Consider the following 141,369-nt stretch of genomic DNA (forward strand, 5'->3'; position numbering starts at 1 on the left):
GAAGTTAATACTGAAATGGTCCTATGACTAAACCCCCTCTAATCCATGGCCACACTTTATAGACTGGTGAAATGACCTTCTGTAGACAAGAGCCAGCAGAATCACTCTATGAATGGGACTCCATGAGTGATATACAATACAAGGGCAGTAAAACTGGTTACAGATAGAAAGTAATCAATCAAAAACTGTAGTGAACATTAGGGAACTTCCCTCACGCATGACATTGTCGTAATGACTAGGCTGAACAGAGAACCAGAGCTCAAGGGGTTTGTGAGTCAGATATGGCCCTGTTTGAACTCACATAGGAAAATGAAGAGGTTGCACTCAAATAAACATACTTTAAATAGGCTTGTGAAACACTCACTGTAAATAAAGTTATTATATTAATTTCACTCTATTTTATTATATTACTCAATGTCATGCTAAAACTCAGAATTATTGGTAGTAGTCCTACGATCTGATACAGCCCAAATGAACTCTACCCCACTAGGGAGAGGCACCACGCCTCTTCTGTGTGTTTTATATAGGACTGACTCCTTTACGAGTAGACGACACAGGATTACTGACTGACAGCAGACGGACCACTTTCAATTGCGAACATTATTCAGATCGTCATTAACAGGTAAATAACACTTATTTTACAAACGGTATTCAACGTTACGTAATGTTGCTGGATAGCTTATAATGTTGCACTCTGTGAAAGGTTGCGTCAATCAAATCTGGTATCAGGATAAAATGTGATTCAAAGTCACCGAATATACTTTAAGTATTTTTATTTAACATAAGCTCAGAATGGTAAATGCAATTTTCGTATATACGGGTTCACTGTATCACCACGCAGGGTAAAGCAGAGAACTGACTGAAATAGTACAGACATCTTCTTTTATACTGTTCCAGAGTTAGTTCCAACTTTAGAGTTGCCCTGTCACAGTAGAGGCTTAGCGTGGTTTAAACTTGCTAGCCCATCGGTGGTGTCCAGTCACAGCACTCAGGATTGAAATGTCCGGAAATGGTTCTTGTGAAGATTGAGCTGATTTGTTGGTTTCTACTCATTCCTCCGTTTCTGTTTTCTTGTTATTCAGCATTTTCCCTACACATTCCTCAGTTCCTGTTTTCTTGTTATTCAGCATTTTCCCTACACATTCCTCCGTTTCTGTTTTCTTGTTATTCAGCATTTTCCCTACACATTCCTCAGTTCCTGTTTTCTTGTTATTCAGCATTTTTCCATCTTGTCTCAACCTTGTGGTTTGCACAGTCGACACCCTAGATTAACAACAGCTTTTCTGCAGTCACACTATGTTTTGTGATTAACATGTCCTATATAAGGCATATATTTATGTTTAAAAGAGAACAAAACCATCCTTTACAATCCCCCTTTTTACACCCCTCGCGGGTGTAAATACTAAGAAAAAGATACCATCACGTTCAATGATCGAGACACACATACTAGGTTGTAGTTAAACCCGGGAACTTTAAACATTTAAAGACCATTCAGAACACAGCTCTTTTTTATTGGTGTTTTTATGATTCCCCCTTTTTTGATTTCCCCTTTTGACACCCGCAAGCGCAAAAACAACATTATTGATATTAGAAAACACACAGAGTATATTTGTAGAAAACATTAAAACCATCTGGTCCTCCCTACTACACCTATCTTGTACCAGGTGGGCTCCTTGCCACCCAGGATCTTTAAACCTTCACATAAGGGAGGACAAGTTCTTACAAGTATGTTAGTTACATTAAGCTACTAATTATCAACTTTTTCATTCCATAACCTCACCCACAGCGAACCAAGGATCATCCTCAGTCAGCCCCATTTTTCTCCGGAAGTTAGACTCAGTGTCAGCGTCTCCTTCCGGAGTCTCAAGCAATGGCATCATACCTGAAGCCCGCACCACATCTGTAATAGATTTCTTCAAACAGGCTATGATGCAAGCGGCACAGCACATCAGCATAAGGAATACAACAATGAGAGTCAGAAATCCAGTAACCATCAATGCAGTATACTTACCGAACCAGCCACCCAGCCAGGAGAACAGTCCCCCCTCCTCCACTCCAGCCAAGCCCTTCATTTCCACAGATAGTTTATCTAGACTACTTAGAGCTTTTGAAATTCTCCCATCAGGGCTCGTGTTATTAGGGATGAAAGTACAGCATTGTTCCCCAAACATTTTACAGACCCCTCCCTGACTGGCAAGGAGCATGTCCAAAGCTAGCCTATTCTGTCTGGCAGTTCTAGAGGTAGCCTCCCATTGTTCAGCCATCCCCTTAAGTGCGGTGTGGTGTAGTTAACTCATTGTTGATTATAGTAAATATAATTGATTCAGGCAGTTTGCTTAGCATCAACAATAGCTGGGCCAATAATGGGCAACAAATGCCACAGACCATCATTCCGGTTTAGTGCCTGGAATTCGTGCCTAGAGCAAAAGGGTGTGTTGCCAGAACAGGTCTAGCATTCCCACAGATAACACAGTCTTTTCTGTTGAGTGTTTTAGCTGTATACCTCATGTAGGCTAACCACATATTTTTCCTCCCCTCATAACCAGTTTCAGTGCCTAATTGGTCACTGTCTGTGATATCCTTAACATTTATTACCTGCACCGGGTTCAATACTTTAGTTGGTGGATTTAGAGTTGGACCTGGAGTGGTGGAGCCGTTCGACTGGATCTGTCTCTGTCCGGTTGGAACTGGTGGTGGTTTCGGCAGTACCTTCAGGGCAATTGATCCCATAAGGTCGTGTCCCGACACCCCTATCCCCAGCGTATATGTTCCTGTATCCGAGAGCTTGACAGACTTAATTGTTTGTAGGATTTCATCACCTTTACAAACATCAGACTGCCCCTCACTCCTTCCCCAGATAAGGGAAAACCTGTCTACTTTTGCCGGGTCCTCTATGCTGTACGGGTAACCCCTCCTCCATTCCCAATAAGGACCCGTATTTGTAATCATGTAATCCCAATAAGCACACCCATGCCCATTACCCAGGTACACTGGCACCCTTCTATACACAGGTGTTAAAACCAAACTTTATGGCTCAATTCTTCTGGTTCCACAAATATCTCAATTTCTTCCCTGCTTATCCAGATTAAGTGATCCTTCATGCTTGGTTAATACAAAATCCTCATCGTCTAAACTATGGGTCAGGTTACCCTCTTTAGCCTTCTCGGGGGCTCATGGTGTATCAGGAATATGTCTCCCACAATCAGACAGCTCAGAACAACCAGTTCTGTAAAGCCCCACCCTCTCCCAGAGAACACATCATCAGCCAGAGGCCAAGCCACTTTCACTTCTATGAACGCTCACAGCGGGGAAAGGTCGGGTATAATTTATTTATTTATTTATTTATTATTAACTAATAGGCCACACCACAAAGTGCCCTATTCCATCCCCCCTTTGATACATGGCTCCGCCCTTGTATCAATACTGGTGCAAATCTAACAATTCTCTGTCAAGTGTCTTATCTACTTTTAAGAGTTCTGTACTGCTTTGTATGGTCTCCTTTTTTATTTCACAGGCCCTAGTCAATGCTACTATTTCAACCTGTTGTTGTAACAGTGTTCCTCCCCCTCTTCATACGAAGAGGAGGAGTAGTGATTCGACCAGCATGCAGCGGGTTGTGAATGCATAATGATACTTTATTTACAAGACGAAACTAAACACACGAAGAACACTTGATAATTTTACAAAACAACAAAACGAAATAGACAGACCTGAACGAGAGTACTTACATAAAACACGAAGCACGTAGGAACAGGTACAGACTATAACACACGAACGAACAGACGCTACAGTCCCGTGTGGTGCGCAGACACAGACACGGACGACAATCACCCACAAACAAACAGTGAGAACAACCTACCTTAATATGACTCTCAATCAGAGGAAACGTCAACCACCTGCCTCTAATTGAGAGCCATACCAGGCAACCCAAAACCAACATAGAAACAGAAAACATAGACTGCCCACCCAAAACTCACGCCCTGACCATCAAACACATACAAAACAACAGAAAACAGGTCAGGAACGTGACAGTTGTGCTAAACTTTCTCCTGTTTGCTCTCAAACCTTCAAGGTCTCAGCAGTGTGGGGTGGGCCCCTCTGTCTGCCCTTTACCCTATCTGTCTGTAGCTCTGTCTCATAACAGTCAGTAACAACTATGTGTTGTTTCCAAACATTAACTCAGTGTCTCACTGTTTGCCTTTATCTGAACTGATGGAATTAAAAAAAAAAAAACATGTCTATGGTAGCAATTTCTAAAGTCCTTACATAGGTTAATTAAGGTTATCTCGATCCTATCAATATTGCATAGTATGGGATCCATTATCTACAGTAATTACCATCCCTAAGAACTGCAACATTTTTCTTTTCATAATTAAATTTAATGCTTATAAAATTACTATGTTCCTACCTTCATCTTTTTTCCTGCCCTGTTGGTTTAAAATATGTCCTAAATACTTAACATGAGTCTACCTTTTCTAAAAACGTATCCTAACTAATTTTCTCACCGTATTCATCTAAGAAAATATAATACACTATAATATCAATTTCACCGCCTTGTTGTATTAAATTACCTTAAACTCAGTATTACCAATGACCTTAGATTCTCCATCCAAATTGCTTTCCAATGAGGCTGATCAGACCACAATGGAAAGCTATGATAGAAGTCATAAGTCATACCACCACTTCAAAGAAGTGTTCCTTACTACATTAAACATATATATTTTGTATTATTATTAAAAAAAGCATTTTTTTTTAAGTCAAATATTTTCTGCATGTTGTATCCAGGTTCCCAGAACCTTCCTTTATCAAAATAAAACCTGTATTTAATAAAACTTCTAATATTCCATTTGTGAGTGTATTCCTTTAAGATACCTTATCGCTGGGAAACATGGAAATCCCCTCAAACCCAAACATTTACTACAAACAAAACCTAAAAACTTTTAAAATAATTATATTGTACCCCCTCAAATCATTAGTTTTAAATTTCCTTCATGGTTATATCTAAAACCCATTCAGTCTCTCTTCAAACAGTCTCCCCATTTTGCTTGATAGGAATACCCTGCCATTTAGACACACATAACTGTGATAAACGTGCACTGTCCCTTTAAAATCTATCGCACGCTTTCCAACTTTCTCTACTCCTACTTTTAAAACACCATGTACCTCGCTAAATTTATAACGTATGTCAGTCAATCCATAAGAATAATAACATTTCGATGGGCACAACTCTATCGTATCTCTCCGTTATTAACTGTCTTCTATGATTTAGTAATTTAAATATGACTCCAGTCTCTATACATTATTTCAGCAGAACATTTAGGCAACACAACGTATCACATCGAAATCGCCTCGCTATTATTTCGAATGGATTAGTCTTTCAATTTAACCTAAACAAGCTATTAAAACGTTCAGTTTATATCCTAAACAAACACTAACTAACCGTATCTCTCCCGGCAAAACATATCAGTATTTGAATTACAACCAGAATTAATTTTAGTCTATGGTGCCAAGGCTGAGATATTTGGAGGCGCAAATAACCCTATTATTATAATTCTCTGATGAGACAATTCCCAGAAAATAGCCCTATTTTAAAGGTCCAAACGTTTCCCCAGCAAGGATTCTACTTATTCTCTCTCTCTCTCGTTCTCTGTCCCCTTACCTTGTAACCTTTTTTTCCCGGGATTGACAGCCTGGTATTTAACCCTCGACCTGCTGTTTCAAATGACTATCTGCGCTTTTCTTTTGACTGTCTCTATACACTTCTCTCCACTTTCTCTACCTCTATTCCCTTTCTCAATAAGTTTGCTAAATCCTGTCCTAGTTCGGTTAAATCTTTCCTAACTTTCCCTAGAGTAGCAATACTTATTCGATTCCTGTCTGTCCACTCTCTCTCTCCCTCTCTTATTCTGGCTTCAGACAACCACACCCTAGCGGTGTCTAGCCCCTCTACTTCTCTGTCTACTTCCCTATATTATCTCCTTATGCATTTGCCTTATCACTAATTCTAATTTTTCTACATTCTAATTTTTCTACCTCAAATTCGTACTCCTAGTTCTCCATTGGCTTCACGTTGGCCGTGTTCGAGAGGATCAACCACGCAATGTATTGATTGACTGATCTACAAATACTCATGAGTAGTTATTTATGATGCAAGGTGATTTGTAGATCAGTCAGTCGGCAGTCGCCTGCAATCGTTCTGATGCTCTCAATCACGGCTTTTGTTTTGGGAGCTTTTAGCGTTGGTGTGTCAAACTCATTCCATGGAGGACCTAGTCGTGTCTGCCGATTTTCTTTTTTTCTTTTCGATTAATACCTAGACAACCAGGTGAGGAGAGTTCCTTACTATTCAGTGACCTTAATTCGTAAATCAGTTACAAGGGACGAGTGAAAGCCCGCAGACACTTGGTCCTCTGGATTTAGGCATGTGTTTTAAACTGAATTACTCGCTTGAAAATGTGAAGATATGCGCCTTTTACGTATTGTCTATTTGTAACTTTTATGTGCGCCTTACTACATGCATAGATGGTTATTTTGTGTCACATTTTGAGAACTTTGCTGAGGGAAAGGGTTTTTGCAGTTTAGTATCCTAACAGTAAGTAGGCTACAATAGACAGAATAAGCACATTCCATATTAGCATAGAAGCCTATTTTCCAAGACAATGGAGTATATTCTGGTTTCAACGGCTTGGCATTGATCTAATGTAATTTATTAATTTAGGGCCTACTAACTAATCCGTTTACTTATTGGACTTTCAACCAGTGTCTTATCTACAGTGAATGTAAAAGTGGGATTGACCAATGTGTTTTTCTCTTGCAGCAGGAGATTAGTGCCAGAATGGTTGTGCTGTCTAAAGAATATGGGTATGTGGTTCTCACTGGTGTTGCCAGCATGGTCATGGTCGCCCACCTCGCTGTGAAAGTTGGCAAAGCTCGCAAGAAGTACAAGATCAATGTGAGTTGCCCGGGACCTGCCCCACTGTGTGTCAGCCAATGAATCATCTAAAGCTTAAACTAGGCTATAACAACTCAGGATGGTTCCCCTGATTTTCTCTTCTCTGTTGGACAGTACCCTCAGATGTACAGCAATGATCCAGACTCTGGAAATATATTCAACTGCATCCAGCGAGCCCATCAGAACACGTATGTACTATGTAGTATGAACATTTAGTATGTACTTCACAGAGGCAGCAGAGGAAACAACCAGATGTTTGTTATAAAAACCAAAAATTTCTTGTAATATTAGGTCAAACTTATTATTTTTTTCTTTATAGCCTGGAGAGCTACCCTGCTTTCCTCTTCAGTCTGGCCATTGGTGGTCTGCATAGTCCTGTGAGTTCCACCATTTATTAATTTACTATATATGTTAGATTTGCGTACCATGCATCCCAGACTTTACAGCTAGTTAGTCAGAGTACTCCATAAAGACACTCATCTGGATTCCCTTTTATTAACACATTAAGACTCTTTAAGAGTCTTTTGTTTAACAGGGAGCCATTTGTGTTACAGCGCCTAGTCAGTGGACTTGGAATGACATGGGTTATAAGCAGGGAGATCTATGCATACGGATACTCCACTGGAGGTAAGACAATTGATAAATATGCTTATAATACAATAATTTATTAAAACAATATAGCAGCCTTTACTCAAGGGTTTTGTTCTATGTATTCCTTTCAGATCCTAAAAAAAGGATGCCAGGGTTATCCGGGAACATTGCTCTGCTGGGCATGGTTCTGACCGTAGCCAACTTTGGCAGAACCCTGTTAGGCTGTGGTGACTGGGTGAGGCCTGGGATGAGACCAGGATGAGGTTCTCAGCTCCCTTTCCCGCTGCCATTCCTGCTACCATTCTTCAGTGAGAGGCACTGCAACCCCACCTGACCCCAGTCTATTAGTAATTGTAGGATGTCCTTTGTGTATGATATGTACAGACAGAGTTCAGTAAACATTTGGATGGAGATGACCACGGCTGTTAGTTTATCATTCCATAACTACCACACCACACCAACTCTTCCCAGACCCCCTCCTCAACACTGATAGGCCCAGATAAGCTGTTCATGGTGCTTCACCAGCTACTCTTTGTTAGAGTGTGGTATTTTTTATGCATAATGTTGCCAAAACTATTCCACAGGAGGTTGGGGGCACCTTCATTGGAGAGGACAGGCTCGTGTTAATGGCTGGAGCAGAATTATTTGGAATGGCATGTAACCCATGGTTTCCAGGTGTTTTATGCCATTCCATTCTCTCCATACCTGCCATAATTAGGATCCGTCCTACCCTCAGCATCCTCCTGTGCTGTATTCTAAATGAAATTCTAATGTAGAAATGACCATGGAAAATGGGCTTAAATAAAATTTCTAGGTTTATCATGGACTTGTGTTTTAATGTTTGTATCCATGTGCGTGAGGTGTGTGGAGAATAAGGAGATGTTATTGCTTCAGAAGAACCAGAGTGAACCAAGAGGTTAATGTGTGTGGTTGTCCTCATTGATCTGCATAGTTGTTCTAAGTTTACACCTTTTAGTCATTTAGCAGACGCTCTTATACAGAATGAATTACAGGAGCAATTAGGGTTAAGTGCCTTGCTCAAGGGCATATTGACAGATTTTTCAACTAGTTGGCTCGGGGATTCAAACCAGCAACCTTTTGGTTATTGGCCCAACTTTTGTTACCGCGAAGTGTCGTGGAAAATCGTCTCAGAAATATAACACTAGTAAGAACTTGTGAAATCAAATAGACTTTTTAATACAATGTATCACAAGCCGGAACGATCCGCGGATCCCACCTCTTCCCAGAGCACTGGTTCGCTCTTTATACACATCCACACACATGAGATCATTACATACATTAATTAAATTACTTCTCCTATGGTCATCTGCCACCATTATCCTTCATTTCAGGCTTCCTGCTTGTCTACGCCCAATAACGCCTGTATCCGCTCTTGATTAGATTATAATGGGGGCAGGACCCCCTTGTCCCCTAAAATTAATATATGTCTATCTTGCCCTAAGCACTTATGGCCTTTTACCCTAAGCACTTATGGCTGTTCCTGTCAATTTTATCTTCATAATGGTGTCCTGCTTTTTCCATACATGCACTTTAAAGCACGTATGACTTTGGCCATCTGCTAATCTTTGGTTTCCTGTATTTACCAGAATGGCAAATGCACTCACGTCTGCCTTCTTCTCCTATTTTCTAGTGTACACCTGTCTATTGTTTTAATAGTGTGATATCTACCTACATATGTATCAATTACTCCTACAGAAGCTACCTGCTGCCCCATCACCTCTAAGCCTACATGCAGGCACAATAAATGCTTTACTACTATCTTAGCCATTAGGTAATGTTCTGTTCGTGGTTGGGTTCTCACACATAATAGAGAGACATATGTGATCTTACTCATTTTAAACCTTCCTTACATTTGAATATGTTTTAGTCAAACATATGTGTTTGGGTTTCTTGTGGTCAATTAGCAGTTTACAAATTATTTGTAATTATGTCCTGGGCCCCCCGACCATCCACTCGAGAAAAAATCAGCCCTCGGCTGAATCTAGCTGATGATCCCTGTTTTATGGTACTGTGACTAACAGATGCCAATCTGTATTACCAGTCATGTGAAATCCATAGATTAGGGCCTAATGGATTTATTTTAATTGACTGATTTCCTTATGAACTGTAAATCAGTAAAATCTTTGAAATTGTTGCATTTATATTTTGTTCAGTATAATTAACAATACAATAGCTCTCTGAACGTGTGAATCACTTCCTCATTATGCTGTAGAGTCATAGGCACACAGCAAAAAGGGTTTAGGTTTTATTATTAAAAAAGTCCTTATAACGTTCATTTTTTACAGTTAACCCTGCATCTGTATGTCAACCTCTTACATCACTTTTGGCACTTACAGGTAAATCACAAGTTTAACACTTAAACACTGTAAATATGATTTGTTGCAGTGCACGACAAAAATTAGTTTTCTTCAAATAATTTTCAATCTAAATGTAACTTAAAATCTCATAGTTCTAATACATACTCTGCTGTTATGCATTTTATTATTTCCAATTAACTTAAAGGATCATTTTCTGAGACACTCATAAATATCATGTAAATAGTTAATAAATATCTAATTAAATAATTTCCTATGGCTTGTAAAGAAATACTAAGCATACATTTTGATAATACTATACTTTGCAACATTTGTGTTTAACAATGTTTATTAGCTGATCACTTCCACATGAAGCACCGCCGTCTCATCACCATTGGTGAAACTTTATCCCTTAACCTTTCTCCTCAAAGTAGTCCATGAATTGGATCTGTATCTATATGGCTTTGAATCAAGTCACGCTCATTGGAGGTGACCCTCTTTCTGCAGGAGCGGACTGGGACCAGAAATGGCCACTGGTATTTCGAACACACCAGCCCATTTTTTTTTACCTTGAGGCCCCCATTATTAGCCAGATCATCATCATTTTGCACAAAAAAAAAAAAAACAAGTTAGACAAGCCCACTGGGCTAAAAATGGACCAGCCGCCCCTGCCTTTCTACACCCCCAATCAAATTAGCTTCTCTGCATTCGTTGGTTGACTGTTTTTCTGACTGTTTTGGGTTACATTTACAGAATGTTTACTGGCTATCAAGTAAGAGCAAGTATGGATGTTTTTCAACCCACTAGGCATTCTGGTTTGAAAGAGCACTTCACTCATATTTGGTCAGTTCAAGGATTAGAATTGTTCTATAACATGGTTTATTGGAGACTGATAAACATTTAAATCAAGTACCTCTACAGTAAGCATCTTTCACTCCCTTTCCATTTTCCCTCGATCCTGGACTCAGGCAACAACATCCAACGTGACATTGTGTCTTCTGAAAACAGTTCCAACTCATTTAGGGGCTTTGGAGACTGTGAGAGCACTGTGACTGTTTCTATAACACATTAAAGTGCAGCCTGTGCTGTGCATGACCTGTATCAGAAGAAGAGGATGCATTACAAAGGGAACTCGTCTCTGAAGAACAAAACAGACCCCTGTGCAGATGAGACGTCCGAGAGTTTCAAAGGGAATATTGAGGGTGTTGGCCTAATGTTTAAACGGAACCTCTGATGTTGGCCTAGTTTTGAAACTCCTCATTGGGTATTGAAAGCCCTCTCATTGTTAACAGAACACAATCAAATTGGAAACTGCTCAGAAGGGGGAATCATAGGGAGTCAACATGGGCGCTGGCGGAGGGCCTCGAGTCCAGTCAAAATCTTTGCCAGGATCCAAAAATGGCAGCCCATCGGGTGTCTGCTGTGTAGCTGTGCTAGAAGAAAAGTTGACTGTTGTTGATGAAAAGTTTCCATCATCAGTAAGAGTAAGTGTATCTGGAAAGTGGCGTGTCTTCCATCAAGTCGTCCTGGACAGGAAGACAAAACAAGAGAGTCATAATGTTGCCAAACACTATATCACTTCAAATTAATTGAAATAATATATCTCACATTAACAAAATGTCATGCCACAGAAGACCTGAATCTAACATGTCAAGTATAGTATGGTCACCATGGGTAGATCCTGCAGCCGGTGGAAGTCCGGGTGGTCGGTCCGTTGGCGGAACTTGAGGAAGAGGATGACAGAGACTACGGCTGTGGTGACGATGAAGACAGAGACCAGGCCAGCCAGCACAGGGTCCAGAGGAGAGTGGAGATGTGGCCCTTTGTCTGGAACAACACGTTAACTGATTTATTGATTGATTGGCTAATTAGTTGTGTAATTTGTTAACTGGATAATGAGTGAATAATTTGATTTGTTAATTGGTATATTATCACCTTACCCTCATCTCCAACATTGAGCTCCGATGGAACCTCCTGTTGAGGCGGGCTGACGTGGACTGGGGCAGAGGTCTGGGGGTGCTCCATGGTGAGGGGTTGGGTTGCGGAAGGGATCAGGGCAAGGGTGCTGGGTTGGACAGAGGACTGGATCGGTATTAAAACATGGGATGGAAGTAGGTTGGTATCTAAGGCAGGAGGAGTAGAGGTGGTGAGGTGGCCTCCAGCGAAACCAGGGTGGGTAGTGCCCCCTCGGGTGGAGGGGTGGCTAGTAGTGTCCCCTAGGTTGGAGGGGTGGCTAGTAGTGTCCCATAGGTTGGAGGGGTGGCTAGCAGTGTCCCCTAGGTTGGAGGGCAGTCCTGCAGGGGAGGTGCTCTTCACAGGGGATGAGGAGGAGGAGCCATCTGGAGCGGCTGAGTGATAATCACATAGAAATATAATTACAACAGTTTTACATACTGTACAGTAATACACACTGTACATACATTATCTCAATGGAAGTAACAGATAAAGGTTCTGCAATGAGTCTTTTTTCATGTACCATCATTACTGCTTCTCCTAAATGAGTTTCTACTCATTGTTATTTGAAAGCAAAAGGAGAAGAATGAGAGAGAGACAGATTTATTGAAATCTGGATGGTATTATGTCATATTGTATGTTTTGTCAGGCAGAAGAGGCATCAGACACAGCAGACTCGCTCAGCATTGACAGAGATAGTTATATTTGTGAAAACGACACCTCCTACATCAGGTTGCCACATCCCCCTTTATGCCGCTCAACACCCCTCTACTCCCTGTTGCCAAGGCACACAGGTAGCCAGTCCCAGGGCATACTATGATAGGGAAATATGGAGACTTTCTATTCCCCTGGTAAGCTGTTTGATGGTGGGTGGAGCCTGAGGCAAGCTGTGTTTGCAAACAAGCAGCTTTTGCAGAATGCGGCTGTCTATTTTCAGACTGAACACTATATAAACAAGCTACTAGCTGAGTGGTGGCTGAGAGAAAATCACAGAGTAATATAATTACTCTAGTATTACATAGACAGGACTACCTCAGGGTAACCATGGGGAATATAGACAGGCTTAATGATGCTGATAGAAGTGAAATATCCTTTGGGTTACAGTACCTGCGAGAGTGGCATTGTCTTGGGTGGTGGTAACAGTGTTGACTGTGTGTGCAGGTGGAGACGTGGTCATCTGATTGGTCACAGCCATGTCATTGCTGTCACCAGCGTCTGTAACAGAATCTGATTGGTGCAGCTTGTCGCTGTTGGTAACAGCTGGTTTGGTTGGGGCTCTATCCGCTTGGTCTGGTGAGGTCTGATTGGCAGGACCTGGCTCTGGCCCCGGATCCCCATCTTCATTGATAATTGGGAGGGCTTGGGATGCAGTAGACACGTCCTCACGCTGGAGGGTAACTGGGATGAAGACAGGGGGCAATGCAGTGCTCTGACCTACAAGAAAATAATGATGATGTCACTGTATACATATAATGTCCTGGTTCTCCATGTTGTTGTGAATAGATGAATTACTGATACTGGTAGACATTACAAAAGCATGACTGGGAAATACATATTTATTGATTATTTTTCCTTTCCACTTAACCTGAGCAGGAAGAACTCAGGGCTCTGGTCAGGCCCTAGTCATGATTGTTGGCATTTTTATATATGTCTAGTGTATGTTCAAATGCCATTGAATTGATCATTGTTTTAGAGTATTGAGTGTTGCATAGATAATGTGCCAGTAGCCTGTAGCACTGTGGTGTTATATAATTAGGCATCTGTAGCCTGGTGAGCATATGTGTCTATTGCTGAGAGAGGGTACATCATTTCATCTTCCATTCTTATCAGCAATACTAATTGATCTGCTTGTTGATCATGTCATATGATAAACTTATGTCATGAAATATTCATAATGAGAACAGTTGGCAAACAATCCAAATGCAATAGGCGATACAAAAACATGTTTTCATAGGCTTACATTAGTATATGAGACTACAGTACTGAACGAGTATACATTTAAATAAGAATGGAATATTCACAAGAATAATTGATTCAGTATATCAAGCAGGGTTAGGTTAAATTCCAATTTAATTTGAAATTCCAATTATATTATTGAATTCACTAATGAATTTAAATAGAATTTGAATTGTAAACACATTTAATCTTTGGAATTGAATTTTGAATTCAATATTTGTACATTTCCCAGGTAATAGAATTAATCCACTTAGTATAAAAAATTGACTACAGGATTTGTTTTAAATAATTTAAACTTTTATTTCTATATTTCCATTATAGCGAGGCTGTCTGAACAGTGAAATGATCAGCCTCAAACCCTGAGGGAATTTAATTCAAATTTGTGGAATTGTTTTGTTCATAATATTGAATTAGGAATGTAATTATTGGAATTTACCTAATATTGGAATTGTAAGGAATTGAATTATCTCTGAATTCAAAGACTGGCCTGGAATTTGAATTTAATTAAATGGAATTTACAGGGAGAGGTAATACAATTAGAATATAATTTGGGCAATTAACCCCAACCCTGATATCAAGCAAAAGATCAGGCAAAATATGTTGAGAAATTCAAAGAATGTTCCTATTGGCCTCTTATGTCAACAAAAATATCCTTACCTATGATAACCTCATAATAACCCGCACTGACAGGTAGCCCTAGTGTATGAGCAGTCGATAAACACTGCCAAATGAGATTGGTAACATCACATTTACATTTAGCCTACATTATACAAATTGTCATCCGAATATCAGAATAACTGTTATCAGAATATTTTGTGATGATAAAGTAAGCTGAATGACGAACACAAAATATATATTCTCAGCGGGCTGTCTATTCTAAACACAGCACACACACCGACACCTACCCTTTGTCTGAGATGATCTGGTAAGGATCACCAAAGCACACACCACTAGATGCATTTCAATGTTCATTTCATGTGCCTCTTTCGTGGATACGATGAAAAAACGTTCAACGGCTTTTAACGCCTGTTCTCTTCTTTGCTAGAGCGTATTCTTTGCTGTTCTTTCGGTTGGTTATCTGACAGAGAACAGCATTGCTAAAAATACAGAAGGGTCTGGCATTAGAGAATATGAAAGAAGGGGTGGGGTTGAAATGCCTGTATGACGCGCGGTGCGCAATGTAGGACTAACGCACAGAGCAACACACAAAGTGAGTGTCTGCTCAGCTCCGTCAGGACGATGTCTGTCGATGTTAAACGCCCACAGTGTGTTCTGAATGTGTCACTGTCACTGTCTCACTTACATTGCTTGCCCGCGACCGCCCTTCCCATTAAAGGGGGGCACGCTGCACCTCAGCCAGCTGTCACTGCAAGCCGCGTGCGCTCCTCATTGCTCCCTGATTAAAAGCATTTCTAGGCATTCCTTTATCAGAAATACTGATAGGCCCTAAACAGGTAGAGTTATGGATCTGTTTTAAAGATTCACTATGTTCTTATGCTTATGAGAAAATTATAAAGACCAACATTTCCCTCTTAAACATTTCCCGAATTAGCCTTATCTACAAACAGAGGCCAGTGTTTCAATAGGCTGCTGTCATACGCTGCTAGACCTCTGGTTTGTGGTCAGCACTATGGTCAGCACAGGTGTCAGTGACAAAAGGACAATGAATACTGAATCCGTTAACGACAACTAACTTTTAACAAGTAGCAGACTGGCCTTCTGCCAGGGAGCGCCTCTGTGTCATCAACAGCACTGTCTGATAGAGGGAGACTTTTTAAAGCCCACGCATCGCGGGCAGCAAGCGCAAAAATATAAGAGCGGACATTAAAAGAAGAGTTCTCATTATAAAGCTTGTCATCTACGGGATGGAGCCCCCTGATAGCTCCGTGCAGAGCCCCGACCTCGTGTCGTTAGAATTAACGGTGGAAAACGTCGAAAAAGTAAGTTGTCAAACTCATACAGTGCGCGACAGAGAAGTGGTTCGTTTGATGCAGTAGGCTACCAACAATGACAGTTCTCATTAAGTCTGAAAGCAATTTGTTCTTCTCAGTCAAGTCTTTCTAAATATCTCATCAGCATTGTGGTTTTATGCTTTGTGACAATGATATTTATTAGGCCTCCATATTATTTTCCAAATAGCCCAAATAGGCTACACAGATATAGGCCTATTGTTTGACAGTTGGAAAAATACACAGACTAATTACAATGGAATTTTGACCTTTAACAAATAGGCTACAGAATAGCTTTTGAATTCATATTTCACAATGGGCAGTTCATATGGAGTAAGCTAGTTCAATGGGACATAGAGGGAAGGGACCTGTTGTAATATGATATCAGTTACAAACATACTGTGCTAATTATAACCACCACCATGTGCTTGGGATTAGTTGCCATTAGCAACAGCCAGCACTCACTCATGCAGAGTTGGCCATCCTGTGTGATTTGGAGGCTGCTACACTACTCCCCTCGTACATTCCTTATCAGTGACAGTCATGCCTTCAAGGACACATTGTATGATAAGGACTCCGGTCACTTTTTAATTTCCCTCCCTATTGTAAATTAAGTTAATTGGAAATGTCCTCTCCTCCCTTCTCTAGGCCCTCCAGCAACTGTACTATGACCCAGACATGGAGCATAAGAATGTGGCCCAGAAGTGGCTGACTCAGGCCCAGACCTCCCGTCAGGCCTGGCAGTTCTGCTGGCATCTGCTCAGCCCAGACAAGGTCTGCTCCACAGCACATCCTACAAACTCCCCTGTACTTTCTACAGACTCTGTTGTGTAGTAATCATTCCTTTCCTGCTTGTATTTCACTCCATGACGACACTCATAATAACCCTGTAGAACGCTCTATTCTTTTTACTATTACACCATTGTCAAAACAGCTTCCTGAGATCCAGTTCTTTGGCGCCAGCACCCTTCACACCAAGATCTCCTGTCACTGGGCCGACCTCCCCACAGACCAACACCAGACACTGAGGATGCAGCTCCTTTCCCACATCTCCCACTTCTCCTCTGGGCCAAAGATGGTGCTGACCAGGTTGTGTGTGGCCCTGGCCTCCCTGGCCCTCCACACCATGCCCCAGGGCTGGCCCCAGGCTGTGGCTGACATGGTCAGGGTCTACCAGCCAGAGAAGGCCGGGGATCAGGGCGGGAGTCAGGGTGGGGCTGGGGTTGGTGGAGGAGGTGGGGCAGAGGAGGAAGTGAACGCCCACGCACACTGCCTGGCCCTGCTGGAGCTCCTCACCGTGCTGCCAGAAGAGTTCCAGAGCTGCCGGCTGCCCCAGGCCCGTCGTGCCCAGCTGAGAGAGGCCCTGGCTGGGGAGTGGACGGCGGTATGTCCCCTGTTGCGCCAGCTGCTCCAGAGACAGGAGGGCAACAGCCAGGTGAAGGAGCGGGCCCTACGGTGCTTGTCTAGCTGGGTGGGACTGGATGTTCCTCTGCATGGGGAGAGCGAGGGGCTGCTGCAGGACTGTTTTGCTGCTCTGTCAGACCCAGAGCTGTTTGACACTGCCGTGGAGACCATTGTCAGCTCTATATCCCAACCTGACTGCCAGAGGTGAGATAGACACACACACACACACACATTGACAGACACACACACACACACAAACACACACACACACACACACAGACAGATAGAGCACTTTGATAATGAGTTGTGTTGAGACACATTATATTGACTCCGCATACATTTGTGCGTGTGTTCAGATACACTGATGCTCTGGTGAACTTGATGCCCCTGGTGCTGGGTCTCCATGACCAGCTGAAAGCCGCAGCGAGGGATGGAGACATGGAGACCTCCCATGGCATCTGTCGCATCGCTGTCGCTCTGGGGGAAACACACTCCAGGTACACATACCTTTAAGTTAGGGCTTGGGCTATGTTACTAGATAGTTAGTTTGCTAACTCTAGTAATCTAACTAAAGTTTGTTGATACTTAGTTGAACATCTATGAACCATCTGTGGTGTTATTATTAAGTGATAACCAGTTTTCTTGGCTCATTATGGACCTGTTTCACCTCATCTCCCTGGGTGTGACTTTGTGGAACAGGACTCTTCTGGAACAGGTGGAACACTGGCAGGGATACCTGGCCCTAGTCAACATGATCTTGTTCTGTACTGGCATCCCCGGGCACTACCCAGTCAACGAGACCACCAGCTCCCTCACACTCACCTTCTGGTACACTCTGCAGGTATGTACCCTACACCCTAACCCCTACACCCTAATCTTGGACACTATCCAGTAAACAAGACCACCAGCCCCTTCACGTTTTGGTACACTCTGCAGGTATTGGTGCAGGGTTTGGGTTAGGGTTAGGGTTAGTGGTAAAACCTACAATGCTGGAAGTACCTCATCTGTACATTGTAGCATGGTCACTTCCTGATGTATACTTCCTGTGGTTCCAGGATGACATCCTGTCATTTGAGGAGGACAAGCAGGTAGTCTACCTGCAGGTCTACAGACCAGTCTACTTCCAGCTGGTGGACGTCCTGCTCCACAAGGCCCACTTCCCCTCAGAGCAGGACTATACTTCCTGGTCCTCAGATGACAAGGAGCAGTTCAGGATCTACAGGTAAACAGGAAGTCTACTTCTACAGAAGGGATGAGAGTTGTAGTCCTTGGAGGAGCTCTTTGATTTTCACTTGAGATTTTACATTATTTGACCCAAGATTTTGTTGTACGATGTATGTTATGCTTTATCCAACACTAGTTTCTAGTCGACAGATCTGTTGAATGTTTTGACCAAAGTATTTCATTTTGAATAGAGCAGAGTGCCCAGGGCACATTGTGATTATACTGCATGTGTGTTTTGTGTGATAGAGTTGACATATCAGACACTCTGATGTATGTGTACGAGATCCTGGGGGCGGAGCTTCTCAGTAACCTCTATGATAGACTGGGCCGACTGCTGATGGACACGGAGAGACCGGCAGCATGGCAGGTCAGTACAACCACCAATTTACATAAATACAGTGATCACACAACGTGTCACACATACCAAGACATACACTACCGTTCAAAGGTTTGGGGTCACTTAGAAATGTCCTTGTTTTTGAAAGAAAAGCTATTTTTTTGTCCATTAAAATAACATCAAATTGATCAGAAATACAGTGTAGACATTGTTAATGTTGTAAATGACTATTGTAGCTGGAAATGGCTGATTTTGAATGGAATATCTACATAGACGTACAGAGGTCCATTATCAGCAACCATCACTCCTGTGTTCCAATGGCATGTTGTGTTAGCTAATCCAAGTTTATCATTTTTATTTTTATTTTAATTTTTTATCCCATTTTCTCCCCAATTTTTCGTGGTGTCCAATCACTAGTAATTACTACCTTGTCTCATCGCTACAACTCCCGTACGGGCTCAGGAGAGACGAAGGTCGAAAGCCATGCGTCCTCCGAAGCACAACCCAACCAGCCGTACTGCTTCTTAACACAGCGCGCCTCCAACCCGGAAGCCAGCCACACCAATGTGTCGGAGGAAACACCGTGTACCTGGCCCCCTTGGCTGGCGCGCACTGCGCCCGGCCCGCCACAGGAGTCGCTGGAGCGCGATGAGACAAGGATATCCCTACCGGCCAAACCCTCCCTACCCCGGACGACGCTATGCCAATTGTGCGTCGCCCCACGGACCTCCCGGTCACGGCCGGCTGCGACAGAGCCTGGGCGCGAACCCAGAGACTCTGGTGGCGCAGTTAGCACTGCGATGCAGTGCCCTAGACCACTGCGCCACCCGGGAGGCCCTCAAGTTTATCATTTTAAAAGGCTAATTGATCATTAGAAAACCCTTTTGCAGTTATGTTAGCACAGCTGAAACTGTTGTACTGATTAAAGAAGCAATAAAACTGGCCTTCTTTAGACTAGTTGAGTATCTGGAGCATCAGCATTTGTGGGTTTGATTACAGGCTCAAAATGGCCAGAAACAAAGAACTTTCTTCTGTAATTTGTCAGTCTATTCTTGTTCTGAGAAATGAAGGCTATTCCATGTGAGAAATTGCCAAGAAACTCAAGATCCCGTACAACGCTGTGCACTACTCCCTTCACAGAACAGCGCAAACTGGCTCTAACCAGAATAGAAAGATGAGTGGGAGTCCCCGGTGCACAACTGAGCAAGAGGACAAATACATTAGAGTGTCTAGTTTGAGAAACAGGCGCCTCACAATTCCTCAACTGGCAGCTTCATTAAATAGTACCCGCAAAACACCAGTCTCAACGTCAACAGTGAAGAGGTGACTCCGGGATGCTGGCCTTCTAGGCAGAGTTGCAAAGAAAAAGCCATATCTCAGACTGGCCAATAAAAGAAAAGATTAAGATGGGCAAAAGAACACAGACACTGGACAGGAACTCTACCTAGAAGGCCAGCATCCCGGAGAGTCGCCTCTTCACTGTTGACGTTGAGACTGAGGGTTTTCTAATGATCAATTAGCCTTTTAAAATAATAAACTTGGATTATCTAACACAAACTGCCTTTGGAACACAGGAGTGATGGTTGCTGATAATGGCCTCTGTACACCTATGTAGATATTCCATAAAAAAATCTGCAGTTTCCAGCTACAATAGTCATTTACAACATTAACAATGTCTACACTGTATTTCGGATCAATTTGATGTTATTTTAATGGACAAAAACAAGGACATTTCTAAGTGACCCCAAACATTTGAACGGTAGTGTATGTATACATCCCAAAGCTATTTTGTCATGTTTCTTCCTGTGTGATTCTATCTCATCAAGCTACCCTCTCAGGAAAAAACTTTAAACTGTAACCAGTGCCTGCAACCTGGATCAGGTTGTCAGTCAACCTAGCAGGGTAGTTACAAACAGCGCAGGAATGAAATCATCCACATGTATTGATCACATCTTTACTAATGCTACAGATATTTGCTTTAAAGCAGTATCCAGATCCATAGGATGCAGTGATCACAATATAGTAGCCATATCTAGGAAAACCAAAGTTCCAAAGGCTGGGCCTAATATAGTGTATAAGAGGTCATACAAGAAGTTTTGTAGTGATTCATATGTTGATGATGTAAAGAATATTTGCTGGTCTGTGGTGTGTAATGTGGAGCAACCAGACGCTGCACTTGACACATTTATGAAACTACTTATTCCAATTACTAATAAGCACGCACCCATGAAGAAAATGACTGTAAAAGACTGTAGAAAATCCCCTTGGATTGATGAGGAATTTAAAAATTGTATGGTTGAGAGGGATGAGGCAAAAGGTATGGCAATGTCCAACCGAATGGCAAAATTAAGAAATCATGTGACTAAACTAAATCAAAATCAAAATAAACTACACTATGAAACAAATATAAATTATATAAAGAATGATAGTAAATAGCTTTGGGGCACCTAAAATGAAATTTTAGGGAAAAAAGCCAACTCGGCTCCTTCATTCATTGAATCAGATGGCTCATTCATCACAAAGCCCACTGATATTGCAAACTACTTTATTTACTTTTTCATTGGCAAGATAAGCAAACTTAGTGATGACATGCCAGCAACAAACCTTGACACTACACATCCAAGTATATCTGACCAAGTTATGAAAGACAAGAATTTAACTTTTGAAATCCGTGAAGTCATTGTGGAAACAGTGAAAAAATTATTGTTGTCTATCAACAATGACGAGCCACCGGGGTCTGACAATCTGGATGGAAAATTACTGAGGATAATAGCAGAAGATATTACCACTCCTATTTGCCACATCTTCAATGTAAGCCTACTAGAGAGCGTGTACCCTCAGGCCTGGAGGGAGGCTAAAGTCATTCCGCTACCCAAGAATAGTAAAGCCCCCTTTACTGGCTCAAATAGCCGACCAATCAGCCTGTTACCAACCCTTAGTAAACTTCTGGAAAGAATTGTGTTTGACCAGCTAAAATGCTATTTCACAGTAAACAAATTGATAACAGAATTTCAGCATACTTATAGGGAATGACACTCAACGAGCACAGCACTTACACAAATGACGGATGATTGGCTGAGAGAAATTGATGATAAAATGATTGTGGGGGCTGTCTTGTTAGACTTCAGTGCAGCTTTTGACATTATCGATCATAGTCTGCTGCTGGAAAAATGTATGTGTTATGGCTTTACACCCCCTGCTATAATGTGGATAAAGAGTTACTTGTCTAACAGAACACAGAGGGTGTTCTTTAATGGAAGCCTTTCGAATATAATCCAGTTAGAATCAGGAATTCCCCAGGGTAGCTGTTTAGGCCTCTTGCTTTTTCAATTTTTACTAATGACATGCCACTGACTTTGAGTAAAGCCAGAGTGTCTATGTATGCGGATGACTCAACACTATACACGTCAGCTACTACAGCAACTAAAAGGACTGCAACACTCAACAAAGAGCTGCAGTTAGTTTCAGAGTGGGGGGCAAGGAATAAGTTAACCCTAAATATTTCTAAAACTAAAAGCATTGTATTTGGAACAAAACACTCACAAAACCGTAAACCTCAATTAAATCTTGTAATAGATAATGTGGAAATTGAGCAAGGTGAGATGACTAAACTGCTTGGAGTAACCCTAGATTGTAAACTGTCATGGTCAAACCATATTCATGCAGTACAAGCTAAGATGAGGAGAAGTCTGTCTATAATAAAGCGTTGCTCTGGCTTCTTAACAACACTATCAACAAGGCAGGTCCTACATGCCCTAGTTTTGTCACACCTTGACTACTGTTCAGTCGTGTGGTCAGGTGCCACAAAAAAGGACTTAGGAAAATTGCAATTGTCTCAGAACAGGGCAGCACGGCTGGCCCTTGGATGTACACAAAGAGCTAATATTAATAATATGCATGTCAATCTCTTCTGGCTGAAAGTGGAGGAGAGATTGACTTTATCACTACTTTTATTTATGAGAGGTATTGACATGTTCAATGCACCAAGCTGTCTGTCTAAACTACTGGCACACAGCTCGGACACCCATACATACCCCACAAGACATTCCACAAGAGGTCTCTTCACAGTCCCCAAGTCCAGAACAGACTATGGGAGGCACACAGTAATAAACTCAGCAAAAATAGAAACGTCCTCTCACTGTCAACTGCGTTTATTTAGAGCAAACAGCAAACTTAACATACATATTAGTATGAACATAACAAGATTCAACAACTGAGACATAAACTGAACAAGTTCCAAAGACATGTGACTAACATACATGGAATAATGTGTCCCTGAACAAAGGGGGGGTCAAAATCAAAAATAACAGTCAGTATCCGGTGTGGCCACCAGCTGCATTAAGTACTGCAGTGCATCTCCTCCTCATGGACTGCACCAGATTTGCCAGTTCTTGATGTGAGATGTTACCCCACTCTTCCACCAAGACACCTGCAAGTTCCCTGACATTTCTGGGGGGAATGGCCCTAGCCCTCAGCCTCCGATCCAACAGGTCCCAGACGTGCTCAATGGGATTGAGATCCTTGCTCTTCGCTGGTCATGGCAGAACACTGACATTCCTGTCTTGCAGGAAATCATGCACAGAACGAGCAGTATATCTGGTGGCATTGTCATGCTGGAGGTCCATGTCAGGATGACATGCAGGACGGGTAACACATGAGGGAGGAGGATGTCTTCCATGTAATGCACAGCGTTGAGATTGCCTGCAATGACAACAAGCTCAGTTCGATGATGCTGTGACACACCGCCCCAGACCATGATGAGCCCTCCACCTCCAAATCGATCCCGCTCCAGAGTACAGGCCTCGGTGTAACGCTCATTCCTTCGACGATAAACGCGAATCCGACCATCACCCCTGGTGAGACAAAACCGCAACTCGTCAGTGAAGAGCACTTTTTGCCAGTCCTGTCTGGTCCAGCGACGATGGGTTTGTGCCCATAGGCGACATTGTTGCCGGTGATGTCTGGTGAGGACTGGCCTACAAGCCCTCAGTCCAGCCTCTCTCAGCCTATTGCAGACAGTCTGAGCACTGATGGAGCGATTGTACCTTCCTGGTGTAACTCGGGCAGTTGTTGTTGCCATCCTGAACCTGTCCCGCAGGTGTGATGTTCCGATCCTGTGCAGTTGTTGTTACACGAGGTCTGCCACTGCGAGGACGATAAGCTGTCCGTCCTGTCTCCCTGTAGCGCTGTCTTAGGCGTCTTACAGTACGGACATTGCGATTTATTGCCCTGGCCACATCTGCAGTCCTCATGCCTCCTTGCAACATGCCTAAGGCACGTTCACGCAGATGAGCAGGGACCCTGGGCATCTTTCGTTTGGTGTTTTTCAGAGTCAGTAGAAAGGCCTCTTTAGTGTCCAAAGTTTTCATAACTGTGACCTTAATTGCTTACCGTCTGTAAGCTGTTAGTGTCTTAACGACCGTTCCACAGGTGCATGTTCATTAATTGTTTATGGTTCATTGAACAAGCATGGGACACAGTGTTTAAACCCTTTACAATGAAGATCTGTGAAGTTATTTGGAATTTTACGAATTATCTTTGAAAGACAGACGTTTCTTTTTTTGCTGAGTTTACATAGAGCCATGACTACATGGAACTCTATTCCACATCAAGTAACTGACACAAGCAGTAAAATTAGATTTTAAAAAACAGATTAAAAAAACACCTTATGGAACAGCAGGGACTGTGAAGCAATATAAATATTGGCACAGACACATGCATACACACACACACACACAATAACATACGCGCACTATACATACACATGGATTTAGTACTGTAGATATGTGGTAGTGGTGTAGTAGGGGCCTGAGAGCACACAGTGTGTTGTGAAATCTGTGAATGTATTAATTTTGCTGGACCCCAGAAAGAGTAGCTGCTGCTTTGGCAGCAGCTAATGGGGATCCATAATAAATACATATACAAATCTCACTCTCTAGCTTCCTCTTTCTGGGACATGTTTTCTATTTTTCTTTTGTATTTTTCCAGGACACTGAGGCCTTTCTCTTTGGCTTCCAGGCTATAGCAGAGACCATAGACGTCAACTACTCTGATGTCATCCCAGGCCTCATCGGTCTGATCCCACGGATCAGTATAAGCAACATTCAGCTAGCTGACACCGTCATGTACACTATAGGTGCTAGCCAACATCTTAATCCAATTGTATTATAGTTTTCTTTGCTACCTTTCTGTTTGTTCTGACCCTCTTTTCCTTACAATCTCTTTTCCTGTCTTTCTTCCTTTCTCTATCTGTCTCTTTCCTTTATCTCCCACCCCCTTTCTCTTGCTGTCTAGGTTCTCTAGCGGAGTGGCTGGCGGACCATCCGATGATGTTAGGCAATGTATTACCCATGGTGCTCCAGGGCTTGGTGAAGGCTGAGCTGTCCGTGTCCAGCGTGTCCACTCTGAAGAGAATCTGCAGAGAGTGTCGTCACGACCTCGCCCCTTACACCCATGACATCATGACCGTGTCACAGGTCTCTGTCACAATAAGATTCACAAAGCATGTGATGATAGATGCAGTGTACTGTAGCTCAAAATGTGGTGCGTGGTAACTGTGCTGTCGTTCAATGTTGCTTTGGTTCTTTTTTTACACTTATGTCAAGCATTCTCTTCCTTTCACAGGACGTACTGGTCAAAGATATCCACAAGGTCAGTATAAATTCTTTGTCTTTGAAATAAATTATCAACTTTTAGACTGTTGCTGCAGATTGTTTATTTTCTGTAAATATAGGGATGGAATTTAAAACTATATTTGTGAATCCATGTGTGTGTGCAGAGCAGCCAGTGTATGTGGCTGATGCAGGGCCTGGGCTTCCTACTCTCTGCCTTGCCAATGGAGGAGATCCTGGGCAGCCTGACCACCCTCATCACCCCCCACATCCAGAGGCTAGACACCCTGGCACACCAGGAGGTAAAAACAAGGAAATTATGCTTATACAGTACACTTGGTCTATGCAACCACCTAAAAGATACATGTGTTGGACACAGACTTACAATACAGTAAAATACAATGTAAATAGGTTCCATACTGTGTGTCTCTTTCCTGCCTGTTTTATCCTCCCACCCACTCTTACTGTAACCTTTGCTCCCAATGTATCTCTGTATTCAGTTTGTCGGGATCTAACCATCTCCCTCTCCCTTTGTGTAGCCCAGCCCCACTGCCAAGCTGTCTATCATCCACATCCTGGGTATGCTGTCCAGTCTGTTCACTACGCTGGACATCAGCAGGGAGGACGAGGGGTCAGAGGGAACCACCCCAGCTCAGGCCAGGCCCAACCCAGTGAGTCTCCTCCCAACTCTATCTTCCTCACTTTATTTTGCCCGCTCTCTATCTTTCTACACTCTTCCACCTTCTCTCATTTCCTGCCTCCCTCTTTTGCTCTCTCTGTCTCAGAACCTCTCTCACCACCCATAACTACTGTCATCCTGTTTACTTTGTATGTGCTCTGTCAGGTGCTGGTGGTCTTACAGCAGGTCTTCACATTGATCCAGACCATCCTCAGCAAGTGGCTCAGTGACTCAGAAGTGGTGGAGGTAAGTAATGTAATCTATATGTACATGAGAATGTTGGAACATTTAAATGGGTCTGTATGTCTATCTGAATATGTACTGTACATAGTCATACTGTTCTTCATTAGCCTGGAATCAGAAGTGAATATTGCTCCATTTCACGATTGTTTAACTTCTGAAGCAGTAGTGAAATTAAGTGATATTCAGATTGGATTCCAGGCTAGATTCCTACTCTCTCACAGCATGTCTTCTCCCGTAGGCAGTGTGTGGGGTGTTTGAGAGGTCCGTAAAGACCCTCCTCAATGATTTTGCTCCCATGGTGCAGCAGCTCAGTGAGATGCTGGGACAGATCTACAGCGCCTTCCCACAAGCCTCTGCTCTCGACCTCACACGCCAGGTGGGCCGCCACAGACCAACCATCCAAACCAGATTCAATGCTCCACAGGGTCGGGGTGAATCCTATTTCAACTCAGAATAATTTACTACATTTCATTGAAAAGACCCCATATAAAACAATGGCTGAATGGATATAGTCACTGATAGCTTGCCTTACACTTGAAAAATGTGCCCACAATGATTTCTATGAATTACTGGATCTCTTTCATTCTAGATGGTCCACATATTTGCAGGTGAGAAAGATCATTTCAGCCCCATCCAGGCCCTTATTGAGCTGGTCACATCCACCACCCTCTCTATCTTCCAGCAAGGTAAGAGAAAGTCAATTGAGATTTGATTCTCACATCATCTTCCACATACAGTTGAAGTCGGAAGTTTACATACACTTAGGTTGGAGTCATTAAAACTCGTTTTTCAAAAACTCCACAAATTTCTTGTTAACAAACTATAGTTTTGGCAAGTCGGTTAGGACATCTACTTTGTGCATGACACAAGTAATTTTTCCAACAATTGTTTACAGACAGATTATTTCACTGTATCACAATTCCAGTGGGTCAGAAGTTTACATACACTAAGTTGACTGTGCCTTTAAACAGCTTGGAAAATTCCCGAAAATTATATCATGGCTTTAGAAATTTCTGGTAGGCTAACTGACATCATTTGAGTCAATTGGAGGTGTACCTGTGGATGTATTTCAAGGCCTACCTTCAAACTCAGTGCCTCTTTGCTTGACATCATGGGAAAATCCTAAGAATTCAGCCAAGACCTCAGAAAAAAAAAATGGAGACCTCCATAAGTCTGGTTCATCCTTGGGAGCAATTTCCAAACGCCTGAAGGTAACACGTTCATCTGTACAAACAATAGTACGCAAGTATAAACACCATGGGACCATGCAGCCGTCATACCGCTCAGGAAGGAGACGCGTTCTGTCTCCTAGAGATGAACGTACTTTGGTGCGAAAAGTGCAAATCAATCCCAGAACAGCAAAGGACCTTGTGAAGATGCTGGAGGAAACAGGTACAAAAGTATCTTTATCCACAGTAAAACGAGTCCTATATCGACATAACCTGAAAGGCCGCTCAGCAAGGAAGAAGCCACTGCTCCAAAACCGCCATAAAAAAGCCAGACTACGGTTTGCAACTGCACATGGGGACAAAATTGCACTTTTTGGAGAAATGTCCTCTGGTCTGATGAAACAAACATAGAACTGTTTGGCCATAATGACCATCGTTATGTTTGGAGGAAAAAGGGGGACGCTTGCAAAACGAAGAACACCATCTCAAACATGAAGCACGGGGGTGGCAGCATCATGTTGTGGGGATGATTTGCTGCAGGAGGGACTGGTGCACTTCACAAAACAGATGGCATCATGAGGATGGAAAATTATGTGGATATATTGAAACAACATCTCAAGACATCAGTCAGGAAGTTAAAGCTTGGTCGCAAATGGGTCTTCCAAATGGACAATGACCCCAAGCATACTTCCAAAGTTGTGGCAAAATGGCTTAAGGACAACAAAGTCAAGGTATTGGAGTGGCCATCACAAAGCCCTGACCTCAATCCCATAGAATATTTATGGGCAGAACTGAAAAAGCGTGTGCGAGCAAGGAGGCCTACAAATCTAACTCAGTTACACCAGCTCTGTCAGGAGGAATGGGCCAAAATTCACTCAATTTATTGTGGGAAGCTTGTGGAAGGCTACTCAAAACATTTGACCAAAGTTAAACAATGTAAAGGCAATGCTACCAAATACTAATTGAGTGTATGTAAACCTCTGACCCACCTGGAATGTGATGAAAGAAATTAAAGCTGAAATAAATAATTATCTCTACTATTATTCTGATATTTCACATTCTTAAAATAAAGTGGTGATCCTAACTGACCTAAGACAGGGAATTTTTACTAAGATTAAATGTCAGTAATTGAAAAAAAAAAAAATGAGTTTAAATGTATTTTGCTAAGGTGTATGTAATATTCCGACTTCAACTGTATTTCCTATTTGACATCTTTTTGTGTGTTCTCTATTCCATCTATTTTTCAGGCCCAAGGGAACATCCTGATATTGTTGAGTCATTCATGCAACTCCATGCCCAGGTCTGTCTTATTCTTATAGTACGATTCTCTGTCTCAGAGATCACATTCTGGATAAATATTTGTGTATCTATGTGTGTGTATCTTTAGCATCATTTATACCTGGCGCTAACATGTGTCCTTTGTCCTGATCTTGTCCACATTCCGATTGTCCCCACATTTTTGACAGGTGTATATGATCCCAATCAGATCACAATGCATATTTTAATCATCTACACCTGTCAAATAATGTGGACACAATCAGAATGTGGACAAGATCAGGACAAAGAACACATGTTACAACCAGGTAAAAAGGTTGCTTATGTGTGTGTTGTTGACTCCATAGGCCCTCAAAAGGAAGCCTGACCTCTACCTGTCTGACCATCAAGATGTAAAGGCTCTATTCTACTGTGGTGAGTGACTTTGCCATGTAACCCACACTGTAATTCCAAGTGCACTGTAATGTGGCAGGTGTATACAACTGGTTCTGCACCAACTCTTTTTCAGGGGTCCTGTCACTGAAGTTCCCGGAGATGCCTACAGCGAAGTCAGCCTGTATGTTCTTTGTAAGTTAAGTAGGTGCGATGATGACACTACCAATCACTTCACAAATAACTTTACCATTTGTACTAACTTATGAACGGAAGTCATAACCAGGGATGCAGACTGCTGAGGGCCCAAAAAGGTTACACTTTTTTTCACTGAAACATGCAAAAAATCCCTTCTAGGGGGAAATGCAGGTTTTAACTAATTAAACAACAAAGAATATGATCTACATGATCAGTCTCTGTGTGTAAAAAGTGGTTAATGTGAACCTAACTCACAGCTAAAAAATGTAAAGAAGGGCATCCAATGTTATTTGTTGCCTAGACTTTACTGCAAATGACACTCAAGTCTTGAGACAAAAACAATACACTAATATTGCAGTTAGCCATGACAGCCTTTATAATAGAACGCTTGTGACCATGACAGCCTTTATAATAGAACGCTTGTGACCATGACAGCCTTTATAATAGAACGCTTGTGACCATGACAGCCTTTATAATAGAACGCTTGTGACCATGACAGCCTTTATAATAGAACGCTTGTGACCATGACAGCCTTTATAATAGAACGCTTGTGACCATGACAGCCTTTATAATAGAACACTTGTGACCATGACAGCCTTTATAATAGAACGCTTGTGACCATGACAGCCTTTATAATAGAACGCTTGTGACCATGACAGCCTTTATAATAGAACACTTGTGACCATGACAGCCTTTATAATAGAACACTTGTGACCATGACAGCCTTTATAATAGAACGCTTGTGACCATGACAGCCTTTATAATAGAACGCTTGTGACCATGACAGCCTTTATAATAGAACGCTTGTGACCATGACAGCCTTTATAATAGAACACTTGTGACCATGACAGCCTTTATAATAGAACGCTTGTGACCATGACAGCCTTCATAATAGAACACTTGTGACCATGACAGCCTTTATAATAGAACGCTTGTGATCATGACAGCCTTTATAATAGAACGCTTGTGACCATGACAGCCTTTATAATAGAACGCTTGTGACCATGACAGCCTTCATAATAGAACGCTTGCGACCATGACAGCCTTTATAATAGAACGCTTGTGACCATGACAGCCTTCATAATAGAACGCTTGTGACCATGACAGCCTTTATAATAGAACGCTTGTGACCACACACATAAATATTGCACTTGAGCAAAAAACACCTTATAGTAGAAATAGAATGAGACAAACAGGCATTCTAATTTTGCTCTATTATAGTGGCCACTATAGACATCGATCAAGTACACAAGGCTACATGTGTGCAATAACGTTCACTGAGTAAAACATTAAATAGCCCCCCCCCCACACGTGTTACTGTCAAGTTCAACACAACAAAAGCAATATCTTTATCTGTACATTGTACACTTTCTGCCTGTGGACATCTGTTCTACAATGTGCCAGCAGAGCATGCTACCCTTTGTTGGCATAATTGATCTCTTTCAGGCAGAGAGTACACCTGGCATACCCCTTTTTATCCACTGACTGAAAAAGTGAGAAAGAGTGTGGTGTTCCTTTCACCTCTATGGTGGTATCCAGCTTAAACCAGGCCCAGCTCCAGCTCCACTTCATCCCTGAATCCACTTGTTAAACAAGCAACACCTCATTTTCAGGGGCGGCAGGTAGCCTAGTGGGTAGAGTGTTGAACCGAAAGGTTGCTGGATCGAATCCCTGAGCTGACAAGGTAAAAATCTGTCGTTCTGCCCCTGAACAAGACAGTTAACCAACCCACTGTTCCCCCGATAGGCCATCATTGTAAATAAGAATTTGTTCTTAAGTTCTTAACTGACTTGCCTAGTTAAATATATATTTTTTAAATTATTCACCTAATTCTCTCATTCGGAAAATTAACCACATACTTTAGAGGGAAAACATCAGTTCACAGATAGTGTTTAGTTTGTTAGCTAGTTAACATTTCACACAGATTGACAGGGTCCAGTAAGCAACTAACGCGTTATAACTTGAAGAACAGCAAGGAGTCGTATACCAGTTAATACTACAGCGAATTGGTTAGGTTATTAATGTTATAATGTTAGCTGTCTGACTATTAGCCAGCTAATTTCACACCATAAACTCAATTATTTGATCAGTTAAGTTGGCTAATGTTGCTCAACATTTCTCTGGCTAGCTAACGGAGAATTCAATCCAGATAGCAAGATACTTCATGCTAACAATACTTGTTCCACCACACTTTCTCCCTCACCACAAACTTTCCAAATGCCAGTTGTTTTTCGTTTATAGCTCATGAAATACGCTTCATCACCTCACTCCGTGATCAGGCTTCTCACCTACCTCTTTGTTATCATTCAGGAGACGAGCAAAGTGCCTTTTCGATGGAGGTACATTTGTACAAATGTACCTCCATACTTTCCACTCTCCCGCTGTCTTTCCAGAGCGCACGCTGATGATGTAACTAGCAAATTGCTTGTCTTTTCTCTCTTCAGTCGCGTGGTGCATTCTCTTATGTGAACGATTGGCTGAGCCTTGGATACAACCAGTATTGCTCCAAACGTGTATCACTTGTTCGTCCTACAACCAGTAGTTATCCAAAGGCCCCTCCCAAACTGTTCTCAGATCTACACAAAGCACGTAGGTCACCTATTTTAGATTCAAGAAGGCGAATATCACCGAAAGGTGACTAGTTTGCATCCCTGCATAACTCCTGTTTATTCTGCACCCCTCCTGTCATAATGTGGCTGTTCCATACATCCTTCCTCTGTACCTCCCCATCAGATGGAGTTGGTCTGTCATTGTGGAGACATCCCTCCTATTGGTCAGGTGCTACAGAGGGACGGGAAGCTTCTCGTACACACCATCCTGGAGGTAACCAACTGGTATCTCCGTTAGTGTGTGGGAAAGAAATACCCTCACGAGTAGGACAAGACTGCAGTCAGTGACTCAGTCCTCCAGAGCAGTGGTTCCCAACTAGGGGTTCTAGGACCCCTGTACTTGGACTATCCACAAGGGGTACTTGAGAAGACTCATGATACCATAGGCTTACTGGTAAAATGCAAATGAGGGGGTACTCTGGGCAGTCAAATTCAGTTGGTAGTACAGTAACTGAAATAGGTTGGGAACCACTGCTATTAGAACAGTGGCCAATGAATGGGTATAATTATGTTTCAGTCAGTGCTCACCCTTGGGATTCTTGTTACGTCTTTCTCTCCCTCTGTGTCATCACCAGATGGTTGGAAGTCAGTCTTTCTGTTGTCTGACGGAGCACTTCTCGGAGGTGCTTTTCTGTCTGAACAGACATTGCCCTGTGCTGCTGGCCCAGTGGCTGAAGGAAGGACTACATGTCCCAGGGTTCCCCTCTGCCCAGGTCTCCATGGAGCAGAAGGACACCTTCAGCCAGCAACTCCTCAGGTAGCTTACACATCCATTCATACACTCATTTGGCATTCCAGGTTTTTTGTAGTCACACTGCTCTGACCTTCAGATCTCACCGTGACAGATGAATTTAATGTCTCAGGAACAATATTATGTAGCAGTCCTCCAAGATACACAAACAGCTATGTACCTGTTTGAACCCTTTTCTTATCTATTCAGACACATCAATCTCATTCACCCTATTTTTCCCAGGGAACAGACAAACAAGCGGCGTGTTAAGGAGATCGTGAAGCAGTTCTCGCTGTCGTGTCGAGGTCTGCAGGGCACTACTGGCTACTCTGCAGATTACTAGTGTGGCTGCAGTACTCGCCTTGTCTGAACCAAGACCTCCTGAGACCCAGGACCTGTTCAGGGGAACCCAGAGGATTGGAGTCTCCCGACAAGGACTTTGTGTGAATTGGATCAACTTTATGCTGGCGGTGCACTCACATGGCTGCAGTAGTGTGTATTCTGTGGGGGGGTTGACGTTCCAAGGTAAAACTGTCCCTGTGCTAATGTCATGGGATGTTACTATTGTTATAGCCATGTGAAGAAAGGCATCATGGTTTCTTCAGAAAAGTGATTAACAGTTGTTTGTCTGATCAAGTTATATCCTGCTCTGGACTCTATGGCGTAGGCAGAACAGAGGGAAGAAAACTCTAATCCGGCCCAAAGAGAGCAGTGACAACATTGGGTTGTGGTGGGTGATGTGCGTGATACAAACCGACAACTATTTTGAAGGATGATACTATGCAATATATATTTTTTAAAGCCAATTTTCAACCAAGTATTTAGTGGGATCCGAGAGTTATGATCATGTTATAAGCATGTTATGATTGTGTTATAAGAAAGTTGAAGGGATGTTTAGAAAGAAAATAATAAACAGATCTGAGTCTCTGCAGCTGCTCAGGCAGGCTGACTGTATTGGTGTACTCGTTTATTATCATGACATTCTGTTGGATTCTATGGTAGTTCAGATACATATTATCAAAATATAGAAAGTCCCCCAGGCCTCTCTCTCATGTAGGAAATGCTGAGAAACGATACACCGTGATGAGAGGATTTTATATATTCAACTATTTTAGATATTATATTAGTGGAGGTATATGTCTAAAGACAGGACTTTTTTCCTGAACACGTGACCTGACCAGTAGAAACTCCGGGCCCTGGTCAGGTCACATGGTCAGATAAAAAAAGAATAACTGCTGGCCCTAATGATAATTCTAAAACATCTCAGGACATCCACGACAGAAATATAGGACAGACGTTGTACAGAGACAACAAGCCCCTCACTCTAAGGCTGTGTTCGTTTTTAATCAATGACATCACTTTAGTGGGACAGCTGCTCGCAGGCTGGTGGTGGTTGGAGCTGTCCTCTGTAAAAAAAAAAAGTGGAATTGAGAGGTGAGGAGTTTGTTCGTAGTGATGGTTAGTAGAATGGTAAAGGGGGGTTTATGCGGGGTTCAAGGTGATGTCTCCCCGACCCCCTCTACTTTAGTCCTCCTCCCATTTCACTATCGTATCCTGGTAAAGAGATTCAACACCGACTTGGACTCCTGAAGGAAGAACACAACAACAAGGAAGTTCTTTATTTGACATAATCAAGCAGCAAACCTGTGACTGGCCAAATGAAAAAGAACAATGACAAGATGTGTTCTGTTCACTAACCTTGGTGCAGCGTGTCTTACTGAAAACATTCCAGAAACGCAGAGTCTCGTCTCCCGCCCCCGTCACAATGGCCTCTCCGTCTGGTGACACAGCCTTGAGGAGAGGGAACAGAAAGAGTTGAATATCGAGTTTGAGGTTGTACTTTCTACTAGGGTTGCAAAATTCTAGGAACTGTCAAAAAAAAATCCCTGGTTTTACAGAAATCCTGGTTGGAGGGTTCCAGATTTCCTGCTTATTCCGAGAATCCTCCAACAAGGATTTCGGGAAAACCAGGGAATTTAATGAAAGTCCCAGGAATTTTGCAACCCTACTTTCTACATATGTCATTCTGAGGAAGGCGGCAAATCGGTGGTGATGATGATGATTTGCTGTGTTATTCAACATTACAGACATCCAACTACTCCCCTCCATCAGTCTCACCAGGTAGAGAACTCTGTAGGAGTGTCCCGTCAGCTTGGCCACCTGGTTCAGAGATGGGTACTTCCACACCAGGATCTGGTTCTGAGAGTAGCCATGGGTGCTCACCTGAAACACATGATCGAGTGTACACCCATTCACTACTTATGAACACCAACCTGACTAATATCCTTTACGATCAAAACACTGTCAACTAATACAAGTACTTTTTGGAGCAATTGATTGTGCAATCCTTACTTCACTATTACAATATTTATTTCAGCCTAGTGTTCCATGAAAAGTGATGTGCGACGTTTGACTAAATAATTCTACTCTGTGATGAAAGAAAATAACTTAGGACCGGATACGCAGGAAAGCTGATGCTTCGGGAGCAGGTATTAAGTAAGTAGTGCCTCACCAGCTCATTGGCGTGCTTGGACCAGGCCAGGTTGCAGACCTGGGAGCCTGTGTCAGTGCTCTGCAGGGGCTGGCCTGTCAAGGTGTTCCAGAAGCGTAGGCAGCGGTCAGCCGTGCCTCCTCCAGACACCAGCAGCCCGTGCTGGTGGGGTGACCAGGCGATGGCCTTCACTGCAGCCAGGTGGTCACTGTACTGCTGCATCGGGAGCAGGCTGGAGCTGTTCCACACCAGCAGCTGAGGATAAGGAAGGGTGTGTTCAGAATCACAAATGTTGTTAAAATGTTTTGAAATAGAGTTACGGATCCCGTTCAGTATTGTAAATGTTGCAACAAGTCGAGTTGAACTGAATGCAAAGGGTGGGGGGGTTAGATTCACAGTGTTGAGAGATTGTCTGAAACTGTTTGAAAACAAACATCTGTGTTATATTATTGGAGAAAATCATGTTGTACCTCCCCGCTGTCTCACTAAGTTTCTCCCTATTGAACAGGAGCCAGTGATGTGAATATGACCCTGAAGTGGTCCTGCTCACCTTGTTGTCGTTGCCCCCAGAGGCCAGGTGCTGGTGATCAGGGGACCACTTGAGGCCACACACCTCCTGCCTGTGGCCCTGGAGCCTCCTCTCAGCAGATGGAGGGGTGCGGACGTCCCTCTGGAGGATCACACGGTCCCTGCTGCCTGAAGACAGCTGTTCTCCATTCCACGCCAGTGCTCCTGGAGAGTGGGAGGGAGAAAGTACATCCTCCATGTTACAGTCCCATTCCATCTGGTATTACCTAAGCAATTATGTTTTATTTATTTTTTATCCAATAGACAAGCCGTGTCCGGAATCTGTCTTGCCTACTACTTACTAAAACTACATACTGCGTACTAATTGTACTACATACTAATTAGAACGTACTGTTTAGTAAAAATGTATGCAGTAAGCAAAATTATTAACATACCAGGCTTATTACCAATACAGAGAATGTCATCTAGCGTGCAATTTTGCGTCATTCGTTAATTTTGGTACAGTGTCCCCTATATGACTATCACCTGATTATCAACTGTTGTCAAACACACATGGGTCTGAAAATACTATTCTCTTCCTCAATAACATGCAACAAATTCGTACTGTACTCAATGAAAATCTAAAGGAGTATGACATCCTGTCATTTAAAGCATACTTCATTTTTGTAGTACTATAAAACATTCTATAAAACATACCTAATCATCCTACTATTTACGCAAGTACGGATAATGTATAAGAAAATACCAAGCAAATATCAGACTGTAAAAACTAAGTCCTCTCAAAGAATAGATCTTGTCACACACATGAACATATACACACGGATACAAAAACATATCAAATCGACACCTAAATCGACATGCATCACTGACCGACGCGAGCCGAGTGGCCTTCCAGACTGGTCAGCTTTCTCCCTCCGGCTGCGTCCCAGATCTGAACATAGCCCTTATGGGTTCCCACAGCAACGAGGCTCCCCTGAGAGGATGGATACAACCCAGGTCAGTGAGTGACTAGATGTAAGGTAGATGATACATGTCTTGTTAAGAGTGTCAGTCTTCCTTTATGAACATTAAATGTCCCAGTTTTTCTCCTCATAAAGGTATTTATCAACAGAATTATCACAGATATTGAGCAGGGCTGTAAACTCACCCTTTCATTCCAACACACTGATGTCACAGAGTCCCCATCCACTGACAGGTCACACAGTCTTGTCACCTACAGGGATAAATACATGGATAGAAAATATGCAATAATAGAGGTTTGTGTCCTCTTCCCAAGTCTCCCCTGGCCCCTCCCTCACTCTCCCCTGGCCCATCCCTCACTCTCCCCTGGCCCCTCCCTCACTCTCACCTGGCTGGTGCAGGCGCTCCACAGGTACACACAGGCCCCCAGGCCCACAGACAGCAGGTTGCCAGCGGACCAGTCTACCAGGTTGAGGTAGAAGTCATCCTGCAGCTCAGGGGCGTCGAGCACTTTGAAGGGGATCTTGGAGATCTTACGGGCTGGCTTCCGAGGGGAACGAAGGAGCTTGTGACTACACAAACATGGGAGTGAGGGAGGGGTAAGTTCCAGCGATAGCATATGGACCTCTATGGAAGTTTATAAAAAGATTGGTGTGTATTGTATTTTTGCTTTAGCAGACATGTATATTGGATGGATGTAACATACAGTAACTGTGCCTGTATTTTATTTATTTATTTATCCTTTATTTTACAAGGTAAGTTGACTGAGAACACATTCTCATTTACAGCAACGACCTGGGGAATAGTTACAGCGGAGAAGAGGGGGATGAATGAGCCAATTGCAAACTATATATATATATAGTGGATGGATGTAACATACAGTAACTGTGCCTGTATATTGGATGGATAGAAAAACCAACATCACACTTAAAGCCAGTTAAGACTGGAATCCTTAGTGGTGAAACTGCCATGTCCGTTTGGGATATTACAACAACAAAGATCTTACTTCAACCCCCCCCCCCCCCAAACTCATAGATTGTTGCACATGGGACAGATAAGCAGTAAATATATACAGATTTCTTTTTTACAACGTCCACGCTGCCGGACACTCCTCACCCGGTTTCATCAACAAAACAATAACAAAGGGTCTGGGGCGAACAGTTGTGCTGTTTCACCAAATGCAGATTCTAGCTTTAAAGGGACATTTAACAAAAATTAAACGTCATATTCATCATCTTCAGCACCACCATATGTGAAAATGCTGGAGATGATGAATATGAAGTTGAATAATTGTGAAATGTCCCTTTAAGGCCAGTGGTTGTCACTAGTCCATAGAGTGGACTCATCCGTACCTCTTGTTGCTGAGTGGGGAGAGCGAGTATGGTGAGACTTCATTGCCACTGTCGAAAGGCACTCTCTTAGTGTGGACTGTGTACTATGGAGGAATAATTCAAATCAGAATGTTAATTGTGTGGATAGTTTGCCTCACTGTATATCGACGGTTTTGTGCTGGGGCTCGGGGGTTTCTCTCTCTCTCCGTGTCTCACCCTGAAGAGGCTGTGTGTGTCCTGGGAGAAGACGGTGTGGCGGCGGTCCTCAGTGTGGAGGTCTGGAACGCTCTCTATCCCCGCCCCCAGCAACTCGTTCCTCAGCAGGGCAGCATATGCCACAGTGTCTTTCCCCGTGTCTGACCCAGCATCCTTCGACCTGTGGTTCTGGTTAGGAGATTGACAGTTCTCCTATGGAGAATGAGCAGGTAAATAAGGGGTTGAAAATGGTATTGCCAAAGTTGTGAAAACCAATAGACATGCGTGTAAACAGACATATCAATGAGAAATATCAAACAGACATATCAATGAGTACGTGAGAGAGAGACGGTGGCTGAGAGTATATAATTTGTGGTACACGGTTGGAGGAAAGGTGTGTTGCTTACATTGGCATAGTGGAAGTTGATACACCAGTTGCTTCCAGCACGGGTAGGAATGAATCGGTCCCCAGATTTGACACTGAGAGGACTGCAGGTCGCACCTCCAGACTGAAATGGTTAGACACAGTGTCAACAGGCAAAACATTTGGTTGAATGCACTACTACACAAAGCTTTTCACTCTCCATACAATGACAACCGTCCAGATTGGTTCAAAATTGATTACTTGTTAGTATCTATTCAAACACATCTGTTTCTGTTCTCTCCCCAATCATCCCAATCCTTTTGCCGGCAGTTCTGTTTTTAATACCAGAGATACAGCTGATCGCCTTACTCACCTTAGCCAGCTGGCCCTCTGGTAGGTTCTGATGGTTGATTTGCTTCAGCAGCCTTCTCTCATATTCCTGGTCCATTTTACAAGAGCACCACCACTACCAGCAACTCTGTCCAGTCCCCCCCCCCCCCGCCCTCCCCCCTACACGTCACTGGCCTCCCATCCCTGAAGGAAATAAAATGTCAGAGTAGAGGTGTAAGACAGTTATCCTAGTTAGTGGTCAACCACACTACTTGCTACTTTTAATTTGTGTCAGTCAGTAAGGCAAGCTGTCCTGACTGCACACCAGGAAGCTGCACTGATTGACTAGTTAGCTCCTGCAAGAAAGCCAGATAACTAGCCACATTTCGACTGGTAAATTAGAGAATAACTATGATGACGTTTCAGGGTAAAATAAATATCGTCGCTGTGCAAGAACTCTGCAAAAATGTGTGCTGATGTCAGTCACACCGTTGTCATGGTATCATCCCCCTACAAACAAACTCTGGCTGCTAGCAGCAATAATCAGCTGACGACACACAATACAAGAAAGGTCTTTCTTACTACTGGTTAGCGCAAGTAAAAAGCAGACGTATCGCCATGTTTAGTTCTGGACAGACCACCCATAGACTTTAAAATGCCTCAATCGCCCACGAGTTTGTTGACGTTTTCCCAATGACAAGGATCATTCCTGATTTTTGTCCTGGAGATACCAACATTAAATTGCCATCGCAACCACTGAGCCAACGATTTTTATAACTAAACCTTGCATTGCTCTATCTGTGACTGAGCTATAAAGATCACAACTCTTGGGTGTTGTTTATGTCTGAACCAAGATGGCGACGATCAGCTGGACTGCAATAGACGCAGAGCTCAACAGCGACACGTGGCGTATGTTATTAGCACTGAGGTAGGTTATGAGAAATTGATAATGAAAAGAAAAACATGGGAATTCACACAAAAGATTTAAAGTGTGGTAGTCTATTGCAAAAAGTAAACCATCATAATGATTTCACTAAACCAACATATCCTCATCCTGACACCCCCTTCCTTCTCCTGATTTATTTTATTTAACCTTCATCATAGTCAAGGATTTCAGTTTGGTGTAAATCTATTTGTAGTTTTTCAAATTCCCAAAGGGTGGGGGCACATTCCCTCGGGGTTTTAGGCAGCTTTATTGCATAAGCAAGAGGCTCAACAAGTGCATGCACAGATTTAGAAAGGAAGCGGTGCATTAGTGCCCCCACCCTCTGTGTTCAGACTGGACTCCACTCCCTCTGGGTAGGAGATGTTGAACTTCTGGAGCAGGGTGGTAAAGAAGAGGAAGAGCTCCATCCGGGCCAGTTGTTCCCTCGACACACCCTCTTCCCTAGAGTAACACACAAAAACACACCCACAAGTTCAGTTTTTCTTATTCCATCTTGTTCTGAGGGCAGCTCTGCTTAGGGTGATTCATTGGAAATAATATGATTGGTTGGAATGAGATGGAATAAGGAAAACTCCAATCTGCACACAAACGTGCTGCTGTATCCAATGGATTGTGTCTATGAGGCCCAGGTCTATGTGTGCAATTGTATCAGCAACATGCATGTATCTTTCAGTGCCTGACTCTTTCCTGGACGCATATTATTAAGACATATTGCTGGACTAAAACACACTTTCAATAGAGATTATCCATTGACTGTGGTTTTTAGTCCAGAAGAAGGCTTAATGTATAAGTACCTGCAGCAAAGGGCATGAAAGCCTCCTTCCGCACAAACTTCCCATCAGCCACCAGGAAGTTCTCAGGTTCGAAGCTGTCTGGCATCTTCCATTCATTCTGATCAGCCAATACAGAGGAGAGGAGGAACACCACCATAGTACCCTTCACACCAAATACAGCAGGACCTTATCATAATCATCCTCATCATGATCATTAGTATTTGGGGAGTTTCTCCCATTCTTCTCTGCAGATCCACTCAAGGTCTGTCAGGTTGGATGGGGAGCGTCACTGCACCGCTTTTTTCAGGTCTTTCAGAGATGTTTGATCAGGTTCAAGTCCTGGCTCTAGCTGAGCCATTACAAATCAGGTTCATTACAAATCAAAAACATCTAACACATCATTGTGATCTCTACAGCGCTGTTGGCTGGTCGTCATTGACCTTGCGTCGGCTTAAACACTGGTATACACTGATTTATAAGGCCATACTGGGTAAAATGCCATTTTATCTCTGTTCTTTTTTAATCAGGTGGTAAATAAATATCAATTACGGTCCCATTCTGATTTGCTTCTAACAGTACCAAAAATTAGAACAGGTCATGGTAGAAATAGTTTAAGTTACTTAGCTCCGTGGTCCTGAACATTTTACAATTTGATGATCTAGTTTCGTTGGTGGAGTTTAAACACTTGATTGATGTATATATCATAGAAGAGTGCAATTGTTTTTAGGCCAGTTGTTTTTGTTGTACTGTATGTGTGTTTATAGTTTTGTTTAATGTTGTGTTCGTGTATGTAAGTTGTTTTGTCTGAAACATTGTTCCCCCTGCTGCTATTGGACCAGGTCTCTCTTGGAAAAGAGATATTATCTCAATGAGAAAAACCTGTATAAAAAAAAGCCGAGTTGCCCATTATTTTGTCCCTCATGGCTAGAAGAAGAGATCTCGGTGACTTTGAAAGAGGGGTCTCAAGGAGTGTAGTGGGTTTAAAGTGTGTGTGTCTCAGTCACCATATCTCAACCCCATTGAACACTTATGGAAGATTATGGAGCGGTGCCTGAGACAGCGTTTTCCACCACCCTCAACAACAACAAAACACCAAATGATGGAATTTCTCGTGGAAGAATTGTGTCGCATCCCTCCAATAGAGTTCCAGACACTTGTAGAATCTATGCCAAGGCACATTGAAGCTGTTCTGGTGGCTTGTGGTGGCCCAACACCCTATAAAGACACTTTATATTGGTTCTTTCAGTAAGGTATTCTGAGTTTCGATGCCAGCTTCCCCGCATAGGGCGACCTGCCATCAAAGCATCTGGCTCTCAGGATAATCCCCCAGAGACGAGGCCCTTCCCCAAACTATTTTAATAAATGTTTATACTTGCCTTTGTGTCTGTTGTTCATTCAGTTAGCCTGTCCTCGATTGAAATACACTTTCCTCACCTAGTCATTGTGTTCACAGTATCTCTCATTTTATTTTTTCAACTAATAAAAAGCTGTTGAAAGGGTAAACACCTTCTCAACTTGTGTAGATACATGTGAGGGAGTTTAGCATCCATTTCAAATAGCTTGTGGTCCTGGAGGAAAGTTGGCGGGCTTCCTGTCCTGTAGTGTCCCTTTGTCACGCCCTGGCCTTAGTTATCTTTGTTTTCTGTAATATTTTGGTTAGGTCAGGGTGTGACAGGGGGGATGTTTGTGTATAGTTGTCTGGGGTGGTTGTATGGTATAGGGTGTTTTGGTAGAGTGTATGGGTTTGTGTTGAGTGTAGGTGTCTAGGTAAGTCTATGGTTGCCTGAATGGTTCTCAATCAGAGACAGCTGTCATTCATTGTCTCTGATTGGGAGCCATATTTAAGGCAGCCATAGGCAGTAGGCTTTTGTGGGTAATTGTCTATGTGTAGTGTTGGCATTATTTGTTTGTATAGCTTCACGATCGTCAGTTTGTTTGTCTTCATTAAAGAAGATGTATTTCTCTCACGCTGCGCCTTGGTCCACTCTTCCTCGAAGTTACGACGATCGTGACACCCTTGTATATATCTTTTTACATATTTTTCATATCTTTAAAAAATATTTTCCTAAACCATAACTTCTAAATAATCTCCTGCAACCCGCCTCACCCAATGTGGCGTGGATCTGCTTTTTTCTAAAGTATTTATATTTACTTCGGATCTGGAATCCCTCAACTGAAGCTAGCCAGTTAACTAACTACCAGCTATCAGTTAGCAAACCATTGCTAGCGGTCATCAGCTAACCTTTAGCTCGGAAAGCTCTCGCCAGTTTGAACAACGTGACTCAAACCAGAGCATAACAGACCTATTTCTCTCCATATCCCCGGATTCCTACCGCAAACTCTGAACATTTATCTGGATCTTCGCAACTAGCTAACCACAATCCCGGGTGACCACTCCTGGCTAGCTTTTCCATCCCGGAGCAAGCACCAATTAGCCTGAAGTTAGCCCGGCCAGGGCTCCTGTGCTACCACCGAAGCCCACTCCTGGGATACAATATCCGGACCCATTCTACTGCCGGTACGGGGCACGGAACCCGCCGATCCTCTATGACTGGAATACCGACAATCTGCCCGAGGACTCCAACAGGCCCCTAAGGCGCGAAGCCCGCTGAAGGCCCATTCTGCTAACCTGCTAGGCCTGCTAGCTACCTAGAGCTACCTGGAACCCTAATAATTCCACGACTGGTCTATCGACGTCACCGCACGAAGAGGCAAAAACAGACTTACCCCCATCGCGACGTCCCCCAAAGGCTAACTTGCCTGCCCCGGTCTGCTAACTGCTAGCTTGCCTGCTCCGGTTTGCTAACCCGGTCTGCTAACTGCTTGCTTGCTAACCCGGTCTGCTAACTGCTTGCTTGCCAGCCCCGGCCTACTAGGGTTAGCTTGTTAGCATCGGCCTGCTAACTGTCTGAATTGCCGTGTCCCCAGTCAGCCCAACCACTCAGTGGACCCATATGTTCACTTGGGTACGCATGCCTCTCTCTAATATCAATATGCCTCGTCCATTACTGTCCTGGTTAGTGATTACTGTCTTATTTCACTGTAGAGCCTCTAGCCCTTCTCAATATGCCTTAACCAACCATGTTGTTCCTGCCTCCTACATATGCGATGACATCACCTGGTTTAAACGTCTCTAGAGACTATATCTCTCTCATCATTACTCAATGCCTAGGTTTACCTCCAATGTACTCACATCCTACCTTACCTTTGTCTGTACACTATGCCTTGAATCTATGCTATCGAGCCCAGAAACCTGCTCCTTTTACTCTCTGTTTTGAACGTGCTAGACGGCCAGTTCGTATAGCATTTAGCCGAACCCTTATCTTACTTCTCCTCTGTTCTTCTGGTGATGTAGAGGTTAATCTAGGTCCTGCAGTGCCTAGCCCCACTCTCACCCCCCAGGTGCTCTCATTTGTTGACTTCTGTAACCGTAAAAGCCTTGGTTTCATGCATGTTAACATTAGAAGCATAGTCCCTAAGTTTGTTTTACTCACTGCTTTAGCACACTCTGCCAACTCGGATGTCTTAGCCGTGTCTGAATCCTGGCTTAGGAAAACCCCTGAAATCTCCATCGTCAACAATAACATTTTCCGCCAAGATAGAACTGCCAAAGGGGGCGGTGTTGCAATCTACTGCAAAGATAGCCTGCAGAGTTCTGTATTACTATCCAAGTCTGTACCCAAACAATTCGAGCTTCTACTTCTAAAAATGCACCTTTCCAGAAACAAGTCTCTCACTGTTGCCGCTTGCTATAGACCACCCTCTGCCCCCAGCTGTGCCCTCGATACCATATGTGAATTGATTGCCCCCCATCTATCTTCTGTGCTCGTGCTACTTGGTGACCTAAACTGGGGCATGCTTAACACCCCGGCCATCCTACAATCTAAGCTTGATGCCCTCAATCTCACACAAATTATCAATGAACCTACCAGGTACAACTCCAAATCCGTAAACACGGGCACCCTCATAGATGTCATCCTAACTAACTCGCCCTCCAAATACACCTCTGCTGTTTTCAATCAAGATCTCAGCGATCACTGCCTCATTGCCTGCATCCGTAATGACCCTGCGACCAAACAACCACCCCTCACTGTCAAACGCTCCCTAAAACACTTCTGCGAGCAGGCTTTTCTAATCGACCTGGCCGGGTATCCTGGAATGACATTGACCTCATCCCGTTAGTAGATGATGCCTGGATATTCTTTAAAAGTGCCTTCCTCACCATCTTAAATAAGCATGCCCCATTCAAAAAAAATTGAACTAGGAATAGATGTAGTCCTTGGTTCACTCCAGACCTGTCTGCCCTTGACCAGCACAAAAACATCCTGTGGCGGTCTGCATCATCATCGAATAGCCCCCGTGATATGCAACTTTTCAGGAAAGTTAGGAACAAATATACACAGGCAGTTAGGAAAGCTAAGGCTAGCTTCTTCAAACAAATTTGCATCCTGTAGTACTAACTCAAAGTTCTGGGACACTGTAAAGTCCATGGATAATAAGAGCACCTCCTCCCAGCTGCCCACTGCTCTGAGGCTAGGAAACACTGTCACCACTGATAAATTCGCTATAATATATAATGCTTCAATAAGCATTTTTCTACAGCTGGCCATGCTTTCCACCTGGCTACCCCTACCCCGGTCAACTGCCCGGCACCCTCCACAGCAACCCGCCAAAGCCCCCACCATTTCTCCTTCACCCAAATCCAGATAGCTGATGTTCTGAAAGAGCTGCAAAATCTGGATCCCTACAAATCAGCCGGGCTAGACAATCTGGACCCTCTCTTTCTAAAATTATCTGCCGAAATTGTTGCAACCCCTATTACTAGCCTGTTCAACCTTTCTTTCGTATTGTCTGAGATTCCCAAAGATTGGAAAGCTGCCGGGGTCATCACCCTCTTCAAAGGGGGTGACACTCTAGACCCAAACTGCTACAGACCTATATCTATCCTACCCTGTCTTTCTAAGGTCTTCGAAAGCCAAGTTAAAAAACAGATTACCGACCATTTCGAATCCCACCGTACCTTCTCCGCTATGCAATCTGGTTTCAGAGCTGGCCATGGGTGCACCTCAACCACGCTCAAGGTCCTAAACAACATCATAACCGCCATCGATAAGAGACATTACTGCGCGGCCGTATTCATCGACCTGGCCAAGGTGTTCGACTCTGTCAATCACCACATTCTAATTGGCAGACTCGACACCCTTGGTTTCTCAAATGATTGCCTTGCCTGGTTTACCAACTACTTTCAGTGTGTCAAATCGGAGGGCCTGTTGTCCGGACCTCTGGCAGTCTCTATGGGGGTGCCACAGGGTTCAATCCTCGGGCCGACTCTCTTCTCTGTATACATCAATGATGTTGCTCTTGCTGCTGGTGATTCTCTGATACACCTCTACACAGACGACACCATTCTGTATACTTCTGGCCCCTCTTAGGACACTGTGTTAACTAACCTCGAGACGAGCTTCAATGCCATACAACTCTCCTTCCGTGGCCTCCAACTGCTCTTAAACGCAAGTAAAACTAAATGCATGCTATTCAACCGATCACTGCCCGCACCTGCTCGCCCGTCCAGCATCACTACTCTGGACGGCTCCGACTTAGAATACGCGTACAACTCCAAATACCTAGGTGTACAACTCCAAATACCTAGGTGTAACGGCTTTTGTTGGTGGAAGGAGAGGAGGGCCAAAATGCAGCGTGGTACGTTTCCATAATATCGTTTAATATTGCACCATATGGTGCAAACACTGAAACGGAAAATAACTACCCACAACCCATAGTGGGAAAACAGGCTACCTAAGTATGATTCTCAATCAGAGACAACGATCGACACCTGCCTCTGATTGAGAACCATACTAGGCCAAACACATAGAAATATAACGTACAGACCAAAACATAGAAAAACAACATAGAATGCCCACCCCAACTCACGCCCTGACCAAACTAAAATAAAGACATAAAAAAGGAACTAAGGTCAGAACGTGACACTAGGTGTCTGGTTTGACTGTAAACTCTCGTTCCAGACTCACATTAAGCATCTCCAATCCAAAATTAAATCTAGAATCGGCTTCCTATATCGCAACAAAGCATCCTTCACTCATGCTGCCAAACATACCCTCGTAAAACTGACCTACCTACCGATCCTCGACTTCGTGATGTCATCTATAAAATAGCCTCCTAACACTCTACTCAACAACCTGGATGCAGTCTATCACAGTGCCATCTGTTTTGTCACCAAAGCCCCATACACTATCCACCATTGCGACCTGTACGCTCTTGTTGGTTGGCGCTCGCTTCATACTCGTCGCCAAACCCACTGGCTACAGGTTATCTACAAGTCTCTGCTAGGTAAAGCCCCGCCTTGTCTCAGCTCACTGGTCACCATAGCAGCACCCACTCGTAGCACACGCTCCAACAGGTATATCTCACTGGTCACCCCCAAAGCCAATTCCTCCTTTGGTCGTCTTTCCTTCCAGTTCTCTGCTGCCAATGACAGGAACGAACTGCAAAAATCTCTGAAGCTGGAAACACTTATCTCCCTCACTAGCTTTAAGCACCAGCTGTCAGAGCAGCACAGATTACTGCACCTGTACATAGCCCATCTATAATTCAGCCCAAACAACTACCTCTTCCCCTACTGTATTTATTTATTTATTTTTCTCCTTTGCACCCCATTATTTCTATTTCTACTTTGCACATTCTTCCACTGCAGATCTACCATTCCAATGTTTTACTTGCTATATTGTATTTACCTCGCCACCATGGCCTTTTTTGCCTTTACCTCCCTTATCTCACCTCATTTGCTAACACTGTATATAGATGTATTTTTCTACTGTATTATTGACTGTTTCTACCTGGTTAAATAAAGGTTAAATATTCAAAAAATAATTTAAAAAAAATAAACCGTCCCTCGAGTGAGCCTCTTTCCCACTTACAGATTCCTCAATGACTGCTGGGGTCGGTGGATTCAAAACTCCACTATCAAACAGAAGAAACAGAAGAATCACTTGGGATTGTTCAGTGATGGCCAAAGTCCAGAGCCTGTATTTGTGGAGCCCAATTATTGTGCCGTCTGAATAGCTGAAGTGATCACACGAGATGAACTAGCATGAAATGTAAATAAGACATACATTTGTTCTGTTGTACAGAATTGTGACTTTAATCAAACAATGCTGTAAGACTGGATCTTTTCAAAATGCTAGAAGGGTTACGTTCAAAGTACAAATTACTTAAACCAGGGGCGCAACTTTGGTTTTAGAAGTGGGGGGGACATAACTTTTTTTAAATTATTATTATTATTATTATTATTCTATCCAGTCGGAAAACACTCCAAAAAGTCTACCCGACCGCTCGGAGGCATCCGCATGATCCTAAAACACACTGTTGCCTCGTTTTGTATCACATTCCAATGATAAAACTGGGGAGACAAAAATGTAATTTCAGAATGTGGGCACATTGATGCTGTTCCCAGTGAAATGTGCGCCCCTGAATTAAGCTATTAAAGGCCCAGTGCAGTCAATAATGTGATTTTCATGTGTTTTATATATATAATATAATATATAGGTTGGGATGATATTGTGAAAATTATGATAATGCCCTTTTAGTGTGAGAGCTGTTTGAAAAGACCACCTGAAATTTCAGCCTGTTTTGGTGGGAGAGAGTTTTGGCTTTCCATGGTGACATCACCATTCAGTAAATTAGTTAATAGACCAATAAGAAAGAGAGTTCCAAACCTCTCTGCTAATAACAGCAAAATTCTTGCTTGAGAAATTGCTATTTGCTAAAGAGCTATTTTTGTTAGTTTTAAATTAAAATGGTCAAAAATAATCACAGTAAGGTACTTAATTGTTACCCAGAAATAATTTGATATTGAGATAAAAATGGCTGCGTTGGACCTTTAAGAAAGGGGGGACACTGTAAATACACTGCTCAAAAAAATAAAGGGAACATTTAAACAACACAATGTAACTCCAAGTCAATCACACTTCTGTGAAATCAAACTGTCCACTTAGGAAGCAACACTGATTGACAATAAATTGCACATGCTGTTGTGCAAATGGAATAGACAAAAGGTGGAAATTATAGGCAATTAGCAAGACACCCCCAATAAAGGAGTGATTCTGCAGGTGGTGACCACAGAACACTTCTCAGTTCCTATGCTTCCTGGCTGATGTTTTGGTCACTTTTGAATGCTGGCGGTGCTCTCACTCTAGTGGTAACATGAGACGAAGTCTACAACCCACACAAGTGGCTCAGGTAGTGCAGCTCTCCAGGATGGCACATCAATGCGAGCTGTGGCAAGAAGGTTTGCTGTGTCTGTCAGCGTAGTGTCCAGAGCATGGAGGCGCTACCAGGAGACAGGCCAGTACATCAGGAGACGTGGAGGAGGCCGTAGGAGGGCAACAACCCGGCAGCAGGACCGCTAGCTCCGCCTTTATGCAAGGAGTAGCACTGCCAGAGCCCTGCAAAATGACCTCCAGCAGGCCACAAATGTGCATGTGTCTGCTCAAACGGTCAGAAACAGACTCCATGAGGGTGGTATGAGGGCCCGACGTCCACAGGTGGGGGTTGTGCTTACAGCCCAACACCGTGCAGGACGTTTGGCATTTGCCAGAGAATACCAATATTGGCAAATTCGCCACTGGCGCCCTGTGCTCTTCACAGATGAAAGCAGGTTCACACTGAACACATGAGAACATGTGACAGACGTGACAGAGTCTGGAGACGCCGTGGAGAACGTTCTGCTGCCTGCAACATCCTCCAGCATGACCGGTTTGGCGGTGGGTCAGTCATGGTGTGGGGTGGCATTTCTTTGTGGGGCCGCACAGCCCTCCATGTGCTCGCCAGAGGTAGCCTGACTGCCATTAGGTACCGAGATGAGATCCTCAGAGCCCTTGTGAGACCATATGCTGACACATGCACATTTGTGGCCTGCTGGAGGTCATTTTGCAGGGCTCTGGCAGTGCTACTCCTTGCACACAGGCGGAGGTAGCGGTCCTGCTGCTGGGTTGTTGCCCTCCTACGGCATCCTCCACGTCTCCTGATGTACTGGCCTCTCTCCTGGTAGCGCCTCCATGCTCTGGACACTACGCTGACAGACACAGCAAACCTTTTTGCCACAGCTCGCATTGATGTGCCATCCTGGATGAACTGCACTACCTGAGCCACTTGTGTGGGTTGTAGACTCCGTCTCATGTTACCGCATGAGAGTGAGAGCACCGCCAGCATTCAAAAGTGACCAAAACATCAGCCAGGAAGCATAGGAACTGAGAAGTGGTCTGTGGTCACCACCTGCAGAATTACTCCTTTATTGGGGGTGTCTTGCTAATTGCCTATAATTTCCACCTTTTGTCTATTCCATTTGCACAACAGCATGTGCAATTTATTGTCAATCAGTGTTGCTTCCTAAGAGGACAGTTTGATTTCACAGAAGTGTGATTGACTTGGAGTTACATTGTGTTGTTTAAGTGTTCCCTTTATTTTTTTGAGCAGTGTATAATACTGTGTATACATTATGTTAAGCATGCAGACAGTGCTCAGTAATTCAGTGTATCATACAATCTGCCGTTGTGCCCTTAACCTGAAACTTCTCCAGTGGTGCTGCACCATGGCTGACCCTGTGCTTCCAACCCTTCGAGGGTGTGTGTGTTTGATTTGGGAGGGGGTAGGGTTAAGAGCAAAAAGACCGATTTCCATATGGACTGTAGGAAAATGGACAATAAAATGTATTCCTCTTCTTCTCCAAAACGGAACTATAATGGTGGTGAACCATCACCATGTGGAGGCACAGATTGTGAAGGGTTTAGGGGACTGGATGGCCACTCCCTGGGGCTCCAGGCTTGGTGGTTCCTCTCCAGGGGATGTAGAGATGGTGAACCTCTGGAGGAGGGAGGTGAAAAAGAGGAAGAGCTCCATGCGGGCCAGCGATTGCCCCAGACAAGCCCTCTTTCCTAGGAGCAGAGAGAGGGAGAGAAATGGGTATACGCAGGGTACAGGGACAGAGTTATTATTACCGCTACTGTATCACATAACACAGGCTTTGTAGGCAGGCTGGGTTTTTTTTCATTTTGTGAAAGCTAGAATAGAGTTAGTAGAGCTACATTGTATGTGGGTGGAATTTAGGGCAAGAGAGGATGAAATTGAATCTAGGGACCGACCTGCAGAAAATGGGAAAAAAGCCTCCCTTTTCCGGAAGTGACCATGCACATCCAGGAAATGTTGTGGGTTGAAGTGGTCTGCCGTCTCCCATTCTGTCTGGTCACGTAACACTGAGGAGAGGTTGACTATCACTTTAGTGCCCTATGGAGGGGATGATGAGAAAGCATGCTTGAAATAACCTTTTAAAACCAAAGAACTTCAAACAAAAAATGTAAACATTACTTCCATGGGATGGTATTTTCCATAATGTAACACTGAACATTTTATTCACCAGAGTTCTCGCATTAAAACAGCACTAAAGAAAGTGTGGAAGTTCAGGACAAAACTCCCCCACAGAGAAATGAATTGAGGTGATACTGTACAGTCTGTCTCACCTTGGGTATGAAATATCCCCCCATGGTAGCATCTTTGCTTGACATCCTGTTATTGAGAGGCAGTATGTTGGCCATTCTCTGTGTCTCGTGGATCACAGCGTCTGTGTAGGGCATGCTCACCCTATCAGCAAGGCAGGGCTGGCGAGACTGGCCAATCACACTTTTGATCTCTTCCTGGACATTCTCTGGGAAGATGAAGAGGGATTCAAATGGCTTAGAACTCAGTTATGACTCAACTTAGTTTTGTTCATGTGCCGTTTGGTCAGAAAGTGGTTGTTTGTTGGTTGGCTGTAGCTGCTTAGTTATTCAGAGGCTGTTTGTAGGTTGGTTGGTGTATAGCATAGCTTTAAGAATTGGATATACTGTATACAGTGAGCTCCAAAAGTATTGGGACAGAGATAATTATAATTTTTTTGTCTCTGTCTTCCAGCACTTTGGATTTGATACAATGAGGTTATAGCGCAGACTGTCAGCTTTACTTTGAGGGTATTTTTATCCATATCGGGTGAACAGTTTGAAAATTACAACACTTTTTGCCCATAGTCCCTCCAGTTTAGGGCACCAAAAGTATTAGGAAAAATTCACTTATGTGTATTAAAGTAGTAAAAAGTTAAGTATTTAGTCTCATATTCATAGCATGCAATGACTACATCAAGATTGTGACTCTACAAATTTGTTGGATGCATTTACTGTTTATTTTGGATGTGTTTCAGATTATTTTGTGCCCTATAGAAATGAATGGTAAATAATGTATTATGTCATTTTGGAGTCACTTTTATTGTGAATAAGAATAGAACGTTTCTAAACACGTCTACATTAATGTGGATGCTACCATGATTACAGATAATCCTCAATGAATCGTGAATAATGATGAGTGAGAAAGTTACAGACGCACAAATATCATATCCCTCCCACACACACACACACACACACACCAGCCTCCCCTGTTATTGCAATGGTGAGAGGTTAGCATGTCTTGGGGGTATGATATTTGCGGGTCTAACTTTCTCATCATTATTCACGATAGAAATAGAAATTAACTGACCATTCATTTCTATTGGGCAAACAGCAAATGCATCAAACACATTTGTAGAGTCACAAGCTTGATGTAGTTATTGCGTGCTATGAATATGGGACCAAATACTTTACTTTTTACTATTTTAATACACATAAGTGAATTTCCCCCAATACTTTTGGTCCTCTAAAATGGGGGGACTATGTATGTATGTAATTTCTAAACGGTTCACCCGATATGGATGAAAATACCCTCAAATTAAAAGCTGACAGTCTGCACTTTAACCTGATAGTCATTGTATCAATTCCAATCCAAAGTCCTGGAGTACAGAGCCAAAACAACAACAAAAAATTGTCACTGTCCCAATACTTTTGGAGCTCACGGTATGACTCTAGTCTATAGAGCACTATACCTACTCTGAACATCAGGGTACTTCACCATGTAGAGCAGAGCCCAACGTAAAGTGTTGGTCATGGTCTCTGTTCCAGCCTCAAACAAGTCCAGACTGCAGTACACCAAGTTCTCTGAGTGGAACCCAGCCTCGATGTCCCTCTTCTTCTGAAGGAGGTATTATCAAATACAAGAACAGGATGAAACATTACTATCAACTGTCTCAGATGTTGTACCTAAAAGGCCCATGGCAGTAGTCAAAAGCTTTTATGACTGTTGAGACCATTAAAGATGGCAAGTCAATATTCAAGTTAATTTCATGACTGAACATGTTGCACAGGCAATAAAAGTGACAATATACTGTACATACACAGACAAAGAAACTGATATACAGGCATCACCTTGTCTATTTCTCCGATGTAGGAGTCAATGTAGTCCCGGTGATCAAAGGGATCCCAGTCCTTCTTATGTGTCTCTATTTCTTTTCTCAGGAATGACACAATCTTTGCATAGTTGGAAAGAATTGTCACATGGGGACCAGAACGCAGCCCAGGCAAACGCTTGAGCAGCCATGGAAATACATCGTACAGCTAAGAGAAAGAGGGGACATAATTATATATCCTGAAGTTGTGCTTCAAAGAAAAATGTGAGATGTATACTAGGGGCTAATGAGAAGGTATGGTGTATGGTAAACACAACTGATAAGTGTATCACTTTACTGAGCTGCATATAGCAGAGGAGGCTGGTGGGAGAAGCAATAGGAGGACTGGCTCATTGTAATGGCTGGAATGGAATCAATGGAACGGAGTCAAACAAGCTGTTTTTATGTGTTTGGTACCATTCCATTTATTCCATTCCAGCCATTACAATGAGCCCATCCTCCTTCTATAGCCTTGTTGCGTCATCTCATCAGCACAGGGGAACCCACCTGAACCAGAGGGTTGCCTATCAATAGCATGGACTCCTGGCTCAGTCGCAGACGGTTCTGGAAGTCTGTAGCGTTGTAGTCAAATCGCTTTCCAAACACCAAGAATCCAATGCTGTTTGCAGCAGCACTGTTTATTATGAGTTGGGGGTTGAATGGCCCTCCTGTTGGGTTACATTTAAGTACTGTTCTTAACCTTTTCTCAATAGGGGGTGCTGTTTTCACTTTGTAAAAATTTTGTTCCCAAATTAAACTGCCTCGTACTCAATTCTTGCTCGTACAATATGCATATTATTATTACTATTGGATAGAAAACACTCTCTAGTTTCTAAAACCGTTTGAATTATATCTGTGAGTAAAACAGAACTCAAGTTGGAGCAATTTTCCTGTGAGGAAGTGAGAAATCTGAAATCAGGCAGGCTGTTCTGGGGTCAGTTTATGAATTTGCATGTCTTCTATTGGTCGAGATGCACTGCATACACCTTCCCCTAGATGTCAGCAAATAGTGAGAATTGGAATGGAGTTGCTAGGCAGATCTGAGGCCATATAAATGGCCTTGGAACGTGGGGTGCAGTCTTTTCAACATTCGCCATGACGCAAGACAGACCTCAGGATTGCGTTCTGGAAAGCTCCCGTTATAGGCCTTAGATATATCCGGCTCTGATTTTATTCGATATAGGTGTTAAAGACATCATAATGTTGTTATTTTAAACCGAGTTATATCAGTTTATATCAGTATATTGCGATTTTCGGATATTTCTTAGTGCTGCGTTATAGTGAGTTGGACACGTCTTCGCCACATGGCTAATGTTTACTGCTAATTCCAAAGTTGAAGGCGACAATCTACAACCGAGCAACGATTCCTCTGGACAAAGGACAACTTGCCCAAGATTCTGATGGGAGCTCATCAAAAAGTAAGAAGTATTTAGGATGTTAATTCGTTGTTCTGTTGAAAAATGTAAAACTACTATTCCGCCATTAATTTCGGTGCAGTCTCGCTTTAACGCACGCTGTATGTCGTAGTAACGTTAATTTTAAAAATCTAACACAGCGGTTGCATTAAGAACTAATGTATCTTTCATTTGCTGTCCAACCTGTATTTTTTAGTCAAGTTTATGATTAGTTACTGATTAGATTAGGTGCCTCTCCCAAGATTTCTCCCGACATATTGTTGGCAGCTTGGCTACTATTCTCATTGTTTAACCACAATTTGTGCCGCTAAAAATCAGAAATGATGGCTGGATTCACAAGATGTGTATCTTTCATCTGGTGTCTTGGACTTGTGATTTAATGATATCTAGATGCTAGTATTTACTTGTGACGCTATGCTAGGCTATGCTAGTCAGCTTTTTTACTGATGGGGGTGCTCCCGGATCCGGGATTGTAATGAAGTAGAAGTTAAGTAGACACAATGTTACCTTTGTATTACATAGAACTTGAAATGCACAATGTACATTTACAATAATAAGGAAAATGCACTGAAAACTCTTAATTTGTATTCTAAAGTCACAACCAGAAATCTTATTTTAATGTTTTTCACTGTAAATTGGGATTGGTTTGTTTACAGCAGCTCACCCATTTCCTGTTGGAAGGCCTGACACAGGAAGTTACACTCCTGCTGCACATGAAACTCCAGGGTTCTCTTCCCCTCACCAACGTGTTTTAGGTGGGCCACCGAGAACTGCCGTTGCCTCCTCCATCTGTATCCATTACTTACAGAGATTCCTTTTGAAATAGAGTTTCATGGTTACTTGAAAATAATTTTAATTAAACAGTAACGATGGTGAGTGAAATTATATACGAAAATGTAAATAGCAGGTCTTACCGCAGTCTTTGAAAACATCACTAAAGAGAGGAGATGCAGGTCGGTCTAAAAAGTTATCTCCCTGAGTCATTAAAACATCCTTCACCATCTTGTACCCAGACACAAACACCACCTTCTCCCAACCCCACCGAAGGCTGAAAATATTGCCGAACTGTTCAGCAACCTAAAAACAATCGCAGGAAAACTTAAAGAAAGATCTTTGTAACAAGCAACAAAACATTATTTGCATAAATTGATCGGCCTTGAATTTTTTGATGCTGTTTGTACAGTACCAGTCAAAAGTTTGGACACAAAAATCTCAAATTAGACCAAAGGACAGATTTCCACCGGTCTAATGTCCATTGCTCGTGTTTCTTGGCCCAAGCAAGTCTCTTCTTATTATTGGGGTCCTTTAGTAGTGGTTTCTTTGCAGCAATTCGACCATGAAGGCCTGATTCCTGCAGTCTCCTCTGAACAGTTGATGTTGAGATCTGTCTGTTACTTGAACTCTGTGAAGCATTTATTTGGGCTGCAATTTCTGAGGTTGGTAACTGTTATGATTTTTATGAAGAATGACTAAATTATGTATACATTTAACATAGAACTATAACTAACAGAATTCTACCCTGTCACTGTATGATTGTATGAAATTTATTAGAATTTCAGCTTGTAGTAGATTGTATAACAGGTGGCAGGCAATGTATGAGAAGGAGAAGACTTGTGAACTATATTGTCATTGTTTCTGAGAGGAGGGACATTTATGACGAAATGTGAGGTATATAGACCAATGTACAGGAAAATGTTAAGCAGAGCTCTCGTAAATAAACCTGCTGACTAAGTAGACTGTTTCATTTTAATAAGAACCTTACAAATTCTTAGTAACAGACAGAGTATTTTAATTGAAGTTCAGTTAATGAACATGAGAACAGAATTCTCATAACAGTAACTCTAATGAACTTATCCTCTGCAGCAGAGGTAACTCTGGGTCTTCCCTTCCTGTGGCGGTCCTCATGAGAGCCAGTTTCGTCATAGCGCTTGATAGTTTTTGCGACTGCACTTGAAGAAACTTTCAAAGTTCTTGAAATGACTGACTGACTGATTGACTGACTGACCTTCATGTCCTAAAGTAATGATGGACTGTCGTTTCTCTTTGCTTATTTGAGCTGTTCTTGCCATAATATGGACTTGGTCTTTTACCAAATAGGGCTTTTTTCTGTACACCACCTCTACCTAGTCACAAAACAACTGATTGGCTCAAACGCATTAAGAACGAAAGAAATTCCACAAATTAACTTTTAAAAAGGCACACCTGTTAATTGAAATGCATTCTAGGTGACTACCTCATGAAGCTGGTTGAGAGAATGCCAAGAGTGTGCAAAGCTGTCATCAAGGTGGCTACTTTAAAGAATCTCAAATACAGTTGAAGTCGGAAGTTTACTGTCAGAAGGTGGTGTAGCTGGTGCATGAAGTCAGGCGCAGGAGAGCAAAATGAGTGAGCAATGTACTTTACTCAGAAAATAAAGGCACAAGGTAAACAAATACACTTGACCAATAACCAACGGTTATGAACACGGGTGAACACAGCACTCGTCAAAAAAACAGCCATCATGAACCGAACGGAACATAGAAATAATCACGCACAACAAACATGGGGGAAACAGAGGGTTAAATACATGAACATGTAATGGGATAATGAAAACCAGGTGTGTAGAAAATAAAGACAAACCCAATGGAAAATTAAAGATGGGTCAGCGATGGCTAGAAGACCGGTGACGTCGACCGCCGCCGAACAAGTAGAGGGACCGACCTCAGCGGAAGTCGTGACATTTACATACACTTAGGTTGGAGTCATTAAAACTTGTTTTTCAACCACTCCACAAATTTCTTGTTAACAAACTATAGTTTTGGCAAGTTGGATAGGACATCTACTTTGTGCAAGACACAAGTAATTTTTCCAACAATTGTTTACAGACAGATTATTTTACTTATAAGTCACTGTATCACAATTCCAGTGGGTCAGAAGTTTACATACACTAAGTTGACTGTGCCTTTAAACAGCTTGGAAAATTCCAGAAAATGATATCATGGCTTTAGAAGCTTCTGATAAGCTAATTGACATCATTTGAGTCAATTGGAGGCGTACCTGTGGATGTATTTCAAGGCCTACCTTCAAACACAGTGCCTCTTTGCTTGACATCATGGGAAAATCGAAAGAAATCAGCCAAGACCTCAGAAGACAATTGTAGACCTCCACAAGTCTGGTTCATCCTTGGGAGCAATTTCCAAATGCCTGAAGGTACCACGTTCATCTGTACAAACAATAGTACGCAAGTATAAACACCATGGTACCACGCAGCCGTCATACCGCTCAAGAAGGAGAAGTGTTCTGTCTGCTAGAGATAAATGTACTTTGGTGCAAAAAGTGCAGATCAATCCAAGAACAACAGCAAAGTACCTTGTGAAAATGCTGGAGGAAACGGATACAAAAGTATCTATATCCACAGTAAAACGAGTCCTATATCTACATTACCTGAAAGGCAGCTCAGCAAGGAAGAAGCCACTGCTCCAAAACCGCCATAAAAAAGCCAGACTACGGTTTGCAACTCCACATGGGGACAAAGATCGTACTTTTTGGAGAAATCTCCTCTGGTCTGATGAAAAAAATATATAACTGTTTGGCAATAATGACCATCGTTATGTTTAGAGGAAAAAAGGTGGAGGCTTGCAAACCGAAGAACACCATCCCAACCGTGAAGCACAGGGGTGGCAGCAACATGTTGTGGGGGTGCTTTGCTGCAGGAGGGACTGGTGCACTTAACAAAATAGATGGCATCATGAGGATGGAAAGTTATGTGTATATATTGAAACAACATCTCAAGACCTCAGTCAGGAAGTTAAAGCTTGGTCGCAAATGGGTCTTCCAAATGGACAATGACCCCAAGCATACTTCCAAAGTTGTGGCAAAATGTCTTAAGGACAACAAAGTCAAGGTATTGGAGTGGCCATCACAAAGCTCTGACTTCAAGCCTGTAGAAAATTTGTCGGCAGAACTGAAAAAGCGTGTGAGAGCAAGGAGGCCTACAAATCTAACTCAGTTACACCAGCTCTGTCAGGAGGAATGTGCCAAAATTCACCCAACTTACTGTGGGATGCTTGTGGAAGGCTACCCAAAATGTTTGACCCAAGTTAAACAATTTAAAGGCAATGTTACCAAATAGTAATTGAGTGTATGTAAATTTCTGACCCACTGGGAATGTGATGAAAGAAATAAAAGCTGACATAAATAATTCTCTCTACTATTATTCGTACATTTCACATTCTTAAAATAAAGTGGTGATCCTAACTGACCTAAGACAGGGAATACATTTTTACTAGGATTAAATGTCAGGAATTGTGAAAAATGTAAACTGTTTAAATGTATAAAAAAAATGTTTAAATGTAAACTCAGCAAAAAAAGAAACGTCCCTTTTTCAGGACCCTACCCTAAGATAATTCTTAAAAATCCAAATAACATCACAGATCTTCATTGTAAATGGTTTAAACACAGTTTCCCATGCTTGTTCAATGAACCATAAACAATTAATGAACATGCACCTGTGGAACGGTCGTTAAGACACTAACCGCTTACAGACGGTAGGCAATTAAGGTCACAGTTATGAACACTTTGGACACTAAAGAGGCCTTTCTACTGACTCTGAAACACACCAAAAGAAAAATGCCCAGGGTCCCTGCTCATTTGCGTGAGCGTGCCTTAGGCATGCTGCAAGGAGGCATGAGGACTGCAGATGTGGCCAGGGAAATAAATTGCAATGTCCGTACTAAGACAGCGCTACAGGGAGACAGGACGGACAGCTGATCGTCCTTTCAGTGGCAGACCACTTGTAACAACACCTGCAGAGGATTGGCACATTCGAACATCCGGGTGATGGTCGGATTCGCGTTTATCGTCGAAGGAATGAGCGTTATACCGAGGCCTGTACTCTGGAGCGGGATCGAGGTGGAGGGTCCATCATGGTCTGGGGCGGTGTGTCACAGCATCATCGAACTGAGCTTGTTGTCATTGCAGGCAATCTCAACGCTGTGCGTTACAGGGAAGACATCCTCCTCCCTCATGTGGTACCCTTCCTGCAGGCTCATCCTGACATGACCCTCCAGCATGACAATGCCACCAGCCATACTGCTCGTTCTGTGTGTGATTTCCTGCAAGACAGGAATGTCAGTGTGCTGCCATGGCCAGCGAAGAGCCCGGATCTTAATCCCATTGAGCACGTCTGGGACCTGTTGGATCGGAGGATGAGGGCTAGGGCCATTCCCTCCAGAAATGTTCAGAAACTTGCAGGTGCCTTGGTGGAAGAGTGGGGTAACATTTCACAGCAAACACTGGCAAATCTGGTGCAGTCCATGAGGAGGAGATGCACTGCAGTTCTTAATGCAAATCTGGTGGCCACACCAGATGCTGACTGTTACTTTTGATTTTGATCCCCCCTTTGTTCAGGGACACATTATTCCATTTATGTTCGTCACATGTCTGTGGAACTTGTTCAGTTTATGTCTCAGTTGTTGAATCTTGTTATGTTCATACAAATTTTTACACATGTTAAGTTTGCTGAAAATAAACGCAGTTGACCGCTAGAGGACATTTCTTTTTTTGCTGAGTTTATTTGGCTAAGGTGTAAACTTCTGACTTCAAATGTATAAAATATATTTTGATTTGTTTAACACTTTTTTGGTTACTACATGATTACATGTGTTATTTCATAGTGTTGATGTCTTCACTATTAGGTCCTATGATTTAGTGTAGGCTGGCCCAGGAGTGTGAAGGTGAATGGAAAGGCGCAAGAGCAACGAACCGTCCTTGCTGTCCCTGCCTGGCCTGTTCCCCTCTCTCCACTGGGATTCTCTGCCTCTAACCCTATTAAAGGGGCTGAGTCACTGGCTTACTGGTGCTCTTCCATGCCGTCCCTATGAGGGGTGCGTCACTTGAGTGGGTTGAGTCACTGACGTGATCTTATTGTCCAGGTTAGCGCCTCCCTTGGGTTGTGCCGTGGGGGAGATCTTCGTGGGCTATACTCGGCCTTGTCTCAGGATGGTAAGTTGGTGGTTGAAGATATCCCTCTAGTGGTGTGGGGGCTGTGCTTTGGCAAAGTGGGTGGGGTTATATCCTGCCTGTTTGGCCCTGTCCGGGGGTATAGTCGGACGGGTCCACAGTGTCTCCCGACCCCTCCTGTCTCAGCCTACAGTATTTATGCTGCAGTAGTTTGTGTCGGGGGGCTAGGGTCAGTCTGTTATGTCTGGAGTATTTCTCCTGTCTTATCCGGTGTCCTGTGTGAATTTAAGTATGCTCTCTAATTCTCTCTTTTTCTCTCTATCTTTCTCTCTCTCGGAGGACCTGAGCCCTAGGACCATGCCTCAGGACTACCTAGCCTGATGACTCCTTGCTGTCCCCAGTCCACCTGGCCGTGTTGCTGCTCCAGTTTCAACTGTTCTGCCTGCGGCTATGGAACCCTGACCTGTTCACCGGTCGTGCTACCTGTCCCAGACCTGTTGTTTTCAACTCACTAGAGACAGCAGGAGCGGTAGAGATACTCTGAATGATCGGCTATGAAAAGCAACTGACATTTACTCCTGAGGTGCTGACCTGTTGCACCCTCGACAACCACTGTGACTTATTATTTGACCCTGCTGGTCATCTATGAATATTTGAACATCTTGGCCATGTTCTGTTATAATCTCCACCCGGCACAGCCAGAAGAGGACTGGACTATTCTACAATGTAGAAAATAGTTAAAAGAAAGAAAAACCCTGGAATGAGTAGATGTGTCCGAACTTTTGACTGGTACTGTATATGTCATTACCGTATAGCCTAAGGTATAAGTCTTTGTAATATAGTAGCTAAGTGTTACCTTGTCCATGTCCTGGTAGCCAAACCCAATGAAGATATTTCCAAGGAAAGGTAGAGGCCATGGTCCAGGAGGGAACTCAGGTGGGTTTCTGTGCTTCAGGAAGTCCACCAGCAGTAGGAACAGAAAGATCACAAGCAGGCAGCTCTTCAGGTCCAGACAATCCAGAGATAGTAGCATGGTAGGAGGCAGCTACAGCAGGACTGTGACAATCACTAGGAGGCTGTGGAACACTGGCAGCATGCTCCTTCCAAAGTTCACCTCCCGTTTAAATTCTCTCAAGCCAGAGTTTTTTTTGCTATTCATATGAAATCCGAAATTAAGTTACAGATTTATGATATTTGAGGTTTCTCTCTCTCTCTCTTTCCGTAATTAAATATTTGCTTGTGCTACTCCCCTCCCCCTCTTTATTTTTTCTCTATTTCTCCCTCTATTTTATTTATTCTGTCTCTGTCCTTTCCCTCAGTAGTTTGTTGCCAACTATTCAGGAGTTCAAACCCTTATGTAAGAGCTGCAGAACAAACAGCCAGCATCACTGAAACAGGGGAACAGCCAGCAACACCGAAATGGGAATGGCAGAAAAAGGAAGGAAAGTAAGGAGGAAAAGAGGAAGTGGGAAAAGTTAAATTAGCAAAGATTATTTTTGATTCCTTTCAATGGGTGCACTACAGAAACACATACAATAGTATACATTCTGTACTTGTCTGGTTCCTCTATACGTTGAAAGATTTTCACATTTTGGGCCCATAGATTTTTATGGCCGATTTCACAAAGTTCTGTTGAAGAGGCACCTGCAGACATGTACCCATGCATATTCAAATCCTACCACTTGGTGGCACTCTATCTCTAGAATGATGGCGACTTTACCTCTGTTGAATTTAGAGCTCTGAACCAGGAGGTCAAATCAAATCAAACTTTATTTGTCACATGTGCCGAATACAACAAGTGTGGAATTTACAGTGAAATGTTTACTTACAAGCCCTTAACCCAACAGCGCAGTTCAAGAAGAGTTAAGAAAATATTTAGGTGGCAGTATTAGAGGGGAAACCTCATCAGGAATATGTGTGTGCTTGCATGTGTGTGAACGAGTGGTGAATGTGAATGCGAGAGGGAGAGGGAGAGGGAGAGGGAGAGGGAGAGGGAGAGGGAGAGAGAGAGGGAGAGAGAGAGAGAGAGAGAGAGAGAGAGAGAGAGAGAGAGAGAGAGAGAGAGAGAGAGAGAGAGAGAGAGAGAGAGAGAGAGAGAGAGAGAGAGAGAGAGAGAGAGAGAGAGAGAGAGAGAGAAAAACAGAGAGTGAGCAAGGAATCTGTCCATTAGTTATATTTCAGCATATAAAAACTGTGACCTAGGCTGTGCCTTGTTTGCATATGACCTCAGCTCTAACGCCTAAGGCTAAACAGAAAAAACATCCATTATTTAAAGCGGTTAACCACACTCTCCCAAATTACAATGACTTTTGGTTCCCTTTCGCCAGATTTAGTGGTTGTGTAGTTCCCCCTCTTAAGTTACTCTGTTTTGTTTTCGCTTAACATTTATGACAGCAAATTGAAATAAGACTTTTAAAAATCGCTGCGTTTTTGTCTTTCGAGCTTCTAGTCATGAAATCTATGCAGCCTACTCAATCACTTTTTATAGCTACTGTTTATATGCCTCCTGGGCCGTATACAGCGTTCCTCACTGAGTTCCTGGAATTCCTATCGGACCTTGTAGTCATGGCAGATAATATTCACATTTTACATTAATAGTCTTTAATAGTCACATGGAAAGTCCCCTGACCCACTGAGCCATCATCGAGTCAGTGGGTTTTGTCCAACATGTCTCCAGACCTACTCATTGCCACAGTCATACCCTGGATCTAGTTTCGTCCCATGGAATAAATATTGTGGATCTAAATATTTTTCCTTATAATCCTAGACTAACGGACCACCATCTTATTACATTTGCAATCACAACAAATTATCTGCTTCGACCCCAACCAAGGATCATCAAAAGCTGTGCTTTGGCAAAGTGGCTGGGGTTATATCCTGCCTGGTTGGCCCTGTCCGGAGGTATCGTCAGACAGTGTCCCCCGACCCACCCCTGTCTCAGTCTCTAGTATCTATGCTGCAATAGTCTATGTGCCGGGGGGTCAGTCTGTTATATCTGGTGTAATTCTCCTGTCTTATCTGGTGTCCTGTGTGCATTTAAGTTTACTCCCTCCAATTCTCTTTCTCTCCCTCTCTCCCTCCCGGAGGACCTGAGCCCTAGTATCTTGCCTCAGGACTACCTGACCTGATAACTCTTGGCTATCCCCAGTCCACCAAGTCGTGCTGCTGCTCCAGTTTCAACTGTTCTGCCGGAGGCTAGGGAACCCGGACCTGTTCACCGGACGTGTTAACTTGTCCTGGACCTGATGTTTTTGACTCTGAATGCTTGGCTATGAAAAGCCAACGGACATTTACTCCTGAGGTACTGACCTGTTGCATCCTCTACAACCACCGATTATTATTTGACCCTGCTAGTCATCTATGAACGTTTGAACATCTTGAAGAACAATCTGGGCTTAAATGGCCATGTACTCTTATAATCTCCACCCGGCACAGCCAGAAGAGGACTGGCCATCCCTCAGAGCCTGGTTCCTTTCTTCTTATGTTCCTGCCTTTCTAGGGAGTTGTTCCTAGCCAACATGGTTCTACATCTGCATTGCTTGCTGTTTGGGGTTTTAGGCTGGGTTTCTGTCTAGCACTTTGTGACATCTGCTGATGTAAAAAGGGCTTTATAAATACATTTGATTGATTGATTGATTGTTAAGTATGTCAGATGTACTCACACAGTCTTTTCAACCCTTGTTAAATTTAACAGGCTATTTCTTGGCCATTGAATAAACATCCAGTGAAATGCTATGGTTGCTGGGGCCATTCCAAAACAGAACCTGATAATGAGCTTAAGTTCTTGAGATATTGGAGAGGACATCAGCAGTATAGAATCACACCATGTAGAGATACACTGTACATTTATATGCTATCTCTACTCTCGCCCCTTTACCCTCTCCACTCACTTTATCCAAATATAAAGCTATAGGTCAATGCTCCTGTCATGGCATGGAGAGAGAATGATTGACAGCTGACAGGACAGCCAGATAACACCCTGGTTATAAAGTTGACCCCAGATTTAACCTTTTTGCCCAAGTCCTGTCGTCACCCCACCCCCTCTCTCTGTCAGACCGAACACCCAATCCAAACACATTTACTCAGCGACCCGGAGGAAACTGCCTCTCCCCCTAGCCCACCTATTAGTAGACAGTTGTGCACCCTGTGGAGATGACCCTTGACCCCTCAGAGGCTATAGATAACCTCAGTGCAATGTCATTAAACAGACACTCACTCCTTGTCAGCGCAGCATTGTTGCATATATGTAATACATCTAGGCTACGTGATAAAACTGATATATGTAAAGGGTATGGTGGTAAGTGACACACCAGCCATCACTACTATCCAAATTACATATACTATTTATACAAAAGTATGTGGACACCCCTTCAAATTAGTGGATTCGGCTATTTCAGCCACACCCATTGCTGGCAGGTGTATAGAATCGAGCAATCTCCATAGACAAACATTGGCATTAGAATGGCCTTACTGAAGAGCTCAGTGACTTTCAACGTGGCACATTCATAGGATGCCACCTTTCCAACAAGTCAGTTCATCAAATTTCTGCCCTGCAAAAGCTGCCCCGGTCAACTGTAAGTGCTGTTATTGTGAATTGGAAACGTCTAGGAGCAGCAACGACTCAGCCGCGAAGTGGTTGGCCACACAAGCTCACAGAACACTACCACCGAGTGCTGAAGCGCGTTGCGGGTAAAAATCCTCTGCCCTCGGTTGCAACATACAATGACATTCTAGACGATTATGTGCTTCCAACTTTGTGGAAGGCCCTTTCCTGTTTCAGCATGACAATGCCCCCGTGCACAAAGGGAGGTCCATACAGAAATGGTTTGTCAAGATCAGTGTGGAAGAACTAGACTGGCCTGCACAGAGCCCTGACCTCAACCCCATCGAACACCCTTGGGATGAATTGGAACGTAGACTGCGAGCCAGGCCTAATCGCCCAACATCAGTGCCCGACATCACTAATGCTCTTGTGGCTGAATGGAAGCAAGTCCCTACAGCAACGTTCAAACATGTAGTGGAAAGCCTTCCCAGAAGAGTGGAGGCTGTTATAGCGGCAAAGGGGGGACCAACTCCATATTAATGCCCATGTTTGACGAGTGTCCACATACTTTTGGTCATGTAGTGTATATAGAGAGCGAGAGAGAGAGAATACTTTATCCCACAAGGAGCTGTGTAAGCAGTGTGATTGAGTTTCAGACATAAGACACATACATGTCCTACATACAACAAAAACTTGTAAAAATATAATTCTTATAAACATGACTTTGACTTATAATAATTAGGTAATGTGTGGTTTGATTTAAAATTGAAGTTTAGATGAATAGTTTAAGCGTCATTATGTCTGAGCTTCTAGGTGATATATGGTTGTATTTGACCAGACACAGGAGGAGAACAGCGGGTTGCGACATTCATTCCCACCCTCCTCTTTGTGTAATGGAGGGATTTTCTTTCCCACCGTTCCACCGACTCCTGCTGGAATCCTATTTCCGGATCATGTCGTTCATTTACTTAGAGAGAGAGAGAGGGAGAGGTTGGAAAGGGAGTGTGGAGATGTGGCGCTAGTGAGAGAGAGTTGCAGGAGAGCTGGATCAAGTCCCTAACAAGCCCGAGCAACAGACTTGACCAAAATAGCCCAGTCAAGCATTTGCTTCTGGGTAGCATGAATGTAAGTATGATGATGGGTGTAATGACACTGGAGGAGATTGGGCATGTCAAATAAACTGTTGTTAATGCTGTCTTTCTTTGTGTCTGTCTGTCTTTATGTTTGAGTGTGTCTCTCGCTCTCTCTCTTTCTCTCTCAGTACATCCTCACGCCTGAGCTGTGACTCCGGATGTCCATTACCATTTTACCTTTTGACATGTCCACATTATCCAGTGTAGGTAGCAGAGGCATAGGCTAGCCCTCACATCACAGTAATATAGTAATGTATCACCGACGTTAACAAGCCTCTGATCTCACAGCCACGCACCTGAAAAACTCCATTGACATTGGCTGATTAAGCCGGGTTTGAATCAATTTACTTAACATCTTTACGCCAGGGGTCACATACAGTAGTCATGGATGCGGAGGGAGAGAGCGAGAGAGGGAAAACAAGATGAGGAGAAGTAGGGTAATGTGAGGAAAAGAAGAAATGAGACACTCACACTGTCACCTGAGGGAGCTCAGAACATTGCCGGCCCGAAACTGTTAATGAACAAGATGGTGCCGGAAGGGAGGGCTGCCATCTTATTGGCTCTTAACCAACCATGCTATTTTGTTTGTTTTTTCGAGTTGTTCGTAACATGTTGTGTATATAATGTTGCTGCTACCATCTCTTATGATTAAGAGCTTCTGGACATCAGAACTGGGATTACTCATCTCAAATTGGACGAGGAGTTCTTCACTAAGTCGGACGCGAGGGATATACTTCGTACACCCGATCAGGCCCAGATCCCTGTGATTCGCTGGAAAAGGAAACGTAGGTTTCGCGGAAAGAGATCAGGATTCCTTGTGAGGGTCAGGAGATGAGTGGCTAATCTGCCCTTGCCTTCCGTTCTGCTAGCTAACGTTCAATCGCTGGAAAATAAATGGGACGAACTGAAAGCACGTATATCCTACCAACGGGACATTAAAAACTGTAATATCTTATGTTTCACCAAGTCGTGGCTGAATGACGACATTAAGAACATACAGCTGACGGGTTATACACTCTATCGGCAGGACAGAACAGCAGCCTTTGGTGAGACACGGGGCAGGGACCTATGCATATTTGTAAACAATAGCTGGTGCACGATATCTAAGGAAGTCTCAAGGTTTTGCTTGCCTGAGGTAGAGTATCTCATGATAAGCTATAGACCACACTATCTACCTAGATAGTTTTCATCTGTATTTTTCATAGCTGTCTACATACCACCACAGGCCTGAGGCTGGCACAAAAAAATGCACTCAATGAGCTGTATTCCGCCATGAGCAAACAGGAAAACGCTCATCCAGAGGCGGCGCTCCTAGTGGCCAGGGACATTAATGCAGGGAAACTTAAATCAGGTTTACCCAATTTCTATCAGCATGTTAAATGTGCAACCAGAGGGAAAACAATTATAGACCACCTTTACTCAACACACAGACGCGACAAAGCTCTCCCTCGAACTCCATTTGGAAAATCTGACCATAACTATAATCCTCCTGATTCCTGCTTAAAGGCAAAAATTAAAGCAGGAAGCACCAGTGACTCGGTCTATAAGAAAGTGGTCAGATGAAGCAGATGCTAAACTACAGGACTGTTTTGCTAGCACAGACTGGAATATGTTCCGGGATTTTTCCGATGGCATTGAGGGGTACACGACATCAGTCACTGGCTTTATCAATAAGTGCATCGAGGAAGTCGTCCCCACAGTGACTGTACGTAAATACCAACCAGAAGCCATGGATTACAGGCAACATTCGCACTGAGCTAAAGGGTAGAGCTGCCACATTCAAGGAAGCTGGACTCTAACCCGGAAGCTTATAAGAAATCTTGCTATTCCCTCCGACGAACCATTAAACAAGCAAAGCGTCAATACAGGACTAAGATCAAATCGTACTACACCGGATCCGACGCTCGTCAGATGTGGCAGGTCTTGCAAACTATTACACACTACAAAGGGAAGCACAGCCGAGAGCTGCCCAGAGACACGAGCGTACCAGACGAGCTAAATAACTTCTATGCTCGCTTTGAGGCAAGTAACACTGAAACATGCATGAGAACATCAGCTGTTCCGGACGACTGTGTGATCACGCTCTCCACAGCCGATGTGAGTAAGACCTTTAAACAGGTCAACATTCACAAGGCCGCTGGGCCAGATGGATTACCAGGACATGTACTCCGAGCAAACACTGACCAACTGGCAAGTGTCTTCACTGACATTTCCAACCTCTCCCTGGCCGAGTCTGTAATACCAACATGTTTTAGCAGACCACCATAGTCCCTGTGCCCAAGAACACTAAGGTACTACCGACCCGTAGCACTCACATCTGTAGCCATGAAATGCTTTGAAAGGCTGGTCATGGCTCACATCAACACCATTATCCCAGAAACCCTAGACCCACTCCAATTTGCATACCGCCCCAACAGATCCACAGATGATGCAATCTCTATTGCACTCCACACTGCCCTTTCCCACCTGGACAAAAGGAACCTATGTGAGAATGCTATTCATTGACTACAGCTCAGCGTTCAACATCATAGTGCCCTCAAAGCTCATCACTAAGCTAAGGACCCTGGGACTAAACACCTCCTTCTGCAACTGGATCCTGGACTTCCTGACGGGCCGCCCCCAGGTGGTAAGGGTAGGTAACAACATATCTGCCACGCTGATCCTCAACACGGGGGCACCTTAGTGGTGCGTGTTCAGTCCCCTACTGTACTCCCTGCTCACTCATGACTGCATGGCCAGGCACGACTCCAACACCATCATTAAGTTTGCTGATGACACAACAGTGGTAGGCCTGATCACCAACAACGATGAGACAGCCTATAGGGAGAAGGTCAGAGACCTGACTGTGTGGTGCAAGGACAACAACCTCTCCATCAACGTGATCAAGACAAAGGAGATGATTGTGGACTACAGGAAAAGGAGGACCAAGCACGCCCCCATTCTCATCGACAGGGCTGTAGTGGAGCAGGTTGAGAGCTTCAAGTTCCTTGGCGTCCACATCACCAACAAACTAACATGGTCCAAGCACACCAAGACAGTCGTGAAGAGGGCACAACAAAACCTAATTCCCCTCAGGAGACTGAAAAGATTTGGCATGTGTCCTCAGATCCTCAAAATGTTTTACAGTTGCACCATGGAGAGCATCCTGACGGGTTGTATCACTGCCTGGTATGGCAACTGCTCGGCCTCCGACCACAAGGCACGGCAGAGGGTAGTGCGTACGGCCCAGTACATCACCGGGGCCAAGCTTCCTGCCATCCAGGACCTCTATACCAGGCGGTGTCAGAGGAAGGCCCCAAAAATTGTCAAATAATCCAGTCACCCTAGTCATAGTCTGTTTACTTTGCTACCGCACGGCAAGCGGTACCAGACTATTTGCATTGCCCCCCCCCCCCCCCGCTTCCATCGCTGCTGCTACTCTGTTATTATCTATGCATAGCCACTTTAATAACTCTACCTACATGTACATAATTACCTCAATTACCTCGACACCGGTGCCCCCGCAAATTGACACATTGACTCTGTACCGGTACCCCCTGTATATAGCCCTGCTATTGTTATTTACTGCTGCTCTTTAATTATTTGTTATTCTTATCTCTTACTTTTTTGGGGGTATTTTCTTAAAACTGCATTGTTGGTTAAGGGCTTGTAAGTAAGCATTTATTTCACTGTTGTATTCGGCGCATGTGACTAATACAATTTGATTTGATTTGATTTGTCCTCATTGGGTTCCAATAGGCTTCCTGTTGTTGGCCCATCCTCACCAGAACAAGAACAGTCAAAGAGAAAACACACCAACAGGCCTATATTGTCAGAGGCAGGAACATTACAGCAGAGGAGCCACTTACTATGTGACCTATAGTATAGAATAGAATAGGCTCTTCGCAGTGGCACTCAAGTTGAGGTAACGTGGTGCAGGTGAGAAACGAAGAACAGGAAGTGTACTTCTCCTGTGGGGTTTTATAAGCAAATGTAATAACTATTATTGGAACATGCTGTGTTGTACCAGCTGCATCCATAATGTCATTGACTTTAGATCTGTCTGGGAATCAAGCAGCTTATGTTCCATAAATCACATAACTCATGGTCATACCACCTTCACTCTAACTCTATGTAGTGACTGGTGGTTATGTCAGTTGACTTTAATCAAGTATATTCTGTTCTGTAACACTTTGTTTTAGTGTTCCATTTTTCTGAAATGGCCTAAAATATATATTTAGGCTATTGGAAGAAAACACTAGATCAGATTAGCCCTACACTTTATTAAAGTGTAGTCATTTAGTAGACACTCTTATCCAGAGCAATTATGATTAAGCGCCTTGCTCAAGAGCACATCAACAAATTTTTCACCTATTCGTCCCAGGGATTTGAACAAGCAACCTTTTGGTTACTGGGCCAACGCACTTAACCATTAGGCTACCTGCCGCCCCACACTGCCTGACACAATCATATTTCATAGGGTCAAACTTGAAAGGTTTGACTAGTATCCTGAATTACACTTCTCTTCTTGCACAGTTTGAATACTGTACAGTATGCATATTCCACATGGTCGTATGTATGTACTGTCATGACATCACCAGTCCAAAGGGTCACACAAAAGTCAACATCAATTGAACGCTAACGACATCATGGAGTCTTCCATGACGCATTTTCCACCCAACGGCCTTCCTACAGGTCAATCCCAGTAAATGACGCAAAAGTGAGTTAAGTCATTACTCTTAAGTGAGTTAAGTCATTACTGATTTACTTAGACTAGTCATTACTAGTGTTGCATCTCGATTGTTTGTACTGGAGACCCATGTAATCTCCTGTACTGTCTATCCTCAGCCCCCTAACTCCCTAAGACATGTTTAAAACAACTTCCTAAGGCAGGGTTTCCCAAACTCGGTCCTGGGCCCCCCCTGAGTGTATGTTTTGTTTTTTGCCCTAGCACTACACGGCTGATGGGAAATCCTATCCTAAGGTATAGTATGTAATTAATGTATTTGTGTGTGTGTATGCGTGTGCGTGTGCGTGTGCCCTATTTTGTCAGCAAAATGTCAATCCATCTTTGCAGAGTTATTCCATATGATCTCTCCAAATACACAGGGCTTGGAAAACCATCTGGTTGGCTGTTGTCAAACATACCACTACCAACAGTACCATGGGACCACCATTTGTTAAGAATCCTAGAGAATGTGGGAGAAGGAGGTCCACTGTACTATGGTACCCAGTCCCAATTCGCTTCCTCCCACACCCCTTTGGCTCTATCCCTCACCCTCAGTGTCTGCAGATACAGTATAAAGGGTCTGGAAAGTTATAAAACATAAAGTAATGGAGCTTCCACCATATTGCTTCCACCTTACAGATCTGCAAACATGGTAGAGTTAGGGCCTAAAAGGGAAGTGGTAGGAAGTGAATTGGGAGCGGCTGTAGACAGAGTTAGAGCTAGTTTGGCACTCGTGCCCAGCACTGTGGGCCAAGGCTCATGTTGCGTGCTAACTGGCTCCCTCCCCCATCCTCACACGCTATCCCGCTCTGCAATTATACGCTGCTGCTCCCACCCAAACATGCAAGAATAGGTCTCCTCAGTCAACAGACAGACAATTTCATTCTGTCCTCAAACCATGACATCATGACCGTTTGGCTAAGCCCGAGGATTCAGGCCTAATTTAACTTAGTCAGGAAAGCTAGTGACTGTGTCACACGACATACACCACAATGTGATGGGGTGAACAGTGATATTCTACAATGTTGAGAGAGATACTAACACACATCTTAAACATCACACTAATAGAGAACACTATTATCTTTGGCCAATACACTAATGTGAACTTTTCAGGTTGGAATGCCCAACCACAACAGATGAAGGATTTTTAAACACCCGTGTTGGTGTGTGTGTGTGTGTGTGTGTGTGTGTGTGTGTGTGTGTGTGTGTGTGTGTGTGTGTGTGTGTGTGTGTGTGTGTGTGTGTGTGTGTGTGTGTGTGTGTGTGTGTGTGTGTGACAGACAGACGTGATGGCAGCCCGGCCCTTCTAACAAAGACCTATGGGTCCCTCTCTCCATGCAGCCCTCTCTCTCTCTCTCTCTCTCTCTCTCTCTCTCTCTCTCTCTCTCTCTCTCTCTCTCTCTCTCTCTCTCTCGCTCTCTCGCTCTCTCTCTCTCTCTCTCACTCACTCACTCACTCACTCACTCACTCACTCACTCACTCACTCACTCATAAAAAAACACGGAGTGGCAAGCCAAGAGGGGAGAAATGGAGAGAAAAGAGCCTATTTAGACCAACCCTCTCATGTCTTCCAACTGACCTGTTCAATGGGTCAATCCTACAACACTCCCCTCCTCCCCACCAACTTGAATCATCGCCAACACCAGGGGTTAGAGAGTTAGAGAGAAGTCACTTATCAGACCCCAAGTCCTTGTAATGGAGGGGTTTCAGGCCTGTGGGGATAGGGGAGGGATTTCAGGCCTGTGGAGATAGGGGAGGGATTTCAGACCTGTGGGGATAGGGGAGGGGTTTCAGGCCTGTGTGGATAGGGGTTTCAAGCCTGTGGAGATAGGGGAGGGGTTTCAGGCCTGTGGGGATAGGGGAGGGGTTTCAGGCCTGTGGGGATAGTGGAGGGGTTTCAGGCCTGTGGAGATAGGGGAGGGGTTTCAGGCCTGTGGGGATAGGGGAGGGGTTTCAGGCCTGTGGGGATAGGGGAGGGGTTTCAAGTCTGTGGGGATAGGGGAGGGGTTTCAGGCCTGTGGAGATAGGGGAGGGGTTTCAGGCCTGTGGGGATAGTGGAGGGGTTTCAGGCCTGTGGGGATAGGGGAGGGGGTTCAGGCCTGTGGGGATAGGGGAGGGGTTTCAGGCCTGTGGGCATAGGGGAGGGGTTTCAGGCCTGTGGGGATAGGGGAGGGGTTTCAGGCCTGTGGGGATAGGGGAGGGGTTTCAGGCCTGTGGGGATAGGGGAGGGATTTCAGGCCTGTGGAGATAGGGGAGCGGTTTCAGGCCTGTGGGGATAGGGGAGAGGTTTCAGGCCTGTGGGGATAGGGGAGGAGTTTCAGGCCTGTGGAGATAGGGGAGGGGTTTCAGGCCTGTGGGGATAGTGGAGGGGTTTCAGGCCTGTGAGGATAGGGGAGGGGTTTCAGGCCTGTGGGGATAGTGGAGGGGTTTCAGGCCTGTGGGGTTAGTGGAGGGGTTTCAGGCCTGTGGGGTTAGGGGAGGGGTCGTTTCAGAGTGTGTGAAATGGCAAAGAGAGGGGTCAGAGGTGAAAGTCACTCACAACTGTAACCGTGGCGACAATGGTCGCTCTCGCCCTGACAATGGTTCCAATGGTGTGTGTGCGTGCGTGCGTTTAAGAAAGAACGAACAAAAAGGCCAGTGATGACCTCAAATCAGATCATCTGTCCTGTCTAGCAGACACTCAGCTGGTACATGTTACAGTGTTGAAATACCATGACTGTCTCAGTGTCACCTCTGGTAGTTAGATTACGGTCCTCTGGACTAGAGTGACAAGTGATGAGTAGATAAGGTGGTGTGGGGGGAGACAGACAAATACAGACAGACAGACAGACAGACAGACAGACAGACAGACAGACGCAGACAGACAGACAGACAGATGCAGACAGACAGACAGACAGACAGACAGACAGACAGACAGACAGACAGACAGACAGACAGACACAAAAATACAGACAAACAGACAGGAAGGAGAGGTTGAGTGGAAGAGAAAAAGAGGGAGAAAAAGAGAGAGAGAATGGGGAACATAATGTGCTGTATATGTACTGTATATGTACTGTATGTATGTCATTCCTGCTGAAATATACTGTTAATGTAGTCATTCTCCAATATAGTTGGTCCTTTTCTTCTCTACATTGGTTTTTCCTTTTGGCTTGTTTCAGTTATTTTGTGACCTCCTTAGAGAACAAGCTATGTTCCCAGGCCCAGCTATTTGAAGCTCATAGTTTTGGTCATCCAACATTTAATTCTGTTCCAACTCTAGCAGCTCAGACACTGTCCCCACTCATACACTGTCCCCATTTCCACAATGGTAGGGTCCTAAGGACCAGACCATAGCCATCCTACACTCTGCCCGCAGTCCAGTTGCCTCTGGCATCATCACTGCATGCTTTGTGAGCTGGTCTGGCAGCAGATCAGGGAAACCCCACAGCTACTCGGTGGAGAATGCAGAAAGAACACCCTATCAAGTATGTTACAGACCGTTCTGCATCGCTTCAATTGCGGTAAATAGGTCTACACACACACACACAAACAGCAGACTTGAGACATGCTGCATTTATGTTTTGATCACGCGGACTGGGATATGTTCCAGGTTGCCTCTGAGAATAACAGTGACATATACACTGACACGGTGACTGAGTTCATCAGGAAGTGTATAGAGGATGTTGTTCCCACTGTGATGATTAAAACCTATCCAAACCAAGAACCATGGATAGATGGCAGCACTCATGCAAAACTGAAAACGGGAACAACATATTTAACCACGGCAAGGTGACTGGGAATATGGTTGAATACAAACAGTCCAGTTATGCCCTCCGTAACCAATCAAACAGGCAAAATTATCAGTACAGAGACAAAGTGGAGTCGCAATTCAACGGCTCAGACACGAGATGTATGTGGCAAGGCCTCCAGACAATCACGGACAAGCTAAACACCTTCGCCTGCTTTTGAGGATAACACTGTGCCACCGACACGGGCCGCTCCTGAGGACTGTGAGCTCTCGTTTTCGTGGCCGACATGAGTAAGACATTTAAGCATGTTAACCCTAGCAAGGCTTACTGGCCCAGACGGCAACCCTAGCCACATCCTCAGAGCATTATCAGATCAGCTGGCTGGAGTGTTTATGGACATATTCAATCTCTCCCTATCCCAGTCTGCTGTCCCCACTTGCTTCAAGATGTCCACCATTGTTCCTGTACCCAATAAAGTGAAGGTAACTGAAGTAAATGACTATCGCCCCGTAGCACTCACTTCTGTCATCATGAAGCGCTTTGAGAGAATAGTTAAGGATCATATCACCTCCACCTTACCGCCCCAATAGCTCCACGGGAGATGCAATCGCACTGCACAATGCCCTATCCCATCTGGACAAGAGGAATACCTACCTATGTAAGAATGCTGTTCATTGATTACAGCTCAGCCTTCAACACCATAGTATCCCCCAAGCTCATCATTAAGCTCGGGACCCTGGGTCTGAACTCCGCCTTGTGCAACTGGGTCCTGGACTTCCTGACGGATCTCCCCCAGGTGGTGAAGGTAGGCAACAACACCTCCACTACGCTGATCTTCAACAAAGGGGCCCCACAAGGGTGCATGCTCAGCCCCCTCCTGTACTCCCTGTTCACCCATGACTGCGTGGCCACGCATGCCTCCAACTCAATCATCAAGTTTGCAGACACACAACAGTGGTATGCCTGATTACCAACAGCGATGAGACAGCCTACAGGGAGGAGGTGAGGGCCCTGGTGGAGTGGTGCCAGGAAAATAATCTCTCCCTCAACGTCAACAAAATGAAGGAGCTGATCATGGACTTCAGAGAACGTACGCCACCATCCACATCAACGGGGCTGCAGTGGAGAAGGTGAAAAGCTTAAAGTTCCTCGACATACACATCACTGACAATCTGAAATGTTCCACCCACACAAATAGTATGGTGAAGAAGGCGCAACCACGCCTCTTCAACCTCAGGAGGAAATTCAGCCTCCTAAGACCCTCACAACTTCTTACAGATGCACCATGGAGAGCATCCTGTCGGGGTGTATCACCGCCTGGTACGGCAACTGCACTGTCCGCAACCGCAGGGCTCTCCAGAGGGTAATGTGGTCTGTCCAATACATCACCGGGTGCACACTGCCTGCCCTCCAGGACATCTACAGCACCTGGTGTCAAAGGAAGGCCAAGAAGATCATCAAGGACCTAAGCTACCCGAGCCACGGCCTGTTCACCCAGCTATCATCCAGAAGGCGAGGTCAGTACAGGTGACTTTTTCAACATTTTGTTATGTTACAGCCTTATTCTAAAATGTATTAAATAAATACAAATCCTCCGCAATCTACCTTATAAGTATTCAGACCCTTCACTATGAGACTCGAAATTGAGCTCAGGTGAATCCTGTTTCCATTGATCCTCCTTGAGATGTTTCTACAACTTAATTGGAGTCCACCTGTGGTAAATTCAATTGATTGGATATGATTTGGAAAGGCACACAACTGTCTATATAAGGTCCCACAGTTGACAGCGCATGTCAGAGCAAAAACCAAGCCTTGAGGTCGTAGGAATTGTCCGTAGAGGTCCAAGACAGGATTATGTCGAGGCACAGATCTGGGGAAGGGTACCAAAAAATGTCTACAGCATTGAAGGTCTCCAAGAACACAATGGCCTCCATCATTCTTCAATGGAAGAAGTTTGGAACCACCAAGACTCTTCCTAGAGCTGGCCGCCTTCCAAACTGAGCAATCGACGGAGAAGGGCCTTGGTCAGGGAGGTGACCAAGAACCCGATGGTCACTTTGACAGAGCTTTAGATTTCCTCTGCGGAGATGGGAGAACCTTCCAGAAGGACAACCATCTCTGCAGCACTCCACCAATCAGGCCTTTAGAGTGGCCAGACGGCAGCGACTCCTCAGGAAAAGGCACATGACAAGCCTGCTTGGAGTTTGCCAAGAGGCACCTAAAGACTCTCAGACCATGAGAAACAAGAATCTCTGGTCTGATGAAACCAAGATGGGACACTTTGGCCTGAATGCCAAGTGTCACGTCTGGAAGAAACCTGGCACCATCCCTACGGTGAAGCATGGTGGTGGCAGCATCATGCTGTGGGGATGTTTTTCAGCGGCAGGGACTGGGAGACTAGTCAGGATTAAGGGAAAGATGAACAGAGCAAAGTATAGAGGGATCCTTGATGAAAACCTGCTCCAGAGCGCTCAGGACCTCAGACTGGGGTGAAGGTTCACCTTCCAACAGGACAAGAACCCTAAGCACACAACCAAGACAACGCAAGAGTGGCTTCGGGACAAGTCTCTGAATGTCCCTGAGTGGCCCAGCCAGAGCCCAGACTTGAACCCGATTTAACATCTCTGGAGAGACCTGAAAATAGCTATGCAACAACGCTCCACATCCAACCTGACAGAGCTTGAGAGGATCTGCTGAGAATAGTCTTTCCAATGTACCTTGTACCCCTGCACATCGATATGTAAAAAAGAAAACTTTGTATTTTTTTTCTTTTTTTATTAGGGGGTAGATCAGCTTTAATATTGCAGATAGATTGTAGCTTCCGTCAATGTAATTGTCTGAATCACTTCCTATCCCCCATATATATTTTGCAAATATATACATATACATACGGATACATACATACACACATAAATACATACATATACACATACATATATATAAATACATATACATACATATACAGTGGAGCAAAAAAGTATTTAGTCAGCCACCAATTGTGCAAGTTCTCCCACTTAAAAAGATGAGAGAGGCCTGTAATTTTCATCATAGGTACACTTTAACTGTTTGAGGTTGTGGACAGGTGTCTTTTATACTGATAACAAGTTCAAACAGGTGCCATTAATACAGGTAACGAGTGGAGGACAGAGGAGCCTCTTAAAGAAGGTCTGTGAGAGCCAGAAATCTTGCTTGTTTGTAGGTGACCAAATACTTATTTTCCACCATAATTTGCAAATAAATTCATTAAAAATCCTACAATGTGATTTTCTGGATTATTTTTGCTCCTTTTGTCTGTCATTGTTGAAGTGTACCTATGATGAAAATGACAGGCCTCTCTCATGTTTTTAAGTGGGAGAACTTGCACAATTGGTGGCTGACTAAAGACTTTTTTGCCCCACTGTATATACAAGTCTTTTTTAAAATATATTTTCCTTTATTACTTTCTAACCCTAATTGGAGTAAACTGGTGACCAAGAACGTTTAGGCTTCTACTTCCAGCTTATACATACTATATACATGTTACGGGCACAGTCTATTTTACAATAGTTATATATATTTTTTTTTTACTCCTGTACTTCCTCTAACTTCAACCTCTTCCATCTATTTCTTTCACAAAAGTGCTGAACCTATATAGGTTTTACAGACAGAGTATGTTTTACATTAGTTATCTTGTTGTTATTAGTTGTTATTATTCCCAACCTTCAGCTCCATTCAACCCCTCCCATCTATTTCTTAACACTTAACACATTTTATTTGCCATATATTTTTCAACTGTGCTGGGATGTTTCACAAAAGTTCTGATCCTTTCTATTTTCATAATTTCTACAGATTGTAAATTAAAAACAAACATTTTTGCTAAAACTATTATTATATTATTGATCGATTGACTATCACCTTTCAGATCACCCAGTAGTGCTATCTGCAGAGTTAGCTCCAGGTAAATGTTGCAATTCTTCAGCCATTCCTGGACCTGTGACTAAAAACAAGCTACAAATGGACAGTTCCAAAACAAATGATCTAATGATTCTGTCTCTTCGCAGCAAAATCTGCAGAGCTGGGAAGGTTGCATCCCCCATATACACTGCTCAAAAAAATAAAGGGAACACTTAAACAACACAATGTAACTCCAAGTCAATCACACTTCTGTGAAATCAAACTGTCCACTTAGGAAGCAACACTGATTGACAATAAATGTCACATGCTGTTGTGCAAATGGAATAGACAACAGGTGGAAATTATAGGCAATTAGCAAGACACCCCCAATAAAGGAGTGGTTCTGCAGGTGGTGACGACAGACCACTTCTCAGTTCCTATGCCTCCTGGCTGATGTTTTGGTCACTTTTAAATGCTGGCAGTGCTTTTACTCTAGTGGTAGCATGAGATGGAGTCTACAACCCACACAAGTGGCTCAAGTAGTGCAGCTCATCCAGGATGGCACATCAATGCGAGCTGCGGCAAGAAGGTTTGCTGTGTCTGTCAGCGTAGTGTCCAGAGCATGGAGGCGCTACCAGGAGACAGGCCAGTACATCAGGAGACGTGGAGGAGGCCGTAGGAGGGCAACAACCCAGCAGCAGGACCGCTACCTCCGCCTTTGTGCAAGGACGAGTAGGAGGAGCACTGCCAGAGCCCTGCAAAATGACCTCCAGCAGGCCACAAATGTGCATGTGTCTGCTCAAACGGTCAGAAACAGACTCCATGAGGATGGTATGAGGGCCCGACGTCCACAGGTGGGGGTTGTGCTTACAGCCCAACACCGTGCAGGACGTTTGGCATTTGCCAGAGAACACCAAGATTGGCAAATTCGCCACTGGCGCCCTGTGCCTTTTCACAGATGAAAGCAGGTTCACACTGAGCACGTGACAGACGTGACAGAGTCTGGAGACGCCGTGGAGAACGTTCTGCTGCCTGCAACATCCTCCAGCATGACCGGTTTGGCGGTGGGTCAGTCATGGTGTGGGGTGGCATTTCTTTGGGGGGCCGCACAGCCCTCCATGTGCTCGCCAGAGGTAGCCTGACTGCCATTAGGTACCGAGATGAGATCCTCAGACCATATGCTGGTGCAGTTGGCCCTGGGTTCCTCCTAATGCAAGACAATGCTAGACCTCATGTGGCTGGAGTGTGTCAGCTGTTCCTGCAAGAGGAAGGCATTGATGCTATGGACTGGCCCGCCCGTTCCCCAGACCTGAATCCAATTGAGCACATCTGGGACATCATGTCTCGCTCCATCCACCAACACCACGTTGCACCACAGACTGTCCAGGAGTTGGCAGATGCTTTAGTCCAGGTCTGGGAGGAGATCCCTCAGGAGACCATCCGCCACCTCATCAGGAGCATGCCCAGGCGTTGTAGGGAGGTCATACAGGCACGTGGAGGCCACACACACTACTGAGCCTCATTTTGACTTGTTTTAAGGACATTACATCAAAGTTGGATCAGCCTGTATGTAACGGCTGTCGTCTTCCTCCTCTTCCTCGGACGAGGAGAGGAGAGAAGGATCGGTGGACCAATGCGCAGCGAGGTATGTTGACATAATGAATTTATTGAAAAGACGAAGACTGACACGAACTATACTTGACTTATACAAAATAACAAACAAACAACGTAGACAGACCTGATCATGGAACTTACATAAAACACGCAGAACTCACGAACAGGCAAAACGAACGAGACAGTACCGTGTGGTGCAAATAACACAGACACAGCGACAATCACCCACAAACAAACAGTGAGAACAACCTACCTTAATATGACTCTCAATCAGAGGAAATGCCAAACACCTGCCTCTAATTGAGAGCCATACCAGGCAACCCTTTAACCCAACATAGAAACACAACACATAGAAATGCCCACCCAGCTCACGCCCTGACCAATAAACACATACAAAACAAGAGAAAACAGGTCAGGAACGTGACACTGTAGTGTGGTTTTCCACTTTAATTTTGAGTGTGACTCCAAATCCAGACCTCCATGGGTTGATAAATTTGATTTCCATTGATCATTTTTGTGTGATTTTGTTGTCAGCACATTCAACTATGTAAAGAAAAAAGTATTTAATAAGAATATTTCATTCATTCAGATCTAGGATGTGTTATTTTAGTGTTCCCTTTATTTTTTTTGAGCAGTGTATATAACACTCTATTGGGTGCAAGAATTTTGTATAAATTAAAAGGTTAGAATTTTGCGTATACATTCATAAACCATGTGACATGGAATCGGTACGTCGTAAATCTCATCCCGACTATTTTGCAATCTGTATGGCACAGCTGTATATTTTTTGGTCCTTAAATGAAACTGCTATACTTTTTTATTACTCACAATTTTCTTTAACCAATTATGGTCTTTAATGCCGGGCCGACAGACAAGTTCCCTACTTTTACCCCTTATACTTTCCTCTTCCATTTTTGTGGTAATGCTGCAATTATTTGGTAGCCATGTTATTTTTCCTCTTTATTGTTATTCGCTATTCACTGTGTATTTATTCTGCGTGTCACTGTTTCAATTTTTTATCATTATCTTTAACTCTGCATTGTTGGAAAAGGACCAGTAAGCATTTCACTGTTAGTCTACACCTGTTGTTTATGAAGTATGTGACAAATAAAATTTGTTTTGATTTGAAAAGTGAGATTTTCACTGTACAGTTGCAGTAACAGCCTATCCCATTAAGGCTTTCAGTATCAACCTATCCCTGTAAGCTTGCGATTAGCCTCCACTGATCTCATCAGGGCTGCCTAAATCTGAGGACCAGAGCCCACAGGAGCCCACTGGTTTATCCCTGCCAGAGTTACACACACTTCTCACTCACACTGATAATACACTTAAGCAGAAGAGGGAGGCAGGTAGCCTAGCGGTTAAGAGCGTTGGGCAAGTAACTGAAAGGTTGCTGGTTCAAATCACAAAGCCGGCAAAGTGAAACATCTGCTCTTGAGCAAGGCAGTTAACACCTCTCTGATTCAGAGGGGTTGGGTTAAATGCGGAAGACATTCTGGTTGAATGCCTTCAGTTGTGCAGCTACCTAGGTATCCCCTTCCATACAAACACACACTGAGTAAGCATTTCACTGTTAGTCTACACCTGTTGTTTACGAAGCATGTGATGAATAAGATTTGACATGTTAACACACAATATCATATAAAATGTCACTGTAGTCCACTTTTACATTGTCTTGATGTTTGCACGCCACAGACACATTCAGGGGCTAGCCATCTCTTCCCCCTATACAGAATACAGATCCAGCACTGATGCTAGTGTTAGCAGGGTAGGGCACTGGAAGTGAAACATGATGTCACAAAGGTCAGACCCAGAGGCCATGAGGCCACATTCTGTGTACTGATTGACATCAGGAGTTTGCAGGGTGAGTGGTGGGGGATGGGCAGCCACTGACAAGCCCTGACAGACTAGCACTAAGAACCCACAAAGAGTACAAACATGCGCACCAACACACGCACACATGAACAAACATAGACACACACACAAACTTGGACACATACACACCTGTCAACTGGAGGTCGAATGCTTCACAAGTCCTCTGTCTGGCGTGGGTGGCATTTTTCTGCTATAAGTAATAGTTTGCATAAGGAATGCAAATTCCACAAAGAAAATGCAAATAATTCAAATACAGTACATCTAGAGGGTGTACTAGATATACACATACTATACACGTGTGTGTGTGTGTGTGTGTGTGTGTGTGTGTGTGTGTGCGTGTGTGTGTGTGTGTGTGTGTGTGTGTGTGTGTGTGTGTGTGTGTGTGTGTGTGTGTGTGTGTGTGTGTGTGTGTGTGTGTGTGTGTGTGTGAGAGAGAGTGTGCGTGTGCGTGGCAATGTGCGTACCTTTGTGAGCGATCATGAACGTGTATGGGTGTGTGCATGCATGTGTTGTGTTTCTATGACAGAGATGGTTAAAGTAGATGCAGGCTCAGAGGGACTAGTGGACACTGGAAAGACTCAGAGGGACTTGTGGACACTGGAAAGACTCAGAGGGACTTGTAGACACTGGAAAGACTCAAAAGGAATAGTGGACACTGAAAAGACTCGGAGGGACTAGTGGACACTGGAAAGACTCAGATGGACTTGTGAACACTGAAAAGACCCAGAGGGCCTAGAGGACACTGGAAAAGCTCTGTTCTCTCCTTCCTGGTGGGAAATCGGGGTGCTGAGGTTCATCACCTTCTCCACTATGGAGTAGAGGTCAAAAGATGCCGGCCACCAACAGAGAAAGGCCTCTGTCCAACACAGGCCTTGTTCAACTAGGCTATATTCACAGCCACAAAGTTAAGGCTAGATGGCCCTTTGGATTGTAGCCTGGACAGAATGTATTTCCCTTACATTGCTTATCTGTTCTTTAAAAGGACAGAAATACACATATTCAAATCAAATTTTATTTGTCACATACACATGGTTAGCAGATGTTAATGCGAGTGTAGCGAAATGCTTGTGCTTCTAGTTCCGACAATGCAGTGATAACCAACGAGTAATCTAACCTAACAAGTCCACAACTACTACCTTATACACACAAGTGTAAAGGGATAAAGAATATGTACATAAAGATATATGAATGAGTGATGGTACAGAACGGCATAGGCAAGATGCAGTAGATGGTATAGAGTACAGTATATACATATGAGATGAGTAATGTAGGGTATATAAACATAAAGTGGCATAGTTAAAGTGGCTAGTGATACATGTATTACATAAAGATGGCAAGATGCAGTAGATGATATAGAGTACAGTATATACATATACATATGAGATGAATAATGTAGGGTATGTAAACATTATATTAAGTGGCATTGTTTAAAGTGGCTAGTGATATATTTTTACATCAATTCCCACTATTAAAGTGGCTGGAGTTGAGTCAGTATGTTGGCAGCAGCCACTAAATGTTAGTGGTGGCTGTTTAACAGTCTGATGGCCTTGAGATAGAAGCTGTTTTTCAGTCTCTCGGTCCCTGCTTTGATGCACCTGTACTGACCTCGCCTTCTGGATGATAGCGGGGTGAACAGGCAGTGGCTCGGGTGGTTGTTGTCCTTGATGATCTTTATGGCCTTCCTGGGACATCGGGTGGTGTAGGTGTCCTGGAGGGCAGGTAGTTTGCCCCCGGTGATGCGTTGTGCAGACCTCACTACCCTCTGGAGAGCCTTACGGTTGTGGGCGGAGCAGTTGCCGTACCAGGCGGTGATACAGCCCGACAGGATGCTCTCGATTGTGCATCTGTAGAAGTTTGTGAGTGCTTTTGGTGACAAGCCGAATTTCTTCAGCCTCCTGAGGTTGAAGAGGCGCTGCTGCGCCTTCTTCACAACGCTGTCTGTGTGGGTGGACCAATTCAGTTTGTCCGTGATGTGTACGACGAGGAACTTAAAACTTAATACCCTCTCCACTACTGTCCCGTCGATGTGGATAGGGTGCTCCCTCTGCTGTTTCCTGAAGTCCACAATCATCTCATTTGTTTTGTTGACGTTGAGTGTCATGTTATTTTCCTGACACCACACTCCGAGGGCCCTCACCTCCTCCCTGTAGGCCGTCTCGTCGTTGTTGGTAATCAAGCCTACCACTGTAGTGTCATCCGCAAACTTGATGATTGAGTTGGAGGCGTGCATGGCCACGCAGTCGTGGGTGAACAGGGAGTACAGGAGAGGGCTCAGAACGCACCCTTGTGGGGCCCCAGTGTTGAGGATCAGCGGGGTGGAGATGTTGTTACCTACCCTCACCACCAGGGGGCGGCCCGTCAGGAAGTCCAGTACCCAGTTGCACAGGGTGGGGTCGAGACCCAGGGTCTCGAGCTTGATGACGAGTTTGGAGGGTACTATGGTGTTAAATGCTGAGCTGTAGTCAATGAACAGCATTCTCACATAGGTATTCCTCTTGTCCAGATGGGTTAGGGCAGTGTGCAGTGTGGTTGCGATTGCGTCATCTGTGGACCTATTGGGTCGGTAAGCAAATTGGAGTGGGTCTAGGGTGTCAGGTAGGGTAGAGGTGATATGGTCCTTGACTAGTCTCTCAAAGCACTTCATGATGACGGAAGTGAGTGCTACGGGGCGGTAGTCGTTTAGCTCAGTTACCTTAGCTTTCTTGGGAACAGGAACAATGGTGGCCCTCTTGAAGCATGTGGGAACAGCAGACTGGGATAAGGATTGATTGAATATGTCCGTAAACACACCAGCCAGCTGGTCTGCGCATGCTCTGAGGACGCGTCTGGGCCTGCAGCCTTGCGAGGGTTAACACGTTTAAATGTTTTACTCACCTCGGCTGCAGTGAAGGAGAGCCCGCAGGTTTTGGTAGCGGGCCGTGTCAGTGGCACTGTATTGTCCTCAAAGCGAGCAAAAAAGTTATTTAGTCAAATGTAAGGTCAAATGTAATAGTACTGTAGTAATAGTAGCAATTATAAGGTCAAATGTAATAGTACTGTAGTAATAGTGGTAGGCCTATACCTGCATATTAATGATGATCTAATTTCAATTAACAGCATATTACCACATATTACCGCTAGGTCCAATTTATATAACTGATCCGGTTAGTAGTATCTTGTAACATTTAAACAGCACCTGGAAAGCTATTCATATTGGTTATTGTTGTTCATTTACTCATCGATCAGGATCTGCCTGTCCATGCCTTTGCAATTCTGAGAATAATTATTGAAAATAAACAATTTATCTGTGTGCATGGTTGTTCCTTCCATCCGTGTCGTCAAATAAATCAGCAAATTACCTTGCATTGAGATCCTTCAATGAAATGATAGGGCAGGGAAGGTACCACTTCCAATTTATGGGTGCGGTTATCACACAATACCCACTAATAATCTTCTGTCTAAATAATCTTCTGTCTATAAGGCTATATAGGCTACAATCACTCAAATACAAGACCACATGATACTATTTCAGATTTACATCAGAAATGTATACTATTTTCTGTCTGTCTGCTTTAAGCAATCCGCCTTGTGGGGGCAGCCCTCCCTCTGAAAGTGGTGTCTTTTGGTTTCTCCCAAGATGATGTTCCAGATCCGTTTAAAATCTCCTGACTGCTACATCTGCGCGATGAAGTTTGGAGCGGCGCCTTACCGGCCATACTGACAGACGTGGCTGGAAATGACTATATTTTTTTGCAGAACACTTTCTGTGAGTAAATGTATTGAACCAATTACGAGTTTGGCGCAAATTATTTTCTTGGAAATTGGACTAATGGACAATCCTGCTACTGGCTGTCTAATCTGAAATCGGCCGCATATGTTCCTAAAACTACTTGCCATTATGATCCTTTCACTCTGGTGCAAGTAAAAGTTGTATTTCTCACGCATCGCAAGACATTGAAAGATACCTCATAACAAGACGGTTTGCAATATAAACGTTTGGAACGGGATGTTTTATCCCTCTGAAGTCATATTCTACATCGAAATGGATCAGGCGCCTCCAGGTATTTGTTGGATCTGTAATCATTATGCATATTATCATATTAATCATCAATTCCAACGATGATTGAACGTTGACATTTGGCCAGTTGTGCACACACAGGTGTCCGTGCTGGTACATTATTGTGTGTCCCCTCTATGGGCTTTGCCCAGACATGCAAAGTGCAATTCGCTGCTTGCCAATTACGTAATACTTTTTCTCGTGGACTTGCTTGACGCGGTGGTTTTGCTCTTTGTCTTGCTTCGTGTTACTTACGAGATATATCAAAATTAAACATGATATTTTTGGGCGTATGTTGGTGAAATACTCTGTATCGTATTATTATGTTATAACGCATCTTACCAGCGCGTGAACAATGTTGAGTGGAGAAGAAATTCCGCATGAAACGACTGCTTTGTTCCCCTTTCTCCTCTAGTCTACTGTAGCCGACCATATTTAATTCGTACGCAAGCACTGAAAGCCTACTAACTTGTCGCATGACTTATTTTCAAACTATCAATTCACGTGTAGCCTATGCTACTTGATGTGATATTGTAATAGTTTAGAATATATCACATCGTGTGATATTTTTTATTTAGTGGTCTCTATAAGCGAATGTGTGAATGACATGGTGCATTGGGCTGGTTTGTGTCAAAGAGAGGGACAATTCCTTGTACTACATGAACTGAAATACATAATTAATGTATCTTTATATGGGCTTTTATAAACTCTATTCCTCATAATACGGTATTTGTGTATTAGCCCCTAGGCTACTTTACATCATGACACAACCTCCAGAGTGATGGGCACTGTCACACATACACACACTTACACACCACACATACATACAGTTGAAGTCCGAAGTTTACATACACTTAGGTTGGAGTCATTAAAACTCGTTTTTCAACCACTCCACAAATTTCTTGTTAACAAACTATAGTTTTGGCAAGTCGGTTAGGACATCTACTTTGTGCATGTGTAATGGGTGTGAAATGGCTAGCTAGTTAGCGGGGACGCGCTACTAGCGTTTCAATCAGTTATGTCACTTGCTCTGAAACCTAGAAGTAGTGTTGCCCCTTGCTCTGCAAGGGCCGCGGCTTTTGTGGAGCGATGGGTAACGACGCTTCGTGGGTGTCAGTTGTTGATGTGTGCAGAGGGTCCCTGGTTCGCGCCCGTGTCGGGGCGAGGGGACGGTTTAAAGTTATACTGTTACATTGGTGCCGTGACTCGGATCACTGGTTGCTGCGGAAAAGGAGGAGGTTGAAAGGGGGGTGAGTGTAACGGGTGTGAAATGGCTAGCTAGTTAGCGGGTACGCGCTACTAGCGTTTCAATCAGTTACGTCACTTGCTCTGAAACCTAGAAGTAGTGTTGCCCCTTGCTCTGCAAGGGCCACGGCCTTTGTGGTGCGATGGGTAACGATGCTTCGTGGGCAACCTTGTTGATGTGTGCAGAAGGTCACTGGTTCGCGCCCATGTCGGGGCGAGGGGACGTACTAACGTTATACTGTTACACATGACACAAGTAATTTTTCCAACAATTGTTTACAGACAGATTATTTCACTTATAATTCACTGTATCACAATTCCAGTGTGTCAGAAGTTTACATACACTAAATTGACTGTTCCTTTAAGCAGCTTGGAAAATTCCAGAAAATGATGTCATGGCTTTAGAAGCTTCTGATAGGCTAATTGACATTATTTGAGTCAATTAGAGGTGTACCTGTGGATGTATGTCAAGGCCTACCTTCAAACTCAGTGCCTCTTTGCTTGACATCATGGGAAAATCAGCCAAGACCTCAGAAAGACAATTGCAGACCTCCATAAGTCTGGTTCATCCTTGGGAGCAATTTCCAAATGCCTGAAGGTACCACTTTCATCTGTACAAACAATAGTATGCAAGTATAAACACCATGGGACCACGCAGCCGTCATACCGCTTAGGAAGGAGACGAGTTATGTCTCCTAGAGATGAACGTACTTTGGTGCGAAAAGTGCAAATCAATCCCAGAACAACAGCAAAGGACCTTGTGAAGATGCTGGAGGAAACAGATACAAAAGTATCTATATCCACAGTAAAACGAGTCCTATATCGACATAACCTGAAAGGACACTCAGCAAGGAAGAAGCCACTGCTCTAAAACCGCAATTAAAAAAGCCAGACTATGGTTTGCAACTGCACATGGGGACAAAGATCATACTTTTTGGAGAAATGTCCTCTGGTCTGATGAAACAAAAATAGAACTGTTTGGCCGTAATGACCATTGTTATGTTTGGAGGAAAAAGGGGGAGGCTTTCAAGCCGAAGAACACCATCCTAACCGTGAAGCATGGGGGTGGCAGCAACATGTTGTGGGGGTGCTTTGCTGCAGGAGGGACTGGTGCACTTCACAAAATAGATGGCATCATGAGGCAGGAAAATTATGTGGATATATTGAGGCAACATCTCAAGACATCAGTCAGGAAGTTTAAGCTTGGTCGCAAATGGGTCTTCCAAATGGACAATGACCCCAAGCATACTTCCAAAGTTGTGGCAAAATGGCTTAAGCACAACAAAGTCAAGGTATTGGAATGGCCATCACAAAGCCCTGACCTCAATCCTATAGAAAATGTGTGGGCAGAACTGAAAAAGCGTGTGCGAGCAAGGAGGCCTACAAACCTGACTCAGTTACACCAGCTCTGTCAGGAGGAATGGGCCATAATTCACCCTTTTGTACCTGTTTCCTCCAGCATGTTCACAAGGTCCTTTGCTGTTGTTCTGGGATTGATTGCACTTTTCCCAACAACGTACGTTCATCTCTAGGAGACGACGCGTCTCCTTCCTAAGCGGTATGACGGCTGCGTGGTCCCATGGTGTTTATACTTGCGTACTATTGTTTGCACAGATGAACGTGGTACCTTCAGGCGTTTGGAAATTGCTCTCAAGGATGAACCAGACCTGTGGAGGTCTACCATTTTTTTCTGAGGCTGAATTCTTATGATTTTCCCATGATGTCAAGCAAAGAGGCACTGAGTTTGAAGGTAGGCCTTGAAATACATCCACAGGTACACCTCCAATTGACTCAAAAAATGTCAATTAGCCTATCAGAAGCCTCTAAAGCCATGACATCATTTTCTGGAATTTTCCAAGCTGTTTAAAGGCACAGTCAACTTAGTGTATGCAAACTTCTGACCCACTGGAATTGTGATACAATGAATTATAAGTGAAATAATCTGTCTGTAAACAATTGTTGGAAAAATTACTTATGTCATGCACAAAGTAGATGTCCTTACCGACTTGCCAAAATTATAGTTTGTTAACAGGAAATTTGTGGAGTGGTTGAAAACAAGTTTTAATGACTCTAACCTAAGTGTATGTAAACTTCAACTGTACATACATACATACATACATACATACATACATACATACATACATACATACATCCATCCATCCATCCATCCATCCATCCATCCATCCATCCATCCATCCATACATACATACATACATACATACATACATGCATACAGTAGGTGTGCAGGGTGAATTTCGCTAAGTCTAGTAGGAATCCAGGGTTTCAGCTTCTGCTGCCTGTCTTCCATAGTGCTTTTGCACCTGTCTTGGGCTTATTTTAAAGTTGTTAAAAAAAGAGGGAGCGAGAAACCCACATTTCCTCCTGACTGAAGTTATGTGCAATTCTGCTACAGGTTCCTGAAAGGTACTTCTGTCCTGTAGTGAAACATATCACCTTTCTCCTCCTCTTGATGTGGTTTTTTCCCCCCATCCCCAACCCCCTCTTGTCATTTTTGTAGAGATCCAGACGTTTTTTGTTGTTGTTAGTTTTAAAATGTATATGGAAAAGTTAAAGCTGCAATATGTAACTTTTCACATATAAATGTGATTCTCTACACTATACTTGCTTGTTTTGTCTCATAAACGGAAATTAGGAGAACTTTTAGAAGTTTTGCAACCGGGATATAGCAGAGCGATTTCTGCATAGTGCACCTTTAAGAGGGTTGAGAAAGTCTGAAAAATGAAATTGTTTTATATATATGATCATAACTTTAGAATCCTCCCTGAAGATGGATGGTTTATGGTTTGGGGCGGTTGCAGTTTGGACACTGGACAAGCAGGGGATGTAAAATTTACCCCATCCAAAGTTTGGTTTACATTTGCACTTTACTGACAGACCAGTGAAAATGGGCAGAATTTGCAGCATTTACATTTGCTTTAGCTTCATTGTTGGTTTTTCTGACCTGTTGAAAAATATGTCAAATCTATTTCCCCTGCAAGAAAAAAATATTAAAAGCATACTGGAGTTAGCCGGCTTTGTGTGTGTGAACCTACCCTCTTTTTCACTGACCGATCTTGTCCACCGTCTTTGTTTCAGAGCATGTGGCAGTCTGGCATGTTCTCAGTCCTGGTATGGTCGATCTGGGCCATTAGGACAGAAACTGTTATCAGCTGGGGACATGTCTAGACTTGTCTGGAGATTTGACAGTGTCTGGAGAGAGTGTGTGTGTATGGGGGGGTTGAATAGAGATGCACCCCCCCCCCCACTTGTGCTGAAACAGCTTTTTCTTACAAACTGTCATCCTGATCTGATCTCTTTTTCTTTCAGCTCTCCCTCCCAGGTCAGCCAAACCCATTACCTCCTTCATGAACGACAACTGCCTAAGGGAAGCCCCAGTATATCCCCTGCAGGATGCCGAGTGGTACTGGGGAGACATTTCCAGGGAGGAAGTCAACGAGAAGCTCCGCGACACACCTGATGGTTCCTTCCTGGTTCGTGACGCTTCCACTAAGACACAAGGAGACTTCACGCTAACGCTGAGAAAAGACGGGCACAGCAAGCTTATTAAGATCTACCACCGTGAGGGGAAGTATGGCTTTTCAGAGCCCCTGACCTTCTGCTCTGTAGTGGAGCTCATCTGGCACTACCAGCACCATCCTCTGGTGGAATACAACGCTGTACTGGACGTCATGCTCACACACCCTGTCTCCCGCTTCCAACAGGTAGGCAGTAGGCACCTCTCATCTGCTGTTTCAAGACGGTCTTCAAAGAATGCAACAGAGTTGAGTTGACATTTGTCAGGGAAGGAAATTTGCCTTTGGTTTCGTAACTAAATTGAAGACAATCATCATGCACAGACAACAAGTTTATGTCTGCTGGACCAGCCGTGAGTTTCATAAATGTATTAAATATGTCTGTCTGTATCCAGGATGAGCAGGTGAAAGTGGACAGTGTTGATGTGGCCGGGAGGAAGCTACAGGAGTACCACAGTCAGTACCAGGAGAAGAGTCAACAGTTTGACTGTCTGTACGAGGCCTACAATAAAACCTCACAGGAGATCCAGATGAAGAGAACTGCGATAGAGGCCTTTAACGAGACCATGCTGATCTTCGAGGAGCAGTGTCGCGAGCAGGAGCGTTATGGGGAGGAGTGTGAGAGGAGCATTCGATCTAAGGGAACAGAGAAGGACTTGGAGAGGTGAGTCTGGTAACTAGTCTGGTTGCATCTTGGTCTATCTCACATGGAATGTGAGACGTATGCTCATAGTGTGGATAGATGGATGTCTTTTTATTGTTTCCTCCCTCTGACTTGTATGCAGCTGTGGTTCAGCTCAGGCCAGTGGCACTACCCCTGACCCTTCTTTTGACCCCTCATGACCTTTGCTCCCCAGATTCCTGATGAACTATGAGAAGCTAAAGTCTCGGCTGGGGGAGATCTATGACAGTAAGGTCCATCTGGAACAGGACCTGAGGACCCAGGTCCAGGACTACAGAGAGACAGACAGGAGGATCAACAGCCTCAGGCCTGACCTCATAGAGCTACGCAACATCAGAGACGAGTACCTCAAGTACGTTACATTACTTCTATTTTATTCTATTCTATTAAAGTCACTGTTAATGAAAAGTAGCTTTTTTCAAACACTTGTCACTGACATTCATTTTCTTTGGTTTTCAGTTGGCTGAATCACGAAGGTGTGCAACAGAAACGCATTAACGATTGGCTGGGGTTCCAAGACAATAGCAGTGACAAGTAAGTATTTCACATTATAGATCTAAGTTGTTATAATACTTCTTAATTGTATTTAGTTGTGCTAAGAAATGCGTGTAGTGCTTATAACTGTTTAGAACTTATTCAATACTAATGTATAAATAGTATGCACACTACTTACTTATCATTTACGATTCTTATCAATTAAAGATTTGTTAAATGTCCTTTCTGGTGTGTGCAGCACCTACGTGTTGAAGGGCGAGAGTGAGAGACTGGCGCACCATGACGAGGGGAGCTGGTTCGTGGGCGAGCTGAGCAGGACGCAGGCTGAGGAGATGCTGATGGACAAACCCACCGGAACCTTCCTGATTCGCGAGAGCAGCAAGCAGGGTTGCTACGCCTGCTCCGTAGTGTGAGTGTCCTCTTCCTGTGAAAAAATAACAATATGTAATAGTCATGAAGGAAAGTAGACTTGGAAGAATATGGGAATACTGCTACACTGTTTTATAGGCTCTTGATAAGTTACTTCACTGTGATCCATGTTCCCAAGGCTTAGGGCCACTACACTGGTACTAACCTATATTTTTATTTTGTATCCTTTCAGTGTTAATGTAGAAGTGAAGCATTGCATGATTTATAGCACGCCACGTGGCTATGGCTTCGCTGAGCCCTACGACCTCCACTGCTCTCTGAAGGAGCTCGTTCTGCACTACCGCCTCAACTCCCTGGCACAGCACAACCAGGCCCTGGACGTCCGGCTGGAGCACCCTGTCCACGTCACTCCTGTCTCGTCAGCCTTGCCACACACAGCCACAGAGGACTGCCTGCTACAACAGACGGAGGAACACCACCTTCTACAGACTCAAACTAAACTACCCGCTGGACTCCCTGCAGCCGCTCCGGAGATGTAGATTAGTCAGCTGTGGGACGTGTTTGCGTACTGTAGCTATCCTATGAGGACTACTTGAGGGCGGACGTGTTTGTATACTGTAGCAACTTGAGGGCGGACATGTTTGTGTACTGTAGCAACTTGAGGGCGGACATGTTTGTGTACTGTAGCAACTTGAGGGCGGACATGTTTGCGTACTGAAGCTATCCTACGAGAACAACTTGAGGGCGTTCTTTTCTCGAAGAAGAATGTGTGAAATTTGCACTAGGATGATTCCAACGGATTGGTGAATGTAATTTCACTTAATTGGAACTTTGACCGGAACTTGAATGTCAGCTAGGACTTAGTTTTTTATAAGATTCTGTTTGCTATTTGTTTTTTTGTACCCATTTTTCACCTTTTATTTCATGGGATTTTATTTGTTTTAGTGGGCCTGGTCATCCGGGAGATGACTGACAACATATACTACGTCACAATATGTTGGTATTTGTCAGGTACTGTTTTTTATTTGGACTTCTAGGGTCCCATTTTGACAACACAAGTACTGGTGCTAATGTAAAATGAGATTGTAATACACCCAATACCTTTGAATTTAGAATTTATTTCAAAACATTTTAATTGTTGTGATGTCCATGCACGGAAGATCATAAAAGTGGAATTAGAATATAATGGTACAGAAAAACAAGATGGCTGACTCAGTGGCGTAGCTAGCTGTGGTATACATACCAAACATGTTCTGGGTATTTCAGTACATAGTCATGCAAATATAGGAACTGATGTGGCGCATCTTGACAGTAGCGCTGCTTTTTTTTTGTCAAAATATAACCCAGTTACCAGTTGATATGTACTGTATGTAGCATAAACTATTTTCTGGATATCCTTAGAATGACATTTTCCATATTGTATCCAATAACCAAAGCACTTGCTATTAGTGATAAAAGTATATATTCCGACCAGAAAATGACATTTATGGTGATGGCGGAAAACACCACACGTGCTTGATCAAAACATAAATTGAAGTACTGTATATTATATTCTGTTATTCAAAGTATAAGCTTTTTGTATTTTTTGATATTATATATTTTCTGAAATATGCCACAGAAGATGAAAGCTTGAGGAAAGTGCAATCCAACAGTATTTGTAATTTTAGAAATTCATTATTATAATTATGGGGGGTCGTCAGCTTTTGCCACAGAAATGCACTATCTTTTAATTGGTGGTGTTATTCATCTGATGACGTGACCTTTTAAGAACATTGTGTGAACTGCCAGAGATGCGGAAGTGTACATTCTGTCTCTATTACTTGAACTGTGGCATTGCTCAAGAAGAGCGAATAATATTTCCTCATGACATGTAGGCCTACATAGCTTAAGGAAAATAATAAATTTTGTTCTTGGCACATATGTCAAGTTTGAGGACAAAAGACACTCTGTATTGAGATACTGTAAAACTTTTGTGGTTGGTTTGATGGAGGGTGTTTTAGTCTTTCTTAAAAACTAGACAGGAGCATTGAGGAAGCTCCTGGGGCGACTTTAAGCAATGTGAGATTCTTAATTTTTCTTGCTGAAGACAATAAACTGATGAGGGTTTTGTTGAAGTTGTGTTGTCCTTGTTCTACTTCTTCCAAGTGTGTGTTAATGCAACCAATCAATTACAATATATATCTTATGAAGACATCACTATGCCTTTAAATTTTGCTGCCAATCCTACACACGAGGCGGGAGTGAAATCTCTCACCCGAGCAGCTGCTTATGGACAGATCATCCCCCCAGCCTCAGGACATTCTTTCACCTCTATAAAATCCTGGTGTGATGAGAGTGATTGAGAAGCGACATGGGGACATAACACATGAGACAATCAGAAACAGAGAGAAAAAAAAGTGGCGACATGGGTCAAATAAGAAAAAATGGATGAGGGTTTCCATTAGATAAGATAGCCACAAAGTCAGATTCTTCAAAAAAGCTACTTTGGTGTTATTTTAAGGTTAGGGTTAGAATCAGGTTAGAAGGGTGGTTAAATTTAGGGTTAGGGTTAGGAATCAGGTTAGAAGGGTGGTTAAATTTAGGGTTAAGGTTTGGGTTAGGAATAAGGTTAGAAGGGTGGTTAAATTTAGGGTTAGGAATAAGGTTAGAAGGGTGGTTAAATTTAGGGTTACGGTTAGGGTTAGGAATCAGGTTAGAAGAAAGGTTAAATTTAGGGTTAAGGTTAGGGTTAGGAATAAGGTTAGAAGGGTGGTTAAATGTAGGGTTAGGAATAAGGTTAGAAGGGTGGTTAAATTTAGGGTTAAGGTTAGGGTTAGGAATAAGGTTAGAAGGGTGGTTAAATTTAGGGTTAAGGTTAGGGTTAGGAATAAGATTAGAAGGGTGGTTAAATTTAGGGTTAAGGTTAGGGTTAAGAATAAGGTTAGAAGGGTGGTTAATTTTAGGGTTAAGGTTAGGGATAGGTTTAAAGTCAAATTTGAAAGCTGCGAAGTTCAACTTTTTGGGAGAAGACAAAATTTGCATAGAAATGTGATAGATCTTTCATTCTCATTAAAAGCAAGTTTAAGAAGCCAACCTGGTCTCAGAGCACGTAAATCCGAGATACCCCATTTAATATATGTTACGTTTGGTATGGCTACATAAGACAGATGGTTACTTGAGGTAAAAACGAAAGGAGAGTGGTTGGTCGAGGTGGGTGTATAACATGAACGTTTAGCAACCCAAAGGTTGTGTGTTCGAATCTCATCACGGACAACCTTAACATTTTCGCTAATTAGTAACTTTTAAACTACTTACTACTTTTTAGCTACTTTGCAACTACTTAGCATGTTAGCTAACCCTTCCCCTAACCCTAACCTTAACTCTTTTAGCTAACCCTTCCCCTAACCCTAAGCGTTTAACCTACCTAACTACCACCTAACTACCTAACCCTAACCTTAACCCCTAGCCTAGCTAACGTTAACAAGCTACAGTAGCTAACATTAGCCACCTAGCTAATTTGTAACATATCATATGTTTTGCAAATTTGTAAACATTTTGTATGTTTTGAAAATTACTAAACATATTGTATATTTTGTAAATTCGTAACATAATATCTCAAATGAGTGATGGAAATGTATACATACCATACGAAACGTAACATATACTAAATGGAGTGTCACAGATATACGTACAGAATAATACGAAATGCTCTGAGACCAGGTTGAAGAAGCAGTAGATCTGTTCTATGTGCACTATTTCTATGCTCCCCGGTTTTGCATACCAGTTTAAAACAGCTGAAAATACTATATTTTTGGTTATCGAAAAGCAATTTCACAGTGGTTTAGATGGTACAATGATTCTCTACACTATAATTGCTTGTTTTGTCACATAAACTGAAGTTTATGTGGCAAACTATTACAATTTTAGCAACCAGGAAATGGAGGAGCAATTTTTGCATAGTGCATATTTAAGAGAAATTGTGGGCAGGGTGGGCAGGGTTTAGAGAGTGGACAGGACAGCCTGCTTGGCGGGAAGGATGGACCAGATGCAGTGGAGTCAGGACAGCCTGTATGTTCTCACTGCAACCGTGCCAGCCACCATGAGCTGCTGCTGACTCACTACCAGGGTGTGTGTGTGTGTGTGTGTGTGTGTGTGTGTGTGTGTGTGTGTGTGTGTGTGTGTGTGTGTGTGTGTGTGTGTGTGTGTGTGTGTGTGTGTGTGTGTGTGTGTGCGCGTGTCAGTGTGTTCCTGATTATAAAGTGGACAGAAGGCAAAGCATCACGGAGACAGATTACACGAGACAGATTGCACAGGTTAATTTTGCACTGCAACACTGAGTGACAGAATGACAGCTCCGATTACACCTCCAATTTAACCCTTAACTTTCGTCCCAACTTCACTTTATCAGTTTGAGCCTAATAATCGATGCTACCTGGTTTGAACTCTCTGACTGACTTGACCTGAAACTGTCTTCCCGCCATAACCCTCATCTCTTTCTATCATGGCAATATTTGCACATTTGCATTCTTCCATTGATAATTCACGTACTGTTTTATTTATTTTTTTTACAATCCCTTGCTCTCTTACTATCACAATCCCCCCCTTCGAAATAACTTCAGAGCAAGGAGGGCTTGAGGAGAATGAAGTACCTTTATAGTCACACCTAAAATACTGTTTCCACTAGTTACCCCAGTCACAGAGTAAAAATGTTCTATATCGTAAAAAATAATGAAAACAAAAATTTGCTTTTTGGTTTTAAATTAAGGTTAGGGTTAGGCATAAGGTTAGCAGTGTGGTTCAGGTTAGGTTTAAAATCAAATTTTGAGCCGAGGAATATAAGAAATAGGCGGGGTTTATGACTTTGTGGTTTTGGTAACTAGTGACAACCCTAAACTACACCGTCAAACCTGCTCTCAGGCATTGGCAATTGAGCCAATGACGGCTCTCCCCTCTGTCTCTGTCTGCCTCTCCGGTTCCACACCAACCTGGTCCACCAATGAAACGGCGAGCTGATCTCTGACTGGCAGCCAATCAGCAGCCAGTTGCTATGTTGGTGGCAGACTGTAGCCCAGTGACTGACACGGGTGATTCTTTCCTTTCACCAGCATATATACACTTGGATGTTTTGTGGAAGGCATGAAAAAATGTGGTTAGTTATGCATACATTGTCTGTTTTGTAATACTGCAGAATCTTGAAGGTCCCCAAACATTAAACAAAAATTGTCCTAACTGCTTCATGACATCCAGTCAATGCTCACACAATTACAAAGAATAGGCTTATCCTCGTTATACAATTTGTTTTAATGTCATTTCAACCTAGTAAAAATCTTATTTTATTAACTGTAATTTTATTATATACATGCTTGCTTAGATTTTTACTTGTCTTCTCAATTTTATCCAGGCCTGCTGTGTATTTTATCACTACTGTGCACACATTGTTCCATTGCTGAACCGTTCTTGTTGCCAGTGTTGACTGAGTCATTTATCCTATTTATTTGGTATTATAAACTGGGTGGTTCGAGGCCTGAATGCTGATTGGTTGACAGCCGTGGTATATCAGACCGTATACCACAGGTACGACAAAACATGTATTTTTACTGCTCTAATTACGTTGGTAACCAGTTTATAATAGCAATAAGGCACCTCGGGGGTTTGTAGTATATTTCCAATGACTTGACCTGAAACTGGCACTCCGCGTTGTGTCGTGCATAAGAACGGCTCTTAGCCGTGCGGTATTGGCCATATACCACACAACCTCGGGCCTTATTGCTTAATTATAAACGAGGTAGTTTGGGTCCTGGATGCGGATTGGCTGAAAGCTGTGGGGTATAACACAAAATTACTTGTTTACTGTTCTAATTACGTTGGTGACCAGTTTATAATAGCAATAAGGCAACTCTGGGATTTGTTATATGGCGTTGCGTCGTGCCTAAGAACAACCCTTAGCCAAGGTATATTGGCTATGTACCACACCTCCTCGGGCCTTAATGCTTCATTATATTAGTCAAGTGACTGTCTATCCCAGGGCATTACTACCTCGGGGATCTAATTTACTTATAAATAAAATCTATAAGCAAACAATTAACTGTTTATAGACTACTTAGAATCCCTTCATTAAGTTTTACCATGAAGTCTTATATTGTCCCATGTTTATGTAACCTTACATGGTTGTTTTCGGCTTGACCTTTTGGCAAAAGCTACCTCTGGCATCTCTGGTCAGATAGAGGGTTGAGGCCAGACGTTCTGCTGGTTCAGCAGTGTTAGTATGCTACTACCTCCTGCTGACTGACCGCCCTATGCTTGCTAACAAACCATCCAGGGGGATGCTAATCCAGCAAATAAGATCTGTAGGAGCTAGTTTGGCAGCCAGGGGATCCATCTTTAACACACTGTCCTCCTCTAATTAAACCTCATAACCCTTCTTCACTCACCCTCATCATATAATTATAATTATAATTATTAATGTATTTATTTATCCAGGAAAATCCACTTACAATTGCCACAGTTTACCCGGGAGTCCTCTTTTCCATCCCAGTTACTCTCACGAGTCTCACCTGATCAGTTTGAGTCCACTTGCACTGAGTATGACCTCTGATTTAACTGCGGACCCCAATTGGCCCGGGCCCCCTCATAATCCTCACAAAATTATCTCACCTCTGTCCGTGAACAAGAACCTCCGTCCACCTCGACAGTCAACCGTGTAAAGGTGTTCAGCTCTGAAAGATTAATATGGCCACTGGGCTGGCACAGGGCCAGTGTCACTTGGATGTGGCCTGGGATTGGAAACCAATAGCTACATGCAGATGGCTGAAGGGCCGCTGGGGACTAATCACGGAGGAATTAGAGCTGGAAGTGTAAGGATGGCGAGGTCAGCCAGGAGGAGTAAGAGGATATAAGACCTACAGTCAGGCAAAGATACTCTACTGATGATATCCCTCACAAGGCCACAGAACGAACTGCATTTGATATTAGGGAGATACACGAGATACAAAACCTCACTGAATGGATATCAGGTGTACCCTGCACCTGAATGGATATCAGGTGTACCCTGCACCTGAATGGATATCAGGTGTACCCTTCTGTCCATTTTGCCATGGGGTTTTGTACTGTGCATTTAAATACTGTATTTGCGACATAGCTCATTCTAATATTTCTACTACTGTACAGTACATTGCATTTTAGTTACACTGTTAATTCACACTGTATATTTATTTATATACTGGATTCTTGACATAGCTCACTCTAATATATCTACTGCTGTACATATCATTCTTGTGTAAATTAATTTGCTGTATATATATGTAGATTGCATTTGGATTACTGTTACAGTGCTATTTGAATTGTTAATTGAATTCGTTCCGCCATTTCTTGATATAATTTATAATTTCAAAAACTTTGACATTTTACTGCATTGTTAGGAGCTAGTAACATAAGCATTTCACTGCACCAGCTATAACATCTGCTAAACTGTGTACGCAGCCAATAAACTTTGACTTGATGTATAGATTCCATTTATAAAGGGCTAACTAGTGGAGAAGAAGAGGGATTTGAAGATCTTCTTTAAATCGCATGAGCTAATTGAACCAATTTCTTGATTAATTGACCTTTTTAACCTTAAGGTTAAAGAGGAACAGGTTTCAGACACCGTGAACAGGGTTCCAGACAATGAAATCATCCAAATGTCCCAAAAATGAAAGAAGTAATGGGTTGGTGGGCTATAAATGTCCACCCTGTGTCGTCAGGCCAAAGAAAGTCTATTTAACGACAGTCAACAGGTTCAGGTTCAAAAAGTAAATTGAATCAATTCACTTTTCGTACAGTAGCCTATGTTCTACAAAAAACATTAACGAGCTTGTTATAGGCTTACTGTCCTGATTCTGTTCTAATTGACATATTTGATTAGCCAGTTGTTTCACACAGTTAATGGCCATAATGTTAATAGCTTCAGCACTAAGCAGGGGCTACAGGCAAATGTGCAGTAAGTGCATGTAGGGGCCATGTAAAGCCTCGCAAACCGTCTGATCTCACAAGCTTACATGAATGGTTCACAACCAATAGCGCAGCGGAAATCAGTCTGGTGGATTATATACAAGGCTAGGGTCCATGACCTCTTAAACCCTATTTTAAAAAATGTTAACACTCACTGTGTGCCCTGTCATTTAACAATCAACAGCACTGTGGACAAATTATAACCAAACTACAGAAAAGATAGAGATATTGCAAACTATGGGCCATGTCTTGCTTTTCCTTACGACCAAGTGCTACATGCAGAATTATATATATAATAATCATGTGGTTTTAACTCAATGACTGTGCCCTTCATTTTGGTAGGCAAGCAGGCAGCAATGCAGGCCTTTGGTCCCAACCCTGGTTATTTTTTGCATGTGCTTCACTTGCACGCTAAGGGCAATGATGCCATCTACTGGTGTTGACTTCATTTTACGTTTGGTATTTGCTTAGTTAGAGCTAGTATTCCATCCACTCAAGACCGTACAGTCGATCCAGAAAAAGATTGACAGATCTGTTTGCGGAAGTTGCCTGCTGGAAATTAACTAACTTGGAAACTTAATGTGGACTAACAAGCAACTGTGCAGGTTGGTGTATTATATTTCCTTTGTGTAGACAAGGTTCCATTTGAACAGTTTCGATTATTGTCGTGATTTACCATTCAAATAATAAAATGGTCTGACCCTATCTGTCACATAATTTAGCAGGCGCTAACGTTAGCTAGCTAACGTTAGCTGCAGGTATGTTTGCTTACCAACCAACTGATCTCTAGGGCGACGGTACACTAGTAGCCAGACTAGTGGGACACACCAATCGATCTGATGATGCTGTTATACTTTTTATACCGTTAACTAAATTAACATTATTATAAATCCATCTCGGTCTGGTTGCTAGTAAGTGAGGTGAACTAACTTCATTATTTTTGTATCCAAGATTTAGCTAGCATCCATAGAGCAAAGTCACAGATCAATGGTGGATGAAATGCTGTGTTTTATAGCAAATATGTTGTCATGAGCTGGTTGTACAGTTTGAACTAGTCCAGATGGTGGTGATGATATAAAAACAAGGGACCTTTTTGATAACTGATACATGAACAGTTATATAATGCATCACTTGAACTCAATAGAGGAAAGAATTCATCCCCTCTATTTCTTGTTCTCACAAACACAGTTGAAAACAAAAGCAACAAACAGAAGACCAGCATCAAATATTTGGCACTTTTTATCATAATGATGTTATTTTGTATTGTAACGTTATACCAGCTTGTTACAATCTCAAATGTAACATAACATACTGTATCATCTTTCATGTTTCTCGTGCTCTTCTCCCTAGAGTCAGATGATGTGTCCACTTGAAGAGTCCTGCACCATGAAGCAGCAGTAAGGGTAGACCGTGTCTGTGACACCGCCCCCGTCTTTTTCCCTCCCTGTGACTGAGCCACCATGTCCTCTGTGATGTTTCCACCTCGCTCACCACCTGGGAGCAGTGGCGGCGGTGACATACCTGCAACTAGTGTGACGACCCAGTCCGCTGAGCAGGCTCTGTTTGCATCGGACCGCTACGCCCGACTCATCCTGGCCCAGATGAACAAGATGCGCCTCCGGACAGATTTCTGTGATGTAAGGCTGCGGCTGGGAGGCCGTGTGTTCAGTGTCCACAAGCTGGTTCTGGCTGCAAGCAGCCCCTACTTCTCCGCTCTTTTCTCTGGGGGGATGAGCGAGGCAGACAAGGAAGAGGTCCAGATCCTGGGGGTGGAGGCACCCGTGTTTGAGGTCCTGCTGGAGTTCATATACACAGGTTCGCCCTGTCAGGAAATGTACCATTTACTGAGTGTGTAGTGTACACGTAGTGTGTTCATACAAAGAACAGTAATACATGATACAGATTTTTTTGTGTTTCTTTGAACTGAACCCGTCCAGGTATGATTAATGTGACGGTGGAGAACATGCAGGAGCTGATGGTGGCAGCAGACATGCTGCAGCTGAGTGAGGTGGTGTCTATCTGTGGAGAGTTCCTCAAGGGCCACATGGACCCGTCCAACTGTGTGGGGGTATACCAGTTCCTTGAGCAGATCGCCTGCATGGACATGCTGGCGTTCACTGAGAACTACATCCAGGTCCACTTTCTGGAGGTGCTACGCATGGTCTCTTTCTTCCTCCATCTCTGTCTGTCTGTCTTCAGATTCTCTCTTCCCTCTTTGCCTCTGAGGCTCTTTTCTCATTTCATCTCGTTCTAATCTGCTGAGGGTGTGTAACAAAAAGTGAATAACCTGTTACCACTGACATCAAAAAACAAAATCACATTCAAAACATCTGACCTTTAGGTGTGTGTGTCGGACGAGTTCTGGGGCCTGTCCAAGGGCCAGCTGGTGAAGCTGCTGCGGAGCGAGGAGTTGCGAATCGAGGATGAGTACCAGGTGTTCACGGCGGCCATGGACTGGGTCCTACAGGACGTGACCAAGAGGAAGAAGCATGTGGTGGAGGTGCTGGACCCAGTCAGGTTCCCCCTGCTCTCCCCACAGAGACTCTTCAAGTACATCGAAGGTTAGATGGAAAGATGTTTCCTCCTGATTTGTCAGGAAGGAATGTCCTTATTTCTCCTGATTTATCAATAACTGATTTTCTTAGATCATTTTATATTCCTCACACCATTAAAATGTACTTATCCCCAAACCAGTATCTTTCCCCCTGATTTTTATTGTTGTGCTGCTAATCGATGACATCATATCATTTCTCTGTGTAGGCATTTCTGACTTCAGCCTGCGGGTGGCGCTGCAGACACTGCTGAGGGAATACACAGAGGTCAGCAAGTCTCCCAAAGAGAATAAGATGTACAGCCTGTTACAGCCAGCCAAGATGAGGCCAAGGAGAAAGGCCAGGAAATACCTCTATGCCATAGGTAGGTAAACCTCAGTTCAGCACCTGGCCACCTTTATATGTTGATGACAACAGAACTGGGGTGGCCATTTTTGTTGTAGCATCTTCAGTGTAAACTCAGCAGATTATATGAGTACCAGCTCGATCCAAATTGAATTATTTAATGAAGTGATCCAGGCTGTTGCGTCACGGTTGGTTTCCCCTGTCTCAGGAGGCTACACTAGGCTGCAGGGCGGCCGTTGGAGTGACAGCCGGGCCCTGAGCTGCGTGGAACGCTTTGACTCATTCAGCCAGTACTGGACCACCGTGTCCTCCCTGCACCAGGCCCGTAGCGGGCTGGGAGTGGCTGTGCTGGAGGGCATGATCTATGTCGTGGGAGGTGAAACTCATTTTATTTATTTAACCAGGATAGTCCACTCAGTAATGAGTCCTGTCTGTGTGGTTCTGTGTTTGTTTGTGCGGAGAACATGCCATGTGTTTCAACCTGTGTCTTCCTCAGGGCAATACAGTTATGTTTCTAGTATTCTGTTTCTTGTCATTTCCCAGGGGAGAAGGACTCCATGATATTTGACTGCACAGAGAGATACGACCCGGTGACTAAGCAGTGGGCAGCTGTGGCCTCTCTCAATTTCCCTCGCTGTGGTGTCGGGGTCTGCCCCTGTCACGGGGCTCTCTACGCACTGGGTAAACTAACGAAGCCAAGGCCTTGATTGGGAATACATGCTTAATGTTTCCCCTCCTTGAAGTCATCACAGATCTAACATGATTGGACAGGTGAAAGCAAGGTTTCCACTGCATAGCTTTCACCAAATCAGTCATTTCAGATCAGTTATTTTTTTTAAAGAATGGAATGAAGAAATTAGTGTCCAAGAGTCTGTCACTTGGGTCTATGGGATAAGGTATTAATACCATGTCTCCTCACTGCTGTGTTCCTGCAGGTGGTTGGGTTGGATCAGAGATAGGGAAGACAATGGAGCGCTACGACCCGACAGAGAATAAGTGGGAGATCATTGGAAGCATGGCAGTGCCTCGGTATTACTTTGGATGCTGCGAGTTACAGGGTAATTCAATTCATACATAACAATACATAAAACATTTACAACAGAATATACTGTATCAATATAATGGCTTCTGCTGTCTCAATGACAGAATTTTTCTGAATGGCCGGTGATCATTCCCATCTCCCCTATATCTAGGCTTCATCTATGTGATCGGGGGGATCAGTGATGAGGGGATGGAGCTGCGTTCTGCGGAGGTGTACGACCCCATTTCCCGGCGCTGGAGTGCCCTGCCCGTCATGGTGACCCGGCGGGCCTACGTGGGCGTGGCCTGCCTCAACAACTGCATATACGCTGTGGGGGGCTGGAACGAGGCACTGGGCTCCCTAGAGACAGTGGAGAAATACTGTCCTGAAGAGGTGAGGGGGTTATGGTGGATTTATACAGTGCATTCGGAAAATATTCAAACCCTCTTCCCTTTTCCACATTTTGTTACGTTAGCCTTATTCTAAAATAATGAGAAAGCGAGAATAGGTTTAGACATTTTTGCAAATGTAAAAAAAATACAAAACATACCTTATTGACATAAGTATTCAGACCCTTTGCTATGAGCTCAGATGCATCCTGTTTCCATTCATCATCCTTGAGATATTTCTACAACTTGAATGTATGCCACCTGTGGTAAATTCAATTGATTGGACATGATTTGGAAAGGCACACACCTGTCTATATAAGGTCCCACAGTTGACAGTGCATGAGCAAAAACCAAGTCATGAGGTCAAAGGAATTGTCCGTAAAGCTCAGAGACAGGATTGTGTCGAGACACAGCTCTGGGAAAGGGTACCAAAACATTTCTGCAGCATTGACGGTCCCCAAGAACACAGTGGCCTCCATCATTCTTAAATGGAAGAAGTTTGGAATCACCAAGACTCTTCCTAGAGCTGGCTGCCTGTCCAAACTGAGCAATCAGGGGAGAAGGGCCATGGTCAGGGAGGTGACCAAGAACCTGATGGTCACTCTGACAGAGCTCCAGAGTTCCTCTGGAGATCGGTGAACCTTACAGATGGACAACTATCTCTGCAGCACTCTACCAATCAGGCCTTTATGGTATAGGCCAGACGGAAGCCACTCCTCAGTAAAATGCACATGACAACCCACCTGGAGTTTGCCAAAAGGCACCTAAAGGACCATGAGAAACAACATTCTCTGGTCTAAAGAAACCAAGATTGAACTATTTGGCCTGAATGCCAAGCGTCACATCTGGAGGAAACCTGGCACCATCCCTATGGTGAAGCATAATGGGGGCAGCATCACGCTGTGGGGATGTTTTTAAGCAGCAGGGATTGGAAGACGAGTCAGGATCGAGGGAAAGATGAACGGACCAAAGTACAGAGAGATCCTTGATGAAAACCTGCTCCAGAACTCTCAGGACCTCAGACTGGGGCGAAGGTTCACCTTCCAACAGGACAACGACCCTAAGCACATAGCCAAGACAATGCAGGAGTGACTTTGGGACAAGTCTCTGAATGTCCTTGAGTGGCCCAGCCAGAGCCCGGACTTGAACCTGATCGAACATCTCTGGAGAGACCTGAAAATAGCTATGCAGCAACGCTCCCCATCCAACCTGACAGGGTTTGAGAGGATTTGCAAAGAAGAATGGGAGAAACTCCCCAAATACAGGTGTGCCAAGCTTGTAGCATCATACCCAAGAAGACTCTAGCCTGTAATCACTGCCAGAGGTGCTTCAGCAAAGTACTGAGAAAAGAGTCTGAATACTTATGTAAATGTCTTTTTATTTTATTTTATTGCAAACATTTCTAAAAACCTGTTTTTGATTTGTCACTATGGGGTATTGTGTGTAGATTGAGGGGGTGGGGACAATTTAATCAATTTTAGAATAAGGCTGTAACCTAACAACATTTGTAAAAAGTCAAGGGATCTGAATACTTTCCGAATGCACTGTATATACAGCCTTGTTTAAAAAGCCACACGTTGTCACCATACCTCATCATAGCTTTATGTACAGTTGAAGTCGGAAGTTTACATACACTTATGTTGGAGTCATTAAAATTAGTTTTTAAACCATCCACACATTTCTTGTTAACAAACTATAGTTTTGGCATGACACAACCTCCAGAGTGATGGGCATAGTCACACATACACACACGTACACACCACACATACATACAGTTGAAGTCCGAAGTTTACATACACTTAGGTTGGAGTCATTAAAACTAGTTTTTCAACCACTCCACAAATTTCTTGTTAACAAACTATCGTTTTGGCAAGTTGGTTAGGACATCTACTTTGTGCATGATACAAGTCATTTTTCCAACAATTGTTTACAGACAGATTATTTAACTTATAATTCAGTGTTTCACAATTCCAGTGTGTCAGAAGTTTACATACACTAAATTGACTGTGCCTTTTAAACAGCTTGGAAAATTCCAGAAAATGATATCATGGCTTTAGAAGCTTCTGATAGGCTAATTGACATAATTTGAGTTCAAACTCAGTGCCTCTTTGCTTGACATCATGGGAAAATCAAAAGAAATTGCAGACCTCCACAAGTCTGGTTCATCTTTGGGAGCAATTTCCAAACGCCTGAAGGTACCACGTTTATCTGTACAAACAATAGTACGCAAGTATAAACACCATGGGACCACGCAGCCGTCATACCGCTCAGGAAGGAGACGCGTTGTGTCTCCTAGAGATGAACGTACTTTGGTGCCAAAAAGTGCAAATCAAACCCAGAACAACATCAAAGGACCTTGTGAGATGCTGGAGGATACAGGTACAAAAGTATCTATATCCACAGTAAAACGAGTCCTATAATCAGCAACCTGAAAGGCCGCTCAGCAAGGAAGAAGCCACTGCTCCAAAACCGCCATAAAAAATACAGACTACGGTTTTAAACTGCACATGGGGACTAAGATCATACTTTTTGGAGAAATGTCATCTGGTCTGATGAAACAAAATAGAACTGTTTGGCCATAATGACCATCGTTATGTTTGGAGGAAAAAGGGGGACGCTTGCAAGCCGAAGAACACCATCCCAACCGTGAAGCACGGGGATGCAGCATCATGTTGTGGGGGTGCTTTTCTGCAGGAGGGACTGGTGCACTTCACAAAATAGATGGCATCATGAGGCAGGAAAATTATGTGGATATATTGAAGCAACATCAAGACATCAGTCAGGAAGTTAAAGCTTGGTTGCAAATGGGTCTTCCAAATGGACAATGACCCCAAGCATACTTCCAAAGTTGTGGCAAAATGGCTTAAGGACAACAAAGTCAAGGTATTGGAGTGCCCATCACAAAGCTCTGACCTCAATCCTATAGAAAATTTGTGGGCAGAACTGAAAAAGCGCATGCGAGCAAGGAGGCCTACAAACCTGGGCCTCCTGGGTGGCGCAGTGGTCTAGGGTGCTAGCTGCGCCACCAGAGTCTCTGGGTTCGCGCCCAGGCTCTGTCGCAGCCGGCCGCAACCGGGAGGTCCGTGGGGCGACGCACAATTGGCATAGCGTCGTCCGGGTTAGGGAGAGTTTGGCCGGTAGGGATATCCTTGTCTCAGTATGTAAAATGTAATGAAATGTAAAAAATGTAATAAAATGTATGCACTCTACTGTAAGTCGCTCTGGATAAGAGCGTCTGTTAAATGACTAAAATGTAAAATGTAAACCTGACTCAGTTACACCAGCTCTGTCAGGAGGAATGGGCCAAAATTCACCCAATTTCTTGTGGAAAGCTACCCGTAACGTTTGACCCAAGTTTAACAATTTAAAGACAATGTTACCAAATACTAATAGAGTGTATGTAAACTTCTGACCTACTGGGAATGTGATGATAGAAATAAAAGCTGAAATAAATCATTCTCTCTACTAATATTCTGACATTTCACATTCTTAGGATCACCATTTTATTTTAACTGACCTTAGACAATTTTTACTAGGATTAAATGTCAGGAATTGTGAAAAACGGATTTTAAATGTATTTGGCTAAGGTGTATGTAAACTTCCGACTTCAACTGTAGATGGAAACACTACAACGCCTCTAATTTCCCTCAGACGGTTACTCTCAACTATGTATCCATTACTCCTTTCCTCTAAAAGGAGAAATGGGTGGAGGTGGCCCCCATGGCAGTGGCGAGGGCCGGGGTGTCCGTGTCAGCCGTTAACGGACTGCTGTACGCCGTGGGGGGACGGGCCTCCAGCAGAGACTTCTCGGCCCCCGTGACGGTGGACTCTGTGGAGATTTACGACCCCCACCTGGACACCTGGACGGAGATTGGCAACATGATCACCAGTCGCTGTGACGGGGGCGTGGCCGTGCTCTGAGATTGAGCCCTAGTAGAACCAAGGGAGGTGGTTCGGTGAACCCGCAAAACCTGATGAGTAGCCGTTTTCTTTTTTTTCTGGAACAAACGTCATTCTCAGACGAGAATACTGTTTTATGTCTGGCACCGTGAGATTACATGACGAGTAACCTTGCCTGAGATCTGGATACTTGAGTTAGCTACAGAGCTATAAATGCCAAAATGACTTTAGCTTAGGGGCAATTCCATGGTATCAGAAGACTCAGATTTTTCACTTTAAAATGTATGCCAAACAAATCAAATCCAATTGTATTTGTCACATGCGCCAAATACAACAGGTGTAGACCTTAGTGAAATGCTTACTTACAAGCCCTTAACCAACAATGCAGTTTTAAGAAAATACCTATAAAAAAAGTGAGATAAGAATAACAGATAATTAAAGAGCAGCAGTAAATAACAATAGCGGGGCTATATACAGGGCATACCGGTACAGAGTCAATGTACGGGGGCACCGATGTCGAGGTAATTGAGGTAATATGTACATGTAGGGAGAGTTATTAAATTGACTATGCATAGATAATAACAGAGTAGCAGCAGCGTGGGTGGGTGGGTGGGTGGGGGGCAATGCAAATAGTCTGGGTAGCCATTTGATTAGCCGTTCAAGAGTCTTATGGCTTAGGGGTAGAAGCTATTTAGGAGCCTCTTGGACCTAGACTTGGTGCTCCGGTACCGCTTGCCGTGCGGTAGCAAAGAGAACAGTCTATGACTAGGGTGGCTGGATTCTTTGACAATTTTTAGGGCCTTCCTCTGACACCGCCTAGTATAGAGGTCCTGGATGGCAGGATGCTTGGCCCCAGTGATGTACTGGGCCGTACGCACTACCCTCTGTAGTGCCTTGCGGTCGGAGGCCGAGCAGTTGTCATACCAGGCAGTGATGCCTCCCGTCAGGATGCTCTCGATGGTGCAGCTGTAAAACCTTTTGAGGATCTGAGAACCCATGCCAAATATTTTCAGTCTCCTGAGGGAAATAGGTTTTGACATGCCCTCTTCACAATTATCTTGGTGTGCTTGGACCATGTTAATTTGTTGGTGATGTGCACGCCAAGGAACTTGAAGCTCTCAACCTGCTCCACTACAGCCCCGTCGATGAGAATGGGAGCGTGCTTGGTCCTCCTTTTCCTGTAGTCCACAATCATCTCCTTTGTCTTGATCACGTTGAGGGAGAGGTTGTTGTCCTGGCACCACACGGTCAGGTCTCTGACCTCCTCCTTATAGGCTGTCTCATCGTTGTCGGTGATCAGGCTGTTGTCATCAGCAAACTTAATGATGGTGTTGGAGTCGTGCCTGGCCATGCAGTCATGAGTGAATAAAAAACATATTTCTAAGTTTATCAAACCATAGAACTCTATGCACAACTACTACTTTGAACACAGTAACAAAATATACATTTACTAGAAAAACTGTGCAGATGCAAAGTTTCTAAACAGAATTACTGTAAAATCTCCCTCAGTTTTATTCTGTTACCATACTTTGTAACGGCACAGTTCTTAATGTAAATGTGTTTTTGTAAAATTTCCATTGGAAATTGTTCAAAGTAGCCATTGTGCATCGAGTTCTATGGTTTAACTTTAATCATTGGTTTTTGTTTGACATATTTTAAAGTGAGTCTCAGCGTAATTCCGTTATCATGAATTTGCCCTTAGCGGGCTGACTCTGTGGTGCAGCAGGAGACTGGGTTTGCTACCCAGGTTGGACACACTAGACAACTGCATATGACGTTCTTAGCCATATCAAAGACGAGTCCTCAAGTTTATTATCAACATGGCCTTCACCAGCAATGTATTTAACTTTTGAACAGCAGTGGCAGAATGCCGCAGCAGAATCGAATTCCGTTATCTGCTATACCCATGGTCACACATTGTACTCTGTTAGCTAATGGAGGGTGAACTACAGTTGGGATGAGACTTGTAGAATACTCTTTTGAGCTCCTCACAGAGCATGAACACAGAATTTGTTAGCTAGAAGAGTTTGGTGTTTTCAAAATACAAGACAAATCACTTTCTGTGGACTTCGAGTGGAATAGATGGATTTCAGAATGTTTGGATTGTTTTGTTATTCTGGATTGTTTTTTTTATTGCTTTTATGTAACTGAACTAGACGTACACTGAGCCAAACGGATGACTGGGACACTGCCAACCAAGAAACTGTTGATTCAAATGAGCTGGCTAGGCTACAGTACTTACTCCCAGTCAGTCACATGGCAGACCCATCTGTCTCCATCAATCAATCAGTCACTTCACTGTTCTGTTTCAGAGAAGTGTGCCAGTGTTTCTGGATGGTCAATAGCTTTCATTGTTACTGTATTGTCTCAGCTTATTTGTGTGAACTTAAAAACATTGGCACTTTCAGGACCATTATATTCTCCACTGAAGTGTACGTAGGATGTTTGTCTGTTTCTGAGAATGGAATGGCTGGCTGTCACTCTTTGTGATATCATATCAATTGTTTCAACCTGTGCACTTTTAATGGAAATTTGAATATTAATTTTGCCCAACTTCAATTTCTCAAAATTACCACCAAAACTATGTTTAACTTCCATGAGAGTTGTGAGTTATCCATGTTGACTGAAGGTTGACTGACTGCTAGTGCGATGGGCTTCATGTGTTTACACTGAGTTATATTAAACCTTGTACTGCACTTACTTGACTGCTGAAGGAAGAAGCTACTATGAGCAAAATGTTACTTATGGCCCCTCATGTGAAACTTTGTTACGGTTGGAAATGGTAAGCTTATGGTATCGTTCTGCTGTGCTCACAGCGTTTGTTAAATGATCACTAAGGTACATTACTCTGTAGTAGAACTGTTGCACTCAGTATTTGTTTAATATGTCTCATTGACTGAAACGCAGCCATTGTGTGTATATATAAAAAAAATAACACTGTAAATATCAGTGCCTTTTTAGTCAGTACTCACCATTCCAAAAACACTGAGAGATGTCCCTTTGTTTGAAAATACTGTAGCTTGTATCACCTTCATTCAGCAACGGCACTAGATTAAAGTAAATTTATATTTCAATTCTCACCTGTTGAGGAACAGATGTGTCATGAATAACACATTGATTAAAATAAAATCCAAATGTGAATTTTTTTTGTTTTTGTTTTAAACAATGTTGCACCACCTCCATTTTCTCCCGTTAACTCCTACTGAACAAGACCCTGATCTGTGTTCCACTATTCATTCACTTGTCTTCTTGACATACTTTAGCTCTCAAGTGTAAACTCTGAGTGAGTATCCCCTAGCCACCATTACCTAGTCAACTGTCTTGATCTTCTTCTCCGGGCACATCTCCTTCAGTGTCAATGTGGCATCCAAGGAGAAGGTTTCTTACCAGAGTAAGTATGGTTTCCAAGGCTTTCAACCAGCTGGGGTAGCCAGGCAGCAGAGTTTGATTGTTGTGCAGGGCCAGGCACAGCCCCATGATGACCACCAGGGCTCCCTCTGCGATGTTGTCCCTGCAGTGCAGAGCCAGCCAGGCCAGCAGGGAGGGCACCACACTGTTGCCCAGGTTCATCCAGTCTGCTGGGCAGGGCTTCCCTTAGGCAGGGAAAAGCCCCAGCGGGCCCCGCCCAGGAAGGACATGATGGAGGCCCCATAGACCACCTCGGGGAGGTAGGACTGGGTCACCGCTATCAGCAGGGGGGCACCCAGGAATGGAAGGAGGGCGGAGAAGCCAAGGCATTGACCAGGGTTTTCATGCTGAGGCGATGTTGGTTCTCTCCTCCCAGGGGCCCTGGGAGTGGGGTGCCCCTGGCAGAACAAAGAGGCAGAGCAGCTTAGGGACCAGAGGGTCAGAAACCTGGAGGAGGCTAGTCTCTGGAACAGTAGCTTAGTTGCCATGGAAACTTGTGGAGATATCAAGTGGTTGGAACTGGTATAAAAACATTCCCTCTTCACGTGCAGCTGGACCCGCAGAGTATCCGTTGCAGAGATCGCCATGTTGGACCATGGGAGTAAAAAAAGACAGTGTTGCAGAAAGCATTTCTCAGTAGGGTTTAATATGATCTGGCCCACTGTGTCTATCCTGGTCCAGAAAACCCAGATGTTTTTGGCTATTTGTTGCAAGGTCAATTTGACAGATAGACCAATATGATGGTGTCATAGGAGCTGGTGTAATGTTCTTACTTACCACACAAGGATTCAATTGTCACTTCAATGCAAATGAGATATATTTTTTTTTACTTAAAAGGGGAAGAGGTGCATGTGCATTTTAGAACATAAGATCAAACTGGTTAGCTAGCTAGCTAACAAACGTTGACCTCTTTAGCATATCTAACAACGTTAGATATCAAAATTTATAGACATGTTCTAACAAAAGCCTGTGCTTAAAAAATGTAGTCACCCTTGATCTTCATGTTGTGCAGATCAATAATAAATTAGCCATTGCATAGGCTTGTAAGGTCGATTACTCGATTCACTGTGTCTGACGAAAGTTTGATTTCTGCAGCGATTGATTAGTGCGCCTGCCTGGAAAATAGTGTGTTGCATTCAATATCACAAATATGTAGCTAGCTAGTACTTTGTTTTAGTACTAGTTAAACAGGGGCGGCAGGTGCTGTATCGAATCCCCGAGCTGACAAGGTCAAAATCTGTCGTTCTGCCCCTGAACAAGGCAGTTAACCCCCTGTTCCCCGGTAGGCCGTCATTGTAAATAAGAATTTGTTTCTGACTTGCCTATTTAAATAAAGAAATAAAGGCCATTTTGATCGCAAAATGTTTTAACTCTAATTTCTTTCTAATCTGTTTCGACGTTTTTAGTATACAAAAAATCCCACTCCTATTCAGTTTGAAACAAAATGCTACGCGCCTGAGGTTGCAAAATTATAAGAACTTGAACGTATCCCAGATAAGTAAGCTCCGCGAGCGCTCCAAAAACCCAAACAAACACCCAATCGCCACTTTAATCTGGAGGCACATAGCAGGAAGTATTGTAGTGCTAAAGGAATATTAATAGTCAAGATATCTTTTTTAAATCATATTTCGTTAAGATATTGCTTGATATAAGTAGGTTTTGGCATCATCATATAAAATCTAGCAAGCTAACAGTAGATATAACGTGATTAGCTAGCTAGCGCCCGAATCCCCCGAACCCGTGTGGGCTAACGCGGTAGCCATTTTGAAGCCGTGCCAACGAAGCGAAGGTCTGTTTACCTCTATTTGCAGAAATTTGGTAGCAATATTAGAAACAACTTCACGTTACTCTGTTGCAAAAAATATATTGTATGTGTTTGATACTGGGTCGTAGTTATGCGAGTTACTGTATGTTAGCTAGTTGACTTGCTAGCTTTGGTGACAGTCGTGGCTAGCTAGCTTGCTAACAACTTGGTTACAACGAGTTTACAAGGAATATACTGTACATCACATGGCCAAAAGTATGTGGACACCTACTCGTTGAACATCTCATACCAAAATCATAGCCCATTAGCATTAATATGGAGTTGGTTCCCCCTTTGCTGCCGTAGTAGCCTACACTCTTCTGGGAAGGCTTTCCACTAGAGCATTAGTGAGGTCCGGCACTGATGTTGGGTGATTAGGCCTGGCTCGTAGTTGTTGTTCCAATTCTTCCCAAACGTGGTCGATGGGGTTTAGATCAGGGCTTTGTGCAGGCCAGTCAAGTTCTTCCACACCGATCTCGACAAACCATTTCTCTATGGACCTTGCTTTGTGCACAGGGGGAGTTGTCATGATAAAATAGGAAAGGGCCTTCCCCAAACTGTTGCCACAAAGTTGGAAGCACAGAATCATCTAGAATATCAATGCATGCTATAGCGTTAAGATTTGCCTTTACTGGAACTAAGCCCAAACCATGCAAAACAGCCCCGGACCATTATTCCTCCTCCACCAAACGTTACAGTTGTAAGTATGCATTTGGGTAGGTAGCGTTCTCCTGGCATCCGGCTAACCCAGATTCGGCAGTCGGACTGCCAGATGGTGAAGCGTGATTCATCACTCCAGAGAACACGTTTCCACTGCTCCAGTCCAATGGCGGCTATCTTTGCACCACTCCAGCTAAAGCTTGGCATTGTGCAGGGGGATCTTAGGCTTGTGCGCTGCTGCTGCTCGGCAATGTAAACTAATTTCATGAAGCTCCCTACGAACAGTTATTTTGCTGACGTTTCTTCCAGAGGCAGTTTGGAACTCGCTAGTGAGTATTACAACAGAAGACTGACGATTTTTACGCACTACAGAGCTCTGCGGTCCCGTTCTGTGAGCTTGTGTGGCCTACCACTTTGCGGCTGAGCCGTTGTTGCCCCTAGACTTTTCCACTTCACCATGTTGAAAGTCACTGAGCTCTTCAGTAAGGCCATACTACTGCCAATGTTTGTCTATAGCGATTGCATGGCAGTGTGCTCGATTTTATACACCTGTCAGCAACAGTTGTGGCTGTAATAGCCGAATCCACTAATTTGAAGGGGTGTCCATACTTTTGTAGCTAGCCAGATAATTAACTAGCAGTGATCAAAGTTTTTGCTTCCTGAATCTGCTCAAATTATTTCTTAACTTGCTAAGAATTTTGACAATGTCTTAACTTGTTTGTAAAAGTGAATGTGTCCACAATAACTTGGTCAACTCAATACACAATGGAAGCCATTGGACAGCCTATCACAGTGCTATAAAGGATTTTTTTATTTAAAAAAAAGAAATATAATTGGACCTTTTTAACTAGGCAAGTCATGTTTATTGATTTGTATTTAGGAAGCACTGCAGCCTCATGATCATTAATGATGATGACATGCTGTGAGTGGGTCGCAGTTCTTAGTAGTTTAGAACACACAATCACTCACTGCCCGATTTAGATCAGGAGCTGGGAGAGAGTGAGAAACATTTCAGGTCTAGAATATTTTTAGACTGGTATACATATTTGATAAAAGCTTGCAGTTTTATAAGAGAGTATAAAATGTCTTAAGAGCTCTGGTTTTTGATTGTTTTGCTTCAAAACGTTTCTTTTTACCATTGCAATGTGTTTGCTGTTTTTTGAATGAGAAGCTATATTGTGGGTTCATCAAAGGTGTTCTGGGAGAACTATTCATCAAGTTTGACGTACAGTACAGATTGTGCTGGAAACATGACTCGGGTATACACCTGCATAAACTTGTAAGCTAAGGGTCTGTGCATTACAACCTTACCGGTGTGTCTGAGATTCAAAAGTATTTCTGTTTTGTGTTTGCAGGTCCGGTCTGCATAAGTGCAGATACTACTACATGTGAAAGCAACACTACAAGAGGACGGAAAATACTAGGAGTAACTGCACAGCACCTTTCCTGACACATGCTCCATATGTTCCTACACTTTCTTTGCTTTGAAGAAAGGAAGATATTTGCCTTTCAGAGGTTCCCTCTTTTATTTACACGTTTATTTTTTGTCTTTCAACAAAGGAGTCCCAGGTGTGTTGTGACACACAGAACACTGATTGTAAGAGATTGCTGTTATACTGTTTAAAAACTTTTGCACTCTCATCCTTCAACCACACAACTACAGCTAATTATACCAGCAAATATAATAGAACAGATGAAGAAAGCAACCAATCTAACCAGCCGTTGAGACACCATTTGTCTTTAGCATGCATTGAAAAGCTGCATTATAATGCGTTTTTCTGCAGTATCAACATTTCACTGACCGGAATTGAAGATGTCAGAAATGTAACAGTGGATTCTACTGCCTTTACTGTCATGTGACTGTAATACTAGACACCTTTTTTTTTTTTTTTTTTTCCCAGACAGCCTTTTCACCAGTTTAATGAGGTGAGCTGTGGTTTTCAGTGACCTCCATTGAAATAAAAAGAGGTCTCTGAATTCATTTATTTTCTGCATGTGTTTGGGTAGAGCCTAAAATGACTAAGAGCTGGCACTCGTAGTGGCAGGAGAAGAGCCAGAACCTCCTTCCAGCACACTTCTGATGTCATAGTGGAACTGTCCCGTTCACACTGACAGGGCTCGATGCCCCAGAGCTTCCAATCTCAGCAGACAACCTGCACCTGCCTCTCCCATTGGGCAATTCACTTGCCTGTCTACTGAGCCCGCCAATCAGACCCTTCTGTTTCACAAACGGATCAAGCAGGTTCCATGTGTCTTGTCCCCTGACAAAAAATCCTACCTGCTTCGGGTAGAGTGATCAGGACGAATTTGGGGGTAACAACGCGCCTCTGGATCACCATTCCAGATAATCCCAGAATCCTGTGACCCGACTCCCAACTTTTCACCCTGGACGACGGGGTCTGCCTCTGGGGAAAGGGGCTGTTCTGTCCTGGAGGAGGAGGAGGGCTCGGCAGTGAGGTGCTGCTCTCCATCACACACTCTGAGTCAATCCCACAGAGGAGGCAGAGACTGAGAGGAAGAGGAGAGGACTTCAGAGCCAAAGACTCTGGGGTAATAATGACAAGTCTTATGTAACAATGTGTTTCTTTTGTCCCAAAATCCAAGATTTCTCATTAATTTTACTCTGTGTCAGATCCTTGCCATGAGGTTTGATGCCTCGATCCACTGATAGGAGACACTGGACCTAAATGGCGCAGCATGACTTTGTTCCTGCCTGGCTTAACTTCTCCACGCCCCAGCCTGCCAAGGTGAGACCGTGTGTGTATTTACATACGTTTGTGTGTGCGCACAACCAGGGGCAGGCTTATTGGGGGCAGACTGACTGCAATCAGCACAGGAAAAATAGTCAGAGATACAGTTTGTACGAAGGGAAACAGACAGGAGAAAATCAAGGAAGTCATATTGAATGAATGTAGACTGTAATGGAGAGAGGATGAAGAAACTGACAGGGAGTGAAGGGGATTTTGCTTGTTTTATTATTCATTCCTCATAGAGTTGCTATCTTCCAGGCTCTGTATGATTTGTAATGTGTTTTCTTCGTGTGGTAAGTGAAAGCAGTAGAATTTTATTTTTATTTAACCTTTATTTAACTAGAAAGGGAAGGTGAATGGACAGATGGAGAAGTGTGAAAAGCAAGAGAGCCTGTTGTGGTATTGTCTTGCTCCTGGGACTACTCGACACGGGATTGAGATTCAGCTAAATGAGAACAGTGTTTTTTTACTTTCAGCAAGAGCTTGGAGTAATCTGGTCATCAGAGTGTAGCCTATACCAGGAAAAAAAAATCAGGTTGTACACCAGCCAAATTAGTTGTGGATACCGATCTCAACATTGGCAGTCCAGTAAGATCAAGCTGATAGTAGTGACTGATGGACAACACAAAGTTATTACATAAACACCAAACCTAAGTTGCTTAATGTCCACATGACTGTATATTACATAGATACACTACATGACCAAGAGTATGTGGACACCTGCTCGTCAAACATCTCATTCCAAAATCATGGGTATTAATATGGAGTTGGTACCCCCTTTGCTGCTATAACAGTCTCTACTCTTCTGGGAAGGCCTTCCACTAGATGTTGGAAAATTGCTGCAGGGACTTGCTTCCATTCAGCCACGAGCATTAGTGAGGTCGGGCACTGATGTTGGGTGATTAGGTCTGGCTCGCAGTCTGCGTTCCAATTCATCCCAAAGGTGTTTGATGGGGTTGAGGTCAGTCCCATCGAGTTGTACGAGCTGCGCGCTTCAGCACTCAGTGATCCCGTTCTGTAAGCTTGTGTGGCCCACCACTTCGCGGCTGAGCCGTTATTGCTCCTAGACGTTGCCACTTCACAATTACAGCATTTACAGGTGACTAGGGCAGCTCTAGCAGGGCAGAAATTTGATGAACTGACTTGTTGGAATGGTGGCATCCTATGATGGTGCCACTTTGAACATAACTGAGCTCTTAAATAATGCCATTCTACTGTCAATGTTTTGTCTATGGAGATTGCATGGCTGTGTGCTCGATGTTATAAACCTGTCAGCAACTTGTGTGGCTGAAACGGCTGAATCCACTAATTTGAAAAGGTGTCCACATACTTTTGTATATATAGTGTATATGTATTATGTATCTGTGTGACATTGTATTGCTAAATAAATCAGATTAAACATTTTGAGTTGGTTGTGAGAGAATTCGTTCCTGTTTCATAATTGTGTGTGTGGAGATACTAGGACTAGGGGTATGATCTGGGAGCACGTGGTTTCACTTCACTGCCCTTTATTTTTTTGACAATGATGACGTCGTACTCTATGGCTGCAGTCTTGCGAGCTCCGACGCAACTTTTTTGTGATTCTTTTGCCGTTTTTCTTCGACTTTTTTTTTCCCTGTATATGGCTTACTTACTTTCTAGTGTTCTTATTTCTCGTGGGTTTTTGTTCTATTTATAATACTATTGATTACTGCATTGTTGGGAATGCGGTTACAAGAAAGGCATTACACTGTACTTGTGCATGTGACAAAAATATAAACTTTTTATTTTTGTATCTAGTCCCCTGCAGCCAGCCTAGAGAAGCATGGCGACCCCCATCACCACCGGAACAGCCGTGCTGCCGTGAGCCGCCGCCGACACAACTCCTCCGATGGCTTCTTTAACAACGGGCCCCTGCATGCCCCCGCAGGTAAGCCTGACGATCAGAACACCCTGCGCGCCCCCCAAAAACGTGTTTGTGATGTGTGGTTTGTTTTTTTATTTTATTTTTTATTTATTTTTTAATCCCATTTTCTCCCCAATTTTCGTGGTATCCAATCGCTAGTAATTACTACCTTGTCTCATCGCTACAACTCCCGTACGGGCTCGGGAGAGACGAAGGTCGAAAGCCATGTGTCCTCCGAAGCACAACCCAACCAGCCGTACTGCTTCTTAACACAGCGCGCCTCCAACCCGGAAGCCAGCCGCACCAATGTGTCGGAGGAAACACCGTGTACCTGGCCCCCTTGGTTGGCGCGCACTGCGCCCGGCCCGCCACAGGAGTCGCTGGAGCGCGATGAGACAAGGATATCCCTACCGGCCAAACCCTCCCTACCCCGGACGACGCTATGCCAATTGTGCGTCGCCCCACGGACCTCCCGGTCGCGGCCGGCTGCGACAGAGCCTGGGCGCGAACCCAGAGACTCTGGTGGCGCAGTTAGCACTGCGATGCAGTGCCCTAGACCACTGCGCCACCCGGGAGGCCCGATGTGTGGTTTGTTGACAGTCTGCTTGAAAGAGCGGTATTTGTTTCGTTACATAGTATTAAACTTACTGTCCTGTGTGTGTCTGCAGGTGATGGGTGGCAGCAGCCCTCTCTCCTCCTGAGACATGACTCTGTGGACTCTGGGGTGGCGAAGGGGGGGCATGGTGGTCTAGCGGGGGGGTCCTGCTGGAAGGAGGCTCATCCCACCTGGCACGGGGCGCCACGGGCGGCACAGGACAGGCACCACCACCCGGGGCGCCAACCCAAACGCCATGGGACGGGAGGAGGGGACAGGCAGGGGGGACACCGGCAGCGCAACGGCAACTTCCATCCCCGCAAGAGCGCCCCTGGGACCCTCTACCAGGACAAGTTCCCCAATGATGAACACAGCAGGGAGGACAATCTGAAGTTTGTGGAAGAGGACTTTGTGAGTAATAATCTCATCCTCCATTCCTCAAAACCTCTTGACAACTTCTTGTCACATTTTACAGTCTTGAGTTACTGTGCCATATGTCACATATTAGTCAATGAGCATAGTGACATTTAAGACCTAACAGGGAAAATACCTGGATTAGTACAGCTAAACATAAAACATCATAGGAAATATACTGTATATACAAACTTGTGAAATAATGTAAATGTTTTCCTACCAGCCCTCCCTTAACCCTGAAACAACTGGAAAGCCTGGGAACCAGATGAGGCCAGTGGCTCCTCACGCTGGAGTGTGGGGTAATCCCTCTAATAGATTAATTGATCTATTGACATTACAAAGTTGACACCAGTAACATCTGCACAAAGTTCAGCCCACTCCCTTTGTCTCCATGTCATTACCCCCCTCCTAACTAGTTGCTCCCATCTCTCCAGAGAACCCGCCTAGTGGCAAACAGATGGTGTCTAAGATGCTGGTGATCAAGAAGGTTTCCAAGGAGGACCCAGGATGCACTACGTTCTCTACTGGCTTCGCCAGCTCCGGAGCCCCGCCCATCAATGGCAGCAAAGCCCTGCCCACCATTGCTAGCTCTACCCACTCAGTCTATAAGAACCTGGTGTCCAAGTCTGCCATGGTGCCCACCAAGCCCCCTCAGTGGAAGCCGAGTGGGAGAGACTCCACCAAGCCTGGCTTCCACCTGTCAGGACGAGACTCTGTCTTCACCAGCCCTGTGTCTGCAGCCAAACCCTCCGCCCCCGCCACCCAGCTACATAGCCACAACACCCCCAAAGAGGTGAGGGCAGCTCTCCAGACCCCTTACACAGGCCAAAGGGGTTCATAGAGAGCGTATAGCAGGCCATACAAATACAGTCCCGAGGAGCAAAATAAAGGGAGAAAAAGTTTACTTAACTGTTAGAAACCACAAGCAAAGGCTCAACATTTTTCCTCCCTCTTTTCTATCAGCGTCCTTTCAGTACGACTCCTCCCATAGATATCGCCTCTTCGTCACGGCTGAAGCTGATGCGGCGCGGACCAGACCGGAAGAGTGACTTCCTGCGGACGCTGAAGGACGAGGTCACCGGTGACCTGACCTCCAGCAGCAGCCCTGGGACACCTGGAGAGGTACATAACACCCCTAGAAAATGTACAATTGGGACGCAAAGGCCCTCCAAAACAACATCCAAAATGTTACATTTTAACCAATTGAAGGTAAATTCACAGTCTGACTGAACGAAAATAAACTAGAGGCATGTCAAATGTGGAGCGTTACATGGCTCACTACATATGTAAGCAGAAGTGACCTGTTTTATTAAGGTGTCTATTCTTTGGTGTAAATGACTCCTCAGGGCAAGAGCAGCACCCCAGAGCCCAAAGCCTACAGCCAGGGAGTCTGCAATGAGAACGGCCTGTCTCACTCCCTCAGCGACTCAGACACTGATCACTTGTCTAGCTCACTGGAGGCAGAACACCGGTATGACTGACACAGACACACACACACACACACACACCATCAGTCTACTAAGCAGTGTTCACTGTTTCGTTGCAGGTTACTGAAGGCCATGGGCTGGCAGGAATACCCAGAAAACGATGACAGCTTCCTGCCCCTGACTCAGGAAGAGCTCAGAGAGTTCCAGACTAAAACTGAACATGTACGTCTGAGTTTGTGACACGATCTTACAATAATATCATTAATGTTATGAGCATCTTCGGTGACTGCTTTAAACTTCATAGGAAGTGACGTGTTTAAAAAATGAAAATGGCTAGTGCTGAGGTAGCCTAGAGTATGTGCTGTTGCCAACTCTTCCATTGCTGTCATGCTGTACGGTAGAGTTGTCTCAAGCACATAGTGTGGGACCAGGCTTGTGTCTGGAGACCCGTTTATACCTGGGTCTAACATGCGTCCTTTGTCCTGATGTTGTCCACATTCTGATTGTAGATTATTAAGACTCATTGTGATCTGACTGATCTGCATGGTCAAGCCATTTAAATAATCATCATACTGGCCTCTAAAATCATTGACATTTAATACAATGGACTTATGGCATCAATACTTGTTTTACCCAGTAAAATACTGGGAGTTTTTATACATCTATACAGTACCAGTCAAAAGTTTGGACATTCAAGGGTTTTTCTTAATTTTTACTATTTTCTACATTGTAGAATAATAGTGAAGACGTCAACACAATAAAATAACACATATTGAATCATGTAGGAACCCAAAAAAGTGTTTTAAAAAATCTAAATATATTTTAGATTCTTCAAAGTAGCCACGTTTTGCCTTGATGACAGCCTTGCACAATCTTGGCATTCTCTCAACCAGCTTCATGGGGAATGCTTTTACAACAGTCTTGAAGGAATTCCCACATATGCTGAGCACTTGTTGGCTGCTTTTCCTTCACTCTGCGGTCCGACTCATCCCAAACCATCTCAATTGGGTTGAGGTCGGGTGATTGTGGAGGCCAGGTCATCTGATGCAGCACTCATCACTCTCCTTCTTGGTCAAATAGCCCTTACACAGCCTGGAGGTGTGTTGGGTCATTGTCCTGTTGAAAAACAAATAGTCCCACTAAGTGCAAACCAGATGGGATGGCGTATTGCTGTAGAATGCTGGTTGTGTGCCTTGAATTCTAAATAAATCACGACAGTGTCACCAGTAAAGCACCCCTGCACCATCACACCTCCTCCATGCTTCACGGTGGGAACCACACATGAGATCATCCATTCACCTACTCTGCATCTCACAAAGACACGGCAGTTGGAACCAAAAATCTCAAATTTGGACTCATCAGACCAAAAGAGAGATTTCCAAAATGTCCATTGCTTGTGTTTCTTGCCCCAAGCAAGTCTCTTCTTATTATTGGTGTCCTTTAGTAGTGGTTTCTTTGCAGCAATACAACCATGAAGGCCTGATTCACGCAGTCTCCTCTGAACATTTGATGTTGAGATGTGTCTGTTACTTGAACTCTGAAGCATTTATTTGGGCTGCAATTTCTGAGGCTGGTAACTAATGAACTTCTCTGCAGCAGAGGTAACTTTGGGTTTTCCATTCCTGTGGTGGTCCTCATGAGAGCCAGTTTCATCATAGCAATTGATGGTTTTGGCGACAGCACTTGAAGAAACGTACAAAGTTATTGACATTTTCCAAATTGACTGACCTTCATGTCTTAAAGTAATGGACTGTCGTTTCTCTTTGCTTATTTGAGCTTTTCTTGACATAATATGGACTTGGTCTTTTACCAAATAGGGCTGTTATCTGTATACCACACCTACCTTGTCACAACACAACTGATTGGTCAAATGCATTAAGAATGAAAGAAATTCCACAAATGACATTTTAAGAAGGCACACCTGTTAATTGGAATGCAATTCTAGGTGGCTACCCCATGAAGCTGGTTGAAAGAATGCCAACAGTGTGCAAGGTTGTCATCGAGGCAAAGGGTGGCTACTTTGAAGAACCTCAAATCAAAAATATATTTTGATTTGTTTAAAACCTTTGGTTACTACATGATTCCATGTGACATTTCATAGTTTGGATGTCTTCACTATTATTCTACGATGTAGAAAATAGTAAAAATAAGTGTCCAAACTTTTTACTGGTACTGGTACTCTTATTTTTATAGCTTACAATCAACACTTGTTTTAAAATAAATACATTCATATTTTGAAAGAATCTGTCATAATTTGTGTACAGGAAGTAACCGGCAAAACTGGACACAGTGGACGGATAAGTGACACACTACTACAATGTGTAGATGCAACGGCTAGTGTGGGCACAATAAGAATGTGGATAAGATCAGGACAAAGGATGCATGTTAACACCAGGTATAAACAAGGCTTAGGTTTGTGTTTTTACTTAGGTTCTTGTTCTTCCTAGCTGAAGAGGAATGGGATCATCTCCCTCCACTTCACCCACTGGAGGTGTGTGGCCGAGGCCCACTTACAAAAGGACGAGGGCTCCGAGTCTGAAACCAGCAGCCAGACCTCAGATGACGATGATGTCAACCTGACGAAGTGGCTTTAAAGAACAAACACACACCCCTCTCGTCTTCAGAACACCTGTTTGACTTATTCTTGCACAAGGGGAAATTCCAGTGGAGGGGGAAGTTCCTGCTTAGCCATGCAGATGTATTTGTCCTGCGTTGCACCTCTTCCCCCTCGCTTTGTGGAACTGAGTGTTTGTCAAGGGAAGGGCAATGCACATCTGATTTAAGAGACTAACAATATTAAAATGGTATCCTGACATGTTTCAATAGGAATCAGGCCTTGGTGTTCTGATTGTGTCTGAATGAGTTGGATTGCGTTCATGGTTAATCAATGACATCACATGGATTCAGTCACCAGACAACTGTCTAATAGTGTTAACCGTGCTGGGTGGTCTAGCAGTTAGGGCTGGATTCAATTTTTATCCCAGTTCTGTGTTATAGCTCGATTGAAATTTAAAGGCGACGTTCACGGTGAACGCTGCATGTCAGCTCCATCGGAAAGAACCTTCATTTTAACAGATCTTCTACTATACGGATTGAATCCAGCTGCTTAACAGTACACAAACATGACAGTCAATAATTCCCAGTTTCACACCTCTCCCATAAATCAAATGAAGAAACCATGCAGACTTGTTACCACTAAGCCAGAGACTTAGGCCTAGATTCAAGCAGTGCGGTTGGAATTGCAAGGCAATATCCCTGCGTTCGGAGCCTGCACTCACAGTAAACCCTGCATGTCGGCTCAACCTGAATTTACCTTAATTTCAATCGCACTATACTTCAGCAATAGGGATTGAAATGAGCCGTTAGTGGTTTAGCATTGTGCTACCGACACTAGTGTGACCTTCTGCTCCTACGCCAAAGTATTTCACGATTTCAGCTGGGATGGCCACAGCCAGGAATACCATAAGCATACAAATTCATTATGTTTAGAGTACTCCATTGATCAATGTGAGGAGGAACTGGGACAGTAGTTTGTTTTTCCAAGAGGTGGGTCTTCTTTTTGAAGTCTACACAAATCAAAGTTGACAAATTGATCAAGTAGGTAGTCTTTAATGATCTGGTACAAAACCTTACAAATATGAAAAAGAGGTACACAATAGGAACATGACACAATTACAACTTGATCTGCAGTAGGACGATGTGATGACAATCAGGAATTGGCATCAAAGTCACCAGGGCTTCACTGGCTGCAGGGGGAAACATGAGAATAATCACAATGAATGCATCACTGAAGTCACAAAAAGCCACACATGCTATTGAATGTGAAAAGAGCATAGGGTGATTTACTTTATACATTTAAAAAAACAAGTTGAGTAGTACATGTAGGTATTCCATAACAACCTTACAGGTTGTCTTGGGCTCCCGAGTGGCGCAGCGGTCTCAGTGCTAGAGGCATCACTACAGACCCTGGTTCGCTTCCAGGCTGTATCACAACTGGCTGTGATTGGGAGTCCCATAGGGCAGTGCACAATTGGCCCAGCATGGCCAGGGTAGGCTGTCATTGTAAATAAGACTGTTCTAAACTGACTTGCCTATTTAAAGGATAAATAAAGTCACTACTTGCAGTGGAAAATGTCATTGTAAATAAGACTGTTCTAACCTGACTTGCCTATTTAAAGGATAAATAAAGTCACTACTTGCAGTGGAAAATACATACTCCATACATACCGTTCAAACTCCATTTTGTCTTTGACGCCGTTGTCTCTGTTGCTGTTAACTTGAGTCTCCTGTTTAACCTTTTTAGAATCGTCCTCCTTTATTGGGCTGTCTCCTGGTTTCCTCTGTTAAACAATACAAAAAGGTGTTTGTGGATACTAGGGGGGGGGGGGTGTATCTGGAAGCAAATAGTTTCACTTCACTGACCTTTTTTCTGACCAGGTGTGAGATGTCAGAGGCTGGAGACTTTGTGGGGGCGTTTCCATATGTGGATCTGACCTGAATCTGAGTGAGGGGAGGACACACCGACATATCCCTTAGAATACGTTGTTTAAAGGACAACAAATCAACCAATAAAGCTGACTAAAATCATGAGGCGCAGGCTTACTATAGATGCAGACGCCCCTCCGTTTTGAAAACTTCCACTCGGAGTTGGAAACGCTGAACCACCTGCCTGAAACCCCCCCCCAAAAAACAACGAAAAGTGGAATCAAACTTCATGCTCGACGTATTGCATAAATTCAAACCTTAAGAGAGCCTAAAAAAAGTAAGTGGGCTAGGACTGGGTCAATCACTGGTTAGAGCCCCCTCCATCTCAATCCCCTTCTCACCATTGTCTCCTGCATCACAGCCTCTGCTGCAACAGTCGCAGCCATTTTCTGTCCCACGGTGGCATCCTCAACCTTCTCCTGGATCTCTGGCAGCAGAGCCTTCAGCTCCTCCATCTCCTTTCTCTCCTCAGGGGCCACCTCTGCCTTCTCCAGCACCTCCTGGAGCTTGGCTGGGAGACAAACGATACAAGGGTGTTACAAGGTAGAAGAGTAACATTTTCCAATAATAAAACCAGCAGCCATCAACCGGTCATCTTGTGCTGTTGGCGGTAGGTGCACTTTATTCAGAAGTGTTCCCATTTGGAACCGTTTCATTTGTCGAGGAGAGCTGTGGCTAAATCAACTATGTCTGCTGCCCTGGCCAATCAAATAGCTCAAATCACCGTACCTACTGCTTCCATGACCCCACAGCAAAGTATGATACTAGCCTATGTGAGATTTCATAACTTTTGAAACCATGACCAGAGAGACAGAATACCGCAAAGAGATGATCTTTCAAATTAATAACACGCTTCACCCTACTTCCACTCACGCTGTAGCTGCAATGAATGAGTAGCCAACTACCGATAGGCCTGAATCGCATCCATTTTAATATCCAGGAATATTTCACTTTCTCTGGTCATAGGAACATGAATATGTGCATGATGCAGAAATAATGCGGTGCCACTCGAGTTTCGCCATCAGGTGGAAGTCTATCCCCTCTGGTCAGTCTCACCAGAAGAAAGGAGAGAACAGGGACCGTGAGAGGCGGACCCTCTGCTGCCCTCTCCCTCCGTAGACTGACCATCAGATTTCAATTTATGCTCAGCTATGCCTCGCAAGTGATACAACTGATCTATTTGTTATCAAAGCTAGAGTTGTGAAATATATGATCTGAGAAGAACTTTGGCGGGGTAAGCATATAGCCAATATGATGTGATAATGTATTAGGCCTACTACACAAACACCTCATTCCTACATAACTGGTTTATTAGATTAATGTTGCATAGACTTTTGAAGTCCTATTTATACATACACATATAGACACACACTACCACCATTCAAAGGTTTGGGGTCATTTAGAAACAGTGAAGAGGCGACTCCGGGATGTTGGCCTTCTAGGCAGAGTTGCAAAGAAAAATACATTTCAGGTCAATAAAAAGATTAAGATGGGCAAAAGACAGACAGACACTGGACAGAAAAACTGCCTAGAAAGCCAGCATCCCGGAGTCACCTCTTCACTGTTGATGTTGAGACTGGTGTTTTGCAGGAACTATTTAATGAAGCTGCCAGTTGAGGACTTGTGAGGCGTCGGTTTCTCCCAAAAAAGGTCCAGTTGCCAGGACCACGAATATAAATTCCATCTTGACACCATTGCCCTAGACCACACAAAAAACGACACATACCTTGGCCTAAACATCAGCGCCACAGGTACAGTTGAAGTCGGAAGTTGACATACACTTAGGTTGGAGTCATTAAAACAAGTTTTGCAACCATTCCACAAATTTCTTGTTAACAAACTATAGTTTTGGCAAGTCGGTTACAACATCTACTTTGTCATTTTTCCAACAATTGTTTACAGACACTTATAACTCGCTGTATCACAATTCCAGTGGGTCAGAAGTTTACATACACAAAGTTGACTGTGCCTCTAAACAGCTTGGAAAATTCCAGACAATTATGTCATGACTTTAGAAGCTTCTGATAGGCTAATTTACATAATTTGAGTCAATTGAAGGTGTACCTGTGGATGTATTTCAAGGCCGACCATCAAACTCAGTGCCTCTTAGCTTGACATCATGGGAAAATCAAAAGAAACAACCAAGACCTCAGAAAAAAAAATTGTACTCCACAAGTCTGCTTCATCCTTGGGAGCAATTTCCAAATGCCTGAAGGTACCACATTCATCTGTACAAACAATAGTACGCAAGTATAAACACCATGGGACCACGCAGCCGTCATACCGCTCCGGAAGGAGACGCATTCGGTCTCCTAGAGATGAACGTACTTGGTGCGAAAAGTGCAAATCAATCCCAGAACAACAGCAAAGGACCTTGTGAAGATGCTGGAGGAAACAGGTACAAAAGTATCTATATCCACAGTAAAACGAGTCCTATATCGACAACCTGAAAGGCCGCTCAGCAAGGAAAAAGCCACTGCACCAAAACCGCCGTAAAAAAGCCAGACTACGGTTTGCAACTGCACATGGGGACAAAGATCATACTTTTTGGAGAAATGTCCTCTGTTCTGATGAAACAAAAATAGAACTGTTTGGCCATAATGACCATTGTTATGGTTGGAGGAAAAAGGGGGATGCTTGCAAGCCGAAGAACACCATCCCAACCCATGAAGCACGGGGGTGGCAGCATCATTTGCTGCAGGAGGAACTGGTGCACTTCACAAAATAGACAGCATCATGAGGCAGGAAAATGTGTATATATTTAAGCAACATCCTCAAGAAATCAGTCAGGAAGTTAAAGCTTGGTCGCAAATGGGTCTTCCAAAAGGACAATGAACTAGACACACTAATGTACTTGTCCTCTTGCTCAGTTGTGCACTGGGGCATCCCACTAATCCCATTCTGGTTAGAGCCAGTTTGCGCTGTTCTGTGAAGGGAGTAGTACACAGCTTTGTATGAGATATTGGCAATTTCTCGCATGGAATAGCCTTAATTTCTCAGAACAAGAATAGACTGACGAGTTTCAGAAGAAAGTTCTTTGTTTCTGGACTTTTTGAACCTGTAATCGAACCCACTAATGCGGATGTTCTAGATACTCAACTAGTCTAAATTAGGCCAGTTTTATTGCTTATTTAATCAGTACAACAGTTTTCAGCTGTGCTAACATAATTGCAAAAGGGTTTTCTAATGATCAATTAGCCTTTTAAAATTATAAACTTGGATTAGCTAACACAACGTGCCATTGGAACACAGGAATGATGGTTTCTGATAATGGGCCTCTGTAAGCCTATGTATTAAAAAAATCAAAAAAATCTGCCGTTTCCAACTACAATAGTAATTTACAACACTAACAATGTCTACACTATTTCTGATCAATTTGATGTTATTTTAAATCTAAAAAAAAAAAAAAAGAGATTTTTTTTCCCATAAGCAAGGACATTTCTAAGTGACCCCAAACTTTTGAACGGTAGTGTGCACGTGACACACACACACACCAAAAAGAGAAACGTCCTATTTTCAGGACCCTGTCTTTCAAAGATAATTCTTAAAAATCTAAATAACTTCACAGATCTTCATTGTAAAGGGTTTAAACTAGAGGTCGACCGATTATGATTTTTCAACGCCGATACCGATTATTGGAGGACAAAAAAAGCCGATACCGATTAAATCGGCAATTGTTGCAATTGTCATCATTTCAAAAATGTGTGTGTGTATGATATATATATATATCATACACACATTTTTGAAATAATGACAATTGCAACAATACTGAATGAACAATGAACACTTATTTTAACTTAATATAATACATAAATAAAATCAATTTAGTCTCAAATAACATGAGAACATATGTTAAAATGAACCACCAGCTTTCATGGGTCTTCAATATTCCCAGTTAAGAAATGTTAGGTTGTAGTGCAGAGAGCAGAGCTTGTCTGCATGGTCCCGTCAGTCTGCTCCTCCGCGAAACACAGACCTTATTTGAAGTAGATCAAAACATTCTCTATGGAAGACATGAACGGTAAAATAACGAAGGAACCCCTTTCAAATTCAGCCGCAAGTTATTACAGGAATTATAACGCGTCGACTATTTCTCTCTAAACCATATATCTTTGACTAATTCGGAAACTATCACCTCGAAAACAAAACGTTTATTCCGTTCCGTATTTTATCTAACGGGTGGCATCCATGAGTCTAAATATTCCTGTTACATTGCACAACCTTCAATGTTATGTCATAATTACGTAAAATTCAGGCAAATTAGTTCGCAAAGAGCCAGGCGGCCCAAACTGTTGCATATACCCTGACTCTGCGTGCAATGAACGCAAGAGAAATGACAATTTCACCTGGTTAATATTGCCTTCTAACCTGGATTTCTTTTAGCTAAATATGCAGGTTTAGAAATATATACTTGTGTATTGATTTTAAGAAAGGCATTGATGTTTATGGTTAAGTACACATTAGAGCAATGACAGTCATTGATTGATTGTTTTTTATAAGATAAGTTTAATGCTAGCTAGCAACTTACCTTACTGCATTCGCGTAACAGGCAGGCTCCTCGTGGAGTGCAATGTAATCAGGTGTTAGAGCATTGGACTAGTTAACTGTAAGGTTGCAAGATTGGATCCCACGAGCTGACAAGGTTAAAAATCTGTCGTTCTGCCAGTCATTGAAAATAAGAATCTGTTCTTAACTGACTTGCCTAGTTAAATAAAGATTCAATAAAGGTGTAAAATATATATATATTTAAAGAAATAACTAGAAAATAAATAAGCGCCCAAAAATACCGATTTGATTGTTATGAAAACTTGAAATCTGCCCTAATTAAATCGGCCATTCCGATTAATCAGTCGACCTCTAGTTCCTGCTCATCTGCGTGAACGTGTCTTAGGCATGCTGCAAGGAGGCATGAGGACTGCAGATGAGGCCAAGGCAATAAATTGCAATGTCCGTACTGTGAGACGCCTAAGACAGCTCTACAGGGAGACAGGACGGACAGCTGATCGTCCTCGCAGTGGCAGACCACTTGTAACAACACCTGCACAGGATCAGTACATCCGAACATCACACCTGCGGGACAGATACAGGATGGCAACAGGAATGCACAATCCCTCCATCAGTGCTCAGACTGTCCGCAATAAGCTGAGAAAGGCTGGACTGAAGGCTTGTAGGCCTGTTGTAAGGCAGGTCCTCACCAGACATCACCGGCAACAATGTCACCTATTGTCAGAAACCCACTGTTGCTGGGCCAGAGGATCAGACAGGACTGGCAAAAAGTGCTCTTCACTGACGAGTCCCGGTTTTGTCTCACCAGGGGTGATGGTCAGATTCACGTTTATCGTCGAAGGAATGAGCGTTACACCAAGGCCTGTACTCTAGAGAGGGATCGATTTGGAGGTGGAGGGTCCGTCATGGTCTGGGGCGGTGTGTCACAGCATCATCGGACTGAGCTTGTTGTCATTGCAGGCAATGTCAACGCTGTGCGTTACATGAAAGACATCCTCCTCCCTCATGTGGTATCGTTCCTGCAGGCTCATCCTGACATGACCCTCCAGCATGACAATGCCACCAGACATACTGCTCGTTCTGTGAGTGATTTCCTGCAAGACAGGAATGTTAGTGTTCTGCCATGGCTAGCGAAGAGCCCGGATCTTAATCCCATTGAGCACGCCTGGGACCTGTTGGATCGGAGGGTGAGGGCTAGGGCCATTCCCACCAGAAATGTCCGGGAACTTGCAGGTGCCTTGGTGGAAGAGTGGGGTAACATCTCACAGCAAGAACTGGCAAATCTGGTGCAGTCCATGAGGAGGAGATGCAATGCATGACTTAATGCAGCTGGTGGCCACACCAGATACTGACTGTTACTTTTTTGACCCCCCCCCCCCTTTGTTCAGGGACACATTATTCCATTTCTGTTAGTCACATGTCTGTGGAACTTGTTCAGTTTATGACTCAGTTGTTGAATCTTATGTACATACAAATATTTGCACATGTTAAATAAGTTTGCTGAAAATAAACTCAGTTGACAGTGAGGACGTTTCTTTTTTTGATTATATAGATATAGTAGATCTCTGCTTGCTTTTTGACTGCGAAAGTGATCTCTACTCAGAAAAGGTTGGTTCCCACTGATTTAAACAATTCATTTCGAAATGAGAATCTCACTGATCACATTCACCTCCTCACCTAGTCTGCTCTTGATAACCCTAGCAGAGTGGTTGAAGTGTTCGATGGCCTGGCTGTACTGGCAGTCAGAGCAGAGGGTGAGGCCCAGCTGGTAGTGAGTCTCAGCCAGCAGGCGGCTGTCTGAGGCCAGGTGCTTCAGCTGCAGGGACAGGCACTCCTGGAAGTCATCCACCGCCTGGCTGTAATTGCCTGGGGAGGAAATCGAACAGGTAGTTAGGAACACACCTCACAGAAGCACAATGTATGAGCCAACCCCATAGCAATCCAAATAAAAATGGGCCAACCCAAAGTACCAGCGGTGGTTGGGAAAGTACCTGATTCAGCCGCTACTTCTCCCAGATTCAGATGGGCCTGGGCTGCCAGGAGCTGGTCCTCCTTACCCTCTTTCCTTCAATAGAACACAAACAAACTCAGGCTCTCAAACTGTTAAGTCTGTCTTATATGCATCAATCCAACGGCTCAATTTGATTTGTTGGAATAGACTTGAATAGAGTTCGCATTTGAAAGCCCTACAACTGGAGGATTGCAGGGTAAAACAGGGACGAGTGGGTATTTATTTCCTACCGTACCTTTTGTAGATGACCTTTGCCACCTCCAGCATCTCCCAGGCTAACTGCAGGTTGCCCACTTCCTCATCATCACTGTCCTCCGGTATGTCCTCCTGAGGTCAAACGGTAATCGAATGTTAACTTACTGACTTTACAGCAGCTAAACCATCGGCAGGAACACACATAGGTCAGTAGTAGATGAAGTCTCACCTTTTCTTCCCCATCCTCAACATCTGAAACATTGACAGAAGTGTGTGAGTGCATGACATTTATTTTCTTGCATCAAAGATATTGCGTAAACATTATGACGGGTTTGCCTCAAACCTCCATCCTCCTCTTCTGGGTTGTCTGATGACTCTTTAGTCTCAGCTTTGTCACCCTTCTCTCCGATAACTTTCTCCTTGCCGTTCGTGGTGTCAGAACCGTTAACATGGCCGTTCACAGTCTGTCCCTCCTCGCCTCCTCCAGTCTCCTCCACTGTGTTCTTATCTGAATCTGCCTTCTCGCCGTTCTTCTCTTCTGCCATGGCATCATAGACCTGAACTCTGAGCTCATCCCTGGTCTTCTCTGTGATAATAACAAAAGGTATATTGAGAAGCGTGTAAGAATATATATCTTTTTTTAACAGGTAAATGTGACTACAACATTATACAGCATTATCAGAGAGATCAACAACGACTAGGCCAAATTGTATACTTTTTTTCAACATGACCACTGTACCTTTAGGCAAGCATCAACAACATGTGGCTTAACAATGCAAAATGCTTACCATCAACATTGTCTGTGCTTTCAATGTTGGAGTCTTTGGGCTTCTCCTCTTCCTCTTCTTCTGGAACACCCGTCAGAGCGTTCCCCAAGACGCCATTCTCCATCCTGCGACACAACAACATTACATTTAAGTCTTAGTTACAACTGTAACAGCAGTGGTTCTGAGAGCAAAATACTGTTTACGACCAGCGTTCAGTGGGGTACATCACTAATCACCATTTATAACGCATAGATTAAAATACTGTGATGGACAGTGAACACCTACCTGGCAAGCTCCAAGAGAGCTTTACCACACAGGAAGAAAGCCTCCCCACACTCATCTGCTGTGTCACCATAACTTTTGGCTCTGGGGAAAAATAAATAAATAAGGCAAAGTTATTCATTCATAAATGAATAAGTAATCGCGAATATTGTTACAGAACAATTCTTTCAGTGTGTCACTTGACTTCCACCCCTACTCACAACATCCCGCAGGCTTCTTGAAGGTAGTTGACCGCTGATACCACGTCCCCCATGACGAGATGTCTCTTCCCTGTGCCAATGAGTTTGTTTGCCTCCTCCATGACCATTTTGCAACTAGAAGAAAGCATCGATAACCAAGTCATTTTTGCTGTCTTAATGTCGGCACTAACAAAGTGGCTATCTAGCTACATTGGAAACAATATCCAACTGTCTTGAATAAAGACCCGTAGCTAGCTAACTAATCACGCATTCGTTTACGAACGCAATAACTAACGTTAAGCGGCGAAATTCGGTGGATGCAACTCCACTTCTAGCTTCTCATCTCAGTAACGTTAGCGCGTTTTCGCAAACGCTGTTCAGTGATACTTTCCTGACCATGAGCATTAAACACATCTTATGGTAAACATTTACATACCGTGGTTGCGAGTAGCTATAAAAGTTTATCAGAAGAAACAAGGACAAACAAGCACAGCTATCTCTGTCTAATTGTTCCAAAAATGGCGCCAATTTTGCTAATAATTTCCTGTCAACTTCTGCTTGGGGAAAACGCGGGAGAAAAATTAAAGTTGCAGTGACACATTTTTATATCCGTCGAATATTGGGGGGGACTCAGTCCAACTGGAAGGGAGGTCCCGAATGAAAACGTTTGGTAACTCCTGGTTTAACTTACATGGGAGAAAGTATGGTGACAAAAGCCAGTAGCAAAGCAAATTATTTGTGCATTTACCAGTAAGAAAGTATCCGTGTGATACTGTTCTACTTTGCTTACAAGTGGGGATTTAGAAGTCTCTCCATCTTACATCAGCTCTGATCAAAGGAACCCTCATTGAGACTGCCTCTTTGAGCCCTTCACTATGGCACCTGCTATGCAATACTTTGATTGAACTCCAGTATGCATGAGATGCAAGCCTCGAGTCTACATGGTAAGCAATCTAGGAAGTAGAGATCAGAGCAGATGAAGGTTCAAAACAACTCAGAGGTGTTCTGTCACCACACCACACATTTCTCTCAATATGCATTTAGTCAGCTCGGTTCACTTCACAAAATGTTAATACTAGTTGTCCTAATGGAACCAATAAAGTTGTATTGAATTGAATAAAATCAGAGACATCAGCTCTGTCAGTCCTGTATGCGCCTGGCCAAGATCCATCCAGAGAGAGCTGACAGGTGTGAAGGAGGCCCTTGTAAATAACTTGCTGCTCTTGCTCTGTCCAGGGAGATGAGAGAGAGAGAGCAGCCCTGCTGTCAGTGCCTGCTGTGAGGTGAGCTCTAGTATCAACCCTCTCACTGAAGGACCCCTGCTAGCTCCCCTGTTACAGCCTTGTCCAGGCAGGCCTGGACATGACAGCCAATCACAGGGCAGGCCTGGAAATTACAACCAATCACAGGGCAGGCCTGGACATGACACCGCCAATCAGGCTCACAGTGAGACCCATCACACCAATTTGGTCATACATCTTCATCAACACAATACTTCTATTCTAATACCCTGTGTCCTATGAATTGTAGAATGCAAATGTGTATTGTGAATTGTAAATTTAATTGAAATGTAAATGTGAATTGTAAATGTAATTGAAATGTAAATGTGTATTGTTAATTGTAAATGTAATTGAAATGTAAATGTGTATTGTGTATTGTTAATTGTAAATGTAATTGAAATGTAAATGTGAATTATGTGTCGTATGGTCACCTGTGCTAGATAGTGTAGGGTTAGACAGTGCCTGGGAAGTCTTTAAATGTAGATTCCTTGATGTGGTGAATGTGATGGCTCCCATTAGACGGGTCAGGGTAAAGCAGAGATCTAGCCCTTGGTTTAAAGATGAGATTCTAGAATCTATCCAAGCAAGGAATAAGGCCTTTAAAAAAATGTGAGAACTCTCAAGAGCAGCGTGATTTTGTCCTATATAAACGTCACAGAAATTAAGCACAGAGCAGGATGGATGAAGCTAAGAGGGGTTACTTTGCTGAGAAAATAATTGAGAACAAAAAGGACCCTAAAAAGCTTTGGAAATCATTTAAGAAACTAGGCTGTAGTAGTACTACCAAAAACAAACTAAACAGTATTGGACTGAACATCAGGGGGGAGATGATACATGAAAAAGCAGAGGTTGCCAATGAATTCAACTATTCTTTACTTATGTTGCCAGCAAGCTGGTTAGCAAGCTGCCACCAGTTCTGGTTTGTATGGAAGCAACGGAGTCAAGAAGTATTATGTAGAGTTGGGGGTTCAGCCAAACTCTTTTTCTTTTGCAAAGGAAGCAACTGCCAAAATAGTCAGTATGCTGGTGTAACTGATGTGAAATGGCTAGCTAGTTAGCGGGTACGCGCTAGTAGCATTTCAATCAGTTACGTCACTTGCTCTGAGACATTAAGTAGGGTTGCCCCTTGCTCTGCAAGGGCCGTGGCCTTTGTGGAGCGATGGGTAACGATGCTTCGTGGGCGACCGTTGTTGATGTGTGCAGAAGGTCCCTGGTTCGTGCCCGTGTCGGGGCGAGGGGACGACGTAAAGTTAAACTGTTGCATTGATGCTGTTGACCCGGATCACTGGTTGCTGCGGAAAAGGAGGAGGTTGAAAGGGGGGTGAGTGTAACTGATGTGAAATGGCTAGCTAGTTAGCGGGTACGCGCTAGTAGTATTTCAATCAGTTACGTCACTTGCTCTGAGACATTAAGTAGGGTTGCCCCTTGCTCTGCAAGGGCCGCGGCTTTTGTGGAGCGATGGGTAACGACGCTTCGTGGGTGATTGTTGTTGATGTGTGCAGAGGGTCCCTGGTTCGCGCCCGTGTCGGGGCGAGGGGACGCCGTAAAGTTTATATCTGTTACACTGGCAGAGCTTAAATGCTCCAAAACTCCAGATCTGGATAATATTCCTGCAAGATTTCTTATAGATTCTGCTGAGCAAATTGGCCCTTGTAGTACACATATCGTTAATCTCTCTCTTGAACAAGGTACCTTTCCCAGGGACATGAAACAAGCTAAAGTTATACCTCTGTATAAGAAGGGGATAAAGTCTGACCCTGGGAATAATAGGCCTGTATCTATCCTCTGTGTAACATCAAAGATCCTGGAGAGAGTTGTACATGAGCAAATGTATGAATATGTTAACAAACAAGGTCTAATGTATGATTTTCAGTCAGGTTTTAGAAAAACTTTCTCCACTGATTCATGTCTACTTTACTTGACTGACTTCATCAGGAAAGAGATTGATGAGGGAAATCTGTGTGGAATGGTACTGCTTGACCTACAGAAGGCCTTTGATACAGTTAACCACTGTCTCCTAATCTCCAAACTGGAGGCACTGGGGTTAAGCAGTATCCCTCTAGGATGGGTAAAGTCCTATTTATCAGGAAGGGAGCAAGTAGTAGAGGTTAATGGTTCACTGTCTCAGGCAAAACCAATGAGATGTGGCGTTCCGCAGGGGAGCATGCTTGGGCCTCTGCTGTTTTTATTGTATATTAACGATATGAAAGATGCTTGTTCTTGACATATTTTTCTTTATACAGACGACTCTACACTTCTAGTGTCTCAGAAAAGTAAAATTATGTTGGAGAGCATACTTAGCACAGAGCATACTAACATTAGCAAATGGCTTGGAGATAATAAGCTATCTCTGCTCTTTTGGAAAACTGAGGCAATTATTTTTGGATCCAGACCTAAATTGAGTACGTCCTCTGAAATCAATGTGGAATTATGGGGTGAGGTGCTGACTACTAAAACCTCTGTTAGCTACTTGGGATGTATCCTTGATGGAAGCTTGGGAGGTGTGATCATGGCCAATAAAGTGCTAGGGAAGGTTAATGCCAGGACTAAGTTTTTGGCTAGAAAGTCCAAGCTGCTTGATAAGGACTCCATGAAAGTGCTAGCTACTGCCCTCATTCAATGCCATTTTGACTATGCTAGTACTTCCTGGTTTGGGGACTTATATAAATTAATGAAGGGGAAGCTCCAGATAGCCAAGAATAAGCTGATCAGGGTAGTATTGAAGGTGAGTCCACGTACTCACATAGGCAGGAGCTGCTTTCAGGAACTAAACTGGCTGCCTGTTGAGGCTAGGGTGTCCCAGATTAGACTAGGTTTGGTTTACAGGAGTATTTATGGTCCTGCGCCCAGATATCTAAGGGATTACTTTCCTCATGTTAGGGATGCACACAACCACAGCACCAGATCAGGTGTTGCTAAAGTGTGCTTATACAGATTCAGGAGTAATGCTGGGAAAGGTACTTTCTTGTATACTGGAGCCTCAGAATGGAATGAGTTGCCTCATCCCATAAAATAAATGTCCTCTCTGGGTAAAAATAAGTAAAAATATGTTTGATGTCTTCTGTGCCCATATGAATAACCCCTATGATGTAACTGGAATGATGAGATAGATGTTCTTCTTCTCTGTTTTTGTTTTATTGTTTCACTGCCATACTGTGTTCAATCTTGTCTAGCCATCTTGTCTCAAGAGGACCACAATGGAAATAAGTCCCAGACTTTGTGTGTTATCCTCAATGATTTTACTCATGTGCATGTATGGCTTTTTCAAGTTTTATGTGTGCTTGTTTTTTTAAATGGTCGAATTAATAAACGAAAATCTAATGCACTCAAGTAAAACATAGGTCTTAGAAAGCTGACAATTTTGCTCTACTATGGTGAATGGTTCAAATTAATCATCCCGACCTGTCTTCATTCACAAGAGGGACTGTTGAGCACCACGAGGCTCTTGTTGTTGTGAGGAAAATAGTCAGCTGATGGACTCAATTATATAAGTCTGGATGACATAGTGTGTAATATCCTGTCTACATGTACACGGCAGTATATAAGTTGCTTCATACTTCCCATAATATAACATTTTATCTCTATAGGTCCCTAGCAACAGCAGAAGGAACACATTTGCACTGGCAGTCGGTATATGAGAATAGAGAACAGATTATGGTCTAGTGGGCTTCAAACAGTCAAATACTATGTAATTAGTGTTTTGGTGATGCTGATATAGGTAGGTACTATTTATGTCTGTATTAATGTGTTTTTGAAAGCTGAACAGGCCTCTTTTTGATCTGTAGACCACCAATTGTTGCCTGCAGCTTTAATAAGAGTTTATTGTGTTGGTCCCCTCCTATCTGGCCTTTCATGTGGTGTCCATGGCAACAACATGCAAAGACATCATCCCAGTGACAGCAGCAGAAGGGTGAGGTGAAGGAGAGAGGGGCCCTTCAGATTGCACACAATAATCTCTGTAGCATCTTTTCATCTGAGGGCAGAAAATGACTAGCCTGGTCCCATTGGCCTTAGGAGCTGACATCACAAATATATCTGGGATCAGGCTACATGACCACTGTGGAGACATATGATTTCTTAGTGTAGTTGTGTAATAGATGGACAAAAACGAGAGTGGTCGTTAAAACCTCTTTGGGCTAGGTGTTCTGCTAGCGTCCCACCTCGACAACATCCGGTGAAATGGCAGAGCGCGAAATTCAAAATGCAAAAATCGTGTGTCTTAGATAATTTAAAAGCTTAACTTCTTGTTAATACAACCGCGTTGTCAGATTTCAAAAAGGCTTTACGGCGAAAGCATACCATGTGATTATCTGAGGACAGCGCCCCGCATACACCAGCATTAAAAAAAAAATCAAACCAGCAGAGGCGTAACAAAAAAGAGAAATAGCGATAAAATAAATAATTTACCTTTGAAGATCTTCCTCTGTTTGCAATCCCACGGGTCCCAGCTACACAACAAATGGTCGTTTTGTTCGATAAAGTCCTTCTTTATATCCCAAAAAAGTAAGTTTAGTTGGCGTGTTTGATTCAGTAATCCATCGTTCCACTCGTTCAACATGCAGACAAAGAAATCCCAAAAGTTACTGGAAAACTTCGTCCCAACAAGTTAAACAATGTTTCTAGTCAATCCTCAGGTACCCTAATATGTAAATAAACGATACAATTTAAGACTGAATGTAGTATGTTCAATACTAGATAATTAATGAAGTGCGCGGCCTCATCCACGCACGCCACAAGACTAGAGTGCTAATGAGAGACATCTTGAAAACTACAACTACTTGCTAATTTTTCAAAAAACAAGCCTGAAACAATTTCTAAAGATTGTTGACATCTAGTGGAAGCCATAGGAACTGCAATCTGGGAGGAATTCCTTTGAATATCCCACAGAAAAGCATTGAAATGGCCTGTGACCTCAAAAAAATTTTTTGGGATGGATTCTCCTCGGACTTTTGCCTGCCATATCAGTTCTGTTATACTCACAGACCTTATTTTAACAGTTTTAGAAACTCCGGAGTGTTTTCTATCCAATGCTACCAATTATATGCATATCCTAGCTGGGCCTGAGTAACAGGCAGTTTACTTTGGGCATGTCGGTCATCCGAACTTCCGAATACTGCCCCCTTTATTAATAAAGTAAATGACAGTTGCAACAGGGAGACACCACCAGCACAGAAGCAGAGAAAATGACTAACTCGCCTTCTCTAAGCAGGTCCTTATATTCAAATCTCACCCTACTGGGCACATACTGGTTGAATCAACGTTGTTCCACGTCATTTCAATGAAAGTTGAGTTGATGTCTACCCAGTGGGACAGCACCAATGTTCTGGAAACACCCAACGAGAGGCTTGTAGGAAGTCACTAGATCAGCTGCTACAGAATCACAGTGTCACAGAATACAATATCAATCAGTGTCCTTGGTCCTTGTACCTCCAGTCTGGCGTCAATCACTATCAACAGATAGTCCTTAACAATCATGAACATTCAGTATCAAGTCTAGAATCAAGTCTCATCATACCCAATGGGCTCCCGAGTGAAGCAGCGGTCTAAGGCACTACATCTCACTGAAAGAGGTGTCATTACAGTCCCTGGTTTGAATCCAGGCTGAATCACATCTGGCTGTGATTGGGAGTCCCATAGGGCAGCGCACAATTGGCCCAGTGTTGTCCGGGGTAGACCGTCATTGTAAATAATATTTTTTTCTTAACTGACTTGCCTAGTTAAATAATGGTTTTTAAAAAATCATAAAATACTGAATAGCCACCACTAATCAGCAATCTGCTCCCCCTGTCCTCCCTTCTTCTCCCCAAATGTACATTTACACACAGCCCCACCCCCCCTCAACTGACATTTACCCTGCCCCCACCCCACAGTTGTTAATATGTACACTATATATTATTATTTAAATGTGTATTATATTTTTATTGTTTTATTTCACTTTGTCCTGCTTTATTGGTGCCCGGCACTAAAGAATTTCACTGTACCATGCAATTACATCTGCAACCCTGTACATGTGACTGTTAAACTCTCTAATCTAACCCGTACACAAATTAGTGTCTCAAATAGAACACAAAAAATGACTCTTAACCGAATATGAACTTTATTAATCTTAAAATGTCTCCATTACAAGGTGCTGCCGCCGTTAAGGTATTTGATATTGTAACAGACTATGTACCTAGGTGTGTTCCTTTGAGGTCTTTATTTTACTACTAAGCCAACATAGGCAACATAGCACTAGTAGAGGGGGTGAAGAGGAAGTAAAACTGAGAAAAATCCTTCTGTGGTTGAGTACAGAATGTTGTTACGATTAACCACCACCCTAAATGCCAACACAGATCTAACAGATATATTCTATGTGCAAGGTAAATTCCCTCTCCAGAGCATATAAAGTCATCTTCTAGTCTAGTCCATTCTATTCTAACAACAGTAACCTCGTAAAACCATGCAGAATTGTTTGGAGCTTACATTCTGTAATCAGTCTGGTAATACGAGGCTATTCTAACAGATCATTACTGCA

The 141,369-nt window shown here is 43.5% G+C and overlaps 9 protein-coding genes and 2 pseudogenes across 17 annotated transcripts; 5 read left to right on the forward strand and 6 right to left on the reverse strand.

The window, feature by feature from the left end:
- The first annotated feature begins 507 nt into the window (after positions 1-507).
- LOC129813795 (microsomal glutathione S-transferase 3-like) lies at positions 508-8,362 on the forward strand. 3 transcript variants are annotated; one of them, XM_055866333.1, is made up of 6 exons: positions 508-622; positions 6,821-6,952; positions 7,067-7,140; positions 7,272-7,329; positions 7,507-7,579; positions 7,675-8,362. In XM_055866333.1, exons 2-6 carry the CDS (start codon positions 6,836-6,838, stop codon positions 7,803-7,805), a joined length of 453 nt encoding a protein of 150 aa, XP_055722308.1. In that variant the 5' UTR covers positions 508-622; positions 6,821-6,835; the 3' UTR covers positions 7,806-8,362. The 3 variants fall into 3 exon arrangements, with proteins under 3 accessions (XP_055722308.1, XP_055722306.1, XP_055722307.1); XM_055866331.1 differs by having other exon boundaries at positions 511-622; positions 6,818-6,952; XM_055866332.1 differs by lacking the exon at positions 508-622 and adding an exon at positions 6,179-6,325 and having other exon boundaries at positions 6,818-6,952.
- A 1,434-nt stretch (positions 8,363-9,796) lies between these two features.
- On the reverse strand, positions 9,797-15,037 carry LOC129813799 (mucin-2-like). The gene is made up of 5 exons (XM_055866337.1): positions 14,673-15,037; positions 12,919-13,245; positions 11,799-12,206; positions 11,528-11,685; positions 9,797-11,384 (listed from the first exon to the last, which is right to left on the reverse strand). Exons 1-5 carry the CDS (start codon positions 14,737-14,739, stop codon positions 11,334-11,336), a joined length of 1,011 nt encoding a protein of 336 aa, XP_055722312.1. The 5' UTR covers positions 14,740-15,037; the 3' UTR covers positions 9,797-11,333.
- A 451-nt stretch (positions 15,038-15,488) lies between these two features.
- LOC129813796 (importin-13-like) lies at positions 15,489-33,521 on the forward strand. Of its 2 annotated transcripts, none has more exons than XM_055866334.1 (21): positions 15,489-15,707; positions 16,365-16,490; positions 16,651-17,324; positions 17,477-17,617; positions 17,820-17,961; positions 18,176-18,342; positions 18,591-18,711; positions 24,670-24,817; positions 24,976-25,157; positions 25,306-25,332; positions 25,460-25,594; positions 25,832-25,963; positions 26,137-26,217; positions 26,453-26,590; positions 26,804-26,900; positions 28,631-28,683; positions 29,006-29,072; positions 29,167-29,225; positions 31,962-32,051; positions 32,413-32,594; positions 32,811-33,521. In XM_055866334.1, the coding sequence occupies exons 1-21, from the start codon at positions 15,633-15,635 to the stop codon at positions 32,908-32,910; spliced, it is 2,937 nt and encodes a 978-aa protein (XP_055722309.1). In that variant the 5' UTR covers positions 15,489-15,632; the 3' UTR covers positions 32,911-33,521. The 2 variants fall into 2 exon arrangements, with proteins under 2 accessions (XP_055722309.1, XP_055722310.1); XM_055866335.1 differs by having other exon boundaries at positions 26,519-26,590.
- On the reverse strand, positions 33,514-38,939 carry fzr1b (fizzy/cell division cycle 20 related 1b). The gene is made up of 12 exons (XM_055866336.1): positions 38,810-38,939; positions 38,480-38,581; positions 38,094-38,285; positions 37,899-37,981; positions 36,935-37,118; positions 36,734-36,799; positions 36,457-36,559; positions 35,609-35,790; positions 35,080-35,313; positions 34,686-34,790; positions 34,266-34,358; positions 33,514-34,153 (listed from the first exon to the last, which is right to left on the reverse strand). Exons 1-12 carry the CDS (start codon positions 38,882-38,884, stop codon positions 34,112-34,114), a joined length of 1,461 nt encoding a protein of 486 aa, XP_055722311.1. The 5' UTR covers positions 38,885-38,939; the 3' UTR covers positions 33,514-34,111.
- Positions 38,940-39,999: 1,060 nt separating this feature from the next.
- On the reverse strand, positions 40,000-47,851 carry LOC129814534 (cytochrome P450 2K6-like; annotated as a pseudogene).
- Positions 47,617-61,524, reverse strand: LOC129813800 (cytochrome P450 2J2-like). 2 transcript variants are annotated; one of them, XM_055866339.1, is made up of 9 exons: positions 61,055-61,524; positions 55,173-55,335; positions 54,923-55,072; positions 53,351-53,511; positions 52,824-53,012; positions 52,449-52,587; positions 51,018-51,202; positions 50,643-50,784; positions 47,617-50,435 (listed from the first exon to the last, which is right to left on the reverse strand). In XM_055866339.1, the coding sequence occupies exons 1-9, from the start codon at positions 61,229-61,231 to the stop codon at positions 50,257-50,259; spliced, it is 1,485 nt and encodes a 494-aa protein (XP_055722314.1). In that variant the 5' UTR covers positions 61,232-61,524; the 3' UTR covers positions 47,617-50,256. The 2 variants fall into 2 exon arrangements, with proteins under 2 accessions (XP_055722314.1, XP_055722313.1); XM_055866338.1 differs by having other exon boundaries at positions 52,449-52,590.
- Positions 61,525-85,308: 23,784 nt separating this feature from the next.
- Positions 85,309-94,146, forward strand: LOC129813802 (phosphatidylinositol 3-kinase regulatory subunit gamma-like). Of its 2 annotated transcripts, none has more exons than XM_055866342.1 (7): positions 85,309-85,712; positions 90,281-90,675; positions 90,882-91,150; positions 91,344-91,520; positions 91,628-91,702; positions 91,902-92,072; positions 92,265-94,146. In XM_055866342.1, exons 1-7 carry the CDS (start codon positions 85,658-85,660, stop codon positions 92,569-92,571), a joined length of 1,449 nt encoding a protein of 482 aa, XP_055722317.1. In that variant the 5' UTR covers positions 85,309-85,657; the 3' UTR covers positions 92,572-94,146. The 2 variants fall into 2 exon arrangements, with proteins under 2 accessions (XP_055722317.1, XP_055722318.1); XM_055866343.1 differs by having other exon boundaries at positions 85,312-85,417.
- Positions 94,147-100,398: 6,252 nt separating this feature from the next.
- Positions 100,399-108,805, forward strand: ipp (intracisternal A particle-promoted polypeptide). Its single transcript, XM_055866341.1, has 10 exons — positions 100,399-100,605; positions 101,353-101,815; positions 101,938-102,149; positions 102,342-102,561; positions 102,761-102,916; positions 103,106-103,273; positions 103,441-103,578; positions 103,833-103,955; positions 104,091-104,311; positions 108,004-108,805. The coding sequence occupies exons 2-10, from the start codon at positions 101,461-101,463 to the stop codon at positions 108,226-108,228; spliced, it is 1,818 nt and encodes a 605-aa protein (XP_055722316.1). The 5' UTR covers positions 100,399-100,605; positions 101,353-101,460; the 3' UTR covers positions 108,229-108,805.
- Positions 108,806-109,686: 881 nt separating this feature from the next.
- Positions 109,687-112,750, reverse strand: LOC129813806 (transmembrane protein 69-like; annotated as a pseudogene).
- Positions 112,751-113,073: 323 nt separating this feature from the next.
- LOC129813803 (vasculin-like protein 1) lies at positions 113,074-125,372 on the forward strand. 3 transcript variants are annotated; one of them, XM_055866346.1, is made up of 11 exons: positions 113,074-113,404; positions 115,435-116,629; positions 116,712-116,826; positions 118,609-118,738; positions 119,383-119,720; positions 119,947-120,022; positions 120,158-120,516; positions 120,687-120,845; positions 121,070-121,194; positions 121,270-121,372; positions 123,581-123,669. In XM_055866346.1, exons 3-11 carry the CDS (start codon positions 116,767-116,769, stop codon positions 123,599-123,601), a joined length of 1,371 nt encoding a protein of 456 aa, XP_055722321.1. In that variant the 5' UTR covers positions 113,074-113,404; positions 115,435-116,629; positions 116,712-116,766; the 3' UTR covers positions 123,602-123,669. The 3 variants fall into 3 exon arrangements, with proteins under 3 accessions (XP_055722321.1, XP_055722319.1, XP_055722320.1); XM_055866344.1 differs by having other exon boundaries at positions 113,077-113,404; positions 123,598-125,372; XM_055866345.1 differs by lacking the exon at positions 113,074-113,404 and adding an exon at positions 113,439-114,408 and having other exon boundaries at positions 123,598-125,372.
- LOC129813804 (histone-binding protein N1/N2-like) lies at positions 124,744-134,132 on the reverse strand. Of its 2 annotated transcripts, XM_055866348.1 has the most exons (14): positions 134,012-134,132; positions 133,597-133,710; positions 133,400-133,480; positions 133,136-133,239; positions 132,691-132,933; positions 132,577-132,599; positions 132,388-132,479; positions 132,133-132,206; positions 131,819-132,007; positions 125,977-126,146; positions 125,754-125,819; positions 125,573-125,650; positions 125,378-125,490; positions 124,744-124,896 (listed from the first exon to the last, which is right to left on the reverse strand). In XM_055866348.1, the coding sequence occupies exons 2-14, from the start codon at positions 133,701-133,703 to the stop codon at positions 124,890-124,892; spliced, it is 1,347 nt and encodes a 448-aa protein (XP_055722323.1). In that variant the 5' UTR covers positions 133,704-133,710; positions 134,012-134,132; the 3' UTR covers positions 124,744-124,889. The 2 variants fall into 2 exon arrangements, with proteins under 2 accessions (XP_055722323.1, XP_055722322.1); XM_055866347.1 differs by lacking the exon at positions 134,012-134,132 and having other exon boundaries at positions 133,597-134,005.
- Positions 134,133-141,369: the final 7,237 nt, after the last annotated feature.

Source organism: Salvelinus fontinalis, chromosome 17 (assembly GCF_029448725.1).
Source record: "Salvelinus fontinalis isolate EN_2023a chromosome 17, ASM2944872v1, whole genome shotgun sequence".
Lineage (NCBI taxonomy): Eukaryota > Metazoa > Chordata > Actinopteri > Salmoniformes > Salmonidae > Salvelinus > Salvelinus fontinalis.

What these genes read in the sequence shown, in the direction of transcription:
- ipp (XM_055866341.1), top strand. Translation starts at nt 101,461, where the DNA reads ATGTCCTCTGTGATGTTTCCACCTCGCTCACCACCTGGGAGCAGTGGC. An exon ending in TGGATGCTGCGAGTTACAGG is followed by an intron (nt 103,956 to 104,090) that starts GTAATTCAATTC and finishes CCCTATATCTAG; the next exon opens with GCTTCATCTATGTGATCGGG. An exon ending in AGAAATACTGTCCTGAAGAG is followed by an intron (nt 104,312 to 108,003) that starts GTGAGGGGGTTA and finishes TTCCTCTAAAAG; the next exon opens with GAGAAATGGGTGGAGGTGGC.
- LOC129813803 (XM_055866344.1), top strand. Translation starts at nt 116,767, where the DNA reads ATGGCGCAGCATGACTTTGTTCCTGCCTGGCTTAACTTCTCCACGCCC. An exon ending in GCCCCTGCATGCCCCCGCAG is followed by an intron (nt 118,739 to 119,382) that starts GTAAGCCTGACG and finishes GTGTGTCTGCAG; the next exon opens with GTGATGGGTGGCAGCAGCCC. An exon ending in GCCCTGGGACACCTGGAGAG is followed by an intron (nt 120,846 to 121,069) that starts GTACATAACACC and finishes ATGACTCCTCAG; the next exon opens with GGCAAGAGCAGCACCCCAGA.
- LOC129813795 (XM_055866333.1), top strand. Translation starts at nt 6,836, where the DNA reads ATGGTTGTGCTGTCTAAAGAATATGGGTATGTGGTTCTCACTGGTGTT. An exon ending in GCAAGAAGTACAAGATCAAT is followed by an intron (nt 6,953 to 7,066) that starts GTGAGTTGCCCG and finishes TCTGTTGGACAG; the next exon opens with TACCCTCAGATGTACAGCAA. An exon ending in CAGCGAGCCCATCAGAACAC is followed by an intron (nt 7,141 to 7,271) that starts GTATGTACTATG and finishes TTTTCTTTATAG; the next exon opens with CCTGGAGAGCTACCCTGCTT.
- fzr1b (XM_055866336.1), bottom strand. Translation starts at nt 38,884, where the DNA reads ATGGACCAGGAATATGAGAGAAGGCTGCTGAAGCAAATCAACCATCAG. An exon ending in CAGTGTGTTGGAATGAAAGG is followed by an intron (nt 36,560 to 36,733) that starts GTGAGTTTACAG and finishes CCATCCTCTCAG; the next exon opens with GGGAGCCTCGTTGCTGTGGG. An exon ending in CCAAGCACGCCAATGAGCTG is followed by an intron (nt 34,791 to 35,079) that starts GTGAGGCACTAC and finishes CATGTGTTTCAG; the next exon opens with GTGAGCACCCATGGCTACTC.
- LOC129813800 (XM_055866338.1), bottom strand. Translation starts at nt 61,231, where the DNA reads ATGCTACTATCTCTGGATTGTCTGGACCTGAAGAGCTGCCTGCTTGTG. An exon ending in GGCCTTCCAACAGGAAATGG is followed by an intron (nt 53,512 to 54,922) that starts GTGAGCTGCTGT and finishes GTAACCCAACAG; the next exon opens with GAGGGCCATTCAACCCCCAA. An exon ending in GGGGATATTTCATACCCAAG is followed by an intron (nt 50,785 to 51,017) that starts GTGAGACAGACT and finishes TCCCCTCCATAG; the next exon opens with GGCACTAAAGTGATAGTCAA.
- LOC129813799 (XM_055866337.1), bottom strand. Translation starts at nt 14,739, where the DNA reads ATGAACATTGAAATGCATCTAGTGGTGTGTGCTTTGGTGATCCTTACC. An exon ending in AGACAATGCCACTCTCGCAG is followed by an intron (nt 12,207 to 12,918) that starts GTACTGTAACCC and finishes ATTATCACTCAG; the next exon opens with CCGCTCCAGATGGCTCCTCC. An exon ending in GGCTGCAGGATCTACCCATG is followed by an intron (nt 11,385 to 11,527) that starts GTGACCATACTA and finishes CTTCCTGTCCAG; the next exon opens with GACGACTTGATGGAAGACAC.
- LOC129813796 (XM_055866334.1), top strand. Translation starts at nt 15,633, where the DNA reads ATGGAGCCCCCTGATAGCTCCGTGCAGAGCCCCGACCTCGTGTCGTTA. An exon ending in CTCAGGCCAGGCCCAACCCA is followed by an intron (nt 25,964 to 26,136) that starts GTGAGTCTCCTC and finishes GTGCTCTGTCAG; the next exon opens with GTGCTGGTGGTCTTACAGCA. An exon ending in AGTCAGCCTGTATGTTCTTT is followed by an intron (nt 29,226 to 31,961) that starts GTAAGTTAAGTA and finishes CCTCCCCATCAG; the next exon opens with ATGGAGTTGGTCTGTCATTG.
- LOC129813804 (XM_055866347.1), bottom strand. Translation starts at nt 133,739, where the DNA reads ATGACTTGGTTATCGATGCTTTCTTCTAGTTGCAAAATGGTCATGGAG. An exon ending in GCTCTCTTGGAGCTTGCCAG is followed by an intron (nt 133,240 to 133,399) that starts GTAGGTGTTCAC and finishes GTTGTGTCGCAG; the next exon opens with GATGGAGAATGGCGTCTTGG. An exon ending in AGAAGTAGCGGCTGAATCAG is followed by an intron (nt 132,008 to 132,132) that starts GTACTTTCCCAA and finishes TTTCCTCCCCAG; the next exon opens with GCAATTACAGCCAGGCGGTG.
- LOC129813802 (XM_055866342.1), top strand. Translation starts at nt 85,658, where the DNA reads ATGTTTTATCCCTCTGAAGTCATATTCTACATCGAAATGGATCAGGCG. An exon ending in ATCAGAGACGAGTACCTCAA is followed by an intron (nt 91,521 to 91,627) that starts GTACGTTACATT and finishes TTTGGTTTTCAG; the next exon opens with TTGGCTGAATCACGAAGGTG. An exon ending in TGCTACGCCTGCTCCGTAGT is followed by an intron (nt 92,073 to 92,264) that starts GTGAGTGTCCTC and finishes GTATCCTTTCAG; the next exon opens with TGTTAATGTAGAAGTGAAGC.